The sequence below is a fragment of the Phragmites australis genome, chromosome 5, assembly GCF_958298935.1.
Source record: "Phragmites australis chromosome 5, lpPhrAust1.1, whole genome shotgun sequence".
Classification (NCBI taxonomy): domain Eukaryota; kingdom Viridiplantae; phylum Streptophyta; class Magnoliopsida; order Poales; family Poaceae; genus Phragmites; species Phragmites australis.
In genome coordinates this window covers 28,070,382-28,210,344 of record NC_084925.1, presented here as the reverse complement: position 1 = coordinate 28,210,344, position 139,963 = coordinate 28,070,382, and the positions used below count along the sequence as shown (strand labels likewise).

General features: G+C 44.2%; 12 protein-coding genes, 1 non-coding gene and 2 pseudogenes across 19 annotated transcripts in view; 10 read left to right on the top strand and 5 right to left on the bottom strand.

The window, feature by feature from the left end:
* The first annotated feature begins 12,976 nt into the window (after positions 1-12,976).
* Positions 12,977-18,025, top strand: LOC133919102 (uncharacterized). Of its 4 annotated transcripts, none has more exons than XM_062363362.1 (10): positions 12,977-13,046; positions 13,829-13,966; positions 14,256-15,002; positions 15,522-16,019; positions 16,268-16,323; positions 16,411-16,494; positions 16,584-16,653; positions 16,866-16,964; positions 17,213-17,301; positions 17,605-18,025. In XM_062363362.1, the coding sequence occupies exons 2-10, from the start codon at positions 13,892-13,894 to the stop codon at positions 17,627-17,629; spliced, it is 1,743 nt and encodes a 580-aa protein (XP_062219346.1). In that variant the 5' UTR covers positions 12,977-13,046; positions 13,829-13,891; the 3' UTR covers positions 17,630-18,025. The 4 variants fall into 4 exon arrangements, with proteins under 4 accessions (XP_062219346.1, XP_062219343.1, XP_062219342.1 ...); XM_062363359.1 differs by having other exon boundaries at positions 12,977-13,050; XM_062363358.1 differs by lacking the exon at positions 12,977-13,046 and adding an exon at positions 13,057-13,368.
* A 506-nt stretch (positions 18,026-18,531) lies between these two features.
* On the top strand, positions 18,532-21,944 carry LOC133919099 (uncharacterized). Its single transcript, XM_062363356.1, has 2 exons — positions 18,532-19,782; positions 21,510-21,944. Exons 1-2 carry the CDS (start codon positions 18,547-18,549, stop codon positions 21,633-21,635), a joined length of 1,362 nt encoding a protein of 453 aa, XP_062219340.1. The 5' UTR covers positions 18,532-18,546; the 3' UTR covers positions 21,636-21,944.
* A 595-nt stretch (positions 21,945-22,539) lies between these two features.
* LOC133919101 (molybdopterin synthase sulfur carrier subunit-like) lies at positions 22,540-23,220 on the bottom strand. The gene is made up of 2 exons (XM_062363357.1): positions 23,065-23,220; positions 22,540-22,955 (listed from the first exon to the last, which is right to left on the bottom strand). Exons 1-2 carry the CDS (start codon positions 23,081-23,083, stop codon positions 22,660-22,662), a joined length of 315 nt encoding a protein of 104 aa, XP_062219341.1. The 5' UTR covers positions 23,084-23,220; the 3' UTR covers positions 22,540-22,659.
* TRNAS-AGA (transfer RNA serine (anticodon AGA)) lies at positions 23,221-23,302 on the top strand. Its single transcript has one exon. It is a non-coding gene; the product is annotated as a tRNA-Ser (tRNA).
* A 7,201-nt stretch (positions 23,303-30,503) lies between these two features.
* On the top strand, positions 30,504-31,520 carry LOC133917912 (APO protein 3, mitochondrial-like; annotated as a pseudogene).
* A 3,901-nt stretch (positions 31,521-35,421) lies between these two features.
* On the top strand, positions 35,422-41,451 carry LOC133919098 (ferrochelatase-2, chloroplastic-like). 2 transcript variants are annotated; one of them, XM_062363355.1, is made up of 11 exons: positions 35,422-35,580; positions 35,694-35,808; positions 36,282-36,597; positions 36,977-37,120; positions 37,778-37,879; positions 38,323-38,426; positions 38,835-38,961; positions 39,566-39,718; positions 39,805-39,905; positions 40,074-40,275; positions 40,977-41,451. In XM_062363355.1, exons 2-11 carry the CDS (start codon positions 35,702-35,704, stop codon positions 41,190-41,192), a joined length of 1,572 nt encoding a protein of 523 aa, XP_062219339.1. In that variant the 5' UTR covers positions 35,422-35,580; positions 35,694-35,701; the 3' UTR covers positions 41,193-41,451. The 2 variants fall into 2 exon arrangements, with proteins under 2 accessions (XP_062219339.1, XP_062219338.1); XM_062363354.1 differs by having other exon boundaries at positions 35,430-35,580; positions 35,665-35,808.
* Positions 41,452-42,262: 811 nt separating this feature from the next.
* LOC133917911 (chloride channel protein CLC-c-like) lies at positions 42,263-74,110 on the top strand (annotated as a pseudogene).
* An 8,222-nt stretch (positions 74,111-82,332) lies between these two features.
* Positions 82,333-84,902, top strand: LOC133919097 (two-component response regulator ORR2-like). Its single transcript, XM_062363353.1, has 6 exons — positions 82,333-82,770; positions 83,136-83,224; positions 83,671-83,748; positions 83,839-83,909; positions 84,123-84,330; positions 84,443-84,902. The coding sequence occupies exons 1-6, from the start codon at positions 82,653-82,655 to the stop codon at positions 84,584-84,586; spliced, it is 708 nt and encodes a 235-aa protein (XP_062219337.1). The 5' UTR covers positions 82,333-82,652; the 3' UTR covers positions 84,587-84,902.
* A 4,171-nt stretch (positions 84,903-89,073) lies between these two features.
* LOC133919096 (NADPH-dependent pterin aldehyde reductase-like) lies at positions 89,074-91,613 on the bottom strand. The gene is made up of 5 exons (XM_062363352.1): positions 91,308-91,613; positions 90,803-90,872; positions 90,443-90,636; positions 90,191-90,363; positions 89,074-89,272 (listed from the first exon to the last, which is right to left on the bottom strand). The coding sequence occupies exons 1-5, from the start codon at positions 91,533-91,535 to the stop codon at positions 89,203-89,205; spliced, it is 735 nt and encodes a 244-aa protein (XP_062219336.1). The 5' UTR covers positions 91,536-91,613; the 3' UTR covers positions 89,074-89,202.
* A 59-nt stretch (positions 91,614-91,672) lies between these two features.
* On the top strand, positions 91,673-96,982 carry LOC133919095 (uncharacterized). Of its 2 annotated transcripts, none has more exons than XM_062363350.1 (10): positions 91,673-91,820; positions 92,461-92,625; positions 93,110-93,221; positions 93,865-94,055; positions 94,165-94,259; positions 94,371-94,772; positions 95,217-95,325; positions 95,740-96,008; positions 96,154-96,524; positions 96,627-96,982. In XM_062363350.1, exons 2-10 carry the CDS (start codon positions 92,491-92,493, stop codon positions 96,749-96,751), a joined length of 1,809 nt encoding a protein of 602 aa, XP_062219334.1. In that variant the 5' UTR covers positions 91,673-91,820; positions 92,461-92,490; the 3' UTR covers positions 96,752-96,982. The 2 variants fall into 2 exon arrangements, with proteins under 2 accessions (XP_062219334.1, XP_062219335.1); XM_062363351.1 differs by lacking the exon at positions 91,673-91,820 and adding an exon at positions 91,827-92,149.
* A 153-nt stretch (positions 96,983-97,135) lies between these two features.
* On the bottom strand, positions 97,136-102,727 carry LOC133919094 (zinc finger CCCH domain-containing protein 16-like). The gene is made up of 9 exons (XM_062363349.1): positions 102,264-102,727; positions 101,695-101,853; positions 101,469-101,603; positions 101,160-101,318; positions 100,208-100,300; positions 99,015-99,131; positions 98,769-98,843; positions 98,379-98,596; positions 97,136-98,282 (listed from the first exon to the last, which is right to left on the bottom strand). Exons 1-9 carry the CDS (start codon positions 102,618-102,620, stop codon positions 97,346-97,348), a joined length of 2,250 nt encoding a protein of 749 aa, XP_062219333.1. The 5' UTR covers positions 102,621-102,727; the 3' UTR covers positions 97,136-97,345.
* Positions 102,728-123,573: 20,846 nt separating this feature from the next.
* On the top strand, positions 123,574-126,155 carry LOC133919093 (RING-H2 finger protein ATL58-like). Its single transcript, XM_062363347.1, has 3 exons — positions 123,574-124,585; positions 124,697-124,779; positions 125,520-126,155. The coding sequence occupies exons 1-3, from the start codon at positions 124,376-124,378 to the stop codon at positions 125,914-125,916; spliced, it is 690 nt and encodes a 229-aa protein (XP_062219331.1). The 5' UTR covers positions 123,574-124,375; the 3' UTR covers positions 125,917-126,155.
* A 1,801-nt stretch (positions 126,156-127,956) lies between these two features.
* LOC133919092 (auxin response factor 7-like) lies at positions 127,957-133,221 on the bottom strand. Of its 2 annotated transcripts, none has more exons than XM_062363346.1 (15): positions 132,995-133,221; positions 132,775-132,908; positions 131,963-132,078; positions 131,692-131,787; positions 131,517-131,573; positions 131,184-131,336; positions 130,982-131,066; positions 130,727-130,817; positions 130,440-130,604; positions 129,938-130,057; positions 129,767-129,851; positions 129,470-129,638; positions 128,872-129,341; positions 128,586-128,776; positions 127,957-128,471 (listed from the first exon to the last, which is right to left on the bottom strand). In XM_062363346.1, the coding sequence occupies exons 2-15, from the start codon at positions 132,803-132,805 to the stop codon at positions 128,285-128,287; spliced, it is 2,016 nt and encodes a 671-aa protein (XP_062219330.1). In that variant the 5' UTR covers positions 132,806-132,908; positions 132,995-133,221; the 3' UTR covers positions 127,957-128,284. The 2 variants fall into 2 exon arrangements, with proteins under 2 accessions (XP_062219330.1, XP_062219329.1); XM_062363345.1 differs by having other exon boundaries at positions 133,004-133,221.
* A 1,586-nt stretch (positions 133,222-134,807) lies between these two features.
* On the bottom strand, positions 134,808-138,485 carry LOC133917910 (uncharacterized). The gene is made up of 5 exons (XM_062361731.1): positions 138,473-138,485; positions 137,990-138,054; positions 137,476-137,898; positions 135,891-135,947; positions 134,808-135,095 (listed from the first exon to the last, which is right to left on the bottom strand). The coding sequence occupies exons 1-5, from the start codon at positions 138,483-138,485 to the stop codon at positions 134,808-134,810; spliced, it is 846 nt and encodes a 281-aa protein (XP_062217715.1).
* A 336-nt stretch (positions 138,486-138,821) lies between these two features.
* LOC133917909 (uncharacterized) overlaps positions 138,822-139,963 on the top strand; it is a 2,332-nt gene continuing 1,190 nt past the window's right edge. The window contains exons 1-2 of the mRNA XM_062361730.1: positions 138,822-139,358; positions 139,462-139,963. The exon at positions 139,462-139,963 is cut by the window's right edge and continues 78 nt beyond it. Coding sequence (XP_062217714.1) covers positions 138,822-139,358; positions 139,462-139,963 — 1,039 coding nt within the window. The remainder of the gene's footprint in view (positions 139,359-139,461) is intronic.

Genomic DNA, 139,963 nt, shown 5'->3' with positions numbered 1-139,963 from the left:
AAAAGGGCAAAAGAGACAAGGATGCAAGTGTAATTGTATGGTTCATTGGTTGTTTGTTTGCATAATCAAAGAAAAATTGAAAGTGCATAAAGATTGATCAAGATTGCAACACTAAGAAGAAATGTGATCAATGGCTTAGTATTTCAAGAACTTTGCAAATCAAAGAAGATTTAGTTAAGAGCTTGGTTAGTCATAAAATTGGTATATTGATCAAGAAAGAAGACAAGTGATCAAAGACCTAGTTGATCAAGCAGAGTTTATATGGAAGCTTGCTTGGTCACAACATCAATATGAAGAGAGATATTGAAATGAAGATTAAGTTAAAGAAATAGAATACATGAGTGCATATTGAAGATGAAGAGATATTTGATCAAGAGCAATGGTAAATCAAAGAAAATTGAAATGATAGGTTGTTTGGTCACATGGATGGTATTCTTAATTAAGAAACAAGAAAGTTGATTAAGGGCTTAGCAATTCAGGAAAAGTCAATATAAAAGCTTGTTTGATCGCAAGATTGATATAAAAGCAAATATTCAAGCAAGGATCATGTTATTGAAGAAATGGAATTCAATGAATGCATATTGTTGATGTGAGACTATGTGTGACTCAAGATGGCAAGATTATGAATGGGTGGCAAATGGCTTGGCTATGTGTCACACCCGGTGTCTTAACGGACAAAACTAGATGCGGCTTATGTGTGGTCAAGATGTTCAACACACATAAGGACGTCACAGGTGAAGTAACAAAAATAATATTTTTATAGAATAAACGTTAAACTCTTACAATAATTAACATATATTGTCTTCTATGTAGATATCTGTAGAGAAACAAAAGCACTGGTGCCCAACAACACCACAGGCAACCAACCGGGAGACACACGTCTAGAACGTCACAACCTCATCTTGATAATCTTCAACATCTTCACTTACTAAGTAGCACCACACATGTTGCATGGCATAGGAAAAATAATAAGTGTGAGCATATAGAGTACTCAACAAGTGTGAGAAAGATAATGATATGTAGTCTTACAATAATAATAGGCAAACATACGGTACATTTGCGTAAATACGAGTAAAGAAAATGGTAATGTAATTCAAAAGTATTAAGCAGTTATTAAGTGAATATAACTCAACAACCCAACAACTTGATATTACCCAAGGCTAACCACCTTACAAACCATAACCATCCAACCATCACCCATATCATCAACATATAGTCAAACCACTACCATGACCAACTAATCATGTGAGGATAGAAGTCTCCCATAACTGTGGACACGGCTGTTATAACAGTTTACACTCTACAGAGGTTGTCCAACTTTTAGCCACGAGTCGTGATTTTCTTGTTCTCGTGTTTGCAAGACACTTAACACACGCCAATGGTGTGCCGCCAGTGGAATCACTACGAAGCATGGTCCATCAATTAGGTTCTGATACTCCAACGAATGCTACCTATGTGTCTAATCTATATGCTAAGTATTATCCATATCGGCCTTGTGTTTGAATGGTATTTCTTGGGTTGTCGCTCCATGAACCGGTCATTATATGTGATACTTGAGCAAAAACTATCCAAAATCCAACTAGGAAATAACCAACAAAACCTAACACCTTTTCTTGAAACATATCCACAAGCCCACCACATGAACCACCATTATCAAACTAACTCCTTGCCCAAGTCCTAGGGTTCCATGTTACTAAAATATGTTCATAATCACCATTGCATATGTCCACTAAACATGTATACGACACTTCCCCAATATCCCATAAGCATGGCTAAGCAATTCTACCCAAGAGACTCATCTTAACTACCATTTAGGCTTCAAGGAATGTAAAGGAAGAACTAGGTAAACCTTAACATAGGTAACTACCCATCAAGTTGACAGATATTGCATGCAATTTTTTAAAACAAAATATTTAAAACATAGGTTCAATATGATTAAGGACACTTTCCTTCTCCTTGCAGCTGCTCAATGTACTCTAACTCTTGGCCTTGACGTTCCTCAAATTGATCTGGGACGTTGTCGACTAATCACACAATTTCTAGCAAAGCACACAAATAAAATATACTAAGAGTAGAGCACAAAATAAAAGAACAATAAGACAAAACCTATCTAGAAAGATAGAGCTCGGAGAAACGAATCTAACGACGCAAGAATCGCATAAAACGAAGTTATGACAGAAAAGATACGCTAAAAACAGATTTAGGGTTTAATTTGAAAAAGGAAAGGACTCATTTGTCATTAAAAAAACTTTTAGGGGCCTTTTTGTAAAAATAGAGGGACCTATATGTAATTTTGGAAAGTTTAGGGACCTAAGTGTAAAAAGATAGTGCTCTTTTTGTGATTACAGAAAAATTCAAGGGTCAAATTGTAAAATTGCCAAATTCTAGGAATTGTTGGAATTATTTTTATATTAGAAAACATGTTTTATTATATGTATGGCATGCTAACTGGGCTCAAAGGGCTGACACGTCAACAAAACGATGAGGTGGTGCACACGTGGCATGACATGTGGATGCTGACTGGACCTAGGGTTTGACAGGGCGATGACTGGATCTGGATCATCGGATCTAGGCTTGGATCTTGTGCACCGGGTGCATGGTGATGGCAGTTGGATGGTGGACTCGGTGCACAGGTTTTCCGGTGGACAGGTGCGGCGGAACACACAGAGACGGCAGCGCTTGGCCGGAACCACACCGGATCGGCGCTCCAGCTCGCCGACTATGTCGGTGAGTGGAGGAAAACAGGGAGGAAGCAACGGCGAACTCACATAGGGATTCAAAAGAGGCGGCAGACCACTCGAGGATCTTGGCGACGAGCGGCGGCAGCTACAGACGGCAGAGCTCCGGTGCAAAGGCTCTCCGGTGACTAAAACGACTCGGCGGGTTGGGGAAATAGATTGGCGAGCTTCGCGGAGGGCATAGGGGATCCTATTTATAGGCGGGGAGGCTTGGGATGGTCGGGTCGAGTTCAATTTGGATTCGGCGGCGGTGACTCAAATCCGAGCTTGATTTCCTTCCTTTAAATGTAGACTTGCTGGGGATAAGGTGGCAAGAGATAGAGCAGATCACGGGGACCAAGTTTGGTGAGCTTCTAGATGATATCCGGCTTGGTTAAGGCATGAATTTGATGCGGCGGTGCAACTTGAGCTCGGCGGCACGACAGTCTCCGGGTCGGAGACGAATCCGACAGGCGGGTCCCACCCGTCAACAGCACGGGCGAAGGCGCACGCGGTAGCAGGCGCGGATGCTTCCACGGGCGTGAGTTGCGGCTGGGCTAGAGCGAGAGAGGAGGATGCAGGCCGACTGGTGGGCTTCGGCGAGGATGCAGGCCGACTGGGTCGGAACCAAGGTGCAGCCCACACGGAAGAGAAGGGAAGGAGGAGAGAGAAGGTCGGGCTGCTGGAGAGTTGGGCCGAGGGATTGGGCAGAGAGGGAGAAGGCAGCCCGGGTGGTTTTTGGGGTTTATCTTTTTCTTTTCTTTTTTCTAAATCCTTTTCAACTTCTCATTTCTAATCTTTTTGCTAATTCTATTCTAAAGCAAACAATTCAAACAAAGCCAAACAAAAACCCTAAGTGCCTAACTCCAGCATGAATGCGTCCAACCAATAATAATCCTAATTCAAATTTGAATTTAAATTTAGAAAATAGGCTTTTTTTTCTACTCTAATTATTCAATCTAGCTTCTAATCTTGGAAAATTTTAGAAAATTGAGAAAAGTGAACATCAAGGTGTGACAAATCTAACCCCCTTAAAGGAATCTCGCCCTCGAGATTTGGGTAGATTGGAAAAAGAGACAAGGGGAATCTGGTCTTCAAATTATCTTTTCGCTTTCCAAATCATTTTTTTTCCTTCTGGATTTATCTCATTGCACTGACATACCCTGATCACTTCGCTTTTGGCAGCTTCCCCGTCTGTTGATTGACCTTAGCGGACCTTCTTTTCCTGGAGACTTGCCGAGGCATATCCAAATTTCGAGAAAATGGTACTCGTTCTTTATAGTCACTTCTGGGATCATAGTATAACTTCTGAATACTGTTCTTCCTTTAGTCCACCTTAGTTACTCCATCGAACTTGGCTAACCAGTCCATTCCAAGGATGACATCTATACCCTTAGATTCTAAAACTATAAGATTTGCTGGAAAGTCTACCCGCTTATTTTAAGACTTACTCTACGACACATATACTTTGTGGCTATGAAAGAATGCGAAGCTCCAGAATAAAATCAAACTGATGCAAGCTAGGAGTTGTCAAGGGACATACCGTACTCTATATCCTGAGCATCTTGAGCTTCTCCTGCGGTAACATGGTTGACCTTCCCACGGACGAAGTTTTGCTGTCCACGGTTGTTCTGAGCGGGGGCCTGACTTCCATTACGTACTTTGGATTGAAACTGAGTAGACTTCGGAGTATTAATGTTGGCCAGTCTTGTATACTTCTTAGGACACACATTCACATAATGTCCTTCTTCTCTACAATGGAAACATCTCTTGCCTGAGGCGGGAGTAGCTGGGTTGTTCTTGACTTGAGGAGTGGCTAGTGGATTGGAGCGTTAAATAGGGGCTTGAGACTGAGTCCTGTTCTGGTTGTTGGAATGAAATATAGGACCTTGTAGAGGAGCTTGAGTTGCCACATGGGAACGTTTGTCGCTTCCTTGTCCTTGAAATGACATCTTCCTCTTCTTCTCATCTAGCTGACGGTGCTTTTATTCAACCACTAGAACTTTATTACAGCTAGTTTTAGACCTGTGCCCAAGAATATAGGTATGAATAAAGTGAAATAGTTATGTTGCCCTGTCGATTATTACTATAATTGTTAGCTTTTGCTCTTAAATTTGACAAACTATTTCAACCAGCATGACAAGGAAAAATGGTTTGAAGTCGTTGTGGAATGACTTATGTTTGTAGCATGGAATTAATTTGAGAATAGGAAGGATGTGGTAGGTATTGAGAGCACTAGTCGTTGCTGTAGAGTCTATTGTGCATACTGCATAGCCGTCCGTTCCATTTTCCACACTCGCTGAGAACGCCAGTTCTTGACTTACATTCAGTCAATCAAGTCGTCTCCACCAGTCGGACTAGGGCCGGCAACAGGGGAGGCTACCCAACGCTTGTCCCTGTCAAAATATTGGAACTGTCCATCCAGTCCACAAAGGCATCAGAGCCGTCCATCAAGTCCACAAAGGAATCTGGCATTCTCATCTAGCTGACGGCGCTTCATCATCAGTACGGGGCAAAGGTTAGGCCGATAGCAGAGGTTAGGCAGGTGGCGTGGTCGCGGCTCTATGGCAGGCTCCAACGGTGGGCGAGCTTGGGCGCTAGCGCGTGGCGGGAGTGAGAGGAAGAAGGGCAGAGGGGCGATGGGCTGGGCTGGCTAGCGTGAGGAGCTGGGCCGCGAGAAAAGAGAGAGAGAAAGGAAGAGAGTGGGTCGGGCCATGAGGGAAGAAAAAGGGCGATAAAGAGATGGATCGAGGGAGGTTGAAAGTGCATCTAGTCCTTAAGTGTGGTTTTGGTAATTAATGACAATATTTATGGACTAATAATGTTATTAAGAATTGTTAGTAGTTATTTTATAGGTGATTCATGGAGAAGATATATACATCAAGATGAATGAGCTCTAGGTGATGCTCGGGTAAGTTAATGACAATACTTATAGACTAAGAATATTATTATGAATTGTTAGTAGGTTATTTCATAAAAGATGCATAAGTGATAAGATATGAATTCATTGAGGAATATCATGAAGATTAAATATATGCATTAAGATAAATGAGATCTAGGTGATTCTCATGAGAAGAAGAAGAAGAAGAAGAAGAAGAAGCTCAAGAAGTTTGACAATAAACATAAAGGCCAAGTCACTTATGGAGATTAAATGACTTAAGGTATAAAGTTGTTAATGAAGTTTTATGGACTAACCAATATGTTTTGTGCTTGAGAGTGAGTTGGGGTTAGGATCAATAAGAAGGTATGAGTTGAATTGACATATCCAATATGCCAAGAGTGAAGAACAAAGATTGGACTCATATATGATAAAGTGAATTCATTGAAGACGCTAGATATAAAGTGGTTTTCTATGGCAAGACGGTGAAGGGCAAGCGATACTCGGCTGCGATGGACCATCCAATAGTAAAGGGCAAACAAAGTGCTTAGCGCCGAAGGACCAAGACGGTGGTGAAAGGCGAGTGAAGCTTTTGTGTCAATGGACCATGTGAGACCATGAGAAGCTATGAGTGATTCGCATCAATCACATGAAAAATCAAGAAGAGATGGAATGAAGATTATATGAACATTGGCAACCCTCAAGGTTTGAAAAAAAAAACAGTACTAGAAAGTATTCAAAGGCTCAAAGTGGTTCAAACGAGTTTTTCATTTGAATTTGAGTATAGATGTGCTACACTATTAAGAGAGATGCAACGTAGGATATTTTGACGTATCTCAGTGCTCAAGAGTGAGAGACACATAGTGAGAGACACAAAACACCCACAAACAACGGATAGTGCTAACTTATGTTTATGTTGAGAGTTCACTTTAGGAGTCCGGTGCCGAAAATGTGAAAGTGTCCAAATTGAGTTTTGGAGTGTTTCTAGTTTTGATTCAATATGTTTGAGATCATTATTTCTAGTGGGATAGGTAGCCCTCTGAATAAGCTTTTCGTAGAGTCTAAAATCGTGGAAATCAGACATCAGGATCAAAAGTTGTCATTGTTTTTCTAAAGGTCAGTTGTGCTGATTTTAGAAGTTTTGGGTTGAACTCAAAAGTTTCGGATTGGCCGAAAGTTTCGGATGACATCTGGTTTGGGGTTCTCTTTCATGGTTTGAAGTTTCAACCTAAAAGTTTCGGATTCTATGGTTAGTTCGGGGGCTCCAAACTTGATCTAGATATGGGTCCTCGGATGGATTTAACCTGTGTAATCCGGAAGTTCCGGATTGTACTGTCTGTTAGCTTTAACGATTAGTTTTTAGGGGTTGAGTATAAATACCCCCTCACCCCCTCTTTGTTGTGTTGCTGGTGCTTCCACGAAAATAGTCAAACTCAATCATTAAAGCTCTTCCCACTCTATTTTAGTGTGAGATTTGAGAAGAGAAGTGAGTTGGGTTAAGAAATTGAAAGTTTGAGAGCAAGTGAGCATAACTCTCAACTTGAGCACTCGAGTTTATCGGCCAGAAGTTCGTCATCCCATTTGTTACTCTTGGAACTTGGAGCTTATAGGCGGCTAGACATTACCGGCGAGCACCCAAGATTGTGGTATGCCACAAAAAGTTTGTAAAGGCTTAGATTTCACCTCCGCAAAGGAAGAGATCAAGAGTGAAAGCCCAAACTCAAGTATAACTGAGCTTAGTGAGGAAAAGGGTTGAAAGAGATCCGACTCAAGTGTGATCGAGCTCATCAACGAAGACGTAGAAACCTTAAGTGGTGGTGTCCGAACTTAATGAATCAAATCGCGCATCTCCTCTCTTTGTTTGCTTGCTCTCCATTTGTACAAATTTGCTCGATCTACTTGTTCGTGTAAAATTGACAATAGATACTCTGTGAACCTACTTGGAATTATCATTTGGAACACACGACTTTATTTGATTTGAGCTAGAACTTATTAGACGTTATTTAATTTCAATTTCATATTCTGAATCTGGAAGTTCTGGATTGAAACTGGAAATATCCTTTCAGAGATATTGGATCAAAATAAGCCCAAGGAGGGGAGGACAAAAAAGGTTTTGAAATTTTATTTGGATTTGATTTCTTTTGAAATTTTGTTGGAATTTTGAGATGTTACAAAAAAAAGGTGCAAAGCTTGTTTGGTCTTGTGCACAAATGAACCTTGTCAACAAAAAAAAATCGCTAGCCTCAGGGATTTTGCACTCTTTTGATTGTTGTAAAAAAATTTGGCAAGCACGTCACCTTGCCTCCTTGGTCATATACCGTACTTTTTCTTGGCGACCAATATTTTTGGTTAGCCAAATTTCAGTAGAGCTAGTTTTGGCTGTTGAGAACTCATTATTGGCATTTCTAAAGTATCAAGTGGCAACGCTACTCATGTTAATTAAGCAATTAAACATGTCATTTGACAAAATAAGGGTAGGAAAATACTGGATATCAAGCCGCCGAATTAATGGCCTCCTCACCGTTAAATGGTACGTTCACCAACTAAGCATGACAATCGCAGTGCCGTATTCAGGGTTATAAGCTCTACAACATTACCAGATACTTACTAGATAAATTATCGAGTATGATAGTTCTAACTGCACAATAAAAAGCCTTAAAGCAAGATAATTTTCTGTCAACAATAAATAATAATTATCAAGGTAAATTTAGAATTCCCACGTACGTCTCTCCTATCAGCAGTGCAATAGCACAACTATGCAGGAGCCTGACAGAACACAGCAACCATTCATACACAGGTATACTGCCGTTTTTGCATCAATGGTAACTGCACACGCAATGAGCCAGAAAGACTTTGAAGGCACTGGCATTTGAGCTCCGAATCTCTGATGCATATCAACAATAGTACCGATCAACAGAACTTGTATGACTGCATTATCCTGCTACTGGTATAAGTGAAAAAATGAATTCCTTTTAATTTGTGTGATGAGCAAGAGATCAACATTTGTGAATTGAATAGCTACACGGAGACCAAGTTAATTAGTTTAGCGACTTGAAGTAATACTTTACCTTGTGAGGCACACCATCAACACAACAAACTTCCTGTGTATGTTCCCACTCCGGCATACTGAAAGTGACTCATCTCTCATACATTTTTAGCACTGTTGATTCTTGGATTATTCATGATGTCGTCATCACCAAAAGGATTATCCCTCCCTCATCCGACACCAACAAAGGTTCTACATTTTCTACAAGATACCACATCTCTGACACGAACAAAGGTTGTGCACCTTCTTCTACAAGATCCCTGGCACCAAATTCAACTTGTACCCTGTGCTTCTTGGGCCATACGCAATTCTCAGGGTAAAACCACAAGTCTATGGTGAAGATCCGATCATTGAAATGAACCGTAACCAGGAAACCTTCAAGTTCACCTAACGCTAGCCGATGATCAGCAAGGTCCGTGTCATTGAGCAGGCCACTGGCTTCCTCAAGAATGCTGCCGAGTGGCCCTTGGAGAGCCGCACTCCATTGCTCCGTCTCGAGGTCGAAGGAAGGTATACAGTCTGGTCTGACTCAATGTCTCTAATTCTGTCATCGTAAGGGTTCTCCAACAGATAGGTTAAACAAGAAGTAGGCCGCCCCATTAACCACCGCTTCACTGGTGCAACCTGCATCGAGATAAGCCGGTGAACTCTCCTTCCTCCTCCAGTGTTCAATCCCGTCACGACGAGCTGGTGTACTTTCCTTCTTCCTCTGTTGTCCAAACCCTTCGCCAAATCTGAAGACCTCACACATGGAAACCGTGTGGTATCCGTGCACAAGGTCCTCAGCAATGCGAAGCAACTTGTACTCTCATGTGGAAGGTACCTGCCCAAATGCAGTCCAGGTTGGATAGATAAGCGAGTCAGTGTGCGCAATATTCTCTACCGTGCCGAGGGGTAAGGCGGAGACAGACCAATGGCCGGTCAAGCGCACTGCTCCCCCCTTGGCTGAGCACAGCGAGGAGCGGGGACGGGTGGTAGGAGGCGACGAAGCGGGAGTCACATGTGAGGGACCGCCAGGAGGGGCAGACGGCGCGGAGGCGGCACACCTCCCTGGCCGAGAGGCGCAGCAGCTTCGAACAGCAGGTCCGCGGGCAGGACGCCGTCGACGGCGATGATGCCGCCGGGGGGCTTTGGCGATGGCACCATCGTGCGCGGACGCCTACAAGAAATCGTGAAGAACGGATCAAGATGAGTTTGCAGGGTCTACCTGCGAGCGGAGAGCGGTCTGCCGCGCCGCCGTGATACCAGCGGTGTGGAGGAAGAAGCGGCGATCGGTGGCGTGGCGGATCTGATCATCTCCAATCGAGTGGAGCCAGAGGCTGCGCGAAAAGTGTGAATATAAAGTATGAAGTAAATTTTATATGATATTATATTACAAAAGAGTGATTGTATGTACCTATTTTTTTATTCAGTTATTAGTTCACGAAATAGACGACGTGAATAGAATGTGGGAGGATCCTTCTGAAGTTGAAATCGCTCAGCAGAACGTGGGGGTCAAGATGGCAGAGGCTATACTGCTGGACCCACCTAAGTGGGCCCCGAACGGCAGCGATGCGGCAGGAGCTCTCAGCATTAGCCTGCGTGAGGGATTCCAATTCCGCTCTGCAAAAAGTTCGTTCAACAGTGGAATTATCGAAATTTACGACTTTTAATTCAGAATTCCGGTAAAAAATTATCAAATTTAAAATTTCTGAATACCTAAGTAATGTACTTAAAATTTAAAATTTGTAACTCAGAAAAATCGTAGCCTAATGGATTATCTATAACCGCACGAGAGAAGAGGTTGCCGGTTCGATCCTCCGACATCTCAATTTCTATTTTCTCCTTTGCTGGTATGGGTCCAGCTTGTCAGTGAAAGAATTTTTTGGGAAAAACTAGCGTAGCACTTGTAATCAACCCTAAAAACAAACAACTTTTGGTTCTCAGGGTACCAAGCATTCAACATATACAATAACAATATTTTAAAAAAAAATCAAACTTAACTGGAATTTTTTGACCGAAGTAACACTTTTCGTTTGCCGAAAGAAGAAAATCGAAATTTGTAAAATTTTACCGAAATTAAATCCCAGTCCAGTGGTACCCTCGCGATGCATGCTATACTGCAACTAATAGCGATTAATCTCCAGTACAGATCGGTTGTGCACGCATAAGGGATAGAGTATTACGTGCAAATGTGCAATGCATAATCCATACCTGACTGTAGGCGTTTTGCAAGACGATAACCCCGTTTGTAGGAAAAAGCTTTTGAACAAAGTATGGAATTTCTGTCCTCGGCAATTTGAAGCATTTCTTTATTTTCAATTTAGAAACAAAAACTTTTCATATAAAAATGCATATAATCAAAAGGGCCAATTTTGGCTCATTTGTCGTGTTTCAAATTTCTACGCTCAAACTAGACTTCAAGGACTACTACATAATCCATTTTATAAAGGGTATCACAAATAGCTTCAAACTAGAATCGTCTAAGAAAATGGTAACGAGCAGTTGCAACAAAGCGGAACATTACAGTATTTAGAACCGTCTATATTATTAGTATAGGCTATTGTAGTTTATAACCGTCTGTATTATTTCTTTTTGTCCAAACGATCTTAATTTAGAACCGTCTGTAAAAAACAGTACGGACGGTTATAAACCAGAACCGTCTTTACTATTGACATTAATTATACAAATAATTTCAAATTAGAACCGTCTATTAAAAAAAAGAATAGTAAACGGTTCTAAGTTTAGAATCATCTGTATTAATAGTGTCCCACTCGTTTTGAGCGTATATCTTATATAGATTACTTTTATATAATGGTTAGCAATGAACGATAGGTGAGATGGTAAGGAATGTTCGTGTGAGGTTAAAGGTTGCGGGTTTGACTCTAGAAAACGCACTTATGGTATTTAGCATGAAAAATAGTGTGACTAGTGACCGCGTCTATATAATAATATAGGGAGCTGGTGTTGGTAGGAAAAATATATTTTTAGATTTTTTTAATCTAAAAATTTTAATATAGACGGTTCTAATAACGAGTCGTCTGTATAAATAATTCGTACATAAGATTCGAAAACGTTGTGCGGGAGCATTTTTCTCCTAGTGAGACTCTTATGGCATGGCTTAGTTTGTTGCTAATGCGGTCATTCGCATTTTCTTGACCCCAACCTACCCTATTATAACACTTGGTTATTCACTAATACTTATTTTCTTGTTGGCATTTTCTTCACAAAAGTTTAAACAAGCACATGATAATAGAAAGCGCAAAATGATAAAAAAAAAGGTGTGTTACTCGGTTTCCTCGAGTACTTTTGGAGATATGCTCACATGATTTTTCTTTTCCTTTTTTTTAAGAAAAACGTGACTGTTCCCCCTCTTCCTAAATTTCAATATCATAACTTTTTATGCGTGTGCTGTGTAACTATGTTCATGCAAATGAACATGGTTATGTAGCGTCAATCAGCAAATTATCAATTCTATCATATATGCTAGAAACAAATATGATGGCTGCGTGCATCATGTGAGGTGCAGAGGCGGGGACACTATTTTATCTTGAAATGAAGCTTCATTCATGTAAAAAACAAATACGTGGTATCGCCAATTTTACTACTCCATCCTTTTCAAGTATTTGGCGTGATTTGACTAGGCACAATCTTCTATAATAAACCTTCATCATTAATTTCTTTTACATTTTTTTGCTAGTAGCAACAAGCTCATAATCACAGTGAAGGCATTCAAGTATGAATCCAACTGTATTACCTTTTTATCAGAAAATTAAATTTCCATATCATATTGTTAGGTTAGTTGTTGGTCAAAGATTAAAAACTTTGAATTTTAAATGCAGATTTGTTTTCCAAATAGTGTTTAGAAAAGTTTTAAAAAATAAAAAAAACTCGTCTTTCAGACACTCAATTCCCAAGCGACATTGGCCCAAGAACTATCCCGCACACTGAGCTCCCCAAGGTCCAGCCCAGAAAAACCCTTAGCGCCCAGTATCGCATGTATCCGTTGCAAACTCGAAATCCATCCAACCTGAAAGGTCAAAACAAAGCACGCGCAACACGACAAGCTCCAACTCCAACGGACAAGACGATCGTGGCACATTTTATTTTGGGATAATTGCAAAGAAACTATTACTCCTGATATTATTATAAACTTGTTATTAAAAAATTATAAAAATTCTATTACAACTGTTATTCGAGTGATATTTTTTAAAAAATAAAAAATAAAGAGGTATTTGCAAATGCTTTTTTTTAAGTACTGGACCGAGGCCCACGAGGGCAGGCGTCGAACGCAACGCCGGCGAGCCGCGCCGCCTTTAATTCGAACGTTGGACTCCATGTCCATCCGTCCCTGCAGCCTGCGCATTTACTACCATTACGATCCCTTCCGTTGCCCGCGTCGCGTTCCTTCCTCCCTCGGCGAGCGGTAGGTGAGCCCTCGACGTCTGGTCTTTCGGCTCTTGCCTCTTGTCCCTTTCGACCGGCCTGTGCTGGTGGATTGGCTCCTCGATTTGTCTTGCCCCTTCCGGTACGCTCCAGGTTCTTGATGGGTTTCCGCTAGTGCTGCGGTTGGACTGGGACACTCGGGGCCTTTCTGTTTGGTGAGCGCGCTGCCGTGGCGGTGGTCTTGTCTGCATGCTTGCTTCCTGCGTCTGGGTTTTCTTGGATTGCTGCGCAGCCGGGGTTTCCTCTACCTAGCGCATGTGTTCATGCGCGGCGATTTGGTGGTTTGGATGGTCTTCGTCGAGGTAGCGTCCCTGTTTGCGCCCAGGAGGTCACCATGTCTTTGTTTGGTTTGGGGTTTCTGTTGCTAGATGCGTTTGTTGCAGCGCATTTTGCACTTGGGTTGGCACCTCTGCGCGAGCGCTTTTTTCTTTGTGCGCAGGTGCGGTTCCCATCCGAGAAATAACCTGATTTGTCTTGGAATTCCTTGTTGTCTGATTTCGTAATCACTTCCTTCGTTTCAATGTACTTTGGAAATATTGTGGGCTCGAAGGAATTTCGATTGAGAAGAAAAAATTTCGAATTTCTGCACTAAATCCTACATACTTCTGCTTAATGAATTTATCGTTTCTTGTTCTTCTCCTAATAACATCTGGCGATGCTGTTTTGCTCATCCTAAAATTGGGGTTCGGGAATCCCAGAGTTTTTCCCCCGAGTCACAATTCGTAACGCTGTGCTTATATTACGGTAAATTTGATGCTGCAGATATCTGTACATTCTTGTTCTGCTGAGGCTGTCTAGGTAGGTGATAGTAGCAGCAGAACCACAATGGCCGCTGAGGTTGGGCAGCCATTCAGCGGCTGGTCGTACTCGGATTTGCCTCACAATGACCACTACACACAGGTATTCCGATTTGCTTGCGCAGTAATTGCTTTGAATTATCAACTAAAACCATGATGTTGGATAGTCCCCTAGTATCCCGATTTGCTTCCGATTTGGTTGGTAGATTTTTTTTAGTTGTTAGCATGATGTGACGCGGATGTTGATGCTTAGATATAGTTTTTTGTTGTTTTCTTTTGCTATTAGAAGGCCAGGCTACATAATAATTTCCGTTTTACTTTTTTATTGTCGTATGTTGTTCTTATAAATCAGATTACCTGAATTCCACTTTTGCTTTATGTCTGGTGTTCAGGATGCTTCAGTGCAGCAAATGGTACTCGATCATGGTTCGGTGTCATTTGGTAGATTTGCTGCAGAATCCTTGTCATGGGAAAAAAGGTCAGTGTTTGCTCAAAACAGACGTCAAGAGGAGCTAAGCAAGCTTACAGCCCCTGGTTTGGTTGCACAAAAGAAGGCATTCTTTGAAGAATATTACAGTAGGGCAAGGCATCTGAAGGCTCAGGGGGCAATGCACCAGCCGGAATCCACATTGGAAGAGAGGGGCAATGAGAACACTCTTGGCCATAGCAGCGAAGCAAATCAATTGCCTGCAGTTATTTCTGATGATCCAGTGGCTAGTGCTCCAAGTTTTAACTTTGAACCGTCCACTGAAGTTAGCTCATCAGATGAGAGGAAATGTCAAGACGCTCACGAGCTTGGCTACTTGACATTTAATCCTTTGTTTTCTCAGACAACAGGCTTGCAAAGCATTCAACAGGAGGAGAGATCTAGCTCTGGTCAAAAGCAGTACCTTGATCAGGAATTCCCGTGCATTACACACACAAGTAGCAATCATGGACTCAGCTGTGAAGCTCTTGAGAGAAAAGTTCTTGCACCAAGACGTGTGGCATCAAATAATAATGGTGAAAGTAATGGTGCTGGGTCAAGGATTGTCTTGCCAAGAGCAAGTCTACAATCAAAAGTTGTGAAAGCTGATTTTGAGAAGCGGGGGACAAGAAAAAATGTAGTTATTATTAGTAGGTCAATGAAGAGATCGAAGGTAATGGATTGATATCTTGCTAAAACTTTTCTAACAAGATACCACATAACAAAACATTCTGTTTGTTTTGATTTCCATTATATTGGCATGTCGAATCTGGATCATGGGTATTCTATTTTAGAAACTTCATCAAAAGAGCACAAAAATAAAGGTGTTGCTGCATGACTAGATAGTGCAATATTTGGATATTGAATTACTTTGTAGATACACTGATAAAATAACAACCATTAAAAACATCCATGGACACATTGGGGTTTATTTATTTACCTCAAATACATGACCAGAGCAAATTGTTGCTTTGTGTGAAGGTCCATCCGTAATGTAGTTGGAGGGTGTAATTTCCTGAATACATTTTTGTTCTATATATAGATGTGAACAAGCTTGGTCACTTTCTGACTTATATTTAAGAACATTTTCATGCCATAGGCTTACCCCCTCTTCTTGGTTAATTGAAGATGTCATCACAACTTAAGGTTTAGACTTTGTTTATCTGATATCTTCATATCTCCATTATCTCAGGAACTGTCAGCTTCTGTTATCCACATCCCAAGGGTAGATTTAAGAAGGAATTCAGAAAGCAGGTCCGCTCAAGACTTGAAGGATACATTCCACACGAGAGTTGAGATAAAATTGCGTGCTTTATCTGATAGAATGAATGCCGATAGAGCTGCAGCCTCTTTTAGGTCAGCTTCTTATCAGCCTCCTGATAGAGCTACGACCTCATGTAGATATTCATATCAAAATGCTGATAGACTTGCAACCTCTTCTAGATCCAGTTTGTGTCAGAACACCGATAGAGTTTTGGCGCCCTCTAAATTAGGTGCTCAAGTTTCTCATAAATCTCCTAAAGGTGTGCAACATTCAGATGCCATTCCTCGTGGGGTTTTGTATAGAAAAGGATCATGTGCTTCTCATGTTGCTTATAGCAACAGTACTGCTACTGGGAAGTCCGCTGCAAACATCTTGGTGATGTCCAGTTCATCTCAAATTAGTGCAAAAACCTCCAGTACTGCTCAGGTAATTTTGCCCCCTCAACAAAATGTCCATTCAACTTCGAATGGCTGAACCTTTTGTCCAGCCTGTTACCTGCCAGTGCATGTTTCCCATTCAGAAATAGAGCTCAGTTGTTTGCTGCCATAAATAAACCATATTATCCCCCTTTTGTAGTTTTTTCTAAGTGCCAGAAGGCCGATATCCTGATAGGATGCTGACCCTAAAACATTCTCAATTCAAACATTTGTAACAAGCTCAATATCGTTTTGCAGGTTACATTAAAAAGAGCAGGACTTACCAGCCTAAACAATGGATTGCAGAATAAAAGGTCTTTATTTCTCTTTGTTTGACACATTGAATGTATGTCTTGGTGGAATGTTACTGATATTTTTGTCCTGTTTGAGCTGATGGTCAGGAAGCAGTTGAGCACACCGGCAGCATTGGATGAAAATAACACGAAGCGAGTATACGTGCGCAAATCTGCACCTCCAAGTGCAAGGTATCTCTAGCTGTTTTTCATTTGCTGAATGATTTGGTAAGAAAAATCTTGTCCTTCTAAACTACTGTTGGCCCTTTTTTTGTGTGCAGAAGCAGCTCTGATAATATTCCCCCTACTGCGAAGGCACCTAAGATTTCAAATAGGACGAATGTGGCCAAGGTAAAAACTATGAGAACCCACACTTTTGTTTTTTGCGGGCAAGGAAGGATTCAAACTGATTAGTCGATTGCATCTAAAATCCTTTTTGAGATGGGAGTGCATAAAATTTTAGTTTTGACTGTTGAGTGATGGTGCCAGTTTCTAGTGGTTCCTTTTGGTACTACTTTCTTTTGCCTCACTACTAACATGGATCAAGTGGTACTTCACTGTAGACTGAGCTTGTGCAGAAGTCAAGATCTGCAAGTCATCCTGTTGGAGAAAGAAATATCACAACAAATCGCTCTGCGAACTGCAACGAACAAAACAGAAAGGTTAGAGACCATATTATTGTATATTTCTCTTCTGCTAAGTTCACATTCACTATCTTGTAGTAGCCAAGGATCTCCAAAAGCCTCTATAACGGTGCATTAGCCTTCTTTCTTTCTTTTTCTTTATATGCCAACTTTAGCTGATGTTCAATTGCTCATCGTTTGATCCATCTTCGGAGCTGCTAAAGTTTTTTTCCTCTCTTTCGAAAATCAAAATAAACTAAAGTTGGTTGCATACATCGTGTATACAGGAAACCTTGTCGCGCCTTGGAAGTCTGGTTGGGTCCAGCATGAGGAGTAGTCTGACAGGTGGTCCATCACTGACTAAGAACAAGCCAAGGTGAGACCACTTGGCCAGGTTTATGCGAATGCCTTTTGTGTGGTTGATCACTTCGTTGCGATCAAGCTGCGGTATCATGCCTGCTCCTCGTATCCCTTTCAAGCATTCATGCATTCCGTGATACGCCAAACCGTGATCAGATGTCTCTAACCATGAAAGCAATCACGAAATCCTATGCTATCTTCACTGACATGTCGTAGCATTCATCACAGAATCTCCACGAACGCCTTTGCTAACTTGTGCTTGTAAGTACAAGGAGTTCCCAACAATGGTCCTGACTGGCATTTTTCTCCTTGTTGGCAGGCAAGAGAAGCCACGATGGCGGTGATGCAATCGGTGCATCGGCTTCTCCTAGTTTGAAACCACTCTCTAGCAATGCAAGTAGAAAGGTCGCCTTGTAGCAACACGAAGACCTTGCGGCGGTCACTGGGAATCAAAGGGGCGTTTTCAGAGATCGGTATATATATATAGAGAGAGCAAGAAGACATGCCTTGTCTTGTAGGATATGCCATAGGCGCTTCCAGCGAGTCTCGCTGTACACTCCTTGTCTTGTACATTGGTTACTGTAATGTGAATCTCGAGTCACGGCTGCGGCTGCGATCTGTTAAACTGTGGTGCAATGGCAGGATATTTTTGGGTCTTTGTCACCGAAAATGCTTGTGGCATATTGAATTATGTGCAAATTTTGATTATAAAATCACGGCAGATGTGGAGATTGGAGATAGATGCCTGTTAAACTTTGCAAATGACCTTTTCTTGCCAAAAAAAAAAATGATGAAAATATTTCATGTTTCAGATGCTATTTTCACCTTATCAGCTTAGTTTCTAACGGTATTAACAATCAGTAAAGCACGATTTCACTGAGTCAGTTCAGATTCAAAGCTCAACATCTTTTTAATAAAATTACAAGAAAATAATTACTTAACTGTCACTTAAAAAAAGTGATAATTACTATTAAAAATAACACACAGACTATCTAGTCTATTCACGTGGAACAAAGTGGCAAAAACGAATGCCCAATTACAAGAGACGTTCATCCTCGGTGCGCTCTTTTTTTCACCCTATCGTCGTGGCTCGTCGGAGCCGCATCAGGAGAGCTCCACGTGTCGGCGAGACTACCACGTTGGCGGATTTCTCCACCGCTGGAGGCTGCCGTTTAGATATTTTTTTCCCTTGGCGACAACTGCCCAGTCGCGAGGGCTTTTCCAGGGAGTCTCGCTGTACACTCAAGGACAGTTGGGTCCCATGGCTAAGTTCAGCAATCGGGTCCACTTTGCAGTGAACTCATGGGACACACTACTGTGTGAGCATAGTCATGCATTTTCTCGCTATCCAACGCTCCAGGGCCCTTCCCCACTCCGCCTCTTCCTCGCCCACACCCTTCTCGTCGCTGCCAAGTGGGCCCGTCATCACTCGGTCCCACCTGCCTGCCTCCTCCTCCTCTCCTTCCCCTCTCAAGTCTCGACGCTCCCCCTCCCTCCCCTTCCTTCCCGCACGGCAGAGCCAGCCACGGCCATGGAGGAAAACGCGGCCTCGGAGATCAGCGACTGGGAGGTGCTCTCCGCCGCCTCCGCCTGCGGGGGCGACAACGACGAGGTCGCAATCGTCTCCGGCGGGGGCGGCGACGTCCTCCACGACCACTTCGCCCTCGTCCCCGCCGCTGCCGCGCCCTCCGATGGCGGCTTCTCTGGCGAGGGCCCGTGGTCGGAGTCCAGCGTCGTCTCTGATGGCGAGGAGCAGACGGCGGACTTAAGATTATTGGATGGATTCGATTCGATTTTGCAGGAAAGATTCGATCTTCGTGCTGGGGTTTCTAGCGACCAGTTGCAGGTGGTCGGGGTTGATGAGGCCCGAGAAAGCTCGGTTCTTGAAGCTGACACGGCGTGTGACGCGACATGGAGTCCTGAGGGCAGGCAAGCTGAGGCGGTAAACGTGGAGATAGAGCAAGAAAATAACGCCGCGCGCGGTTGCGGCGAATTGGAGTCGATTCTGCATCGAGCTCGTCATGAGTTGGGAGAAACTCTGGATTCTGATGCGACTACGGTCATCGATGCGTCGCAGATTGAATTATCAGAGAATTCTAATGTGCAATCAGAAGACGTAGGAGTTGATGCTCGTATAGAAAGCTCATGTCTCGAGGGTGTTGTGACAACTGATGGAGTACAGGATGAACAAGAAGAGGATGAGCAAAGGAACAATGCTAATTCTGCTTCCAGTTGCGAGGAATCAGATGGCGAGGTGAAGGATGGTTCTTTGCCTCTGGTTCATAACACGGGTACTGACGGTATGGGAAAGAGGCAAGTGGTCTGGTGGAGGCTGCCGTTCAGGCTGCTGCATTACTGTGCTTGGAAGGTGAAGCCGGTGTGGTCCTTTTCCATCGCTGCGGCACTGCTGGGCCTGGCTGTGCTCGGGAGGAGGATGTACATGATGAGGCGCAAGGCAAGGGGTCTTCCCCAGATCAAGATCGCGATTGATGATAAGGTGAGCTCTTTTCCAGTTTTTGACAGATCATTACCTGCATTAGATTAATGAACTTGATTCTACTTCTAGTTCAATCTGGAAGAATGGGCATAAGTTGCATGTTTAACTGATGGGAATGTTTTTCATATATTGAACAGTATCAGTAGATTGAGATAATTTGTTATGTGAATTGCTGCCTCAAATGTAATCGGTCTCATGTCATGAACTTGAAATTGCTTGGCTAATGAATATAGAGTTCAGATACAAGTATCAACAAAAACCATGGTAACTGAAAATTAGAGTTCAATTCTATGCTGTAAAGTGAGACCAACTGTATTATCTGCTATTTCTCGTCGAAGGTAACTTGCTTTATGATCATTTGGAAGAACTTGCTTCCAAAGTGGGTTTAATGTGATCGGATTTTGAGCATGAAAAGTATAGAATTATTGTTGGACTGCACAATGAACATTTTAACTCACTCGTATTAATGATAAGAGTTATTTTCTCCCTCTTTTCTTTTGAGAGGGAATTTTTTTCTTCTGCATGGGTATATATGCCCAGGTTGTTACATTTTTCACCTTTTTATTGGCAGTGGGTTTAGATAATTTTGAAGAATATAGCAGACTCTTTTGGGCACCATTATATTATGGGTTTATAACTCTCTGCTATGGTCTTGTGTCTGGGACTTTGCAATATCATAGTGAATTGTTGGTAAATTGGAAACATCTGGACAAAGCCCTTACCTATCAATTCTAGTTTTGATTACTCTCTTGGTATCGTTAGCAGGTTTTACTTGATTAAGGTGGATTTGTTAGTGAATGTTTCAGTTTCTCACGCTGGTACCAAATTCAACAGATTTTTTTTTCCCAGACTTTGTCATGATCAGCACCACTTTGGTGTATGTATATTATGATCATGATTACTACTATAATCACACTAGGATAGTGTTTCTCGTGTACAAGATGTACCAAAGGCAGATAATGTTGTGAAGTATGCCATTTGACCATGGCAAGCTAAAATGGATACTCTATTATCCATTAAACGAGATTGAATTAGTATTCTGTTTAGTCATCGGGATGTCGTGGAGAGTCAGTACTGAAATGATAAGAGCATGTTTCTCATGTACGAGATGTACTAAGGCAGATAATGCGGTGTGCTACATCCATTTGACCATAGCTAGCTAAAATGGATAATCTATTTTCAATTAAATGTGATTGACTTAGGAGTGTGTTTAGTCATTGGGATGTCCTGGCAAGCCAGGACTGAAATTATTAGAGTAGACTTCTTTGCCATACTTCAATTTGGATCCTGTAGTTTGTTGTTCCTGTTTTTCAGAATAGAAATCATGATTTCTATAAATCAATCTGGGCATGTAGAGGGCTTCATATGGGAGTTAAGAGGAGATTAAAAGGACCTACCCTATATGCCAATAATGTATCCACCCACAACAGTCCCAATTATTGTGGAGATATGCTCTCTGTCCCCTGTCAAATAGATGCAATGCCATTTTCAGATGTGAAGAAAACAGATAGTTATTGTATTGCATTGAAAACAAGAAGATAGTAAAATGACACGTGGCCAAGAATTTCTGAACAATAAGTCAGTGGTCGCAATTAAGCAATTCATGGCTGCCTTTTGTGTTAACATCATTAATTTTTAATTATAAGCTATAGCTCCTGACCATACTTTTCTTTCTTGGAAGTGTCTAACCATGTTCTTTTTTCCTGCTTAATGGTGATAAAATACAGAGAGCCTCCCAGTTTGCAGATCGGGCAGCACGTCTGAATGAAGCCTTCTTGATAGCGAGACGCGTACCCATGCTGAGAACTTCATCTGGTGTTGTGCTTCCATGGTCAATGGTTCAAGATAGATGAGCCAGCTTGTTCGAACCTCCGACAGAAGGTCCTGTCTTGCATTAGTAAGCAACTGGTCTGCGTGATAAGCATCAGTAAGAGCATCTTGAATGTGTCATTACCCCAGGCATGTGTTTTTTACAAAAATTTAAATGTGAACGCTGGACTGCCCAGGCTTCATGTGCCATCACTAATGTTGCCATGTGTTACTCCTGTGACTCTTACACACCGATGATGATGGTGTTGTTGCCTAGCCCATGTCGGCTGCCAGTGTGTGCCATCCTTCACTTTCAACGCAGAAGAGTTCTATCTGCAACTCTGCATTCTCTATGATACAACTTGCACGCTTGCCTACCTCGTTGTTTGATTTCAGCTGGATGATACGGCTAAAGCTACCGCCAGTTTAAGTATGAGAGCACTATGGTAACCTTTGCAGTCATCAACTCATGAGTTGATGGGGTATATGTGTCCGGGAAACAAATTATCGATCTGTGCAGAAGACCCTGCAAAAACTCAGATCACACCAGAACAACAAAAACCGTGCAGCGAGATCAAGATTTGCAGCTCCATTCATTGGTTCATGATTTGGAGCTCAGTTCTTGTGTGCCTTCCTGTCATCCGACACAACATGACAGTGTTCATGTCACCATCTGAAGGTGTAAAGACGCTGCAGCAGCACAATTATCTTTTGCGTCGCTTCCCTTTTTCTTAAGGACCGTCTGGATTGTCATTCAATCATTAGCCCAGTGATCATGATACCAGTTTATTGGTCAGCAAGTCCACGAGCACCTCACATATGTTTAGCGGTTAGCACTGACGAGCGATGAGATAGTAGCACAACATGTATCAACATACAAAGCATTCCTTTCGATCGTTCTTCAGATCGAAATGTTATCCATCAACGCGATTTGAGAACAAAAGTGTATAGCCAAGACTTACGAATACGAGATTATTTATTCAGCGGGCACAATCGTCAGGAAACAAGGATGAGAAGCAAGCAAGCCTTATCTTTTTCTTTCGTTTTCTTTTCTTCGTTTCTTTCTGATCAGCCGCCGCTGATGGGCGGTATGACGGCGAGCTCGTCGCCGTCGGCGACGGCTGAGGAGTCGGGCGCGTACTCCTCGTTGAGCGCGAGCACCATGGAGCTGCGGATCTCCTCCAGCTTGGGGAACTCGGCCAGAACCCTGGCGAGGCACTCCCCCGCGGTGCTCCCCTGCGGCATCTCCAGCGACGACTCCGTGGCGCCCGTCAGGTCCCGCGCGCGGGCGAAGAAGAGCACCTTCACCCTCACCGCTGGCGCCGCTGGTTCGGCCGCGGGGCTCTCCTCCGCGGGAGCAGCACCTGAGGACGGCAACAGAGGATGAGATCGAACGATTGGTTGCACCGGTGGGGTGGGTGATTAGCAGACGGGATCAGTGGGGGCCAGAGTAGATGCGATTGATCAGTTTACCTTTGGGATCCTGCGCCATCGCCGGAGGAAAGGAAGCTGCTAGCCGCCTCGTGCTGCGGTCAACCTAGCCGCCGGAGAGTTGGAGACCAAACCTATCGGAAGGTACGGAACTGCAAGTGTCGTGAATTCGATTTATTGCTTCAATTACGATACAAAGTGGTCGTGCCGGAGTGGTTATCGGGCATGACTAGAAATCATGTGGGCTTTGCCCGCGCAGGTTCGAATCCTGCCGACCACGCCTTTTTTTCCCCTCTTTTTGGCCATATACTCGGGCACCCCAAATCAGAGCAGGCGGAACCCGGCGCTCCCGCTGACCGCTAGGTGAAGAAAGGTCGCTGCGTGCGCGGGCGTTCTTCCACCACGGGGCTCGCGCCCGTAACGTGCTCGACGGAATGCCGTTGCAGCCGTAGCGCGGCCGTGCTCGTCTGCCGTCCGGTTGAGAGCATCACGCGTGCCACTGCGGGCGCTTTTCGCGCTGCAATTCGTCGCACGGGCCGAGCCGCCGCTTAATTCGGGTTGCCATGGCTTGCATTATTTGTTAGTATAAGAATATTATTGGTGTGTGAGAAAACTAAATCATCTTCTTAAGTGAAATTCGTGCTTGGATGTCATAGTAGCCGTTTGTTCAAATATAATGGTCCAAAATAAAAAATACCTATTGAAAGGTACTAAGTGTGAAGAATCTAGCAAGATTCTTCAGTTATCGTTTTAAATGATGATGAAATAGTTGTCTGGGAGAAGTTGGGTTGAGTTCCTTTCCTCCGTTTCGATACAATAAAATGGTGCTTATGTACTAAGTGTGAAGAATATATTAGTAACTTTTTTCTCTTCATCAAATTAGAGAGGAGGACAACCTGTTACTTTCAAATCTATGGTCACAGCTCATCCTTTCTTTTTCTTTTGATGGGAACATTCATCCTTTCTCTTGTTAGTAATATCCGCAAAAATCTAATTCCAGATTCTAAACAGATGCATATTTCACAATCTATAATAGATGAACATACTTCTAACCCTAGCAGCAAACAACAGTACCAAAAATCCATCAGTTTCATCAAGAACTTACAGTCGGGTTGATGAAGGGATGAAGTTGACGATGTGTCGATTCGCTGCCGTGCAGATCGTAAATGAAGCAGTGCAGAGCAGTCGCGCAGGTGCGCTGCCCAGAAACCTTATTGCCGTCCCTCGTGCGGGCTTCACGACGGTAGAGTCTCGGAGATACCGCTCACCCTCCAACCTTGTGCACGGCAAGGAGAAGGGCCGGCGAGATCCGGCAGCACAGCACACAAGACAGTGATCTGGATGGGTGGTGAAGAAAATGTGGAACAGAGAGATGTGTCCCCAAAAGCCTGGACGTCTTCAGGATTTATAAGGAAATGGCTACCCTCTTGGAGCCGTTTTCTCTCATTAAATTTCCACAATTGCAGCCTCCAAAACAGACCAATAACCCTCAGAATTAAGGCATTGATCACGATTAAAACGGCTGATTATGGCATTGATCACAATTAAAAAGGGAGAGCAGCAAAAGGGCTTGCAATTTTGTGCTGCCACGCCACGCCACGGCCGCGCGTCGCAAGTCACAAGTCACGCGGATATTCACGCGAAAAATACGCGAATACGCGCACGCGCGTGCGTGTGAATATAGCAAAGTATACTCTCTCTTTCTCATTTTCTCTATTTCAAAGAGGTTAGAGAACTCAAGTATTTAAGTTGATCTATATCCTCTTGCCTAGTAATATGAGACTAAACCTTCTTACTTTGTATTCTCATGAATAGGCTTTAAATGGGCACATTCCAACATCTCTACCATGCATACCAGTGGTTAAGTTGATGTTCATCCATCAAATTGAACCCGACGTTCATCCATCAAATTGAATCGATCCTTCTCTACACTACGTCATTGCCTCTCATGAAGTTGTAACCCAAATGTGAATCCAATCCCTAACCCTAGCCTAGCATAGGAGGTTGCCGCCGAAGCGCCATGGCTGCCAGCAGTGGCTGATGATTCCATTTTTCCCACAAATACTCCATACCCTTACCCCTCTCTGGCTTCGATGCATTCATATCATGAGCTAATTTCTCCTACTTGCATCCATGCATATATTATTACAGCCGTGAAGATCAGATGTGTGTTTCCTTTGTAGTTTTAAATTAATATCACTTATGGATGCTTCACTTTTGCAAGATTATCATGAATATTTCTTGTCGAAATACTCTAGGCAACACTATCAATAATCAAGCAACACAAAAAAGGACATGAAGATAACCATCCTCACGAACAATGTGTGCTTCAAGCAAATTCCAAATAACACCCTATGACTAACCAACAGGTAAGAACATCAAAATAGCAGTCCATGACTAACCAACGAGTAGTCCTATTCCGAACGTGTCTTTTGCTTTATTTCTTTAAACTCTAAAACACTGACTACAACATATTTACAACAAATCATTTTTGTGGGTACATAACAAGTCACTAATTCTATCTAAGGTGGAGATGATACTCCAAGCTATCACCAAGAATCGCCTAGAGATAGAAAGAACAGTTTTGCAAGTGGAGCAGAAACTGTATTCGAAAATTCTCACTATAGATGAGGAGTTGGCGGACTATAGAAACAGAACACAAGGTGCTCTTTGTACCACGGTGTGTACTGTAGAAGATGGAATTAACGATATTAGAAGGCAACTGGAGATACGCGTCCTTACAAACTACATTTTAGCTATACATTGCTACACATTTGTTTACAAAAAGTTTTTTCTACAGGAAATCAAAAGTGCAGCACACACCATCAGGGCATCGACATTCAAGGGTAAATGTTTCCATGTGAGAATTATATCCTAACAAATTGACCTTATGATTAAATATTTATTACAAATTTATATACAAAATGACGATCATGTGCTCCAATTGGCTATTTGATCTCCTTGTGCAAACTATGTCTCTCGTAGGAAGAAGCCTATCTATCTGAAGAACATACTACAACAACTTATGAAAGAGATGAAATTTTACCAAGCAGTGCAATCTAGATCCAAGGCATTACAGTACAAATAATAGTTTGAAAAACAAGACCCTGGTGAAGCATGTACCAGAACAAGAAGGGGTATCCACCAAGCCTATTTTCTCTTCTAAAGATTCGAAGGTCGATAAGGGGTGCCTGGGGTGGTAAAATCTCATATATATTCGGAAAATTGCAGCAAAGCAATGAAGGGCTATGCTCCATGGGAGCAAAATCAAAGCTAGCTACTAAATCACTCCTACACAAGACCGGTGGACTGACATATATGATCAGCGCTTGACACAATATTTATACATTGATGGCAAGCACAAAAGTAACTCAACAGAATACCTTCATAAGCGACTACATAAGTTTCTATTCTTAATAAAGTTCAAAAAATTTATATAATATTAACAATATAATTGAGTTGGTTCTATTCACAGTTTTTAAAAATGACTACACCTTGACAAAGGAGGACATAGAGGCGATACACTTCATCACACACAGTTACACATCGGTTGTTGTGGTTGACACTGCTCTTACAGTTGATAACTTAAAGCCAAATGTCAATGATGGATGGCTATATGGTCATGTGAGTTTCTGTGATTCCCTGTCCCTAACTACTATTTGAAATGGTAGCTAATATGTGCGGATTGCAACTTTCGCAGGTGATTGATGCATATGCATACATTAATGACATAGAGAGTGATTATAGATCATTCCTTACAACTTTTCAGAGCTGGCTGTTATTAGGGAATAACGGGGTTTTCGAGCCAGAAAACAAAAGGTCATGAGCAGGTGTTATTGGCAAGCATTGTGCAACACGACAAATGGTTTGTATCATTCCATCGCTAGTTTTACATAATCTAATTACTGTACAAACCACAACAAACTCTAAGTATTAAACTACTATTTGAATGATAGGTATTAGTCTTAAATTTTAGAAGACAAGAGATTCAAATTCTCAACTCTTTAGCCTCTATACCCATATTTCGTGACGAGAATAAGGAAACTATTCTGGTAACTTTGCTATGCTACTACACTAACTATTAGTAGCACATGCCACCAATGCTTTTACAGTACTCATACAGCTTTTATAATTACTGGGTATGGAATAGGTGAAGGCCCTACAAGCATGTATGGAGTATGCGATTGAGGTTGGCTTGGTATCCCTTACTGAGCCCATCAACATTACTCAATGGAACAAACACATGTATATTAACATACCCTAACAAATGGATAGGTATATATATGCTGACATACATGTTACCTCTCCTATACATGATGAGTGATACATCCCCTATGCATTGCAACAATTCTTGTGGTGTATATATAATCAAATACATGTTGGCATGGAACGGGTATGAAATGCGTGAGACTTTCACACATGTGCATGCAATACTAAGTTTTATATCCATTGTTACTTATTTCACACATTCAAAACTTTACTATCATATATCTTGCAGTCTACTTTAGGAAGAAATGAACATTTTTCGAAGGAAAATATGTTCTAGGCTGTTGCGTTCAGAATGCAACTGGAATCGAAGAGCATCATACAAGGAGCCTCTCACGGTTTTTGTTATTGCATACCAATCTTTACACTGATTTATTTATCTTTCTCACCTAGCACAGTTTAAGCCACTTGCTTCTATTCTTCAGAAGGAAATGTACTCGGGCAACAATCCAGAAGATTGCATAGTGGACCAAGGGAATGTTTCAGCTGACGATATCAGGATATTAAGCTCAAGCTCAAGAAATGATACAAACAAATGCAACAAGGTCAACATGTCAGCAAGGAAACGTGGATAGCCAAGAAAAAATAGATAGAATAGTAAGGCTACCACACAACAAGTTAGCCCAGAAACTGCAAAGACAATTACGAACATGTGCATGGTACAAATCCCAGGGTGTCCAATCCAAACCCATACCAGTTGAGCCCTTATCAGCACATCAAACAATCATGAAAAATTGCGACTTCATTCTTGCAATGGTTAAGGAGTTAATCTTTTAAAATGTCTTATACACTTTAATTTCATTCAGTTGGTACATGGATGTTTATGTCTTTCGATCTATGTCTTGCTCTGAAGGTTACATCTAATTTTACATTTAGTTGTTAACTTGTTATTGGTCTTGTAATCAGTGTTACCTGGACACCCGTGTCTAATTTTTTTTGCCAAATCAGACACCCCGAATCCGAGTCGTATTCCGATACCCATGTCGGATTCTGAGTTGTATCTCGCGTGTCCAAATTTTCTTTGCCGAATCAGACACCTGAATTCGAGTCGGATTCCGACACTCATGTCCGTGTCTAGGTAACAATGCTTGTAATCCTAGTATGCCTTATTGATATATAATTGTTAATTAACTTTTCTTATCTCCACGGGTGCTCTTATTTTGAGCCTAAACTTTAGACAACATAGATGGTGATTTACTTCTCAGATTTCACATTCATACCTAACCTGGTTCATGACCCTGGAGTAGAGCTACGACAGCAAGCCACCGTAGTACTTGGAAACGCAGCGGGAGTAGTTGCAGATGGGGGTGAAGACGTGGTAGGTGCCCTCGGAGATGAGGCCGTGCGACTAGAAATACTCGGTGTGGGAGTTGAAGTCTGTCATGAACTCCTACACCAGATTGCCCATCTAATCAAATTGTTAGTGTAATTTGCAATTTGGAAAAAAAAAGAATCTAATGCAGCATTGAAGTTTCAGTTTGTTTACAGTGATGCTTTTGAGGTTGAAGATCTTGTCCTTCGTGTTGAAGTTGACTATGACCTCGGCAAGCTGTGGTTATATTGGTTTTGCATGAGGATTGAATAAGGCCTTATATTTAATCTTTTGGAATGTATGTGAACATTATTTTGTTACATGAGGATTGCTAAGTGAAAATACATGTCATTTTGTTACTAATATCTCAATACAAGTATATGCAAAAGTGATAACTGGTAAGCACCTATACCGAGCATTGCGACAAACACGTCTTTTTCACATATAACAATGGCTACGGTAGAAGCCAAAAATCAAGTGAACAACTGCAGAACGGCGCCTGGCCAATACCACAAACACCTTGTGTGCATAACAGATGGAGGCAAGTTTTATCACAACATGCATACCAATAACCAGTAGCTAAGACCTAAATTGTCCCTTACGTGTATCTCCTCATGAAAATAAACCCACTAATTGCATCATGGTAGACTCGCCCCAAATCCCATTACATATCAGACAAAGGGTGTGAGATCGAGAACTCAAGCCGTACTATTGTGCAGTGGCAGAGCGTGGATCCAATTCGAGGGGGGAGGGGTGGTTGGGGTCATCTCACCTCCTATCCCAAAGCACACCTCCAAAGCTGCCCAAGGCGATACGTCTTCCTCCTCTCTTCCTTGTTTGAAAGCTACCAACTTGCTGAAGTCACGATGGGGACGAGAAGACCTGGTCTGTTCACGTCTATTGCTCTGTTCTAGTATGTTGGACTGGGCTTCTCATCTCTAATGCCTTAATCACTTCTAATCAAGCAGGTATCGTGTTCGACCGAGCTCCCTACTGCTCCCATCAAGCTCCCCACCACCGAGCTCGAGCTCCCTGCCGCTGAGCTTTAGATTCCCGCCGCCTAGATTGAGCTCTCGCTACCCAACGAACTGCTCGTCGCTAGAGTGAGCTCATCACTCGCCTGGTTGCCTGGCCCACGGCGTCGCTCCGCCCGCAACCGCTACTCGTTACGTTCGCTCATGCCTGCTTTTTTTTGTTTTTGAGAGAGGGAGTTGCTATTTGCTGGTTAGTCTCCGATCTCACGACAAGCTGGGCACCTGGGCTTATATGATGGGTTCGCTCGGACACATGTTACCACTACAGCCTTTGCAAAATGAATTGGCCCATGGCCCAAATAACGCCTCAGGGCTCCTTCTTCCTCCCTTGGCTCAGACGCTCAATGGACAATTCCATGGCGGCGGCATTGCAAAACACAATCGATCGAAGCCAAAGAGGGGTAAGGGTATAGAGTACTTGCATACAAAATGGAATCATCAGCCACTGCCCGCAGCCATGGCACTTCGACGGCGGCCTCTCCTACTAGGCTAGGGTTAGGGATTGGATTCACATTTGGGCTACAACTTCATGAGAGGCATCGACGAAATGTAGAAAAGGATTGATAGATCAATTCTAGTTCGCTAGGAGTAGAAACACCGGATGCATTCAATTTGATGGATGAAAACATCGGGTTCAATTTGATGGACGAACATCGAACTTAATCACTGGCAAACATGGCAGAGAAGGATGAACATTCCCATCAAAAGAAAAATAAAAAGAAAGGACAAACCATTGACCACAGATCTGAAAGTACTAGATTACCCTCCTCTCTAATTTGATGGAGGGAAGAAAATTATTAACCTATCCTTTCACATTAGTACCTAGTCACCATTTTAAGGTACCGGTCCACAACTTAAAGTACCTTAAAATGGTGGCCAGGTACTAATATGAAAAGATAGATTAGTAATTTTCAAGCACCTTAGTATTTCTCATAACTATCTGCAATGATCATGTGTTGCGTGTAACTTTGCAATATCATTGTGCTCCTTGAATTATTGGTGAATTCCAATTTTAGTTCTTCTCCTGCTACTATTGTTGGCATCCTTAATTGTGTCGGTCACAAGATCAGGATATGCGAGGGGCGTGACAATGGCGCAAGGAACTCCCTGCACGTGTGGTGACTGAGAACTGTGCAGGACGTCATCGGCTTTCCCTACTGCTACCACCTGTTTGACCGCATCAGGAAGTCCAGAGTGGTGCACAAGGACAAGTACAACGTGATGCAGCTCCTGGCGATCCTGGAGCTCTGCATCCAGGCTGGCGTTGACGTCGAACGCTACCCGACCAAGCGGAGAACCAGCCAGTTTACTCCATCGAAGGTAGGATTGTGGACTTCGAGCTGAACGAAGGAGACAACTCTGAAGAAGGAAAATCACTTGAACCAGCGTGCACACCATTGTCGTCTCCAACGGCGCGGATTGCAATCAGCTCTACTTCTATCGATGGCAGCAATGGACAAGAGGAGGAGGAGGTCAAGATGCACGAATTAGCCTTCAAGACGCTGCAGTCTTGCCTCGACATGCGATCTGGAGCGGCGAGGCTGATGAAGAAGTACAACGTGCTCACCTGCGGGTACTGCCAAGAGGTGTAGGTCGGGCCCAAGGGGCACAAGGTGCGGATGTGCAAGGCCACCAAGCGGGACGAGCAACACGTGTGGCAGGAGGCCACGGTAGATGACCTAGTCTGGCCCAACTACGTGTGGCACGTCACAAACCCCAACGACGAAGCAGCGCTAGCCAACAAGCTGAAGCGGTACTACGGGAAGGCCCCCACGGTGGTGGAGCTTTGCGTGCAGGTCGGCGTGCCTGTGCCCACGCTGTACAGGAGCATGATGTAGCTCGATGTCGTACCGCCCATACGCGATGAGTACGACCTCGTCGCCTGAGGCAGTGGCACCTCGTGGCATTGTGAGGGTGGTAGTATAGGTTTTGTCTTGATGGTGTTTGACACCAGACAGACAAAGGTGTGGATAGGGATGCCAATAGATTCAGGCTCGCCGGATAATACCACCCCATACCTGTCTCAAACAAATACATTCGCTATAATATCTATACCCGCCCACAGGTACAATTTTTACTCATACCCGTACCCGAGCGGGTAACGGGTACTCGATGGATTACCCACACCCACTTCAGCAGGCAAAAACACAATAATAGTGTCACATGCTTCAATGCACAAATCAAGAAAAGCTTTGGTGAGTGGTAGCATGTAATTCCTGATCAGATTGGATAGTACAATCCGATCAAAAAAAAAAGATTGGATAGTTCAATAAAAATCACACTAGAGGGTAGAAGCCACATTTGTGTCTTATATGACCAGTAAGAAAGCTTTGAAGCTGTAATCCTGCCGGTTTACATTTTACTAGTCATAAAAGGAGGATTTAGATGTACCTATGATAATCAACAGTTGATAGAACTTCGGAGCTCCAGCAACCGAAATCCTTTGGAAAAGTTGTCTTCAAACACTCAGGTCATATTTCACATTAGGTACAGACCACAGGCTGGTGCCATATGAGGTGCAGCTTTCAGTCTTTGAATTCAGAATTCTGAAAATGAAGAACAAACATCCAAGAGTAACTCACAAATAGATGACACTCAAAGTTTATTGTTCCCTAAAAAAAAGGACAAGTAAGACCAGCAATTAACCAAGCATTATGTATAAAAGATCAGGTATTTTAGAATCTAAGCTCTGAAATTACCCTTCAAAGAAAAACAATTAACCTGGTCGTAAAGAAAAAATTGTGCCCTTGTAGTAACAACAAAGCAGCCGTGCCTTAATCTCTTCTCGAATTCTTTCCCTTCGTCAGATTCTGATTTCCCACTGCTATTACATAAACCATCCTATCCTTTCCCATAAGATTACGTGGCTGGTGTCCTCAAATAAACAAGAGACCCATCTGATAATTCCATCTCTGATCGCTCTAAGCTTGAAAGAAAAAACATAAAAGGAAATACGGAGCACGGGTGGTCGGCTGAGGCTAGCGCTGGCTAGCGGCGGGCCGAGGCATGGGCGGATGGGCCACGGCCGCATGGTGTGTCGCGGTGTCGACTGCGGTGGCTCATGCTCTTGTTGCGCTAACCTAGCATGGTGTTAACTTGGGACTTGGCCGTCGAGCGGGAGTGCCGGGTGTGAAGTACAGGAGCTCGGGAGCGACGTTGCAGTGGTCAGGTGTCGGTGATACAGGAATCAGAGGTCCCCGAGTCCCGAGGCCAGATCAGCAGGTTGCCACGTGGCACCCTCCCGTGAGGGATATCCCCCGAGGTACGAGAAGACCAAGTCCCGGGAGAGGGTGCTCAGGGCTATGAACAGTGGTCCCCGAGTACCCGAGTTCCCCGATGACCCGAGAAGACCAAGTAACGGGAAGAGAGTGATCGGGGTCGTGAACAGTGGCCCCCGAGCACTCAAGTCCCCCGACGACAAGAAAAGTCAAGTACCGGGAAGAGGGTGCTCGGGGCTGTGAACAGTGGCCCCTGAGCACCCAAGTCCTCCGAGGACCCAAGGAAAGTTAGTTCACGGCCCCGAGCACTCGGTTCCCCGATGACCAAGAAAGGGCATATCCGGGAGAGAGTACTTGGGGCGGTGAACAGTGGTCCCCGAGTACTCGGTTCCCCGAGGGCCTAAGAAGTCCTTCGCTGGTGGCCCCCACAGAGGTCCAGCGGTGAGGTGTCAGCCTGTGAGAGGCCCGATGCTGCATTTAAGAGGGCGCGTGGCCTGTCACTTCTAACTGCTCCCTCACGCTCTCTGTCAGTCCCTACCACGGCCTGGCAGGGAGGCGTGAGGGCATTTAATGCACGGGTCCCATCGCGGGACATCCGGTGCGTCTCGGGATAACATCGCGAAGCCCAAGGCGCCCCGCCTGCCGCCCTACTGTGTCAGGCTTGCTCTGACCGGGCGGGCACGCGCGGGCTGCTCGGTGGGCCCTCCCTGCGGCGCCCGTTGAAAAATGGCATGATGACGAACAAGACCGGACGGGGCGCGTTTTCAACCCTCCCCGTCACCTCGCGCAGTAGCCCATGATGGTTGCTTTCCATTTATGGTGCCTTGGAACTCGTGCCATCCCTTTATGGGCACGCTACCGTCCCGGCGGGTATTTAAGGCGGGACGGGCTCCCCGGAGAAGAAAAAAGTTCAAGATAATAGCCAAGTGAAGCACAGACAAGCCGGACGAGCACCGAAGAACAAGGAGCACGAAGCTCTAGACTAGACAAATATTTTTGTAACCCAGCAAACACTCAGAGAAACATTCTCAGAGCATTTATAGCATACACACAGGAGTAGGGTGTTACGCTCAGTATGGCTCGAACCTGTCTAAAAATCCCCCGAACATTTACTCCTTTCTGCATCCGATCATTCCATTTCACCTGTATCGTATTTACCCCCATTTATTTCACCCGCAAAACGGATTCAGAATCATCCTTCGGTCGAATCTCAAAGGGGGTCCCTCAAGATCTCCGCTTGAGGAGTTCACCCTCCGACACCAGGCAAGGGCGAGTGGAAGATGGGGTCACTGAGAAGTAAATTTTATAGGATCCTATCTAGAAAGACTCTCGTAAGACTCTATCTATACCGTCATCCTATGATTCAATGACTGGGTTAAAAAGAGAGATAAAATGGACACATGTCATCATATAGGAGAGGATCTTTCGTAGGATCAGGTCCTATAGAATTTGCTTCCAGGTGGGGTCACGGTGGGCCATGTGCTGGTGGGAGACCCATAGTTAAACGGGTTTGGTTAATGTAAGAATGTACTTGAACCGGTTTTACCTGATAGGTGAGGTTTTTACTTGTTAACAGACCAAGAACAATACTTTATATTCGGTTTCTAATAGAGTAATTACCCATTGAGTAGTAAGTAACGGGTATTCATTGCCATCTCTAGATGTGGATCTCCGGTGTGTGGTTACGAAATGTGAGATTTCAGGGTGGGGTTTTGGTGTTATGTGTCGAAAAAAATAGTCTCCAGCTGCATAGATTGTTTAACCTTCTATCTCCTTAAAAATATACTAGTTAAGTGTATGTGCGTTGCAACGAAAACATAAATATTGGATACGGTAATATTAAGTAGAAACTTAAGGTATGAAAATATAGATATGCCATGAAAGCGTCACCAAACGAATATATCATGAGTAATATCGTAGTTTGATTTTAGATGGGATTCTAAAAGGGAGGAGGAGATTATCCGTTAATTTTTTTTCCTAATTTCATCATTTACTTTTATTAGTAAAACATATCTCATATCCGCAGCCGATAATAAGGCAGGAAGCCTAGAGAATAAGGATAAATGATAAAAGTGAATAAATTATTTAAATTTTAGAAATTTTTATTAAATAAAAAGATAGTAAAGAAAGATATACCATAAGAACCGACTTGTATTTTATACCCGAGAGATATTGAAGCCTTTAGTCATTTAGAAAGGAAAAATTGTAGCCTTGCAATGGAACAAATTGATCATTTGTTTTTTTTAGTGCTCAGTCCTAGTCCATTAGTGGTAAAGGATTCTTCGATCTTAAATAGTGCTCATGTGTTCCCTTAGATTGGATCTTTAGGGATAATATCTTCGCAGGCAAGCTAAGCAAAATAAGCGATCTTAAGAAGAAGGTGAAAAATGGGCACCGCAGGGACCGACCGGAAAGGAAAAGTTTTCTCCGTGCCCTCGCTCGCAGCCGCAGGCCGGAAGCGCTTCAGTCCCACCGACAGGTGGCCCCAAAGAACAGGCAACGCCGCTCCTTGGAGAAGTGCGCCGCACAGGGACCAACCGTTGCGGATTATTCGCCCCCCCCCCCCCACCCAAAAAAAACCGTTGCGGATTATTTTCACGTGCGTCGCGGAGTAGCGACACGCCTTCCCCGTACCCGCCCGCCCACACTCTCTCTCTTCCCCACCATCTCCGGCGACGGCGAGCGCCTTCTCCGCCGCTTGCGCCGCCCCGTCCTTCCTCCTCCTGAGGTAAGGTCCTTATTTCCGCCCCTTTATATATTCGTGTAACGGGCCCTGGTCCGCGAGCTCTGGGAAATTTCGCCCCTTCTGCAGGGGTTTAATGCGGGGGGAGCTTAACGCAGGCGAGAGGATGTGGTCGTCGAGCCAGGCGAGCACGAGGGGAGTGATGGAGATGGGGAGGGTGGAGGCAGGGCCTTCCCATTTCCCCAAGAAGCCCGCGCCCCGTAATCTCGCCAGGTATATCCTTTTCTCTTTCCGATTATTGCAACTGTCAGTTTCAAACTTCCAACACTTTCGTGCACCTGAAGTCAAGAAAGATAAACAGCAATGTTAAAGTTCAACACTTGATCTCACTCTGGCTAAGAACTAGCTAGAGGCCAGTATTGGTTGCTCTTAAGTAACATGTTCCTAAACAGGTTTTGAAACTTACGGTGCTGTTAAGAGGGATGGACTGGTGCTGGTTATTTAGTTTTTTTGTATAATTGGGTGGAGTTTGGTACATTACAAGGGCTACATATACCTGTATCTGTTGCATGACATTTTATTAGTTCCCACAGCTTGAACTGACGTTTTGATACGCAGTGTCACACCTCTCTCTTGCATGCATAAGTGCGGTACTCGATGATATGCATAGACCATAGACAGTATCTTTTATGACTATGTGATGCCATTTTTAATATTATGACTTACATATCTACTGTGTTGAACAGGGCCAATCTATCGAGGATATATGCAGTTAAATCTTGCTCAATTGGTAACCGCACAGGACTTTCTCTTGGACAGTGTTACCATAAGATATCTTCAACCTGTAAATGCAACTTGGGGTGGTCTTCTCAACCATCGCGTGGCCTGAGTGATCATTTTAGAGGATATTCATCAGCATCAGAGGCAGTTCTTACTTCCCAGTCTGATTTCAGAAAACTTCTTGTTGGTAATGAAAAAATTGGTGTTCTTTTGTTGAATCTCGGAGGCCCAGAGACTCTTGATGATGTGCAGCCTTTCTTGTTTAATCTTTTTGCGGATCCGGTAATTACCATACTGAAAAGCAATATGGACTATCTAGTTTTTCCACTCACTATATTTTTTTCATACTTTTACCTTGCAGATTTAACAAATTATGTCGCCAAAACATTTAGTGGTCGAAGATTTAAATTTTTATGGAAATACACAAGTTTAATTATATTGGAGATATGCAAAAAGTCCAATTATATATGCTAATTTTCTGTGAATGCCAAGCTCTTAGTTGTGCACGTTAATCAACCTTGGAGCCTAAGTTTCTAACATTATGTTATGGATGTTTGAGCTAGAAAGAGAGAGTGGATTCATGTTACAACTGTATTTGAGTATATCATTGTGCAAGTTGTTTTCTCTTAGTCATTGGATATCCCATGATGCATGATGACAGGACATTATCCGTCTTCCTAGGCTGTTTCGCTTTCTACAGAAGCCACTAGCAAAATTCATATCAATAGTGAGAGCACCAAAGAGCAAGGAGGGTTATGCATCCATAGGTGGCGGTTCTCCTCTTCGACAAATTACAGACGCACAGGTACACTGTGACCTATAATTGTCTAGTTTGCTGATTCCCATGGCTGCCGTGCACTGATTCTCTTAGCAATGTCGATTTCTGTTCACCAAGAGTTGGAGAAAGGATACAAGAGGGTCAGAGGAAAAGGAATTTTCTCTTGAATAGTTCTAATAATCAGTATTCTTGTCAGATGACGAATTAACCCATCCATTAGTGTTACAGTGGATCTTCGGAACTTCAAATAACTAGAATTAATACTGCAATATCAATTCTCAACATGCATGAATACAGTAGGCTGCTTCTCACTTATTTATTCAATGAATTTCCCAAATAATAGGGTTAATATTGTTATTACTCACAGGTTAGTCCTAGGAAACTTCCCGGTGATCTTGTTCTATGAGAAGATGCAGAATTTTATTTGCTGTTTCAATTATGTTTCTTGGCCATTATGGAATTCCAGCAACTGGCTATGAAACAGAATTTTGGATTTTACTGTGTTGGTCAGTTATTTTTTTGTTGGGCAATGATAGGATTAAAGTGTGAATGTATGGCGCTATATTACTATATTTATATTAAAATTTAGAATTAATAATGGTTTCTCCACTTTTGCTACAATGTCTAAATTATGTCTGAAACTGCACTATGAGCTTTCGTTTCATGGTTTTATGGATTGTACAGGCTGAAGCATTGAGGGAGGCATTATGTGAAAAAGATGTTCCTGCCAAGGTGTACGTTGGAATGCGGTATTGGCACCCCTTCACTGAGGAAGCTATAGAACAAGTAGGGGCTTGGCATATATCCAAAACACTTGTGTATTCTGTTGATTTCCAGTTTTTTATTATCTCAGCAACAAAATTATACCCGTAAATTTCCATTATTTTTAATAATGTAAGACAAACTCATGTGCCATGAGTTGAGGGTTGTCTCTAACTAAATCTTCTTGTATGGATAACATTTTTCCCTTTTAGGATTTGCAGAAGAACATGAATCTAGAGTGCAATTTTAATTCTAAAAACATACTAAGAAACACTCTTTTGTTTACTTTGAGAAACTGGTAAACACCGTACTCATGTCATCATATTCATGAAACCATTCACGATATGAAAGCTATTCTAGATATACTAAATAGCAACTTCCTCGTGCTTCAATGTTCATATGTATCTATTAGAAAATACTTATTATCTTTGTAAAAACTCATTAATATTGTTCTCTTTGTATTCTAGATAAAACGGGATGGAATCACAAAACTTGTTGTGCTGCCTCTGTACCCTCAGTTCTCCATATCAACTAGTGGTTCAAGTCTCCGTTTACTGGAGAGCATATTCAGGTATATTTATGTTATGGCTAGAGAATTGCAAGGTTAGATAGCTAACTCGCCCCCTCAATGGAGGCTCTGAGTAGAATTTAGATCTAAACCTTGCTTGCTTTATTCATTAATCTTGGCTCATTATATAGAGCCGGCATCCTAACAATCCAAACTAGCAATGCCTTCGAATATCTATCTAACTTATCTCCAAACAACTGACTTATCTCTAACAAAGCAATCCAAACAAAGTCATCTATTCTAAGCCGTCTCCTCTGAAGTTGTGGCCGCAAGGCCAGTCTTGCCAAGCCTCTTGCGCCGGTAAGTCCGGCCCACAAAGGCGTCCACAACAATTTAATATTTTGAATTCTAAATATCTATATCGCTGATGCTTACAGAATCGATATTTATGTCATTTTCAATTTCTTTTAGAGAGGATGAGTATCTGGTGAATATGCAACATACAGTTATACCTTCCTGGTATCAACGTGAAGGATATATCAAGGCCATGGCAACTTTGATTGAGAAGGAACTAACAAAATTTTCAGAACCCCAAAAGGTAAGAAGTATGAACCATGGTTTCAAGCACTTATGATGCTCTCTTGAGTCAAAAGTATAGGGTTGTTGAACTTGGAGGACATTTAATGTGCTATGAATCATCATACAAGGCTATATCTTGTGTAGAAGAGTAGGCAATATGGGTTTTCACTTTTTCTTCAAACAAGCATGTTTCCATGTGCTCCAAGCTGCCAATGCTTACAAAACAGGACATACATTTAGGCTGGAAATGTTCTCATTCTTGTTGTTCCTATTTTTTTTATTGATCTAATAACCTTTAACAAGGCATCTTGAAAAGGCTCTATTGGAACTCTATTGGAACTGCTAAAAAGGGTAGAATATATTATCTCTAAAAAAGGTAGTAGATTTGACTTCTTTAGACACAAAAAAAGTTGTTTTTCTTTCAAAAGTTTCTTGCCTCTGGAGAATGCTTCCTCAAATTTTGGGATAATGTTTGAGTGAAGATGACTTCTATTGAAAAAATATTGGCTAAGACTGTTTCATTTTTGCATCCATTTGTCATCGAAACCAAGGTGCACTTTACCTTTTGAATTGCTGAGTTCTTATGAATAAAAAAATATTTCTAATGGGAAATCAACTTGCAGGTTATGATATTTTTCAGTGCTCATGGAGTTCCTCTGGCATATGTAGAAGAAGCTGGTGATCCATATAAAGCAGAGATGGAAGAGTGTATCGATCTCATCATGGAAGAACTCGAAAAAAGAGGAATAACAAATCCATGTACACTTGCTTATCAGGTCACTGCAACCCTCTCAATGTAATGGTATCAGCCAAATATGGTGGTTACTAATGGTCACTCTTCTAATGAAATCTGAATCTACAGAGCCGAGTAGGACCAGTGGAATGGCTGAAACCATACACTGATGAGACAATTATTGAGCTTGGGCAGAAAAGGGTAAAGAGCCTTCTAGCTGTTCCCATTAGGTATTATTTCTCTTTAACTTGGCTTCTGTTGTCTTGATTAAAGTGATGATCTGTCTGTGTTATGCTTGTTATGACCCTCACATCTGTTGTCTTGCTGCTGACTGTTGTTTTCTCCTGTCAATTTTAGTTGGACAATCCTCATCTTTTCTCATAGTCTTTCCTGTTCAGTTTTGTCAGTGAACACATTGAAACTTTGGAAGAAATTGATGTGGAATACAAGGAGTTGGCTTTAGAATCTGGCATCAAGCAATGGGGACGAGTTCCTGCATTAGGTTGTGAACCCACATTCATTTCAGATCTTGCTGATGCTGTTATTGAAAGCCTGCCTTATGTTGGCGCAATGGCAGTTTCCAATCTTGAGGCCCGGCAGGTAACAACTATTCATAGGACAAATAAAATTTCCTTGTATCTGTTGCATAACGAGTAGTATTACCGTTTATGATGCTTTGTGTATGGATGTTTTTTGCCTTATTCGAAAATGGAAACTTCAAATATGCATGCATTTTTCTCAAGAAAATGTTAGGAGAATACCTCAGAGCTTGGTTGTCTGACCTTGTTTTTAACCGACTTATTGAGGTTTCATGTAACTAACCATACACTTGCACATATTGGGCTAGCTACATTTAATAATAGCACTGAGAACAAAGGTCAAATTTTAAAATCAGGTGGAATTAAAAAAAAAGAAGAGTCAGAAATTGAATGGTTTTCATAATTAAACGAAAGCTACTGAAATGCATGTGTTTGTACAGAATCATGCTCCACCACCTTACAAGATTATCTTGCAACTTGCCCAACTTGAAAGAAAGAATCTTGCTATTCTTGCTTGAACGATACATGAGATGTGAATAAAATCTTAGGCCAGAACAGTTGCATATGGGCATCTCTTGTTTTAGGAATATTTTTGTATCAAAACAATGAAAAATGTGATGGAATGTGAATGTCATTTCCAAATTCAAGTGCGGGATGCTGCGATTTCTGAAGCCATAGCATCATTTACCTACATCATATCCCTGCTATGATTATCTGATCTGCTTAAGAGTTGTAATTATGTATGGTGGAATGCATTTGCAGTCACTCGTACCACTCGGGAGCGTGGAGGAGCTGCTAGCAGCATACGACTCGAAGCGCGACGAGCTCCCACCCCCGGTGATTGTGTGGGAGTGGGGCTGGACGAAGAGCGCAGAGACCTGGAACGGCCGGGCTGCTATGCTGGCCGTCCTGGCTCTCCTGGTGCTGGAGGTGACGACAGGAGAAGGTTTCCTGCACCAGTGGGGAATACTGCACTAGCGGCCGACCCACGTTTCGATTCATCTGTCCACGATTTTTGCTGCATTTGGAGAACGTTTTGATGCTGTATATGAATCGATTTGCATCAGGGGAGAGCAAAATATGGACTGAATCCGGCGGTATATCATGCTCATGGCTCGTGGATATGAAACAGGGTGCGGACTAGCAGTATGAAGATACTAAAATCTTACAATCACAAACACTTGTGACATAAGCTTCATGTTTATCAGTAAACCAAAGTCTTGGATCATTGGTGACACCAAGGAACTGTTACCCACTTTTGTTCCCCTCGGGTGCGTTGTGTTGCGTGTTGACATAAGCTACCTTACTGTTACACAATTGTGTCTGGCTCAATATTTTCTAGGGGGAAAACACATGAGTGAGTGGGTTCAAGCAGGTCAATCACGTGATATATGGATTTGAAGAATCATGAGTAGAAATATTATTTCCCTCCATCACACGCAAAGCCTGTACCACATTGACCTGAAGTCTGGTGATTTTAAAATTGACGTGAGCCGTTGGATTTGAGATGGACGCATCAAATTTGATACTACAATATTGCTACAGTACTAATGCTATACTGTTACAGCATCACTGTACTGTTTATCTCCTCATGTTTCACTGTTCATCCGTTGATCGTGATGAAGTCAGGATTTCGATTCGTGTGGGACCAGGGGCAGCAGCCCCCTCCCCCCTAGCTAATGGAGCCTCTCCTCAACAGGAAGAAGAAAAGAACGGGTGGAAGAGGGAGAGAGAGAGGTGGATGAGCCTGCTCTACCTGGCTGGTCGATGCGCAATGGCCAGCAGATGGGATCGCCGGCCGGGTGGGTCCATGCATCTGCATGAACGACTTGAGCAGCATAGCATGCATGTTCCACGCTGTTTCTTTCCGAACTAGCAGTAGCATTATAGCATAGCTTTGGCAGCAGTCCAGCACGTGCCAACGGCCCCTCTCGCTCGTGCCCGGGATGGGTTGGGAGCTGCACGTGCCAACGAACGAAACTCGATCGACGCCGATGGTGGTCCTGTTCGAGCGCCGTACGTGCGTGCTACACGCCGGCCGGCCACCCATGGCGATGGCGTTATTTGGTTTGGTTGGGAGGGAGGGATTCTTCGAAGGTAGGCCAGCCCCCCACCGGTGCTTGCTGATGACCTCCGATTCCTTCCTTCCTTCTTCCCCCCTGGGGCCTGGCCAATGGAATAAGATCCCATTATTGGTAGGAGATCTGAGTTAATTCGTTCATGTATATGTAACAGATGATTCAGCGAAGGCCAAAAGAAATTCTTGATCAAAGGATTGGTCATGTCACATTTGAGACAACCATTTGAGACACGTCAATATAATCCAAGCAAGCACCAAACGGACGATGACTACACGGAGTAAGTAGACAAATACGTGAACCAAATATATACCCATGGACGATGAGTAGAATTAGAGGAATGCAATAGAGTGAGGCCATTGCAAATGACTACAAAAGATGTCTAGAAATAGATTCTTTTTACGACGCCACGCGCGGCCTTGGCGCCGTTAGACCATTGCACGACATCACGTAAGATGTGCACTGGAAGCACTTGCTCAAGTATCATAGCACGACGTCAAATATCACGGCACTGTAGTTAAATAGCATGGTGACATGACGTTTGGCGCCACAGGGCGCCAGGGTTTTTTCTCAGACTTGCGGTGATGGCAACGGCTGGAGCTGGGAGTTGTCAGTTGTTTGTTGCTATGCAGCTTGCTTTGTATGACTCAGGGCTGGCCTCTCGCACCACTACAGCTTCAGCGACAGGTTGCTGCTTCTGGTTTCACGTGCCTGGCTGAAGCATGAACATTAGCCACTGGACGGAAGAACTCCTTGCCGACAATGAGATCGAAGAGTGTCCAATCATGTCGCATTCTTGCAGATCATGTGTCATGACACATGATACGGCGATCGTAGATTCCGACTCTTTTATTATATTTCTCCAGCACATGAAAGTACTGGGAAACATACACAAATGTCAAAATACCGTAGCAAATGAAGGTCCACTGTGGCTTTCCTGATCAGTTAAGAGTTCAGAGAAATCAAAACTCAAACTCAGAACAATATCTGTATTACTTCATTCCATCACTTTAAGAACTAAAACAGCATCAGGAATGCATGACGTCCTTCAGGCAGACATAAATGGTGTAACAATCTCTACTACTGTAATTGAAAAAGCAATGTGTTTTGAGTCTTTCGACAGATCATCAATCGAAAATAGGTTTACAAATGAATTGATAAGTCAAATGGAGACCTAGGTGACTATCTTATGGGACATCAACACATTGTACATTAACAACAAAGATCAGTAATGATACAAACCAGAAATTATCAACAACATTCATACTGAAACATGAAAACACATTTGGGTGCATTGAAACATGAAAACACATTCTACCACTATGAAAATGGGTTTTGAGTTGTTGTAGAAATATCGTATTCTGAAGTATTCTACTACTTTGCAGATTTTGGTTCAATACTTGGAGTTTCAGCTGGATTTGTACTAGGAAAGGAAGGTCCTATGGTACATACAGGGGCATGCATCGCCAACTTGCTTGGCCAGGGAGGTTCACGCAAGTACCATCTTACATGTAATTGGCTAAGATACTTTAAGAACGACAGCTACAGGAGAGATTTGATTACATGTGGGTCTGCAGCTGGAGTGGCAGCTGCCTTCCGTGCACCTGTTGGCGGTGTCCTCTTTGCTCTTGAGGAAGCGGCATCATGGTAGCACCTCTTTCGTCTGAAGTTACCATTTGTTCTTTTGGGCCAAGTATTTGCTCAGTTTGATGTTTTGCGTACTTGGATTTGTGCAGTGTTGCAGATGTGTCATCTATGAGCTTTCAATATGTATCTTTTTCCTAATGTTGATTTAAGGCATGTTTGTTATTATTTGATGATAATAATTACTTGGACGTGTGGTTACAATGGATGGACTGTTTGATAAAAACGCCCCCACCCCCCCAAAAAAAAATGAGAATAGCATAGTTATCTATTGTTATCTTTCCTGTTAATGATTTGGTTTTACCCATGGTGGTGTTTCTATACTTCATTTTACAGGTGACGAAGTGCTCTATTGTGGAGAACTTTCTTTACAACTGCTGTTGTTGCTGTGGTATTGAGGGGACTGATTGAGTTCTGTCGTAGTGGAAAATGTGGTTCTTTGGGCAAGGTGGATTGATCATGTTTGATCTCAGTTCAACTGTTGCAACCTACAGTACTCCAGATCTACTTGCAGTCCTTGGTATAATCGGTGGCATCTTTGGAGGCCTCTTCAACTTTCTCTTGGACAAGATCCTCCGTATTTACAGTATCATCAATGAGTAAGTACCCAACTGTGATCAGCGTGTTTACTTAAATTTCTTCTTGCTCTATTTATTTTAAGATGTGATCATCTGCATTGTTTTATCTGCCTGCAGGAGAGGTGCTCCATACAAGATCCTTCTCACTATAACAATATCAATAATCACATCAATGTGCTCCTATGGCCTCCCTTGGCTTGCTGCATGCACCCCATGCCCCGCTGATGCTGTGGAGCAGTGTCCAACCGTGGGTCGCTCTGCATTTTTAAGAACTTCCAATGCCCACCAGGACATTACAATGATCTTGCATCGCTCTTCTTCAACACAAATGATGATGCCATCCGCAATCTCTTCAGCAATGGAACCGCGACCGAGTTCCACATGTCCACTCTTTTCATCTTCTTCACTGCTATTTACTGCCTCGGACTTGTAACTTATGGCGTTGCTGTCCCGTCTGGTCTCTTTATCCCTGTTATTCTTGCTGGAGCCACATATGGACGCATAGTGGGAACACTTCTTGGATCCGTATCTGACCTTGACCCCGGCCTTTTCACCCTTCTTAGTGCAGCATCTTTTCTCGGTGGAACAATGAGAATGACTGTGTCGGTCTGTGTGATCCTTCTGGAGCTCACCAATGATCTCTCAATGCTTCCTTTGGTCATGCTTGTTCACTGCATAAGAAACAGACATGGTTGATGGATGATGATATTTATGGGTGATGGGTATTATCCCGAATGTGTCATTGATAACTAGTTATTGATGACGAATAGGGACCCGTCACCAATGATAAACAAAGGTGACAGGTAATAACTGTTAACCGTCACCTATGAATGTCTCTCATGTGCTGGAGAGAAATTTATAGGTGACGGGTGACCTCTTCACCCGTCACTCATATTGTATAATAAGTGACGGGTAACCATCACTTATAAATAACATAAATGACGGGTAGACAGTTTACCCGTCACTTATGTTTCTCTTACCCTGTAGGAATGAGCTGTTTTCTGGTTGCATCCTGGAACGTAGATAGGATTTGGCAGCCGTCTTCTCCTTGCAAACAATAGCAACGCATCCAAATACATATCGACAAACACACTTATATAAGAACTCGCTTCATCACAGAATTGCAAATATTATAAAGTTCAAATGAATTCATTACAGAATCACAAAAGTTATAAAGTTCCAATCAACTCATAATTACATAAGACTTCACAACTTAGAACTTCTATAGTGGAACTCACCCTGTGGGATGATGACTTCAGACACCATGAACTCAGCAATCCGTCGTCGAATATCCAGGAGCGCACCGACGTGGAGAAACATACACTTGTATTTCTGCATAATTTAATGTGTAACCAATGTCATGTTATAATAGAATTAAACTAATTACCAAAATTAGTTACAAATAATCTTGTATTGAACTTACATCGAGGGATTTGATATTCTTTGCTCGGAGTGTGAGGAGCATATTTCATGCAACATAGAATCCGCAGGTGTTGCCCAGTGGTTGTTGGTGGCACTGCTGAAAAGAAACTTTACTGTTAGATGAAAAGAAAAAAAAACAGCAACAGAGAATATTTGGTAATCCGTTTGGTAGCACTTACCTCGTACCCGGTCTTGTGTGTCAGCCTGTGGCCGGCTTTTGCACCGTAATCAGGTTGAGCTCGAAAGTACTTGTCAAAAGCCCTGCATAAAGAGGGATCGATTATGGAGCCTTTGAATGTTAGAAAAGTTTAATATGTGAACTAAGACAGGCATAACTTATGTGTCAAGGAGTTGTTTTACAGCGCTGTAATCACGCGGTCTAAGTTTGCCTTTTGTAGATATTGGTCTTGACGAGTCGACATAGAACACCAAGTCCCACTCGAGGCAAATGTTAAGTAAGATTCAATGGCCACCGGTATTGTGGGTGCCCATCAGTTACTTCACTTTTGAGTATTGTTGCATTGCCCTGGCCACATGATTCACATCGTAGTCGGAGTGAAGTTGGATGACTGATATTGTAATGGCCTCAGGGTCAAGAAATGCGACGGGATCCTTGTTCTTCATTGTTTCTTTCATCAAGTGTCTACAGATAAGAACACAGTTAGATTCAAGACTTAATAGTATTAATTAATGAATACCCAGTATCAAAGGACTTACAATGTGAAGACCCGTAATAACAATACGTCCAGACCATCAAGGTTGAAGAGGTCATATAAGTCATTAAAACCCACAATGAAGTAGCCGTCTTGATCACTTAAGAAGTGTCGTTGTTTGTACTGTACAACTATGGATTGAGTATTGCTGTCTCTACAAGCCTGTACGTAGTAATTATGCAGGTCAACATATGCTTTTCCCACCCTTGCTAGCTCATCTAACGTCATCAAGGGCCTCCCATATTTGAATTTCGTGTTGGCCTGAGTCCACACTGGTGCATTGTCTGTGGACTACTTCACCAGTACAATGGCCTTCGACTTCGCTGGTACAATGGCCTTCGACATCTCCGGCAGGGGCTTCTTAGATCCTTTCTTCTTGACCTCCTTTTCCTTCTTTTTTTTTTGAGCTCTTTGGGGGGAGACGGTATTGGGTCTGGAAGCGGGGCTACCGGATGCGGAGGAGAATGCGGTGAAGCCAGCTTCTCTAGAGGAGGAGAAGGTAGTGAAGCTGCCTTCTCTGGAAGTGAGCAGCGCGACAGCGGTGCACTTGGAGCTCGTCTAGACTGGGATGCACTAGAGACCAAGATGTCGCCCCTCTTCCACTGGATCCTTTGATAAAGAGCTTCACCGAGAGTTATGACTTCCTCATTAGGGGGGGGGGACCTCCAACACGCGATCGGTGGTATTGCTATGTACCATGGCCACCGTAACCACGGCATAGCCTACACGTATCAGGATTGTATGTAAGATATGGACGCCTAGAAGCATGTGGCCCCTTGCAACCTCGATGCGATACCTGTCAGGCCTGATTACAAGGCTATAGAGCGTGAGCCCTTCTAGCATGTCAATTATATTCGGCCCAGTCTCGGCAGCAGCTACTTGTTGCTCGACCTCCCTGGAGGCGCATCTACTCTTCCCTGTAGCTCCGAGGCTAAAATCCTGTGGCATAAAAATCATTATTCCCTTTGCTGCAAACTGCCTTATGATACTTGAGTAAACTTTCTGGGTGATGTCTCGTGTCAATGCATCTACGTCCACTGCACTTGACCTCTTCCTCTTCTTGTACATCCCGATATCTTCGGGAAAGTTGTATTTCCAGCCCTGGGAACTTGATACACCTCGCACTCGACCTGGGTGCTCCGGGTTTCCCAGTGCCGCTGTGAGAACATCACGTTCCCTGACCCCAGTGAAAGAACCTTAGTTGGCATCGGCTGCCTTTTCTTTGACTTTTTCTGCGACTGTCTGGGTTTCGCTGTTTCTGAATGTGATTTCCCCACTTTCGGATAGCTCACCCATTGCACGCAAATATGACCGCGATCGTCTAGGGAATTGATTCCAAGAATTCTCGAGGCCTTCTCTGGCTAATTTCTCGTCCTCTGCCTGCTATTTCGCTCTTTTCCCAGCGTACCCGTCTATGTCGGTCCTGTGGTCATGCTTGTTCTTAGCTCGAAACTGCTTCTTCTCCTCACTCTCCTTCTTGAACTGCTCTGAGTTCTTCATCTGCACAAAAGCATTCCAATCTTCCGATTTCAAGTGCTTGTAGCTCTCAAAGGGTGTCACCCCTTTTGCTAAGTACCAATTTACAAGCTTGCTCTTAAAACTTCGGTGAAGTTTCGCGATCGATTTCATTGCTACATTGACTGCAACGTTCTTTTGACGCTTGCTCATGTTTCTAGGGTACTCCAGATATTTCATGACGATATTATTGAACAAGTCCATCTTCGCTTCGTCACTGAGGTCATCCAACTTAGTCATTATCGGCACCCTCTCCTGAGTAATGAGCCATGTGACCCTCCAGAATCTATTCAGGGCCTCTTTATCTGTAGGCAGCCTGTCAACATCGATTCCCATGACAGTAACCTTGTCCGTCGACCACTGTGTTTGTGTCCTTAGCTTTCGGGCTCGTGCAATATTACCAGCTGTCTGGCTTGGAGACTACACTGTCGCCATCTAAAGAGAAAAAATGGGAGTTGACATAAACAAAGAATATTCCTCCATTCAACAAGTATAAAATGTATTGACTCGCTCGCATCAATACGTCTTCGGCGGGATTGTATTCTTCGTCACTTGCCCAACGTCGGCTCTCCCAATTTGGTGACGGGTTAGGGCTTGAGCTGTGATACTGGCTTTCGCTACTGCCGGAGGAGGACACTGGGTGCGAGCTTGGCTCCTATCTGCCCCATCTTGTGCCGGGAGGTCCTCTAGTGCTAGCGTCCTCTGTGCTTTTGGTTTCTCAGGGATGACAATCTTCTTATGCCCTATTGAAATCAAGTGTAGTATAATCTGTTCTCAATAGAGGAAAGAAAAGGAATCAAGGCTAATTTCGATAATCATACATCATGTCTAAAACAATGATTAAGCAATAGGTTGATATTGCAAATGAATTGCTCTCATAACACTATAGCTGGCCCCAGGACTCAAAGCTCCTTCTCCCTAGCTGTTACATAGACATATCATCGACTAAGCAAGCATCTAAGTTCTCAACTAGTTTGCAAAACCTGAACATAGCTCTCTAGAGATAAAACATCATGGAAGTTGCTGCTGCCTCAACAAAGAATTCACAGATTTTGAACTGAGAAGCCAATAGCAGTGTGTCGACATATACACAGTAACCAACTATCGGTGTATCAAGAACCGGGGGTCCCTGAGTCCCGAGGCCAGGCCAGCCATCCACCACATGGCGCCATCCCGCGAGGTCCCTCCTGCGGGGTGAGGAAAGTTCAAGTCCCGGGAGAAGGTGCCCGGAGCCACAGTCACTGGTCCCCGAGCACCCCGGTTCCCCGACGATCCGCGGAGTCTAAGTACCGGGAAGAAAGTGCTCGGTGAGGTGCCCTGTCACCCCCGAGCGCCCTAGCCCCCCGACGATCAGAAGAGCCAAGTTCCAGGAGAGAGTGCTCGGGACTGCGTGTGGCAGCTCCCGAGCGCTCGGTTCCCCGAGGATCCGCGTAAGAGTGCTCGTGAGAGAGTGCTCGGGGCTGCACGTGGCAGCCCCCGAGCACGCAGTTCCCCGAAGGGCCGAGAAAGAGTGCTCGGGAGAGAGTGCTCAGGGTTGCACGTGGCAGCCCCCGAGCACTCGGTTCCCCGAAGGTTCGTGCAAGAGTGCTCGGGGAGGTGAACAGTACCCCCGAGCACTCGGTGCCCCGATGACCCAGAAAGACCCCCGAGGCACCCGCCGATGAGGTGTCAATTAGTCAGAGGTCCGAAGCCGCATTTAATGAGCGTGCGTGGCCTGACATCCCCAACTGCCCCCGCCGCAGTGTCAGTTCCTATCATGTTTTGGCAGAGAGGCGTGGGGCTATTAATTGCACGGGTCCCGTCCCGTATCATCCGGCGTGTCTCGGGATAACATCGCCAGGATCAAGGCGTTCCGTCTGCCGCCCTGCTGTGGCAGAGGAACAAGACAGGACGGGCACACCGGGTTGCTCTACGGCTGCCCGATGGGTCCTCTCTACGGCGCTCGTTGCCAGGGCGTTTATGGTGACAGGTGATCGGGCGTGCGCCTCGTTTTCCACCCCCCGGTCACTTCACCCAGAAGGAATGATGACGCCTTTCCCAGTCATGATGTCTTGGAACTTGTGCCCCCCTTTTTCCCGTTCGGGGCATGTCGCAGCTGGCGAGTGCTTAAAAGAGCCGGCAACACAGAAGAAAAAACCCAACCCGATCCAAGAAGTGAACAAGAGACCGCAAGCACCCAAGCAGCGAGAACGGAACCATAGACGAACACAGCGCACAAGGGACAGTCCCTGCCCAAGAACTAAGAAACTCAAGCTTTTAGTTAGACAAATATTCTTGTAACCAGCACATCCTTGAGGGACTTCCTCAGGATAGTTATTACATCCATACAGGAGTAGGGTATTACGCCCCCGTGCGGCCCGAACCTGTCTAAATTCCGGTGTATTTACTTCTCTTTGCACTAGATCATCACCCCCACCACCGGCCGTTGCATTTACTCTCATTCATTTCTCCGACGAACTTATTCAGGATCATCCCCCCGGCCGAATCTTTAAAAAGGGGTCTCTCGGGATCCCTGCGACAGGAGTTAATCCTCCGACAGCTGGCGCGCCAGGTAGGGGGGAACATCCCTGAATCTCTTTGTTTGTTTTCTTCCACAAAAAAAATGGCCGGTGGACACCGCCTCTAGCGTTCCGGCTCCAGTTCCAGTGAGGAAATGCAGCCCCTCGCACAGGAGGTCCTAGCCGCTGCTGCGTCCCAGCAGCAGCCGCAATCTGCACGTGCGGCTTTACCCTCCCAAGGGGACTAAGGCGCTGGGCCTAGCAGGGCCGCCGCCGCTGCCGGCTCCGACCCCCAGCAGGTGGTTGAAACTCTGGCCGTCAGGTCCGCCTCTGGACAGCGTCGGGTGCCTCTTCGGTGTAGGCTCACTTTCAGCGAGGCCGGCCCCGGGAGCGCGCTGCTTGCGGCGCATGCTCTCCTCAGGCATCCGCCTGTTCAGGCGACTCCAGAAACCCCGGAAGGCCGCTGGATCCAAGAAGTTGCTGCCCTTGTCGGCACTGCTCGCCGCCAGGTGCTGGCCGAGAATTCTCGCGCCACCATCCAGCGTGGCGCCACCCGAACCGGCCCATCAACGGGCAACGTTCGCGCAGGCCGGGGGGCCTCCAGGCGGAGCGCCACCCCCCTGGCCGCGTTCGAAGCCCAGGACCTCCGCTTGCGTATCAACGAGCGGAGGGGCCACGAAGATGCGCGCGTCACTCTCGAGCGCCAGCGGGAAACCCGGCAGGAGGCCGAGGCTGAGGACCAAGCTTCCTCTTTTCCGGCCCACGATCGCCAGGATTCCCTGGCTCGCCGGCGTTCTCCGCCAAGGAGCGCCGCCCGCGCCACAGGGTACGGCACCGGCTGCCGTGCCTTCTCTAGTGAGCTTCGATGGGTCAAATGGCCCTCCATGTTTCGCCCTGAGCTACCGGAGAAGTACGACGGGTCCATCGACCTCGTCGAGTTCCTCCAAATATACACTACAGCCGTCCAGGCGGTCGGAGGCAGTGAAAAGGTGATGGCAAATTATTTCCATGTTGCCTTGAGGGGCTCCGCCCGTTCTTGGCTCATGAACTTACCCCCAGGATCTATTAGCTCCTGGGATGACCTCTGCCACCAATTTGTGGCTAATTTTCAGGGCACATTCACGCGCTCCGGCTTGGAGTGCGACCTCCATGCCGTCAAGCAGCAAGAGGGGGAGATGCTGCGGTGCTTCATTCAGCGTTTCAGCCAGGTCCGCAACACCATTCCACGGATAGCCCCCCACGCTGTCATCGTCGCCTTCCGGCAGGTCGTCCGCGACGAGCGGATGCTCGAAAAGCTAGGTATGCACGAAATCGAGACCATTGCGGAACTCTTCGCACTGGCCGACAAGTGCGCCAAGGCGGCGGAGGCCCGGGCGTGGCATGCTCCGCGCCCCGCCGCCGACCAGCCAAGTTCTTCCCGCTCTGAGCCGGACCGACCGCCGGCAAGAACGCCGGGCGGCCGCTGACAGACGGCCCGCGCCCGCGAGGGCCCCGGCCAGGGCCCCTCCTCGGGCTTCGGCTCCCGCGAGGGCCCCGGCAACTGCAAGGGCACCAGCTCCCGCAAGAGCCCCGGCACCCGCCCGGGCTCCTGCTCCAGCAAGGGCCCCCGCTCCCGCGGGGCCCGAGCCAGGCAAATGGTGCCCCATCCATCAGACCAGATGGCACGATCTCACGGAGTGTCGTACGGTCAAAGGCCTCGTCGAGCAGTGCCAGCGGGGGAGGCGACGCTGAGGCCTTCCCCGGCAACGCCGAGCTCGGTTTCCAGGAACCCGAGCATACCGTTGCCTTCATCGACAGAGGTGCCTACACGCCTTCCTCGCGGCGTGGCATCAAGACCATGCGGCGCGAGGTGTGTTCGGCAACCCCGAGCGAAGAGGCCACGAGGCTCCTGAGATGGTCGGACGCTCCGATCACGTTCAGTATAGCCGACCACCCCTCCAGTACTGCAGGCGTGGGGCGACTACCTTTGGTAGTGTCCCCCACCATCTGCACTCGGCTCCTCCCAACCAGGGAGTAGAGCCCGAGCACCCGGTCAGCCCCGACCACGCCGCCGAGCCTGGGGGCTGTGACAGCCCCTCGGGTGACGGCGCCGTCCGGGCTCGCCGGGTACAACGACCGGTGTACTTCATCAGTGAAGTCCTCCGAGAGGCCAAAACAAGGTACCCCCAGGCTCAAAAGCTGCTCTACGCCGTGCTCATCGCTTCCCGGAAGCTGCGTCACTACTTTCAAGTGCACAAGGTCTCGGTGGTTACCACGTATCCACTAGGACCCATCCTCCGGAACCGAGAAGGCACCGGGTGTGTCGTCAAATGGGCGGTGGAGCTGGCGGGATTCGACCTACACTTTGTCAGTCGCCAGGCGATCAAAAGCCAGGCGCTCTTTGACTTCGTGGCAGAATGGACACCCGTCCCCGAGGTCGTCCCAGAAGAAACTTCTGCATATCCCGGGCACAATGCGCCCGGGTACTGGATCATGCACTTCGACGGTTCCCTCTCGCTGAAAGGCGCGGGGGCCGGAGTGGTTCTCACCTTCCCGACGGGTGAAGAACTCTGGTACGTCGTGCAGCTGTAGTTCCGCGCATCCAACAACATGGCGGAATATGAAGGTCTCGTCGCTGGCCTCCGAGCTGCGGTGGGCCTCGGGATTCGTCGCCTCCTAGTCAAGGGAGACTCCCAGCTGGTGATCATCCAGGTATCCAAAGAGTACCAGTGCACGGATCCTCAAATGGCGGTGTACGTGGCAGCAGTTAGGAAGCTGGAGAGGCGCTTCGATGGCCTGGAGTTGCGGTACATCCCTTGCCGCGACAACACTCTGGCCGACGAGCTCTCCCGCCTGGCCTCCTCCCGTGCGTGTGTCCCTGCCGGAGTCTTTGAAGAAAGACTCACACGGCCTTCCGTCCTGCCTGCCGAACAGGACGAAGGGGAAACCTCGAACTCAATTCAGGGGACCCCGGCGGTGCCCTCAATGGGAAGCCCCATCAGGGTGCCACCGTCCGGCGAGTGCGCTGCACTTGCTGAATGTTCTCAAGATGCCTCGTGGATGGACGACATCCGAGGGTACTTGAAGAAAAAGTTCCTTCCCGGGGATGAGGCGTCTGCCGAAAGAGTTGCTCGGCAGTCCAAACGCTATGCCATAGTAGATGGGGATCTCTACCGGCGTAGCGCAGGCGGTATACTCCTGAAATGCATCTCCCGGGCAGAAGGCGGTGAGCTCCTCGCTGAGATCCACGAGGGCGAGTGCGGTGGCCATTCATCGTTCTGCACGCTGGTCGGAAAGGCCTTCCGGCAAGGTTTCTACTGGCCTACAGCCCTCCAGGATGCTTCCGAGCTGGTTCGACGCTGCAGGGCGTGCCAATTCCATGCAAAGCAGATTCACCAGCCAGCTCAGGCTCTTCACACCATCCCCCTGTCATGGCCTTTCGCGGTCTGGGGGCTGGACATTCTGGGTCTATTCCCCCGAGCAATCGGGGGCTATGAGTACCTCTACGTCGCCATCGACAAGTTCACCAAGTGGCCGGAGGCGGTCCCAGTCATCAAGGTGACCAAGAACATGGCGCTCCAGTTTATCCGCGGCATCACCAGTCGCTTTGGTGTCCCAAACCGGATCATCACCGACAATGGCACCCAGTTCTTCGCCTCCGTCGCTCATCCTTGGAGTAACGGGCAAGTTGAGCGCGCCAACGTGGAGATACTGAAGGGCCTCAAAACCCGGACCTATGACGTGCTCGCAAAGCACGGGAAGGGATGGGTGGACGAGCTGTCCGCCGTGCTATGGGCTAACCGGACCACGCCAAGCCGCGCCACCGGGGAGACTCCATTCTTCCTCGTGTACGGCGCTGAGGCGGTTCTCCCCTCCGAGCTCACCCTAGGCTCCCCTCGGGTGCATGCCTATTCTGAAGGCGAACAGGAGCAGCAGAGGCGCAACGACGTCGACTACTTGGAGGAGCGCCAGTGGCGTGCCGCCGTCCGGGCGGCTCGTTACCAGCAAAATCTGCGGTGCTACCATCAGCGCCGTGTCTGGGCCCGGTCTCTCGAGGTGGGGGACCTAGTTCTCCGACGCGTCCAGTCACGCGAAGGAAAGAATAAGCTGTCCCCTATGTGGGAGGGTCCCTTCACCGTGATCGGGGTCCCGCGAGAAGGTTCTTTCAGGCTGGCTGCAAAAGACGGGCAACCGCTCCCCAACCCGTGGAACATCGAGCACCTGCGCAAGTTCTACCCGTAGATGGCCATGCTCGCGGCTCAGGTCAACCAGGCCGGGGGCTCCCCCCCCCCCACCCAAGTTGACCGGGGGCTACCACTAGCTGGGTAAGTCACCCAACCTTGTAAAAAGTTATCAATTCAGTATGAATGTTAATGTACAATCGTGTGTCATTTTTGTTTTTCTGGATTCCATATGTTTAATCTGTCTGGTGAGATGCTCGATTGTGCGTGTCGGAGGATGAACTCCTGTCGCAGGGATCCCGAGAGATCCCTTTTTAAAGATTCGGCCGGGGGGATGATCCTGAACGAGCTTGTCTGGGAAATAGATGGGAGCGGAAATAAATGCAGTGGCTGGTGGTGGGAGATGATCGTCCTAGTGCAAGAAAGATGGGTGCACTGGGGTTTAGACAGGTTCGGGCCGCACGGAGGCGTAACACCCTACTCCTGTGTGAGTGCTATACCTTTCCTTGAAGGGAATTCTTCAAGGATGTATCTGGTTACAGGGGTGAGCTGTCTACAGAGAGCTTGAGACTCTCGTGTTCTAGCTTGGCTCGAGCTTGTTTGTGATGTTCTTCGTCTTTTGATCTGAGCTTCGGGTGCTTCTTGAGGGTTGTCGGGGGTTTTCTTCGCGGTGTTTTCGTTCTGTCTTCAGAGAGCCTCCGGATTGTCTATCGAGAGCTTCGGGGTCTGTTTTTATGTGTTCTCCATCCTTTCCTTTTATAGGCGCGCCGACCTCGACTTATCCTGAATGGGAAAGAGGGGGCGCGAGTGCCAAGACGCCACGGAGAAAGGCGTCATCATTCCGTCTTGGCGAAGTGACAGAGACGGTGGAAAAATGCGGCGTGCATCCGACCATCCATCACTGTAGATGTCCTCCAGCGCTATTAAGAGGGCCCACCGGGCAGCCACAGAGGTGCCCGGTGCGCCCACCCTGTCTTGTTCTTCTGCCGGGGCAAGGTGGCAGGCAGAGCGCTTCGATTTTGGCAATGTTATCCCGAGGTACCCGGGTGAAACGGGACGGGACCCGTGCATTTAATGGTCCCACGCCCCCCTACCAGAGCATGGCAGGGTCTGACACTAGGGCGTGGGCAGCTGAGAATGTCAGGATGTCAGGATGTCAGGCCGCGCGTGCCTATTAAATGCGGCATTGGGCCTTTGACTGGCTAACACCCCGACGATGGGACCCTTCGGGTCGTCGGACGATCTTGCGCGAACCTTCGGGGAACCGAGTCCTCGGGGGCTGCCACGTGCAGCCCCGAGCACTCTCTCCCGAGCACTTCGGTGAGACCTTCGGGGAACCGAGTCCTCGGGGGCTGCCACGTGCAGCCCCGAGCACTCTCTCCCGAGCACTTGGGCGAAAACCTTCGGGGAACCGAGTCGTCGGGGGCTGCCACGTGCAGCCCCGAGTACTCTCTCCCGAGCACTTGGCTGTTTGTATCATCGGGGGATTACAGTACTCGGGGGTAGGCGAGGACCCTTCCGAGTACTTCCTTCCCGGTACTTGGACTCTGCGGGTCATCGGGGAACTGGGGTGCTCGGGAACCAGAGGCGGCGGCCCCGAGCACCTTCTTCCAGGACTTAGCTTCTTCTTATCTTGCAGGGTGGACCTCGCGGGATGGTCTCGCGTGACGGATGGCCGGCCCGATCTCGGGACTCAGGGACCCCTGGTTCCTGATACACCGACAGTAGCCCCCGGGCCCATTGGTAGGTGACGGGACGGAGATGGCGGATGGGTCCTTCGTCGCGGCCGAGGCCGAGGCTGGCGCAGACGCCATGTGGCAGGCTTTCGAGAGGTGGTCTTTACAGACCCAGACCTCAAGTACGCCCCAACGGGAAAATGAATGGACGCGTGTCCACACAACTTCCGAAGGGTATGATGACCGTACGGACGGCACGCGCGGTCGCCGTGCGGATCGAGGAAAATACGCCTGGCAGCCGCTGACATTGCGCGATCGGCGGGAGATTCGCCTGGCGGTTGCGCCGATGAGGCGACGCTTCGCCGAGCGAACCGTTTGGGCGGCAGTTTTTGAACTTCCGAGATATAAAAGGGGGATAGGATCGATCCGTCCCCCTCTTTACGCTTTCTTGCTCTTGCGCTCTTGCCTTCTTTGTGCTCCGAAGCCCTTAGAAAATTCTCATGCGACCGGAGCACTCTTCCTTCTCTCTCTCTTCCCACCGCCAAAACACCTTTCATTCTTGTCGAGATGACGAGGGTTGGAGGAGGACGTCGGGACAAGGCTTCGGACATCATCTTGCCGGAGTCTCGTCTGAGGAACGAGGAAGCGGCGGACAAGATCAGGAAACAGCTGGTGCCGGAGGGGCAAGCAGGTGCTGTAGTGGTGACGCCGGCGAGCCTGAAGCCGGCGACGACCGTCCCAGGGCGGATCGTCCTCTTCACCTCTTTTGTGGTGACGGGGTTGGTGCCGCCGTTCTCCACCTTCTTCCTGCAAGTGCTGGAGACGTACGACATTCAACTGGTGCACCTAAGCCCCAACTCCGTGGTGGTGTTGGCGGTCTTCGCGCATCTCTGCGAAATGTTCATGGGGGTGGCGCCGTCAGCGACGCTGCTTCGCCATTTCTTCGTCCTTCGGCCGGTGGGGAAGAAGAGGGGGCACTCCACGGTGGACGTCGCGGGGTGCTGCAACCTTCAGCTCCGGGACGGCCTGGGGGATCATTACATTCCCCAGGTGCTGCGCAGCAAGTGGGAGGAGTGGCGACGGGACTGGTTCTTCGTCGACGTCGACCCCCACGAGCGCCTCGAACTGCCAGAGGTGGCGGCGGAACCTCGGCGATCGACGTGGGAGGCACCGCCGCCAGAAGACGCGAGGCTGAAGCCGGTGTTGGAGCGCATCCTGGAACTGCGCGAGGCCGGGCTGACCTCCGTCATGGTGGTTGTGGACTTCCTGCGCCGTCGGCTGGTGCCTCTGCGAGAGCGGGCCCGGCCAAGCTGGTTCTACACCAGGCCGGAGGACATCACCAGGACCCAGATCGGCGCGAGCTGGGATCTGGGGTCGGCGGAACTGCGGGGGATGACAAGGGTGATCACCGTAACGGAGGACATGGGCCGGGCGGAACTCCCGTGGCCGGAGATGGCACTCTGCGCCAACCCCGACCGGGTGGCCATCATGGCGAGGCTGCCGGAGTTCGACGCCCAGGGGCCCGTGGACCAGCCGAGGAGCCAGAGTCCCGAAGCCTCCGAACTCCCCGGATTGGAGGAGCTGCTCGGCGAGGAGGCGACAATCAGCTCGGCGCGGGCTGGCGACAAGGCCGCCGCATGCAGCAGCCGCCGTGCCAGAGAGGAGGGCGCCTCCGAAATTGCCGTGGAGCTGGCGCCGGGAGACCGGGGAAAGCGTCCCCGGGCCCTGTATCTAGTGCCAGACTCTCCGCCGTCGCCGACGGCAGCGGCGGTATTCCCGGTGTTGGAGCCGCGGCTGGTGCGGATGAGGCCTGCGCCGGCGCCCGCGACCCGTGCGGCGGAACCTGAGACCCGCGCAGCGGCACCCGAGGACCACGCAGCGGCCTCGCCGAGCCCCCAGCGGAAGAGGCGGCGGGAGGAGTCTGGACCGACGGCGCCGGACCCGGACATCAGGCTCCCAGCGGCCAAGTGGCAGTATCGGCGAGTCTTCTTTCTTGCTTTTTCCTGGGCATTTCTGGCCCGAACTAAGCTTTGACATTTTTCATCTATCTCCCGTAGGCCGGCCGCAGGCGCTACTGCGACGGAGAAAGCGCGGGCGCCAAGACCAGGTCCGAGCCCACCGGCTGCGCCGACGGAGGCGGTCACAGGAACGGCGGAGGCGCCAATTGTCGTGGCGGCCACTGGGAGAGAGGCGGATCTCCGGGCACTACCGAGTCCCTGGGTGCTCTGGGTAATCCTATCGCTCGAGCCGCTCGAGTAATCCGGAGCCCAGGCCCCAGGGGCGGGCTGTCGATGCTCGGTCTGGTCTGTCATACCCGGGCGCCACCGAACCATAGGACCTCTGGGTCATGCCTCTGCCTGCTCTTGTCCGCCGGTCCGGGTATTCGAGAGGTCTCGGGTCGAAAATGAGAGCAGTCTATAACAAGTACCGCACTAACAGAGCACACCAAACAAGGATTTTTTCCATTCTCTCTTAAGTCACAGATCGACAATTAAAGTAAAGGCAGCTCGACCGCGAGGGCCTCGATGCCTAGGTCGCTGCTCGGCCCCAAGGGTCCTCGGGTGGTCCTACCGCTTAAGCATGAGTGGTCAAGATCACCCAACCCCGGGCTCCTCGCGCGCCCCTTGATACTCGGGCGCCCCGGCTGAGGGAACTAAGTCCCCGGGCACCCCGAGCTCGGAGCGCACGCCCCTCCTGGATCGGTTGGCCGAAAGGCCGACAGCTGTCCGGTGAGTGGTTAAATTCAGACGAATTTACATTCAATAATATTTTGTTCCCGAGTCATCCTCGGGGGCCCTTGTATTCTAATTTGCCCGGTGAGATGGTCTCCTTGCGCACAAAACCCTACCGTGTGCCCACTTTTCCCTAGAACGACAAAACGATCCGTAGAAAGGTGTACCGTACGTGCGGTAATTTCCGATCGAAGTCTTTCATGGTGGTCGTGGTGTTCGGTCCGCTTTTAGGGCCCTAAGCACTACCGAGTCCCTGGGTGCCTTGGGTAATCCTATCGCTCGAGCCGCTCGAGTAGTCCGGAGCCTAGGCCTCAGGGGCGGGCTGTCGGTGCTCGGTCCGGTCCATTTTAAGCCCGGGCACCACCGAACCATGGGGACTCTTGGTCGCATTCCCGCCCGCACGTGTCTCTGGTCTGCTGACTGAGTGGTCGCAAGATGGAAAAGTGTTCACCGGTCACGGCGTGTTCCGTGCTGGATCGATCTATCTCCCGAGCAAGGAAGTTCGTGTCTTTGTCTCTTGACTTAGTCGATGTGGACTCGCGAGGGCTCGGGGGCTAAACGCGCCGAGAAGGACGGTCGAGACGACTTCGTTCTCGGGGACGGAAAGGTCGGGGTCGGACCGACTAAGTACTCCCCGGGGCATCAAGGCAAAACATAAGAAGAAGCACTAAGTACTCGAGAATATCGGAGTTGCGAGCCCAAAGAAAAGCTTCCATTATATTTACAAGGGGAATACAAGCGTTTCTAAGGGATCACTCCCGTATTTACATCAAGTCAAAGACAAATGAAAGAAGAAGAAGCTACAAAAAGCCTAATCGGAGTCGGCATCGGAGTCGGCGTCGGAGTCGTCACGGCCACCCCTGGGGGCTGGCGGCGGCGGCGCTTCCCGCGTGAAGCCGGCCGCCACCTCAGCGGCAGTGCTCCGAACCGCTTCCCAGGCGGCCTCTCCCTCAGCTTTGACTACTCCTTCCCGAGCTGGCTCCAGCGGGAAGTTTGAGTCTCTGCTCCGGTAGCAGGCCAGGACGTGCTCGGCCACCGCTTGGGCCAAGCCGCGTCCTTCCCGGGCGGCAAGCTCCTGGACGGCCCAGGGCAGCGTCTCGAGGCACTCGCAGACTTGCTGGAGTCCCAGGACGAATCGTCCGGGGGCGTCGCCTTTCTTGTCCACGACGAGTCGCCCAAGGCCGGCCCTCGCCACGGACCACCGCATCCGCCGGAGTGTGTCCTCCAACATCTGCTGCGGGTTAGCCCACGCGGCAAAGGCGGTCTCGAGTTTCTCCTTCGCGGTCCGCAGCTGCTCCTCGAGACCCTGGCCCCGAGCTGCGCCAGAAGAGTCGGCGTCGGGTGCAGGGCCTGCGGCTTGCTTTGCCTGCGCCACCAGTTCGGACAAATCCCGCTCGCGGGCGGTCAGCTCCGCCTCGTGCTTAGCGTTCTGCTCCTCCCTGGCAGCGGCCGCCGTCGCCGCCTCGGCAGCCTCACCCTTCCGGTGAGTTAGCAAGTCCTCCCGGGCACCCAGGTCCGTCGTCGAAATCTCGGTGTCGAACTCCCGGATGGCGACGTCCTCCTCCCAGCGTCGAAGATCCCCTTTGGTATTATGGAGCTCCGATGCCCAACGCTGGAAGTCAGCGTGAGCCCGGTCGACCTCGCTCTCCCGAAGGGTCAGGTCAGCTTCGAGGGCCTCCGCCGCCCACTCGCGGTTCGCGACCGCCTCCTCCCGCTCCTGCGCCCGCCTCTCCCTGGCAAGGGCCTCGGTAGCCTGCTGCAGCGACACCTCAGTCAGGCGGGCGGCGTCTTCTCGTTCCCCCGCAACTTCTACACGGGCGCTCTCCAAAATTTCCCGCTCCCGCATGATCTCCTCGCGGGTATCCACCAAGAGCTTTTGCTCCCGCGCGTCCGCCGCGCTGGCCTCATCCATGGTGCTTTGCTCTTCCTCGTTGGCGGCGCGCGCTGCGACGAGCAGAGCTTCGAAGGAGCGCCAGGCCGTTGTAAGCCGCGCCCTCTCCGTGTCCAGCCTGGCGCGCTCCGCCTCGAGCTGCGCCACCTCCACGTCCACCGCCGCTCCCAGCCGCTCAACCACCACCCAGACGATCTCGATTGCGACCGGGAGGGGGTCGGCAGGCTGACCGGGCGCTGGGTTCCCCGCGAGCCTCCTCTGGGGGATTCGGAGACCCCAAAACTTGCAATGCCATCATCCGCCCCGGGCTCGGCACGCCTGGGGTAGGTTCGACCGGCGCCGGGGGCTCGGGCGACGGCTGCGTCCCCGCCTCGGCCGCCGCATCCGCCGGCCCCGTCACGGCCGTCGCGTCCGCCGTCCCCGCCTTTGCCGCCGCGTCTGCTGGCCCTGACACGGCCGCCGCTTCCGCCGTCCCCACCTCCATCGCCGCGTCTGCCTGCCCCGGCTCCACCGGCTGGCCTTGCTCGGGTGCAAGCGCCAGCGCTGGCGCTTCTCGAACCTCGGTGGTGCCCGAAGGCGGCCTGCCGGAGAAGAATGAAAAATCAAAATCAAAGTTTAGTTCGGGCGTAGCACACCCAAGAAGGAATGAAAGGCAAAACTTACGTGGTCCTGGTCCCTCGGTACTGCCACTTGGTCGCCGGGATCCTGAACTCTGGGCCCGATGGCGCCGACCCGAAGTCCTCCCTCACCCTCTTCCGCCGGGGGCTCGGCGGGGCCGCTGCGCAGTCTCTAGGCGCCGGGGCGGGCCCCATGCTTACGAGGCGCGGCTCCAGGACCGGGAATGCCGCCACCGCCAATGGCGACGGTGGGGACTCCGACACGGGAATGTAGAGCCGGGGGTGCTTCCCCCGGTCCTCCGGCGCCGCCGCCGTTCCGCTGTCGGCAGTGCCTACTCCTTCGGTGCGATGGCTGCTGCCCGCAGCGGCCCCACCGCTGGCCTGCGGCTCGCCGCTCGCGGCGCCCGGGCCACCGGTCCACACCAGACTGCTCGCAGCCCCCTCGCTGGCAGCCTCATCCAACCCAGGGAGCTCGGGGGCCTTGGGGCTCCGGCTCCTCGGCCGATCGACGAGCCCCTGGGCGTCGAACTCCGGGAGCTTCGCCTGGATCGTCGTGCGTTCGGGGTTGGCGCAGAGCGCCATCAACCTCAACGGGAGCTCTGCCCGGCTCGTGTCCTCCACGCCGGTCACCACTCGGATCATGCCCCTCAGCTCCGCCGAGCGTAGGTCCCAGCTTGCGCCGATTTGGGTCCGGGTGATGTCTTCGGGCCCGGTGTAGAGACAGCATGGCCGAGCCTGCTCCCGTAGGGGCGCCAGGCGGCGGTGCAGGAAGTCCGCCACCACCATCACCGAGGTCAGCCCGGCGTCGTGCAGGAATCTGATGCGCTCGAACACCGGCTCCAACCTCGCGTCCTCCGGCGGCGGCGCCTCCCACATCGACTGCTGGGGCTCCGCCGCCACCTCCGGCAGGGCGAGACGGTCGTGGGGGTCGACGTCGACGAAGAACCAGTCCCGCCGCCACTCCTCCCATTTGCTTCGCAGCACCTGGGGGATGTACCGCTCCCCCATGCCGTCTCGTAGCTGAAGATTGCAGCATCCCGCGACGTACGCCGTGGAGTACCCTCTCTTCTTCCCGGCCGATCGCAGGACGAAGAAATGTCAAAGAAGTGTCACCGACGGCGCCACTCCCACGAACATCTCGCATAGGTGCGCGAACACCGCCAGCACGACAACGGAGTTGGGGCTCAGATGCACCAGCTGCACGCCATAGGTGTCGAGGACTTGGAGGAAGAATGTCGAGAACGGCGGCACCAGTCCCGCCGCCACGAAGGATGTGAACAAGACGATCCGCCCGGGGATGGTCGTCGTCGGTGGGAAGTTCGCTGGCGTCACCACCGAGGCCCCCAGCTGGCCCTCGGGGACCAACAGCTTCCGGACCTTCTCCGCCGCCTCCTCATTCTTCAAGCGAGACTCTGGCAGCACGCTATCCGGAGTCCTGTCGTGGTGGCTTCCCCCGGCTCTCGGCATCTCGTCGGAGGGGGAGGTTGTCTGGGTGGTGGAGAGAAAGAAAGATAAGCGCTCTGATCGCCTAAGGGATTCTAAGGGCTCAGGAGCGCGAAGGAAACAAGAGCAAGATCGCAAGATGGCGTAAAGAGGGGGGCGGATCGATCCCCTCCCCCTCTTATATCTCAGAGAATTCAAACGTCTCCTGCCAACAGCGCACTCGGCTGGACGGTTTCCTCGGTCGACGCAACCGCCAGGCGAATCTCCCACCGGTCGTGCGGCGTCAGCGGTTGCCAGGCGTATTTTCCTCGATCTGCGCAGCAGCCGCGCGTGCCGCGCGTCCTGTTGTCATGCCCTTCGGGAGTTGTGTGGACGCGCGTCCATTCGTCTCCCCGTTGGGCCGTACCAAGGGCCCGAATCTAAAGGGTCACCTGTTGAAAGCTTGCCACGTGGCGTCCACGACAGCCCCGGCCTCGTTCGCGACGAAGGGCCCATCTGCAGTCTCCGTGCCGTCGCCTGCCAATAGGCCCGGGGGCTACTGTCGGTGTATCAAGAACCGGGGGTCCCTGAGTCCCGAGGCCAGGCCAGCCATCCGCCACATGGCGCCATCCCGCGAGGTCCCTCCTGCGGGGTGAGGAAAGTTCAAGTCCCGGGAGAAGGTGCTCAGGGCCACAGTCACTGGTCCCCAAGCACCCCGGTTCCCCGACGATCCGTGGAGTCTAAGTACCGGGAAGAAAGTGCTCGGGGAGGTGCCCGGTCACCCTTGAGTGCCCTAGCCCCCCGACGATCAGAAGAGCTAAGTTCCGGGAGAGAGTGCTCGGGACTGCGTGTGGCAGCTCCCGAGCGCTCGGTTCCCCGAGGATCCGCGTAAGAGTGCTCGGGAGAGAGTACTCGGGGCTGCACGTGGCAGCCCCCGAGCACGCAGTTCCCCGAAGGGCCGGGCAAGAGTGCTCAGGAGAGAGTGCTCAGGGTTGCACGTGGCAGCCCCCGAGCACTCGGTTCCCCAAAGGTTCGTGCAAGAGTGCTCGGGAGAGAGTGCTCGGGGAGGTGAACAGCACCCCCGAGCACCCGGTACCCCGAGGACAAGGATATGCATTCTCGAGAGAGAGTGCTCGGGGAGGTGAACAGTACCCCCAAGCACTCGGTGCCCCGATGACCCAGAAAGACCCCTGAGGCACCCGCCGATGAGGTATCAATTAGTCAGAGATCCGAAGCCGCATTTAATGAGCATGCGTGGCCTGACATCCCCAACTGCCCTCGCCACAGTGTCAGTTCCTGCCATGTTTTGGCAGAGAGGCGTGGGGCTATTAATTGCACGGGTCCCGTCCCGTATCATCCGGCGTGTCTCGGGATAACATCGCCAGGATCAAGGTGTTCCGTCTGCGGCCCTGCTGTGGCAGAGGAACAAGACAGGGCGGGCACGCCAGGTTGCTCTGCGGTTGCCCGGTGAGTCCTCTCTACGGCGCCCGTTGCCAGGGCGTTTATGGTGACAGGTGACCGGGCGTGCGCCACGTTTTCCACCCCCCGATCACTTCACCCAGAAGGAATGATGACGCCTTTCCCAGTCATGGTGTCTTGGAACTTGTGCCCCCCTCCTTCCCGTTCGGGGCATGTCGCAGCTGGCGAGTGCTTAAAAGAGCCGGCAACACAGAAGAAAAAACCCAACCCGATCCAAGAAGAGAACAAGAGACCGCAAGCACCCAAGCAGCGAGAATGGAATCATAGACGAACACAGCGCACAAGGGACAATCCCTGCCCAAGAACTAAGAGCCTCAAGCTCTTAGTTAGACAAATATTCTTGTAACCAGCACATCCTTGAGGGACTTCCTCAGGACAGTTATTACATCCATACAGGAGTAGGGTATTACGCCCACGTGCGGCCCGAACCTGTCTACATTCTGGTGCATTTACTTCTCTTTGCACTAGATCATCACCCCCACCACCGGCTGTTGCATTTACTCTCATTCATTTCTCCGACGAACTTATTCAGGATCATCCCCCCGGTCGAATCTCTAAAAAGGGGTCTCTCGGGATCCCTGCGACAGGAGTTAATCCTCCGACACCAACAGAGAGCAAATAAGTAAAGACAGTAACTTATAAGCTATAGCAACTGCAATATCAGGAATCAAAATTAGTGACCACACTCAGGACTAGCAGCAGCAACAGACCATGGACCAAAAAGAATGGAAGCCACGGGAGAATGAACTCAACAGGATTTCCAGGTGTATAGACACACAACAAGTGAACATCAGTTCATCTCCAGGAGCTGCCAAAGCCAACTAAAACATAGAGAGTAATCAAGCCGAAACTATTGTACTTAGCATGACATGCCCAATCTCATATTAGCAATTCATCATCGAGTAATATAGTGCTCGCAACCATACTGCTCATATCGGAAATCAAGTTTAGTATATTCTGTTCTCAATTCATCATCGAGTAATATAGTGGATTGTTGTAAAAACTACGATAATAAGTGCATATATATCCATATTCCATAAAAAACAATAATGACAGGAGCATACATTTACACATGACATGGAAACAACATATGAAACATATATGAAATTGCTCAAAGATCTGACAGTAGGCATGAAACATATACAAAATTTCTCTCAGACTATGTATAACAATTGGCCCCAAGACATTAAATGTCCTGCCCCCTAATTGTTCGGTTGAACTCATCATCAATTGGGCTATTACATAAGTTCTTAACTAGCAAACAGAGCCTGGAGAAAAATCAAAAGAGTCTCTTAACAGTGCTGTTGTGATCAAACAGAGGACCCGGAACTGAACATACTTAGCCAAGACAAAACTGACAATAGCATATATCAAAAACAAAACTGACAGTAGCATCATCACAAGCCTCCTCTGAGCCTAATTTCAGTTCAACTACATCATCACATAGCAATACTCCAAAAACAACTCAGAATGTATCACCAACACACATGTCCAGAGCAACCACTCAGGCCTAAATGCTATTGTCCTTAGATAGTGAGCTCAATTTCAATTCAACTACATCATCACAGAGCAATACTACAAAAACAACTCACTATCCAGAGCATCATCACAGAGCTATACTCCAAAAACAACTCACTGTCCAGAGGAAGGAAGAGGAAAACTCACTGAGCGGGGAGGAGGAGGCCGGGGAGGAGGAGGCCGGCGCGGAGGAGAGCTCGGAGACCGGGGAGGAGGTGGTCGGGGAGGAGGAGGTGGCCGGGGAGGAGGAGGCTGGCGCGTCAGGGAGTCGGAGACTGGGGAGGAGGTGGCCGGGGAGGAGGATGTTGGGGAGGAGGAGGTCGGTGCATCGGGGAGTCGGAGACCGGGGAGGAGGTGGCTGGGGAGGAGGAGGCTGGCATGGAGGAGAGCTCGGAAATAGGGAGGCACAGGGAGGAGAAGACCAGGGACAGCAGAGAGTGCGTCGAGGGCATCGGAGGTGGGGGTGGCGGCGGCGATGGTCACGGCGGCGGCGAACCCTAGCACGTGCAACCAAAACACTTAGCCAAAATGAGAGTGCGCACACGCGGGGAAGAGGTAGGTTATATATACATATAAGTCATAGGTGACGGTTGATAAATGTCACCCGTCACCTATGAGTATCACCCGTCACTTATTTTAAGTAAAAGGCACCTTTTACTTCGACTCGGCAACATGCGCATAAGTCATAGGTGACGGGTGATAAACGTCACCTGTCACCTATGAGTATGACCCATCATATTTTGCTTCTAATATTACAAATTCAAATTTTACATTAATATTACAAATTCAAATAACTTGAAACTTAAAATTCAAATTTGACATTAACATTAACAATTCAAATAACTTAAAAGTCAAATTTGACATTAATATTACAAATTTGACACTAAAATTCAAATTCGTATTTTTCGTGCTTTCTTGACATGGATCCCTTCATTATGGTCAGGGCGGATGTATGGAGTTTCTGCGATCGGTGAAAGACGTGGCATGACTGCAGTAGCAAAAGGGGGGATTTCATCGAATTGATTGAACTCCTCCTCATCAATGACGTTTGAAACTCCGATGATGCGTCTTTTTCCCAGTGAGAACCATATGGCGTTTCTTCTTTGTTGTGTTAGTCACATAAAAGACTTAGCGAACATCTTTAGCGAGTACGAAGGGTTCAGACTTGTATCTGACATGTTTGAATCAATGCTAGTGAACCCATACTTGTCATTAGTGACGTCCTTTGCCCCATGTACCCAATGACACCGAAACAGGGCTACCTTGAATGCCAAGTAGTTCAGCTCCCAGATCTCCTCTATTTGACCGTAGTATACGCCTCTCTGCATGTCGTTGTCATAAGCATCTATACAGACACCACTATTCTGGTATGTGCTCTTCTTCTTGGGCAAACGTGTAAAATATGTATCCGTTTATATTGTACCCTTGATATGTCATAATTGTGTATATAGGGCCCGATGTCAATTTTTTTTATCAGAGTACTTGTAGGAGTACTCGATTGTCTGATTTGATCTCGGAACTAAGTCGTGAACCTTCGCATATGTTGCCTCGCAACCCAAGCTTCGGTCTGCCCTGGATTCTCTTCAAGAAGCATCTGTTTGTGCTCATCAACATAAGGGTACACTTCGCTCATTTGTTGCAGCACGAGGAAATGAGCTTGGTCGTAATCCTTCGGATCAGGAGTTATTGCCATCTTCCCCAGAACTCCCACAGTTGTGAGCCTCCCCTCATGGCGAGACTTAGGCACGTCAATTGGGTTATTTGGATCAATGTAATTAATAGACCACTCCAATACCTCCTCCGTCCCATAACCCTGCACGATGCATCCCTCAGGAAAGGCTTGATTCCTTACGTATGACTTGAGAACGCCCATATATCTCTCGTATGGAAACATGTGATGTAGGAACATGAGACCAAGGTAGTGTATCTCCTTCACAAGGTGAGCAGTGAGATGTACCATGATATCAAAAAAGGATGATGGGAAATACACCTCAAGAATACATAGAGTCTCAAAGTGTCTTCTTTCTAGCTCCTCCAGCGAGTCTGGATCGAGCACCTTTTGTTCAATTGCATTGAAGAAAAAGCATAGGCTCAGGATAGCCTCACAAACCTTTATTAGGAGGATGTTCCTAATAGCTACCGCAAGCAGTGATGTCATCAGCACATGGCAATCATGGGACTTCATCATGGCAAAATTTATTTTCAGCTCTTTCACCGAGACAAGTCTTGCAATATTGGACAAGTAATCAGAGGGAACTTTCACACTGTGCAAGAACTCGCATAATTCTTTTTTCTCCTTCCTGGAGAGAGTGATAGCTGCTGGGGGTAGGTGTTTTCCTTTGTCTGTATCTTGTGCATAGAGCTCCGGCCTTAAGCCTATTTCTTCAAGGTCAGCTCGTGCGTTCTCATGATCCTTTCCTTTTTCCTTCATTTGGAGCAATGTACCGATCAGACTCTCACAGATATTCTTCTTTACATGCATGTTGTCGATAGAGTGACGAACATCTAATTTTTTCCAATACTCTAGCTCGAATAGTATTGATTTCTTGTTCCACATTCCTAACTGTTCATCATCCTTAGAGGATTGATTTCACTTGCCAAGGATAACATTGATATTCTTAATCTGATTGTAGACATCTTCTCCGCTGAAATGCCTCGAAGGTAATGCTTTCTCCCTTGTGCCATCGAACTGCTTGTCCATGTTTTGGTACGGGTGTTTTCTGAGAAGGAAACGTCGATGCCGCTTGTACATTGTTTTCTTTGAGTTGTTCAACCTCAAACTACATGTGTCATCTAAGCAATGGGGGCAAGCTTCACCTTTTCTTTTGCTCTGACCTGACAAATTACGAAGTGCTGGCAGATCATTGATGATGATGAACAACATGTCGTGCAAGGTAAAGTACTCTTGCTTGTACTGATCCCAAACCTCGACGTCTTCCGACCAGAGTTTCTTAAGATCATCGACTAAAGGCTTGAGGTACACATCTATATCGTTGCCAAGTTGTTTCGGTTCTGATATCAAGATCGACAACATAATGTATTTCCGTTTATTACAAAGTCAGTGTGGAAGATTGTAGATCGACAATACAACAAGCCAGGTGCTATGTGAGGTACTCATGTTACTGAATGGATTCATGCCATTTGTGCTCATAACAAATCTAATATTTCTCAATTCTTCGGCGAACCAACCAAATGTGGAATCAACGATTCGCCACTGAGTGGAATCTGTCGGGTATCGTATCATTGTGTCGTTCTTACGACCCTCCTTATGCCAACACACCAATTGAGCCTCCTTTCTGTTGGCAAATAGACGCTTCAGATGGGGAATTACAGGAAAATACCACACCACCTTCCTAGGACCACCTTTACTTTTCTTGCCTTCGTCCCCATCACCACCGTCATTTCTACGCTTATATCGATGGGTTCCACATACAGGGCACTGATCCAGCTCTGCATACTCTCCATAAAACAAGATACAATCCTGCTTACATGCATATATTTTTTCTATTTCCAGTCCTAAAGGACAAATTATCTTCTTCGCGTCATAGACACCCTCAGGCACCAAGTTCCCCTATGGTAGCATACCCCTTAGTAGATCCAGCAATGCTTTGAAACACTTGTTAGTCCAACCATGGGTTGCCTTCAGCTGTAGAAACTTTAGGTTCCTAAATATCCACGTGTACTTCTCCTTACAGTTGGGATAAAGGGGCGTCTTGGAATCCCGCACAAATTCCTAAAATAGCAAACTCACAATTGTTATACTCGTCGTGCCACTCGACATCCCACACCATATGGTCCACATTCTCCACAAAATCCTCAAGATCATTATCATTCAAACCTAATATGTCATCATCCCTGAGATCATGATCCATTTCACCGGGTGTAAGTCCTTGATCCACATTGTCAGTATGGAGGGCCCAATCCATCTCTCTCTCGTTAAGGCCTTCTTCGTCATGTTTATTCCAACATGTATAATTCTCTTTAAATCCACACATGACCAAGTGTGCATGGATATTGTCTAGTTTCGGGAACTTCTTTTCATTCCTGTAGTTGCGACATGGACAATACATTACCGTTTTACCACGATCTTTCATATCTGCCAAGGCAGCACTCATGGAATGCTTCACCTCACTCAGGTACTCCGGACAAGTCTGGATCTCGAGGTACATCCAGCTTTTATCCGTCATCTACAATTAATGTAAAAACATTCATTCTTCATTAACAATTACCTTAATTTCATGGTTAAGTACGCGATTAAAAATTCCCTACAAATACACTAGATCTATGGCATCTCGCGGTAGATCAGGCAAATCTAATATCAAATCTAACATAAATACAACTCACTTGTACTAAGATTTTGGATAAACATGCAAAACGGTCGATTACAACTCAAAGCACAACAAATCTACCAATTAGGGTTTAGAGGAGGAGAGGAAAGGAGGAGGAAAAGGGGAGATGCGATCCTTCAAAGACCTAGCACCAATTCAAACTTCAAATCAACAAGATATTGGAGAATCCCTAGAGGAGCTAGTGAAAATCACCAGCCACTATGTGGGCGGCACTGTACAGTAACTGTTCGCCCGCACAGTGGCTAGCTAGCTCTTAAAATAGAGTTGAGTAATATGTGCCGGGTGATAAGGTTACCCGTCACCTATTAAGAGTCATAAGTGACAAGTTGCATTATAACCCGTCACTTGGCTCAGGTAAGCCCGTCACCTTTGCCAAGTTATAAGTGACGGGTCATAAGATGACCCGTCACTTATTACTGTTGCAGGGGGACCCGTCACCTATGACCAAATCATAAGTGACGGGTTTAGTTATTACCCGTCACTTATGTTATTGGTGACGAGTAATATTATGACCCATCACCTATTGTCTGGTATCAGTGACGGGTCTATAAATAGGCGCGACCCGAGGTGACATAAGTGATGGGTCGCGTAATAACCCGTCACTAAACTATGTCTCCTATATCCGTTTTTCAGGTAGTGGTTCTTCTCATATCCAAGACAATAGCAGATAACTTTAACAAGGGGGTTTATGATCAGATAGTGGTGATGAAAGGCTTGCTGTTCATGGAGGCTCATGCTGAACCATACATAAGGCGCTTGGTTGCTGGTGATGTTGTGTCTGGCCCACTTATCACCTTTTCAGGTGTTGAGAAGTTGGGGAACATTGTTCATGCATTACGGGTAACAGGCCATAATGGATTTCCGGTGGTTGATGAACCACCCATTGACCATCCCCAACAGTTTCCCTTCAGGGGCCAGAATCCCTTCACGACGGGATTTTCGTTCCCTTCAATGCTCCAACAGTTTCCCTTCACGGTTCCCGTCACGAAGGGATTCCCATGATCATTCCCTTCAGGACAGGATTCTCTCTTCTTTCCCTTCATGATTCCCCTCGAAGGGAAGCTATTAGAGATGAGAGAAAATAAGGGGAATGAGAACGGGGAAGAGAATCAGGAAGGGAACGAAATGAAGGGAATATTGTTGGAGATGGTCTAACGGAAGCCCCAGAACTGGTTGGGCTTGTGACTAAATCTCATCTATTGGTTTTGCTAAAAAGCAAGAATTTCATGAAGGGGCAGATGAAAACTAGTGGTAGCTTTGTTCTGAGAAGATTGGTGCATTTGACTTTGCCAAGCCAGGGTCAGGGAAAGGTTTGAAAATTGAGGACCTGGATTTCACTGATGAGGAGATGGACATGTATGTGGATCTCCACCCAGTTACAAACACCTCACCTTATACGGTGCTTGAGACAATGTCACTGGCAAAAGCTGCGATCCTTTTCCGGGAACTAGGGTTGAGGCACCTTTTGGTTGTGCCCTAGATTACACTGATACCGACATGCGTATCGGACATGACACGTATCGGACACCGCGGTACGACATTATCCTAAAATGACCGATACCACGGTGCGACTATGTACTTTAATAATTATTATATATATATATATATATATGTAAAATATAAGTTGCAAAGCTGAAAAATGTACCTGTAGCTATAACTGTAAGACCATCCTTGCCTCTTCAATTCTACATATTAGCAAGTAGCATGATCACTTCAGTGAATAACTTCAGGCTTCAGCAAGTAGCGTGATCACTTCAATCCATTCAATGAATAACTTAATAATTGGCGTTGACAATGGCATTCACCTGGCCAAAAAAGTAGCATCATCACTTGATCAGATCAACACGTTTGCTTATGTAACAAAATACACTTGAATACTTGATTCATGAATGACAATTGATAAAAGAAATTAGCTAAATTGCAGGCTGCAGCTGGTCAGTTGTATAAAATTGAATTGAAGAGGATGAATTACCGTGCACTCTCCCTCTCCAGTTGCTCTTCTCAACTGCCTGCAAGCAAGCAGTAGCACGCCCTCGCTGCTACCTGGGCGACCAGATCCACCTCTAGGAATCGCTGCTACCTGGGCGACAAGATCCACCTCTAGGACCCACTGGGCTCCTCTGTCCAGTATCGCTGCTTCCCTACCGGTTGAGCTCCTGCACGTGCTCGTCTTTCTCCGCTGCCGGCAGCTGGGTCGAACCCCATCCGCCGACCAAATCTGTGAAGCCCAGTGAGCACCCTATCGATTCCTTTCAACTACAGCTGCTCCACTTCTTGGCACACCTCAGCGCAGCCTCGTCACCCTTCTTCTTCATCCACAGCTCACTAGAGATGCCGCCCCGTCCGCACCAAGATCTGTCGACGAGGAAGCTCACCATCGACCGGCCATTCTGGACCGCCTCTACCCAAGATGCAGTAGGGACGAGCTCCGTTCGGAGAAGAATAACAGCAACTAAGGTAGGGAGAAGGAAGAACAACGACACATTAAGTAGCTGAGGAGGAGGAAGAACTCAACAGGCGACATCGATCTCAGGCGGCTGGCGTGGGGTAGCGTCGAGCTGTGTCCATCCCAGGCGGCCGGCATGGGGGGCAGCATCGATCTGCTACGGGCTAGCATCCATTTCAGGCAGCCGATGCAAGGCGGTGTCGATCTGCTGCAGGCCAACGTCCATCTCAAGCGGCCGGCGTGAGGTGGCATCGCTTTGGTGGAGGCGGCATCGACCTAGTGCGCGTCGCTCTGGTGGAGGCGCAAGCGACGTCGATGACCTAGCGTGGGGGTCATGTAGTGCCTACCGTGGGTCGGGCCGTGTCACATGACGTGTCCCAACCGAATCCAAGTCGTATCTAAAATACATTTATTTTTATTCTGTAATTATGCGATACTCCTCCGATACGTATCGACGCCGTATCGGCACCATGTACGTATCAGACACGGTACGTAGTGCGAGTGCGGCAGTAAAGAGGCGTGTCGGTGTTTCAGAGGTTGTACCAAAGACCCCAGACGTAAGATCTCTCTCACTTGGTCAGACATGGAATGCATATACATGAAAACTTATAGTGACAAATTAGACACTCTAATTAATGATTCAAATGCTTAATCATTCTTAGTTCATTTACGTGCTTAGTTTCACTAATTTAGTAATTTGTGCACTTGATATGGATTCTGGTTTTGGATGCGGTTAAAAGTTGTATACTCGTATTATAGGTGCTTATTACCTCATCACATGTTAGGCTCAAACAACTACACCATATATCCTATTCTTTTGACATGAGATATTCTATCTTTTGAATATATATATAGGAAGTACAGACTAGTTTTCCTATGTGTGTAATGTGTTTTTGAGTACTGTAATATAATTTCAGACTAACCGCAACCAACTGGGTTATGCCTTGAAAGTTACAGCCTTAAATCATTTCTGTATTCCCCTTATTTAGTTTGTGAAATGTTCCAAGGCTGATGATGGATCTTTCTCTTTCTTGTTGAGTGCAGAGGCCTCCCATAGTCGGAATTCTCACAAGGCACGATTTCATGCCTGAACACATTCACAGTCTGTTCCCAGGTCTCAACCCTCACAAATTTCATTCAGCATCAATGGCAGGCTAGCTGATCATGAAACTTTTTTCTGCTTCTCATCTCTGTAAATTATTCGGGTGCTTCCGGTGTGTAAAATGCAAAGGTGTACCTGTCGTTCAATTGGCGAGGGCTCTCATCTTCTGTACATGGCTTGAATGGATGATGATCTTATGAAATTATGCACAACACCTATAATTCACCAGAACCATGGAAACTTTTTCGTTAGCCACCAAATAAACATGAGACATCCAAAAAGATGATTGTATAACTCTCAATTTACTCTACATATAAATCAAATTCGTTGAGATAAATAAAAGTTAGTAATTGCAAATGATAGTTAGTAGGTAAAGAAAAAACAAAAAAGGTCCAACTTTGTAGCAAGCTTCTCCTTTTTCTTTATTTTAACACATGAGTTTTATGTTCAAAGTTTTAAAGGTTCAACAACAATATATATACTACACATTTATTGTTTGAATTTTCATTTTTATTTACTGCCAAAACCGAAAAGGGTTTTCACCATTCCATTATATTGTCAGTTTCCACTTTCTAAGGGTCAATTGGAAATCTTCTGCTTAGGTCAAATGGTTAGATCTTAAAGCAAGGTTGCATAGTGCTTTTTGTTTCTTTTCAACTGATCATGTATCTTTAGTTCATTATTCTCCTTTGGCACGGGTTTGATATATGCAAATGTGCCCTTAAGCAGTGTGCCCTTTTGAGAACAAAATTAAAAGTTTAAATAGGTTTTCCGTCTCATACAATATGGTAGCGTACTAGAGAAAATATACATGAGCTGAAATGATAGAATAATTAATGCGTCTGATTCACCTACTGGTATACTCTCTTTAGTCAAAAATACTTGAAGTTTGGACATGACTTAGTCTCTGATATCAACTTTTGACTACTATTTTCTATTAGAATATATCTATAAAATCCAATAAATGTGATATATGAAAGTATTTTAAAAAATAAATCTACACATATCATTTTTCATATTTCTAAACTAAATATTTTAAAAATTATTAATAGTCAAATGTTTAAAAGCTTGGCACTTATCCAAAACGGAAAGTATTTGTGACCAAAGAGAGTATTTTTCATAATCTAAAATGACACGCCTGTTGAGAGAGACCACAGCTGCAACTATCAACATATAGCGAGAGAAATTCTGGAATATATATTGGTTACTTTCTCCTTTACTTTCACACACAAAATAGTTTCATGAATATATCATGATACAGCTATACCCGACAATTGAGTTATGAGTGAGAAAGTGTACAGCCCTCTCTGATCTGCCTCGTGATATACTACAGGAGATAGTACTGTTCTTGGAGACCATTATATTCCCTCTGTTTCCAGACAGTTTGTTGGAAGGAGGTCTCCATTGGGACCTACTGTCCTCTAATTATTCTCGTTTTGATTGGGGCCGATTAACTCGTACGTGGAGTTGTTCATCTGTGATGGTCTGATGGAGATGCAGCTGCCAGCCCCCCTGCTGACAAACATGCATGCACATATTCCAAACTCCCTTCAAATTCCTTTCCCGCCTTGATCCAATGACTAGTCATGCGCATGGTAGAAACCATCAGATCATGCTAAAGAGTCGCCACAGTAGTATCATCCGGATGATTAGCATAAAATTAACTCTGCCTGGAACACAGAAATTTCATTAAATGTATAGCTTTTATATACATAGTTCAAAGACAATGTAGTTTTTTGAAATTAGGATACGTTTAGCAGGTTCCGAATTCTCTGAGAAGCATTTCTGATTCAGTTTTTCCCTGAGGATATTTTTTTTCTAAATTAGAATCACTTTATGCAATTATTTAGCTAGTTTCACTACGTGAAAAAAGTTATGAGTGACGAGTGGTAACTATCATTAGTAGCAGGTCATGCACTTGTCACCCCAAACACGTCACCGATGAGTCGACATTGATGACAGGTTAAGACCCGTCACCAATTCAGTCATAGGTAATTGATTCGTCACTTATGAAAGTCATAAGTGACGGACCGTAACAGTGATCCGTCTCTTAAAATTGAACATAAGTGATATGTCGTAATAGTGATCCGTCACTTATAACTTTTTCATATTTTTACATGAAAAATGTTTAAAAATATATATTTTTCTCCCGAGCCACACAACACACGGGCCCATCACATATGCCCCATAAGCCACGTTATTTTTCAAACTACTTTCAGTCTTTGTATTCTGTGGGAATCGAACCCACGACCTCCCTTCGTGCTTGTACCCCTTACCACCTCAGCTATCATGTCTTTATGATAGAAAGCGGATATTTTATCTTTTTAACCTAACCCGTCACCTATGACTGATTTGATGATGGATCACAGTTATGACCCGTCATCTATGACTATGTTACTAAATATGTGATCCAGAGCGTTTTCGATAAAATGGGTATAACTTTTGCATACAATCTCTGATTTTGATGTTTTTTTTACTCTACGGACATCTACAGAAAAAGTTATATTTGTTCGCCCACTTCATCGAGTTCAGTAAATTTTTCGAGACCAAAAACGGTCTGAAAGATTGAGTTCTCGTGCCCTAAAGTTTATGCACCATTTTCGGAACTCACGTTTGCGTCCATAGCCGCTACCCCTTACATCAAACTTAAATAGAAATATACAATAATTCTTATTCTAGTGCTGCTGAGGTGAGAAAAATAAAATAAAAAATTATAGTATCATGCTATGTACATATTTACTATATAAGCAAAAAAATTAAGTATGTTGTGATAGAAAACTGATTGACTAATACATCTAATGATTGATTAATTAAAATTCCTTCACTTACTTTGTTTCGTAAAACTGATCATTAGTAACGGGTCACAACTTGACCTGTCATTAATAACTTGATCATTAGTGACGGGTTACAAATTTTCTTGTCACTTATGACTGGTCAAGAATGATTCGTCACTTATGACTGGTAATGAGTGACGGGTCACAATTTGACCTGTCACTTATGATTAGCTTACGATGATCTATCACTTATGACGGGTAATAAGTGACGAGTAATAATTATAACCCGTCACTATTATTATAAGGAACGGGTCATATGACCCGTCACTAATTTTGTGTCTTCTTTGTCTATTTTTTACGTAGTGTTTGGTTGTGTGAGTGAGTGAGAGGGAGGTGATTTAGGTGAGAGACCACGTTTTAGGTTAGTCTGCTACTAGTAAAAAAAATAGAAAAAGTTCTCCTGATATCTTGTGGGACTCAGAAACTAAAATGTTCGTTCAGTAAGGTTTCTCCGGTTTCTAGTGAGAATCTGGATCCAGAATTGTTGCCAAACGATGCCTTACTCTAACTAATACACATGCATCACGGTGACACTGTACCAACACTGGAATTACCGAAAAAGTATGCTCTTGACGAAAATATGCATACTCTTATTCAATAGCTAAGAAAAGCATATGATAGTGTGAGAATTCGTCTATATTGTATTCGAATTAATCATTAGGTGATCATTTAATAAGAAAGCTAGCACATATCCGTCTCTTGACGTATCACATGTTAACCCACATCTCATCACAACGATCGTAGCCACTAATGATTAACACGAATCCAATCCCAGCAGTCTCGATATATGTGCGCTTTGATAACTCCCAGGAGAGCTATTATCCACACATATCTCTACCAACATGTATATCACAATATCACAATTATACAAAAGCACAAAAGATTACACGTTGATAAATTAATCAAAAGATAAGTATTATCTAATGCACATATACATCAATCGTAGCGGAAAAACATCTAAAGAAAAACAAAGGCCGGTGGAGCTATTTGCCCATAAGGCAACCGAGCAGAGTTAGTAGTAGTATAGTAACTACTCGTCACCACACCGCTCTTGTGAGGTACAAGTAGCCGGCACCTAACTTTACCTACAAAACAATCAACAAAGCACGTTGAGTACGAAAGTACTCGCAAGATTTACACATATGAGTATATATATCCCTGACTCAAAGGATAATGTATTTGGATGAATTAGAAAGGAATATACCATAATGTAAACTGAATTATGTGAAAGACAATTCACCCTACAACTTAACATGTGAGCACCTACCTAAATTAACACTTAAGCTATCCTATCATGAACATAAGAACATAACCATAATTGATATATAAACATACTCTCCCTGACATAAACCTTCAATAGCCACCTCCCAACACACCACATACGACTACCATCAGAACTCCATGACTGATGCGGATGGACATAAGCGTGCTCATGACTAAGAACGTGGCAATTCGAATTGATTTTACACCCTGCAGGGGGTATATCTTTACCCACACGACGCGAGATCACCCTCCATACAACCCGTCAGTTGTAAGCGATGATTCACGTGGTAACCATTCACTTACCCACCCCGAACATTTGTTCTCATGCCCGAGTATGCAGAGACTACCTAGATCTACTCCCGGAGGAATCTCAGGTGACTCTACAAGCCCTCTCGCTCACATGCGGGCACATGAGTCAAATGAATGCAGCGACTTATGATACATGGCTCATTTGTCCCATATACAGATCTGTGATAGTACGAAAAGCTCATCATGTAAGAATTAAGTCTATAGTTCACGAACGATGGAAAGTTCCACTGCTCGACTTCTACCAGTGATCTATGCATTGCTAAATATTTCAGATAAATTTTAAGTTAGATAATATCATGGTTATCCCCAGGTTACAAGGATTATGATCAACAATAAACAAGATAGGGATAAATGCAACAAGATAAGTTCTACTCGATTCCCGACATCGACTAGCTATGATGCATATACGACACATAGCAATATATAATATATTGACCAATAATTCACCAAACTATGGGAGAAATATGATAGATGTTTGCCTTAGTACTCTACATTCAAATCAAGATCAATCACAAAACCTTCTTAAGAAAATCCATCACTCTCCGGTTCGTCGATCACTACAAAAGGAAAATGCATCGCCATGAGCATGATGAAATGCCATAAAATATGCTTTATGATGCATGAAAATGTTTTTCCTAGTTAGCACATTTTATAAGAAGTCTAGCAAAATTGGTTTGGGCTTGTAAAGAATTAAAGGTGAAATAATGAAGCTTTAATATAATTAATTTATCTTAAAAAATTAAATAATTATTTCATAGTTGTGGATATTTTTAATAGGTAGAGGACATTATTATGAAAAAAAATTGGTTTCAAAATTTTTAGAGCTATAAAGAATTAATTATGTATTTTACAAGTTTCAGCAAAAAGTAAGCTGCACTAAAATGGGTCTGTCTGAGTTGACCACGGTCAGACCACAAATATGGGTGGTTAGACCGCTGGGAGTGGCAGTCGGACTATGGGGAAGGGCGGTCAGACTCCTTTGAAGTACATCGGTTTGATACCCGACGGTTAGACCGACCCGAGGGGCGGTTCGACTCTTGGAACGGCAGTCAGATCATTATGAGGCGTGATCGGACCGATGTGCTTGGTCGGTGGCACTTGACGAACTTGCTGGCGATGATTCCGACGATGCCTTTGGCCAAGGCTGGCACCTAAATGCTCTATGTCATGAGGAGAACCTATTTTAGGTGGTTTGAGTGATATTTATGGGGCCAAAAGCTTGGGCCCCATGGATCGATGTTCATGGCTAGGTGGAGCTCGGTCCTATGGCTATGGGGAGTGGGGGAACTTTGAGAAAATGAGGGGAAATGGGTCGGCGGGCTTCACCTTGGTGTGGGAAAGTTTTCTAGATGGTTGGTCAGCTCCGAGGAAGCTCTGATGTGGAGATCGATTTTGGGGTGCCCCGATGGGCCTAGAGTTGGAAGAAAGGATTGGGGCTTGCTTTGGCGAATGGATGCTTGGGGATGAGCTCGGGAACGACATGGGGAACTCGTGGGTGATCTTCTCCTCCGATCTTCGGCGTCCGTGAAGCTCGAGGTGGAGAAATGGTGAGGGATCTCCTCTCCCTCTCTCTTTCTCTCCGGTGAGGATAGAATGAATGAGTGAGGGAGTGAGAGAGAGTCGGTGGGAGTCAGTCAATGAGCTTTAAGTGTCATTTTGAGTTCTGGCGATCTGATTGCGGGGAGGCACGATCAGACCGCGGAACCCACATGTTGAAAGTCTCTTTTTGGTTTATACCTCATCCTTCCTAAATGACTCTGGTGCTTCCTAACCATTTCTAAACAATTATCATTCATAAACATACAGTGGGAACTCGCGTTGATTAACAACGTAATATTTTTAAAAAATATTTTTTAACACTTAAAAAACAAAAAACATGAATTATAATGTCACGATGCATATACATATTTGATGACTAAGGGTTTTTTAGGTGTGACAGATAGCCCCTTTTTACACTTAGCTAAACGTAAGTGAACCACTCCACTCCGTCTAATTGAGGATACAACTAGAGCCACTCTATCTGACAAAAAAAAAAAGAGTCAAAGAAACGAAAACAAAAGGCTTGATAACTGAAGTCATGGGTCTGACTAGAGCCAACCACTTTCTTTTCCCAGAAGGAAAAAAGGACGAGGAGAAACTTCTCTGGCCACAATAATTTACAACTTTGCTTCTCTGAAGCAGATCCAAGTTGGAGATTTTTATGCGAACTGTTGGGATTTGGGGAGATCGCCAACGAGTCATGCCATTTGTTTATTCTGTTGATGATACACGAGGATCTCCCCAAAGAAAAAGAATTGTTACAAGATATGGGGATCGTTGCTACCACAATTATATATTTTTAGGGAATCAAGAGATTTTAGACGTTTGGGTACTGCAAACTTGACCATAGCAAGCTTTGTTTGGAAAACAAAATTCCAATGGAGCATGGTAAAAAAGAACAAGGCTAAAATCCTTCAGCTCCAGACGCTGCTGCTACTATTTTACATCTCTTGTGGGAGTAATTGAGTAAGTGATACAGGTGCACGGAGCAGTTTCATAGAGGCCCTTACGCGGCGGCTGGTATCGCACTCCTCTATCTGCAGCGGCGTGGAGCCGACAGGTGGGACCCAAGAGATCTCGGCCACACAAAAATGGAGGAATCTCGGCCGTTGACCTGTAAATGGACGGTTGTTGCTCGCGCACGCTTGTGCTCGTGTCCTGTGTTTGCAGTGCTAGGCAAGTCCCGGCGATGGAAATGTTTATCGTACGTGCACCCACCTGTTGTACTCCATCGTGCGTGATTATGTTAATTATGAGTTCTAATGGAGTAGTACTACATCTAATCATAAATACATTTTATTTTAAATAAGATACGATCATGATGGATCCAAAACCAAGAAGAGGCTCTCCCTCTTTTTTTTCCTCTTTTTCTTTTCTTCTTTCTCTTCTTTTCTTCTTCCTCTTCCGATCCCCTTAAATCCATTGCTAGGTATGCTACAATACGTAGCTTTGACCAATATTTTTTATTAAAGTATATTTATAAATTTCATTTTATTTGTGATACTATGAAATAATTTTTCAAGATAAATCTACACCTATGATTTGAAGTTTTTCAAACTAAATATTTTAAAAACTATTGTTAATTAAAGTTTTTAAAGCTTTATCGAATATTTTTCAAAACGATATGTATTTATGACTACTAGGAGATATCCAGCGTGGTAAATGTATTGCCTTATTATGGATTTGATGATGAAACTCGTTTTCTGTGTTTTTGTTTTGGAGACTAAAACAGTTTTGTTGGCACCGTTGGAGACCCAGGGCAATGAAGTTTCACAAATATATCTAGCGCCAAATAGGAAATTTACGTCCACTGCCATGCATGGGTATGCTAACCTTGGTCCTTCTCTAGCACTATAATTTGTCCAATGATGCTAACTTTTTTCTTCTAAAATATGATACTATAAACTTAAATATATGCTCCGACATCTAAATATTTCAGTCCCCCTCGCACAAAACTGTATCTTGTGTCCTGTTTTTCTTTTCGTCGTGTGCTCGAACCTAGCTCAACAATTTCTTAAACCTCACAACAGTTTCTGAAACTTATTTTAACAATTTTTAAAATGTAGCAATGACTTTCACTAGTTAGAAAAAAAACCTAAAACTAAATCACCATCAGCTCAAACAGTATAATAGATTCAGCGGCATTATGTATAGCATTTGATTTTGGGCGCATGGAAAAAGAAAGAGGGAGAAAGAAAGAAAGAAAAAAAGTAGGAGGGTGGAGAGAGATTTTCCCGACAAGCAAATCCAGAGGAAAGCATTTCCCCGGCCCCACCACCCTCCCACCGCACGCGCGCGGGACCCACGCCTCCTTCTCCCTCTTCCCTCTCTCGCTTTGCTGAAATGCTGAGTGCCGACTCCCCCTCCCCTCTCTCTCTCTGTGTGCGCTCTTCAGCTTCAGAGGAGAGCTCAGTGCTGTGTCGCCCTTCCTCTCTCTCTCTCTAGTCTCTTCCTCTCCCTGTCTACACCGTGGGTAGACTGAGACACAGATTACGAAGCGCTCCTTCTCTCTCATCGCCATCCTTCTTACTTACTGGCTCAAGCCCCGCGTTTCTTTCCCTGGACCGTCGTCTTGGTTGTCACTTGTCACCACGATACCAGTGCAAGAAAAGAAAGAGAGAAGCGGCCATTACTTGCGGGTTCGGAAGGAAGGATGGGAGGAGAGAAGCCGGCGGCGGTGAGGGTTCTGGTGGTGGACGACTCCCCCGTCGACCGGAAGGTCGTCGAGCTGCTGCTCCGGAACCACAAGGGCGGCCCGGCGCCATTCCAGGGTCAGCTCCGTCCACCTTAATTACCCTTCCATTTCTTGATTAAATTCTTTCTGCCCTCCTGCTGTGCGTACGTGTTCTTGTTGTGCGTGCAATCCTGTACTGTCATTCGTGCTCCGCGCCCCTGTAGTTTCAACGTCATGTATATATCATACTATCCCCCTCGTGTTTCATCCATTCATCTCTGTCAATTTCTTTTACCGTCCATTGGGTAGTTACCTGTTAAGTACTTCACATCTTTGTGCCTACTCCCAATACAGTACTTCTTCATTGTGGCTGATGTTAGAAGGAAAAAAAGAATCTTTCGATTGCTTGTTTCATTCCTGCAAATTGCAGTCCAAATTAAGAGCTCGATTTCATTCCTTCAGTTACCGCCGTTGACAGCGGCAAGAAGGCGATGGAGCATCTCGGACTCAAGGGACAAGGGAAGCTGGATTCATCTGCTGCTGATGCTAACGTGAGTACTGAAACGACCAACCTCATGTATTCGTATCAAGCAGCTCTGTACATATCGGCAGAGGCAAAGCTGCACTAAGCTACTTAATTTTTTTCACTTGGGAACCTGAATGAATAGATGAACGTTAGGACTAGTGAAATACTAGATTTTTACCAGAATGGTAAGATTTTTTTTCTTTTTTGCTAGTACAAGTTACCTGATTTGTAAGATACATATGGAGATAGATAAAACTTGTGCCAGTAAGACACCTCACCGTGCAGCAATGAGCAATCCGGTCCCTCTTTTGTTCAAGAAAAATTCCTTATTTGTGAGAAGCGTGTTACGGTAAAATGACTGCGATGAAGTTCGTCATACTATGATAAAGGGAGTAGCATATGACTAGAAATCTTGACTGCAAGTACAAAGGTGAAAAACTCTGAAATAGGCCTTCCTGAATTATTTTGCAGGAGCTAACCGTTGACATGGTGCTCACTGACTACTGCATGCCGGAGATGACTGGCTATGACCTTCTCAAGGCCATCAAGGTAAAACACCATCTCCTTTGCAACCTTCATTTGACATCAATTCTGAGTTAATGTTACTTGAATTATAAAGATTAGACTTCGAATTGTCAGGCATTGAGCTCCCCAAATCCGATCCCGGTTGTCGTGATGTCGTCGGAGAATGAACCCCAGCGGATCAACAGGTGAAATTCTCCCCCTTTCCCCACCCCATCATTTTGTGCAAAGCAGATGCCGTTATATACGCCAAACGAAAGCCGCTTTTGGTCTCTGACTATGTTCTGTGCATGGTTTAAACCCTTTCTGAAAGCTAGATTTGCGCGACTTTTCAGAAGGAAAAGCTAGATTTGCATTGCACATCAACACTAACAGGCCCACCACCTCTTTGAATAAAGCAGATGCTTAACAGCAGGTGCTGAAGATTTCATCCTCAAGCCACTCAAGACCAAGGACGTGCAGCGCCTGCGCAACTGCTCCAACGCAAGATCACCGAAGGATGCCGACGCTCGGTGCGAGAGCTTGAGCAGCAGGCGGAAGCCACCCTCGGACCAGATTGCCAAGAAGACAACATCCGAGCAGAGATCACAATTTGCAGGATTTGCCATGGTATGACCACTCTTCTGTTCTTTCCCACCATCTCCTTCTGTTCCTTAATGAATAACATATTGACATATCACGATGAAGCCCATCGATTTCGTCTGATATTTTAAAATTTCAGGTGCTGAATGCTTCCAGCATCGAGCTGCCGCACTACTTCCATTTCCTCTTCAAGTTCATCCTGCTCGCGTACGCGGTGCTGTGCCTAAGCGAGCTCCTCCACAGATGGTCCAATGGTTCCTTTCTCTCCCTGTGGTCTGCATGAGATGAGATCAATCAATATGAGGGTAACAAGCCTTTTCTTTTCTTTTTCCAGCAACTCAAGCATGAGGAGCTAGCTTTTGCTCTTCGCTATAAATTTCAACAGTCCAGCAGCAGCTCTCATTCGGTAGAATATTGTTTGCTTGGAGATCCTAACCGTGTTCCATCGGGTAAATTAGCGCTCGTTCTTGAGCATTATATTGTTTGCTTTGCTGGGGGAAGAAAAGAACTGTGATAATGTGATGATATCTTTCCTTCATTTGATATTGTATAAATGCATGATTTGAGAGGTGTAGGAACGAGATTAGCGACTAGAGAGGTGTAGGAACGAGATTAGCGACTAGAGAGGGTGAATAGGCGTCTCAATAAATTTCTTGCGAAATCGATGGTATTTTACTATTTAGGTTACCCAACGTACTTTAAAACTCAAACAGAAGTAAAAATAGAGAGAAATTTTAACAAGAGAAAATCGAGGCAACACGACTCTACGGATGATATTTAAACCATAAATTTAATTTAAGATCAATCCATATGTCTTAGCATTCAAAAGATCACAATTTGTAAAAAACAAGAAAAGATAAATATCGAGCAACGAAACTCTACAAGTTGATTATCTAGAGACAAGGGAATTTAAGATCCTATCATATAACCGTGTGTATGCGAATTTTATACCTCTAGTAACCAGAAAAATGATCTCATAATGTGCTAAAATTTCAGCCAAAAAATCAAAATCGGAAAAAAAATTACAAAAGAAACAATAAAAGAAAACTAGAAAGAGAGAAATTCAAGCATATATAAAAATATAAACTTCATTATTCAAAGAGACCAGTCCTATTTTAAGTAGATTACAAAGATTTATCTGTCAAAACTCTCAACTATTATATAAGCTCTCATCGTTATCTCCTCTAAAATTCTAACTCTAAGCTCTCAAATAGGTGGTACAATATGGCTCAAATGGTTGGTTTAAACTCTCTCGTAACCCTACCTATTTATTTATAGGTCTAATAAACTTGACATCTAAGTTTTTTAGTTTCTTTCTTAAAGATGTCTCTTGTAATACACTTCTACCTACCACCGAGAGTATTTCGGTTTATTTTCTTCTCTATTCATCGAACGACCGTGGCGTCTTTACGATTTAGCTTTGTCTCGACGCAAGCTTCACGATGGTGTCACGTACTCCTTCAGTCCTCACACGGTTTTGAGGCCAAAACGCGAAACCGTCTACACGTTTCTCAAAGTGTGACTCGCCGCCTTTCTTACACCTTAAGCTAGCGTTTCGATGTTGACGTATGTACTCTGTCATGCGATCCTGACCGCCGGTAAGTCTCTTCCGCTCCTGATCCCTCAGGTAGCCTTATCACTTGGATCGGCATCCCCTTCGTTTGACTTTATCAACATGCTATCTTTATCCGCCTTCCATGCTCTGGTTGACTTCCACGTGTTCAGCTAGAATCACCCTTGACTCTGTCCGGCTTCTTGATCATCCGGCAACAAACACTCTACTTGGTCCCGATCATCCCACCATCGACCGTCAAATTGCATCCATCACCTGCACACCATAAGACAAGCAAACACATATCTTCAATTCCAATTTCAGTTGGTCCATAATGAATATGCTCAAATGAATTCCTAAATCAATTCAAATCATATCAAAGCTCATGTAAAACCGAAGACCATTAAACTAAATAAATACTAATATCAATTACTCATCACAAATAAATTAAGATACATTTTAACTTGGTTTGTTAGAAGGGTATCTAATGTCATTTTTAATCGAGATCTCGATTTGATGCGCTGATGCAATTGTCGAGAGAAGTTTCTTTGGGTGGGTGGATGCAGGCGTTGACCTGCTCCTGCTCTGCAGCTCACACTGCATGAGTAAACAGCATGAGTTGACCAGGATATAACACCATAATCATCTTAGGGAAAAGAAAGATTATGTTGCTATTACGCCATATCCGTCATGCCAGCCCAATATTTTGTATAAACATGTTGATCATGCGATTAAACATGATTCACCAGAAGTCCATTATATCATCATAACCTTCCCACCGGAGGAAAAGAAATGAAAATTTTCTGAATCTAATTGGTGAATGAATGACTACAGAAGTTCAAACCGGGGAAACACCTTTGGTTTGGATTTCTTTTTGAGGGCACCATTAAGATAAAAATTCGATTATTTCGGACCATATTTCGTTCAATAAATTTTAAATTTGCATTTTTTTTCTTGGTGGAATTTTATAATCTTTTAGGGGGAAATGAAAAATGGTAGACGTGAACCGTATATTGAATATACATGAAGTAGAGACGAAAATAAAATATAGATGAAAGGATAAGGATAAGTTCCCCTTCCATTAAAGAAAACTGAAGATGAACTAAATGTTTCAGCCTTAACAACGATGGTGAGGTGTATCAAAGCTAGAGCATTTTCAACCGGCTACTTATATTTGACTCTTATTCCTTCTATTTGAGGACTCCTGATTCATACCTTATTTCTTAACACGCTCCAACCAACTTATCATATTTGATCCCTGATATTCCACTTATAGCTATTTTATTAATATCCTGTAACTTTCTCCCTAAGCTCCCATCTCTCTCCCAGACCTCCCTCTACCTGAGCGCTCTCTCTCTCTCCCCACTCCTTCTCTCTCCCCAACCTCCCTCTCTCCACGCCTCCACGGCGCGAGCGAGCGGGTGCGGGGCGACGCGGGAGGGGGCCGTGCGGCAAGGCTGTGCGCGGGCACGACGGCGCTAATAGGGGCTCAGTTGAGGACCTCCTAGATGTGGAGGGTGAGGAAGGAGAAATAAGGGATCCTTAAAGATAGGGGCCGAATGATGAGTCGATTGAAGACTATTTTTGATGGTTTTTCCCTTATAAATAGGGTAGGGTCGGATAAGATGCCGATTGGAAATTCTCTCAAGACTGAAGTTGGTGAAATTTGGACTGAAATTCGCTGAAATTGAAAACAGTGGTTCATTTCATACAAGTGGCCATAAGATATCAAAGTAATCACTGCCAAGAATTATGCAACAGACAACCAGAGGCCTGTGCGAACCGATGCTACCAGTGTTGTCGTCAAAGATTCCGACAACACTGCGGAAGATCGGAGCATTAAGGAGAGGTGGAGCTGCAAGGCCATTGGCCGGAGAATTATGCAAATCCTCTGTTGCTGCATGCCGTTCACAGTGCAAGAGCTTGGTCTGGGCGCATGCATCGTCCCAGCAGGGACTCAGGGAGGTGTTAGGAATAGCCAGGATATTACACCAGCAGTTTGGTCTGCGAATCCATTGAATGGGATGGGACACGATCCAGCAGCAGCAAGAGCCGCTGGATTGGATCTGCGTGACAATTACATGTCAGTACCTGTCGGTAGACTGTTCAGAGAGACCAGATTCTAGGTCATCTGGTCACATCAGAGATATCCTCGACTGCATAATTTGAAGACCTGAGCTCTCCGGCGCGAGAATCTGCTCTGCAGAAACGGGGCAGATTTTAACTTCTTTTTTTTGTAATGTTAGGAAATACTCATTCGGGGTAGTACAACCGCAACTGATCATGAGGATGTTCTCTTTCTGGAAATACAATTACTCTTCTTTTTTTTGTTGGGTGGGGACACAACAGTTGGTTCTAATTCAGCACTTGCAGATCTTGGTGTTGATACAGGTAATCAATCACATGATGAGCTTCTGTGGAACTTGCTTCAAAGTTTGATGCAGAAAAAAGCGTAGCGACCTGAAGAGGTAATGACCCCAGCGATCAAGTTTGCACACAAGCGACCTGAAAAGTTTGCACACAAGCGATCAAGTGAATCAGAGGAAAATATGGAGTCAGGTCAGGTCACGATTTGATTTGAGTAAAGCTGGACGCCTGCCCTTGCTGCTTCAGTTGGCACCTCCAAGTGAGCTCGCGGGAGCTCCTTCGCCCGCCGTCGCAGCCTCCGGCTTCATGCCTAACGCCGCAGCTGCTGCTGGTTCTGGCCTTCCGCCGGCCGACCCCAGCGTGGCTCAAGCTCCACTCGTCGCCGTTGCTGCCGCCGCCGGTTCTCCCCATCCCTCGCCGAGCCGGCCTCCTCGGAGCAGAATGCCAGGGCAACACTTCGTTGTTACTGGGCTAGCTTGTTTAGCTGCCCAAAGACTTGTTTCCAGTGCTGCCATGCACTTCCTTACAGAGGCAAGCCATTATAGGACTTCGGCCTCGCACAAATTAATGAATGCAATTTTTTTCACAACTTAACATAAACTACTCTAGCAAACGACTGCCCCCTTAGACATTTCAATTCCGCACTTGAAACAAACCATGAACTTCTGGCATGCAGCGAAGAACGGATATCGATCCTCTCGTTACACCGACCATCTCCCAGCTCAAACCTATTCACAACAATAATACGTACGCAGACACTGGCCTAAAAAGTCATACACGGAAAGACGAGACATGCATTGGCAATAATGGAGTCTTAGTGCAATAATACGCACCTAATGTTCACACGACAGTGAGGGAAATCAGAGGGCAGGCAAACATCATCACTTCTATGTTACGACACCACAATCTTGCGAAATCTAGAAGTCAAGCTACAAGAGAATCCATCTCAGCGGTTAGTGCACTACAAATTTGTTACAGCATCATACAGTTAGTGAGGCACCGTTGTCGTCTAGTGAAAGGGTCAGTATCATTGTGGCCGCCTTGGGTGCCCTGGAAAACAACAGAGATCCACTGGTTAATCTGATAAGTACTAGTGATAACGAACTGCAATTGAAATACAATTGTTCAAGATGAAACGCTGACAAAGCTGTAGCATATCCCAGCGTTATTGTACTTGGCATCTGAACAACCTAAATTTAGTGTTCAGCACACAAAGCTACTGCTCCACAATTGTTCGCAATCCATGCATATATGCCAATTTAATTACTTGACAACAGCTCAAAGAAGCTCGATGTGGCTACACTTATGAATATAAAATTCATAGAGTTTCACAATGAAATTGCACTCAAGGGAAGACTGTGCATAGGTTAGCTCTAATCTTGCAAATAATCGGTGGCTACTGAATTCAAGCTTCCCTGTCAATGGAAGCCCTCGTGGAATAGTTTCACACTTTGGACAGAATACAGGTGGAGGTGGGGCCAGCTATCCCATTCGCATCAGAGCTTGGAAAAATGGTTGTTGAGTTGTAGAAACACGGCACCAGAAAAATGCCAGAAGGCTGAAGGTGTTTGACAGTATACACATTTGGACTAAGTGGCATATTTGGAGGAGAGGAATAGACACATCTTGGAAATCACCGGTATGACTGCAGGATATGTGCACCGATGATAAAGGTGAATTAGAAAGGAATAGGCGCTTTTGAAATCATCTGCTGGAGAGAATAATCTTGGGAGGTCAATCCAGTAAAATGCTTTATGCGGCAGTGGACCATGCTAATGTGTTACTATGCATATGTAATTTTCCCTGAGTCCTAGCATCTGCAGTCTAAACTACCCTAGCAACCATCTCCCATGTAATCCTTTGTCTAGTGCAACCCTCGTTTGTTTGTTCAGATTTTATAGTTAACAGGGAACACTATCCATCCCTCCCTCACAGAGGTAGAACAAACATATAGGAAAACAGGTTTACCATGTATCAGTTGTTTGGTATAATGCAGCTGAGCTCCCAAAGCATGAATGAAGCATGTCGGTGTTGACAACACCAGGACTAAGGGCAATGGCTGCCAATCCAGGAGGCAGTTCCTTTGCTAAGGAGCGTGTCAAACCCTCAATCGCCCACTTCGAAGCACAATACGGAGCAACCTGAAACAGAAGTATGCAATGAATATTTCATATTACCAGAAATAAACCACAATTAAGCAGCCAATGACGGACTATCTACCTCTGCAGCAGCAGACCTTCCCCAACCAGAAGACAAATTGACTATAATCCCATGTTTCTTCTCTATCATAAGTGGTACAAAATGGCGAAGTACATTTGCTGTTCCCTTAATATTTGTATCGACAACTGTATCAAATTCCTCTGCTGGAACATTCCATGTCTTGTTATTCTTGTTTATTGTACCAGCATTGTTTACTGCCACAACCACTCAACAATTAGATTCCAGGAAATTTCCTTTCAAATATATTTGGAAAGAGCGTACAAATAAGTGAAGTCACTTCAAGCCTGAGAACTTTTCTGTTGATCTACTTCCAGATGGATAAAGGTTCATGTTTGCACTTGAGCAGAAAATATAACAAACCTATGATATCGGGAACTTGCTTCTTTTCCACAACAGCCTTTGCCAACTCGGCCATACTGCTGTCAGACCTCTACAGCCGAAGCACCAAAACAGCAATAAGAATAACAAGTACATTAATACAGCACCACGGCTCTAACCTAGGAGCCGAAGCTTGGATGAAATAATACTCCAGTAGTGGAGCTTAAAAGCTGAAACTTGGAACAACAAACGCAGCAGCTAGACCCCAAACCATAGCACTAGTTGTGTAATGACAATCTTGTGTCTGCAATCTAATCTAAGGTCTTCTGGTTTGTGGCGATCAAGCCCACATTTGCGGCGGTTCTACTAGAATTTTCTTACCTGAATATGAAAATACGCAACTCCTCTTCGTGTTCTCGGAAAAAAAAAACAGCACTAGACAAGCCCTTTCCAGCGCAGTGGAGAACTAGGTCACGGCCCAGAAAGCAGCACAGCATTTTAACCCTCCAAAATCTTCTTCCTAGGAGCACAAGCGTCGGAGGCTTACGACGTCAGTGACGGTGAGGAAGTGGCGTGACGGCGACGCGATCTCGGCCTCGAGCGAGCGGACGTGCTCGGCGGAGCGGCCGCATCCGACGACGGCGTGCCCTCGCCGCGCGAGCTCGAGCGCCAGCGCGCGGCCCAGCCCCCGGCCGACCCCCGTGATGAGCACCGTCCTGGGCCCCGCCGCCGCCCGCGCCGCGCCCCCGCCGCCCTTGGGCGCCCCCGCCGTCATCCTCCGCTCGCTCAGCGCCTCAGCCGCACGATTCTCCGATTTTTTTTTTTTTTTGAGAGAGAGAGAGGACTCGATGCTTCGAGTAGTGGTGCCCGTGCAGAGGCAGGACAAGTCGTTGACATCTCCTTCCGCTTGGCCCATGGGCCGCTTCCTAGAGGGTTAGGCTCATGGGCTGCCTGTGAGGGCGGCTGCCCCGCGCCGTCGTTTGTTTGTGGTGGCTCGGCTCCCGTGGAAACTTCCCGATCCCTCTCGCCGCCTCTGCACTCCTGGCGCTCGCCGCCGCCGGTATGGAATCCTCTCTCTGTACCTAATCCCGACTCCCTGCTTGGCTGCTCCATCACTTGTGATCTCTCGAATCGTTAGCCCTTGCGGATACAGCGGAAAGCTTTGCCCTTTCTCACGCGTTCGTTGTGTTGCGGGGCATGTTTCTTGTATTCCGAGTCCTCGGATTGGCCTGTGACATGTTTTAGTCTGCTGTGGTTTCTTGGGTTATTGCCGTGCCGGAAGAACACAATTTTTAGATTAGGGACTAGGGATAGGGGTGGATTGCTGCTGCCTCTGTGAAAATCTTGGCAATTTTGCTACTTATGTGTTTGCGGGCTCAAAAAGAAAAGGTACTCTCTTTTTTCTCACGAGAAGGGAATTGTCTTAGGAGGAGATGGAACAATGGAGTTCGTGATTTGACGTTATTGAACTATGATAGGATGAATTGTGTGATGTAACATTAGGCTATGAGTACCTCTATAGGATTCTACATTCTCGGCATTTTTCTTCGATGTTTCACTAACTGCACCTCCCAAACAATAAATCGCAGAGGCTGATTGTTTCCTCATTTCTTTGTGGTTGCTCAGTTTCAAACTTTACGTGTTGGTGTTTCGTGGTCTCAATCGTGATAGGGTGGCATGTTCAATGCATTTGTTTGCAGCTAAGCTTGGTGTCTGGGGACTGATCAACCATGTTCAAGAAACCTGTTGATGTGAAAGCTCTGCAGCGTTTGTCTGGGGCTGACAAAAAGAAGCTAAGAAGAACTGCCAAGGAAAGGTTTCCACAAGCTTCTGATGCTGATCTTGATGCCATCCTTCCTCCCAAGGTGACAAAAAAAATTTACACCATGTGTTGTATGACACAGTAATATGCACTGTTAGTCTGTTACATATTAACTGGGGTTTATCTCTAGCCTACCCCAACTTGTTTGGGACTAAGGGCTTTGTTGTTGTTGTGTAGTATGACACAATAATACGTAAGGTTACCCCAGTGGCATTACATATCGTCATTGTGTTACATGTTAACTGTTATTTGTTTGACCTTCCACATCAACTTGACGTTTATTGCATGGTTATAACTCCAGACTTAGTTAAGGAATACTAATCTACTTGTTCACATGATGCTTGTGAACTTTGAGCATTTCACACATTTTTCATAACAGAATCCTTCTCACTCATATATCTACAAGTGCTATCACATAAGGGACTATAATAATTTTACGCAAACTTTTGTATTCTTTTTAGCTCTTATATCTTTGTTTTAACCTTTATTGTAATACTTGTTGGCTTGTTGCGGTGCACTATGTATAGGTCGAGATAACAGTTGCAAAGTACCCAAATCGGGCTCTTGTATATGGCATAGAGGGGGAGTTCCCAATGATTTTCGACATTGATGGAAGAGGCCACGAACTGTTTCCAACAGGTTTCTATTTTCATCTCCAGATTGACGCTTTTTTTCGTCTTGTTTATCTCAACTTTTATTACTTGCGCTACAGTACTTGTTTGTTATTGTAGTACTATTTTGAGATTTTGTTCTTGGTTGAGTATGCACAGAAAAAACAATCATTAAGAACAGCCATAGATAATCTAACAGAAGCCTCTGCTTTCTGCAATTGAGTGCAATCATTGATATTTTGGTTTCTACTTGCTATAACAGGTGGTTGATTTACTGTGATTTTTGTTATGATCTAGGCAATGTAATTATTTCATTCGTATAACTTGTTGGTTTTGTTCCATCTTGAAAATGTGCTGACTTCTTATCTAGCTTGAGCAGAAAGTGACTACAATGGTCACAGGAATTGTTGACAGTTCTGTTTCATATTCCCAATGTACTAATGTAGTTACTGTCCGTAATTACTATAAGGCATTGCTTCTAGACATAGCTTGAGTCACAATGTCCCGATCACTGGGATAACATCTTCCAATGTGCCTTGTTCGTAGTTAGTAGAGTTATAAATTGATATATAAACTGCTTGCCTTTTGGATGTCTTATGCTTTTACTTAATAAACGACAGTTATGCATTTGAAATGGTTTGAGTATGGTTTAACCGCTGCAAATATTGCAGTTTACGCACTCTGGAAGGTCCCTCATCTGTTGCCAGCGTTTACACTTAAGGGCGGTGAGGTTTCACGTTACGTGCTTGGTGGTGCTGATCTGATGTTTCCTGGTGTCAGCATACACCCAGAAGGGTTTCCTTCTTTTGAAGCTGGCCAACCATGGTCAGTAAAAGTTCCTGGCAACCCTGCTCCAATTGCTGTAAGTTTCTCAGATTTCCTTGGAACTGGTTTTACCCATTGTTTTTAACTGGTAGAATTCTATCAGTTATGTTCAAGTCCAATGTTTGTTGCCATTATGATTTACACAGGTTGGGACCACAACTATGAGTAGTACTGAAGCCTTAAAGGCAGGGCTACGTGGCAAGGCTTTAAGGATTGCACATTACTACAGGGATATGTTATGGCAAGTGCACTGACCAGGACTGGATACACATATGAGTATTTTGTTAAAACCAAGATACACATATGAGTTGGCCCTTTCTTTTGGAAACTAATTTGTTAATTATTATTGTAGGGATTCAGCTGATGGTCGTTATGTTCCCAATGAAGGATTTTTTGAAGACATTGTTGTTGAAGATCCTAATTTTGTTTCGACGTCTCAATCCGCTGATTCTTCTGAAGAACCTGCAGAAGGCACACATGATGTTAGCGTTTCCACTGAAGATGTAGCAGTTGATATTTCAGACAGTCATGCTGCTGATCATGGCGTCCATAGTGAAGCTGTGGAAGAGATAACTGATGGTGTAAACCTACTAAAACTGCCTGAAGGGAAAGCCTCTGAACAACCACCTGAGGAAAAGGAACATCAGAATTTGGCAACTGAAGAAATTGATTCTCTTTTGGATAAATGCCTTCTGCAAGCATTGTACACGAGCATAAAAGAAAAAGATCTTCCCATGCTAGGAAGTACATTATGGTATATATTTTTGTTCCAATTTCACATCTGAACTTAAACTCCATCTGCTTTAACTCATTTTTTTTCATGTTCCTGTTTACTTTATGTATTTTTAGATGTTCTTGTATCCTAGGAGCTGTCATATGATACATTCATACAACTAGTCAACTAAAACTCATTGGGTTCATCACAACAAGACATTTAAGGCCTTTGAATACTAAATGCAAACACGTTTTACCATGCAGTAAATGACTTCTATTGGGGGTTTTTTTGTCCTTTTGTCCTATTAGACTCTGATACTACTTCGTTTTTTTCCAAGTAAATTAAGCACTGTAATCAAAACAAGTTGGACAATTGGTCAGGGTGACTTTAGCAAGATTTCGAGTGTCCGAACTTATAGCTTCCATGTTCTACGTTTTTTATTACTAGGATTTAATTTTATTTTCTGTTTGTTGTTTTGTGCAGGTCAAATCACATACTCCCTTGCAGGCCACCAGGTGTTACTCTAGATATTAAAAAGTCATCACACAAAAAATTATCCAAGTGGTTACAATCAAAATCTTCATCTGGCCTTGTAAGACTGCTAAGTGCCTAAATTTCTGATATGCACCATTTATGATATATTCGAGTTGGTGTCTTGTTTTGGACAATATGTAACAATTTTAGCTCTTACTTTTTTATGCAAAAATACATAATAGGGTCCCTAAAGATTCTGAAGGAGTTGGTCTGAAAGTATCCATAAGGCTACAATAGTGAAAGTCCAACACACATGCCACTTTAGTTGCCCAAAGCTTCATTACGATGGATGTCACATTTTCGTTATGCTTAAGAGAATAATGTAAACTGATGAGATGGTTCAGGGACCTAGTTTTGAACTTTTGATGTGGGAATTATATGGAATCGTTCTTAAAAGGGCCAAAAAAATTTGCCTATCAAGTTTTTCCCTTTCGTTGCTCTACATTATCTAACATCCATATATGTATCACAGATTTTAGCAAAAGAGGACAAGTATAAGAAGGAAGTTATGTTGACTGGTATCAATCGTGGGCATCCAGACTACATGGTCTTCAAACCAGAAAAGAGGGTACAGGAGCCTGTTGAATGCGATAAAGCTGTTGCCGAAAGTAGTGTCACAAAACAATTGGAAGTGGCTGAGGTTTATAAGCCAAGTTCTCATGTCAAACCTATATTTGTGGCTATTGAAGCTGACATGGAGAAGTTTTACAGTGCATCAGAGGCATCTGACATAGTCTTCAGGTTTGAATCCACTCTCCACAACTATTTTTTTGGGGAAAAAGTAATTGATTCTTATCGAGTCAATAACTAGTCCTATGTTTGTGGAGTGCGTAGATGTCTAGCTTTCTCATATTTCGTCTAATTTCGTTTTCTTCTATGAGCCTAGGTATGTCGAGAAGGAAAATTTGGTTAAGCTGACAGACAAGGCCAAAGTGATTCTGGATTCCACATTATGTGATGCATTGTACAAAGGGGCTATTAAAAAGGGTTCAGCATACCCAACTGAGATCCACAAGAAGGACATGGGGTCAACATTCTTAAACCGAATGCAAGTTCACCATAGAGTATCAAGAGGAAATGAGGTGGTCGTTCGCAAGGGTGCCATACGAACTCTTCAAATCATGACAGAAAGAAGGCAAGGAAACAAGAAGATGACTCGACTTTCTGGAGTTGAAAGCTTTTTAATGGATGCCCATTCGTTAGCTTCTGAACTGCAGAAGAAATTTGCTTGCAGCACCACAACAGCTGAGCTTCCAGGTATTATTACTAACTTGCCGCCATATCCCCAACTCACTTCCTGGTAGCGAGCACTTAGCAGTGCAAAGGATATAACGCGCTATGTGTGTATTACCCTTTCAGGTAAAAAGGGGCAGTACGAGGTCTTGGTTCAAGGTGGGGTGATCGATGACCTTGCGAAGCACCTCGTCGAACATTACGGTGTTCCAAAGAGATACATTGAAGTTCTTGACAAAACAAAGAGGTAGGGAGGGCAGAACTGTTCAGCTGAAGCATGCACCCAGGATTGTTTCCAGAGACTCCGTATCGCCAGATGTCTAGGAATTATTATACGACTTAGTGTGGAACTATTGAGTTATATATTTATTTTCAACCTTTCTCATCCTTCGTATTATGTCAGAAGGATAAATTCTACTTTTATGCTTAAACGAATGTAAACATGACGATCGCTTGCGTGCGGAAGTTTGGATGTGCTCCAATTTTGCGTTTCCAGTGCCTTTCATCCAGAAGACACTTTCTACAACTTGACCCTTGAAATACTTGCGTTTAGCAAATTACCGTGGGGTATACGGTAGCAACAAACCAGCATGTGTCTCGTGGATAGTAGCTTTCGCGTGAAGCATTTTTAGGTATAAAAATAAAACTAATTATCCTTTTACCAGTGACATTATTTACATGACATCCGAAATTCTGAAGGGTGTACCTTTCAGCTCGACAGAAATGAAGGAATAAACATCTGAAAACACTGGATCCAAAACGAGGGAGAAAGGATTTCGAGCAATGTCGTGTCGTGATGAATATGTATGACGACAAAACTTACGAACGGAATGGTATTTTACTAGCTACTCTGCCGTATCTCTACCCTGGAATTTTCTCTTCCTCCTTGATCTGTGCTTTGAGACATTCTCGTCGCTACTTCTTGATCGACGAATCAACGCATCAGAGCTCGAATCTCTAGTGTCTGATTCTGAAGTATCCTCTTCAGTATCGCTGTGCTGCCTGTTTTCACTGTGACGCTTTCTTCTACTCTTGCCGTCCTTCGTTGTTCTACAACCTGATCTCTGATACTGAGTTTCCGCATCAGAATGAGCCTCATCCTTCCCTCCCAACTTGGTGCGTTTACTGCTTGACCCCTGATGTCCCTCAACATCCGAATCGACATCACTATTTGTCGCTACCCACCTATCTTCAGGGTGATCTTTATCCTTTCTAGATTTGCCTCTTCCACCATCTTTCTCGGCATAATAATCATCTTCTATGTAATGACTCGAGCGTCTTTCAGTGCTGTGCTCTTTTCCCATTGATTTGTGCAACTTAGAATAGTGTCTTTCAAGTTTGGGGTCCTCCGAGGATTGCCTCCTGCTCCTTTTGTGATTATTGTACCTGCTAGTGGAAGGGTTCTTGCTGATGTCTGTATCAGTGTGGTCTGAATGCCAATCAGAAGATCCAGGCTCCAAACTTCCTCGCTGATCAGATTTGTGCCTCCTAGACCTAATTTTGTCACCATCTCCTTTTCCTCCACTGTCATGATCACTTCTATGTCTTTCTTCATGCATGTGTTTATGGGACTCTCTTTCATTTTCCATGGTCGAAGAGTATTTTCCAGTATGTTCTTCAATCTCTCGGCTTCGGTGCTTATGCGCTGCATATGGATCTCTTCTATGCCGACTTTGCTCATACTTTGTGCTGTGGCTACTGTGTTCTTCCTTAGAATGGGAATAATCACGAGAAGAGTGTCGTTTGTGGACATCTTCGTCCCTAGATCTTCTTGAAACATACCTATTGAACCAAAATTAAAGTTTAAGCATATGTATCCCATACTTAGCTATAACAAACTGCACAGGTTATATGATTAACAGATAATTGAGCATGTACCTATCACCAGAACTTTTCAGCCTCTTCCTATCTGAACCTTGTGACCATTCAAAATCTGGGGTATCACTCGCCTTGGTATCAGCTGAGGGACCAAAAAGAGCAGCCATCTTCCTAATCCAATATTTTGGGGGAGGGTTGTCCCAATCAGACCACTCATAATCTCCTCCAGGGTTGCGAAAGCAGTGAATAAAATTACAAGCAGCTCCGTGTGAACATGTCTGAAACAGGAGAGACGAAACAAGTGTCCATACTACATTAGCAATTTTGAGCTAATTTCTCAAAATTCAGGGAGTATGCACCTCTAGCAAATATCAATGCTGCAAATAAGCTTCATATGTCAAATAACAAGGGAAAATTATTGGAGGCGGCAAAGCTGTAAACTTCAGGCACCTTGTATCTTGACCTCATGTATTCACCGCATATGGCAGCCTTCCATCTTGTCAAAGCAACGAATTCACATGTTATCTAACAAACAGAAAAACTCCATGTTTAGCTTATGGAACAATAAAAAGTATAACAATTTAACAGCATGACAGTAAAGGTGAAGGATTTTGAGGCATAGCAAGGACACAACAATGCTCTTCCCTATACCAATTGTGCTCATAGAATACCTGAGGAATGAAATGAAGTAATTACCTGCTTTCCAGCAAAATAACGTCCATTGATGCTGTTGTAGGCAAGAAGAGCTGATTCCAAGGATTTATAGTGCACATAAACATTTCCTCGGAGATGGAAAGATCCATTCCTACATACCTAAAATAATATTTTGAATCATTCTATAATTCTATGGGAGAAAAAAAATTATATATAAGCCTAAATCTGAGAAATCTTTAGCAGTGTTTCAGCTCCCACTGAGGACCATGATTTAGAAAAACGCCCAATAATTTGATTTAAAATTCAAATTCAGTTTTTATTTCTGATTCCCAGAGGTAACCACAAGAGAACCACCATTAACCACCAATGACAAATGCCCGGGAATCATTTTGGTTCAATTTTGTGTCTAAAGTTAGCAAACCACCCAGTTGTTTTCCAGTTTCCAGTGGGAACCAGTACAGGATCCTGGTGCGAATCTGCTAACTAGAAAGTAGAAAGACGACTTTGAGTCAATGATATATGTGAACTGCGAGGTGAAGTTAAAATGCTAAGGCAAGACAAGATTGCAAAAGTTGGGAAAAATTCTGGTGTATACTCCCTCCAATCGCAAAAGAGTGTCGTTTTGGACATCAGCACGGTCACCAACATACTACTTTGACCACAAATTACTCATATAAAATATATGCAAAATATAGCAAAGATGTAGTGTTATGAAACTATTTTTAAAGACAAATCTAGCTATACCATTTTCAAAAATTCAATCGAAATATTCAAAGAGATATTGATGGTCAAAGTTTAAATGTGTTGACCGCACGCAACCCAAAACGACACTCTTTTGTGACTAGAGGGAGTATAACACAAATAACAAAGGGGAGTAGCAGTGAACTACTACAGTGAACCAGTCTTGGTAGACACTTTGTTTTTTCTTTTTGCATAATGCTTAGTGTTGGATGATGGAGAGGCAAAGTCGCTCTCCTAATGATATTATATCTTCTCGCTTAGAAGCTTAAAAAATACCAATCAACCATAATCGATTTAGTTGTAAACTAATTCTTCCCATTAACAAAATAATATTTTTATCTCGCTAAGGAAGCCACAACCCTAAAAAGAGATAATGGTCCTTAGAGAGTAACAATCATGCAAAAAGAAAAACAAAGTGAAAGTAATGCAACAGTGAGTGAAGCATTGGCAGAGTGGAAATAATGTAGTAAGAGGAGAAAAGGAAGCAAAAGAACCTTGAAGTTGACGAGTTCACCAAATTTCAGAAATTCTGTATGTACATCTTCATAAAATTCTTCGTAACTTTGTTCTATCTCTTCATCTGTGAACTGAAGAATGTTAAAGAAACTGATTAGTCCAAAGTCCAAAAAATGGAAGAAATCAGCTATCATACTAAAATTTGCCTTATCACTAATTCAACAAGCAAATGCTTTAGGACATGTAAAAAGAAAAAATGGAGAACTGATGCAAAAGGAGAGATGGAACTACTTAAGCACTAATTTACCATCACAACTCTTATCTATTAAAAAAGGATTAAAATAGATTCACCTGTCACCCTAATGGTCATCAAAGAAGTCCAATAAAAGAACAACTCCTCAATAGTTCAACGTTAAAAATTCCCAGTTACTATAGAAATTGTCAAGGAGGTGCTTAATAAATGATACCCAAGACATTCCAACTTTCAAATATTGAAGGTATTTCTAAAACTTAAGAAAGAAACATCAAAAAGTTCAGCAACATCAGAAAGACCATGATAATTTAGGATACATGAGCAGATCAATGTTCAGGGTGCCCTCAATCAAGTGAAACCAACTGGCCTGATCACTGTATGCCTCAAGTCGGAGTTCTGAAGAAATTTACATGAAAGAACATGCAATCTGTCGCAGGTCTGAGAGTAGACAGCATGTCAAGAAAAAAAAAATCATGGAGCAAGAGTCATTTAGCACTAGATTAATAAAAATGCAAAAGATTGCAAGAAGATAGTTATTAATACTCATGGCTGCTTGTACAAGATTACCGTCTTAAACTGGAACATTGGTTATACAGTCATCAGCTTGATTTAAGCATTGAATTATTATAACTTAAAATGATATTGCCCATGAAACTAAGGTTGATAATTTTTAAAACGCAAACAAATAATAGTTCCATGATACCAATTTATTCACAGGAGATTGTCCTCTAACAAACCTCAAGCCCTTCATCTTGCTCCAAAGCAAGGCCTGGACCATTATACATGTTTTTCATTAGCAATGTGCATGATTTATCAGGATAAAAATGAACCCTGCTGCAGCGCACTCCAAAGCGACAAGCCCCTGTCTTGAGGTGAAATGGGCAATGGGCCTTATCCTACAAACAAATTAAAAGGAAACTTACATATTTGCATAGGAAAGCCAATATGTCAAGTAGAAAGCAAGTTGTATTTTATTTCCACTGTTGCAAAAGAACTGTAAAGGTACATCTTTCATGTCCTAACAAAAAGAGAATGGTGGAGCATGCCTGTTCTGTTCCAAAATTTGGAGTCTCTTGAGCAACTTTATCGAGTACTTCTTGAGCAGACAACGGGGGTTCTCTTCTCTGAGCAGCAAAAGCTACAGATTGTGGTGGGAGTGGGTTTGATGTAGGTCTATCTTCCTGAAAGACATTCAGCGAAACCTTTTCAGGCACTATGTGAAAAAATTTGATCCAAGAGCCAACAAAACTTTATCACAAATAGAATTGCGACCTCCTGAATCGGCGGTTTTTCCTTGACCCCCTTTGGTATTTTAACCTTTTTCTTCTTCACAATGATCTCATTTCCTTGCCATATGATCTCCGCCGGTCCATCTTCAACATATTCCCATTCACCGTCTTCTTCTGACTCGTTTCCGTGACCATATTTAGACTGCAATAGCCAAGATAAAAAAAAAATTAATCATACCTCTCTATATTAGCTGTCTATCCAAGTTGATTTCCCAAACATACAGCAGCCAATTCATAAACATCTGCACTATACCAGCTAGTTCAACAATGCTGATGAAAAGCATTCGCTAGATGGATTGGAGCAACCAAAACCACACATATATAGAGGACATAACCAACAGACCCAAATTCAAGATAAAGATCTGCCTGCTTACACAATACATAGGTGATAGGTACTTGGCATTCGCGATGAATGGGCTCATCACAGCAACAGAACGGCGCACATGCATCGACTATTAAGTCTATAACTAATCAAACTAGCTAAAACTCGAAACAAGGCAATAGTTGAGTGAAGAAGCTAAGAAATTAGGGGGAAAGGGCATAGAGAGAAACCTTCTCCCGAGACGAACTCTCCGCAGCCCTGGCCTCCTCTTCCGCAGCTGCGGCCGCGGCCTTCTCCGCGGCGCGCGCGGCGGCAGCCTCGAGCCATCGTCGCTCGGCCTCCTCGAAGGCGCGCCGCGCGCTCTCGGACTCGGCGGCGGCCTCTGACTCCTTAAGCTCTCGGAAGCGTTGCTCCTCCTCGGGGTCGGCCCCCTCCGCCTCTGCCGCCGCCCGCGCGCGCGCCGCGGCGTCCCTCCGTGCTCTCCGGCGGCGCTGCTTCTTCCGCTCCCGCTGCTTCTCCCTCCTCGTTGCCACCGCCGGTGTACCGGCGGCGCTGATGGCACCGGGGGCTGCCGCCGCCGCCGACATGGCCGCCGGGAAGGGAAGCTCCTCGGTTCGCTCGCTCTCGCGGAGGTCGGGAAGACGGCGGCGGAATGGGCGTGGGCGTGGGCGCAAGCTTCGGAGTTGGCTGACTGGTGGGCCGTTTCTTTTGCCAGAACTGAACACGGGCCTCATGCGTATCGCAATATGGGCCGGGCCCATACTGGCCCGTCCATTAGTGCATCGAGATTTGAATTTTAGAACCTTTCATGATTATTTCTATAGTGTTTTGAATTTTTAGAGCAATGAAACACATCATTTGTTATTTTTAAAAATGTCGTCTATTGGAAGGGCGATAAGGTTGAAAGGTCTGTTGTATTTCTAGCGGGCGACATTAGCCTAGTTTTGTAACTTTTTAAACGGACGTCTACTTTTACAATTTTACCGCTGGATGAGCCAGTGCTAGAGTAGGGGAGGCAAGTCAACGGCCCCAATAGAACCGGGTTAGCGCGATGGGGGTGATGGGCGTGGATCCGACGATGGGGACACCACCGGAGACGGGCAGAGGTGGGTGGGGTGGGGGCGAACGCAGCTACAGCGAGGAACAGAGAGAAGGTGGGGTGCTGATGTTCAAAGACGATATCTGGTCCATTGTACCAACATATTACGGCTAGTATCTGTTGACCGAAAAATTGGATGATTTCCTATGCTGAAATATAGTTTTTTTCTGCTATCATGGAGTGTTTACTGGTCGGTCTTCTATCAACTCGCCACATGGAGTGTTTACTGGTCACTAGTCAGCACTTTGCATGCCGACTTCCTACGTGGCAGTGGTCTCGGGGTCCTCATACTGACAACCGACAAGCCCCAGGTGGACACCGATATGGCTGTCGAGCTAGGCTAGAGTCGACTAGACTATCGGCAACTGGCGTGCTGACAGGTGGTATGTCAATAGGGATGGCAACGGGTCGGGTCGGGTGCGGGCAAAGTAGATCCATACCAAACCCGATGCCCGAATCGAGTTACCTGACTCGTGCCGGTGAAGGGTAACGGGTAGAATTTTGTGCCCGTGCCTGTGCCCACCAGGTATTTGAAACCCGCGGGTCGCCCACAGAACGGCGGACGGCTTGGAGCGCAGTGGCGGTCGGCTTGAGGTGGGGTGCGATCGTGCGGCGTCGGCAACCCTCTGTGGACGGGGTGTGGTCGTGCGGTGTTTGCGGCCGGCTGGGGGCGCATCGGTGGCTGGGTGGAGGCGGGGCACAAATGTGCGACATCGGCGATTAGCTGGAGGAGGGTGTAGTCGTGCGGTGGTGGCAGCTGGCTAGAGGTGGGGTGCGATCGTGTGGCATCGACGGTCGGCTGTGGATAGGGCGTAGTTGTGCGGTGGTGACAGTCTGATGGGGGTGCGTCGATGGTCTGATGGAGGCGGGGCACGATCGTGCAGTGTCGGCGACCAGCTGGAGGAGGGTGTAGTCATGCGGTGGTGGCGGTCGGCTGGGGTTGCGGCCGGCTGGAGGCTTGAGGCGCGGAGGTGGGTGACGACGGTCGCCTAGGGGCGGGACCAGCTAGAGACGCGGGGCGCGAATGTGTGGCGACGACAGTCGGATGAGGGCAGGATCGCATGGGGACAGGGCCGACTAGGGTCCAATTAGGTTGGGCCAACATTGCATATTGGGTATACCCGTGGATACCCATAGGCAAATTAAAAACCCCGTATCCGACCCAATGCATCACGAGTACCGATCTGTGGTGCTTGTGAGCAAAATATCAAACCCATGCCCACGCCCGTCGGGCGCGGTACCCATGGGTTCCTACATGTCAGTAATTTTTTGTTTTTTAAATAAGTTTTTATTTGGAAAGAATCATTTATTTAATGATGCACAACCAAAGCAAAATTCAGTGTACATCCATTTCGGATCCGTTAGACATATGTCGGCACTAAACAATACCTCTTGTAATATTGAAATGTTAAAGTGTGCAAAGCACCATACGCCATACACCAAATGTAACAGCGATAATGGCATGTTCAGTACACTTTTTATTCCATCCTAGGCATGGACCGATGAGAAACCTTACATGCATTAAGTAATTTAAAGAAGCCACATACATAAAGTAATGACAACATTGGTATCTATGGTATAATTCTTGTAACACCCTAATTTTCAATTTTTGAAAATAGTAAATAATTTTTTTGTTAGAATTAGAGGTGTTAAGTTTAGTGTTGGAAAACCCTAGGAGAAAAGTTTAATTTCTAAATAAAATAATCAATCTAGGTTATATTGTTTTGTTGCATTCATGCTGGAGTATATGCATTAGAGTTTTATGTGTGGAAATGAATTTTTGAAAATCTCGAGGCACGTCGTTTAATATTTGAAAGATTTGAAAAGGGATTGCAAAAGAAAAATCTCCTTTTTCTCTCTTGGCTGGAATCTTCCTCCTCTTTTCTTTTTCCACTTTATTCTTTTGGGCCATCCATCTCTGTCCTGGGCTGAGCCCGCTCTGCACCCCCCTTCCTTCTCTCGACTCCCGACCTGTCTCCGCACCAGCCCAGCCGCTCAGCCGCTCCTCCCCTTCCGTTGATGTGTCAGGCCCACGCGTCAGCGTTTTCCTCGCGCCACCGCTGTCGTCACCATCTCGGACTCCACCGACTGCTGCCACCTCCGAATCCTATCCTAACGACCCCCCAATCGACGGGATTCTTCACGCGTGCATGCCCCTATATATATCTGCCCCTCCTCTCTGTTTTCCCCCAACAAACCGAGCGCTAAAACCCTAGAACTCGCGCCGCCGCTGCCGCCCACCATTGCCGCCGAAGCACCGAGTTCGCCGATCGCTGCGTCCGCCACCTCTCCGCCGCATACAAGCCCATCTCCGGCACCACAAGCTCGCATGGAGTCTTTCCCACCACTCGTCGTCACCTCTTCGTCGCTGGAACTCCATCTCCGACGTGAACCGAGGAACTCCGCCACCTCTTCCGTCGCCGACCTCTTTCCCGAGCCGTGCCACCCGAGGTGAGCCGTCAATCGAGTTCCTCGTACGCCACTCATCGTTTTCCACCACTCGTCGTCGCTTCCCGTTGAAAGTGCATCTAGCCCCTATGTGTGGTTTTGGTAATTAATGACAATACCTATGGACTAACAATGGTGTTGAGTTTGTTAGTAGGTTGTTCCATAGGTGATGCATGGATGAGAAATATGTATGAGCTCTAGGTAAATGGGGACATTGAAAATGCATCAAGATGCATGAGCTCTAGGTGATGCTCGGGTAAGTGATGACAATGCCTATGGACTAACAATCATATTGAGAATTGCTATTAGGTTATTCCATAGGAGATGCATAAATGATGAAGCGTTGATTCTTTGAGAAATGCCATGAGTTCAAAGAATTGCATCAAAAGTCATTGAGACTTTAGTGATACTCATAAGAAGAAGAAGAAGCTCAATAAGATTAGCAATAAGCTTGAAGGCTAAGTTGCTTGTGAAGATCAAGTAACTAAAGGTATGATTTGTTAATAGAGTTTTATGGACTAACCCGTGTGCTATGTGTTTAAGAATGAGTGAGGTTAGGTTCTATATGAAGATTGACAATATGCATGAAGGCTAATAAGTTACTTGTGGAGATCGAGTAACTTAAGGTATAAATATTGTCATTTAGGTTTTATGGACTAACCCATGTGTTTTGTACTTGAGAGTGAGTTGGGGTTAGGATCCATAAGAAGGCATGAGTTGAATTGAAATCATATATGCCAAGAGTGAAGAACAAGAGTGGACTCCATATATGAAAAAGTGAATTCCTTGAAGATGTCGAATACAAAGTGGTTTTCTATGGTAAGACGGTGAAGGGCAAGCAAGACTCAGCTGCGATGGACCATCCGTGGTGAAGGGCAAGCAAATGGCTTAGCGCCGAAGGACCAAGGCAGTGGTGAAGAGCGAGTGAAGACTTCGCGCCGATGGACCGTGCGAGGCCATGGGAAGCTATGGATGATTCACATCAATCATATGAAGAATCAAGTGAAGAATATATGGAAGTTGGCAACCCTCAAGGTTTGAAAGTAAAAAGCGGTACTTGAAAGAATTCAAAAGGCTCAAATTGGTTCAAATGTGTTTTATATTTGAAATTGAGTCTAGGTATGCCGCACTATTAAGAGGGATGCAACGTGAGCTAATTGTCGCATCTCAGTGCTCAAGAGTTCTCAACCAAACCCAAAGTGAGAGTTTGTTGTTAAGAGTCCGGAGCGGAAAGTGCGGAAGTGTCCAAAATGGGTTTTAGAGTGTTCCTAATTTGATACTATGTGTTTTAGGTCATGAATTCAGTTGGAATGTGTAGCCCTCTGAATAAGCTTTCCATAGAGTCCAAAATCGTCGAAATCGGACTCCGGGATCAAAAGTTATCGCCGTTTTTCGGAGGTCAGCTGTGCTGTGGCCGGAGACTCCGGTGTAGGCCGGACTCTCCGGTACCTGGAAAGGCCGGAGACTCCGGTGAAGTCCAGATACTCCGGTACCTGGAGTGGCCGGAGACTCCGGGAAGTCTCCGGGGCTGTTTTCTGGGTTAAGTGCCGACCGGAGACTCCGGTGTAGGCCGGATACTCCGGTAAAAGTCCAGAAAAGAGCGTAACAGCTAGTTCTGACACATTCTATGACCGTTCTGACGCCGTATTTGGATTTAGGGCCGGATACTCCGGTGTTCACCGGATACTCCGGTCAGTTCTGACAAAAACAGTAACGGCTAGTTGTTTGGAGTGGGCTATTTATACCCCACTCACCCCATCCTTTGGGGCTGCTGCAAGGGGCACAAAAGAACACATTTTTAGAGCCAAAAGAACCTCTCCCACTCCATTCTAGTGTGTGATTTGAGAAGAAAAGTGAGTTGGGTTGAGAGATTGGAAGATTGAGTGCAAGTGAGCTAAAATCCAATCTTGAGCATTTGAGTTCTCGGCAAGAAGTTCGATTGCGTTTGTTACTCTTGGAGGTGAAGCCTCCTAGCCGGCTAGGTGTTGCCCGGTGAGCTCCCGCGTGTGTGGTGAGCCGCGGGAAAGTTTGTGAAGGTCGATCTCGCCTCCGAAAGGGAAGAGATAAAGCTAGTGGATCGAGGAAAGCGGTTGAAAGAGACCCGGCTCGTTGGAGCTTCCTCAACGGAGACGTAGGATTCACGGTGGTGAATCCGAACTTCGGGAAACAAATCTTTGTGTCTCCTCTCTTGTTTTCTTACTTTTATGTTCTTGCTCAAATCTTTGTGCATATTACTCGATCTACTTGTTTGTGTGTATTTGAGTGTAGGTTCTTCGTGAATCTACTTGAAATCATCTCCGGGAACACACGACATCACTTGGTTTGAGCTAGAACTCTCTACTCATTAATTTTATTCAGTTTCGGGCTCAGTTCTGTACAGAACCCGGAGAATCCGGCCTTTACCGGAGTTTCCAGACCTATACACACCGGAGTATCCGGACTACATCGGAGTCTCCGGCGAACAGTAATTTCAGGCATATGAACAATGTTTTCAGCCTTTTTCAATTTAAGTTTTATTGCATATCTCTTGCTAGAATTGAGTAATTTTTGTCACCTTAGGATTGTAATTTCCACACTTATTTAGGGTGATTGTGCATTAGTTGAGCCTAGCATATTTAGGTTTTTCACTTGTGAAAAACCCGTTAGTTTATATTCCGCTGCAAGTTTAGGCCAACGGTAAAAGGGGACGATTTTTTGTAAAAACGCCTATTCACCCCCCTTCTAAGCGACATCATTGTCCTTTCACCCGTGCTCGGCGATGAGCTTTCCATCGAGCTCCGGCAAGATCGCTGCCGCCCCATGCTCCCTCCGTCATCCAAACTACTGCCGCCGGCTGAAACCCATCAGGAGCAAACCCCAGTCGTCCGATCCAATTTCGAGCACTGAGATTAGAACCCGTATACCCCCTTCGCTGATCCAATCCCGTGGTGCCATGTGTCAGCACCTTAATCCTAGTCAGGCCAGTGCCACCTCAGCCGCCAAGTCAGCCAGCCACCTTAGCAGATTTGCCTTCGTGGAATGCCACGTCAGCTAACCTAGCCCAATCAGCAGCCCAGTCAGCAATTCAATCTTTTCTAATACAAAAATAATTCCAAGAATTCCAAAAATTGGTAATTTTGCAAATAAGCTCCTAAGTTCTTCTGAAATTAATTATAAGCCCCTATCTTTTTACAGTTTAAACCCTAAACTTTTCCAAATTACATTTAGGTCCCTCTATTTGACAAAAGGCCCCTAACCTTTTTGTTTTATTCAAAATAGGTCCTTTTCTTTTTCAGATTAACCCTAAAACTTATTTTTAGCATAACTTTCTCGTTTTAGCTCCGATTTAGGCGATTTTTGCGCTCCCGCATTCATAGTAGCGTGTACTATTGTTTAGTACCTTTTTCTTAGATGTTAGCTATTGTTTAGTGTACTATTCTTAGTTAGTTTTATTGTGTGTTTTTCTGGTGTGTTTCTAGAGCAAACGAGAGCAGTTCGAGAATCTCCAGGACCAAGTATTTGAAGAGTCTGAGCAGCAGGTTGGAAGACGCAAGTGTCCTTGAACATTTTGATCCTAGTTTTCAAATGTGTTCTTTATTTCAAACATGCATACTATTAATTTTGAATCCTATTTACTTATAGTAACATGTTCCATATATTTCCTTGTCACCTAATTGTTAGTAATGGATATGATGGGTAGTTATGCTTAGCTTTGCACAAGGGGATGAAAGGGTTAATGGTTAAACATGACTAATGAACTATGCAACTATGAGTTGGGAATACTAGTGATGGTATAGCAACATGGAACCTTAGGCTATGAGCAAAGTAGTGTTGTTGATAATGATGGTTATGATGTTGGCTTAGTGTTTGCTCAAGCGATTTAAGTAAGGACCGGTTTGTGGAGCGACAGCCTAAGAAATATCATACCAACCACGAGACCTGGTATGGGACATGCTTGGCCTATTAATTAGTGGATTCCAGTTTTTATGCGTGCCAAACAGAAGAGTGGATGTGTGGAGACGGCTAAAGCCAGAACCATTTGGTTAGTTTTATGAGATGTGTAGTGGAAGGAAAGGATGAAAACTTTCTGGAGACTACAAGCCGCAAAAGGGGGCTTCTGGGTGGCGTGAATACCACTTTGACGGCGGTGAAACCTAGCGGGCATACACATACTGGATGAAACTTTGTAACAGCTTTGTAGTGACTTTCCGGGCGATACACCACTGGCGTGTGTTAAGTGTTTCGTGGACACGGCAACAAGGAAAATCATGACTCGTGAGGAAAGCTAGACAACCTCTGCAGAGTATAAAATCTGATATATCAGCTGTGCTCACGGATATAAGAGACTTGGATCCTCACATGATTAGTTGGATGTGTTTGGTTTGGTTCAGTTGGTTTGGGAACCTAATGTGGGATTCTTGTGGTTGGAAAACATGTGGAGATGTTTCTATGAGTTGGAAGTCTAGAGATAATTCACCTAGTTAAATAGGATGCTTTTATAACTCTTTGTTAGCATAGTTGGTATTTATGCAAATTTAAATTGTTATAGCTTGTTCCTTTATTTAAGCTTGCATGACATTTATTTCCCATACTCATACTTGCTATTTCCATCCAAATATCCACCAAGCGCTGCTCAGACATTGAAGGAGAACTAGACTCTACGTCGATGAAGATGAAGATTGCTAGGCTGGTGGTTCCCCCGGTCAATTGCCTGTGGAAGTTGGAGCTTCGCTGTGTTTAGTTTGTATGCTTTAGTTTAAGACTTTGAGATCTATCTATTCTGTTTAAGCTAAACGTTGTAATAATGGTACTGTGTATGATACACTGATGCATGTAGTCGCTCCATATATGAAACTTGATCCTAGCATGCATGTAGTTTACATCTGGTTTTGTTCCTTTATAAAACTGGGTGTGACAATTCTGAAAGTAACCTAGATATGTACCGATTGTAAACCTAACATGTCTTAGAGAATTAAACTAGTTTATTACTAATGACACTATATTGAGTGTAGCGTGGGTATTTTTCCTTAGTCTCCACTTCAGGTCCAGCGTCACGAGCCCGACGTGCCCTCTCGCGCTTCCGCTCCGTATCTGCCTCGCGCGCCTCCGCTTTGAGGCAGTTCTGCTCCTCTCTCCTCTTCTGCTCTTCCTCTTATATGTGTTTGTGGGTCGCCTCTCTCCTCTCATCGGCTTCCATTTCACCATTTCATGTAATCATCTCCATGCCGATTAGTGTTGGGTGTGCATGAGGAACACATCGGCTTCATTATAGTCATTATTAATCCACTATATGAAGTCAAATAGTGGTGGTGGAGACTACCCAAAAAAAATGAAAAAATCGTAACGGGTAAATGACAGATAGTTGTGTTTTAGTTCTGCAATATGTGAGTACCTGGCTGTGGTAGCCACCACAGATGCTGCCCTCTGGTGTGTTGTACTCGTCGTTGGAGCACATGAAGAACTTTCTGCCATATGTGTTCAAGAAGTCGTTGGACAGCCTAGCCCTATACAGGTCTCCACACTAGCACATTGTAACTTCAACCCCAGCAGGCAAAAGTTCTGGCATTGATTTCTTCGGGTGAGGATAAGAGTACATTTTGGTAATAGAAGAAGGCTTTGGTTTGTTGGGACAAGTTGCCTTGTAGCTAGCTATTTAAACAGAAAACCAGTGCTAGTTCATGGACTCAGTCCATGGAGATTGCGCTTGAAATCATAAATCTGAAAAGACTATTTTTTAAAAAGGCTACCTTTGAAAAGTCTACTTCTAAAAAGGCTATATCTGAAAAGTCTATGTTTGAAAAGTCTAATTCTGGAAAGGCTATGTCTAAAATTTTACATCTAAAAAGTCTACTTCTGAAAGGCTACAACTAAAAAACCTACGTCTAATAAGTCTACTTTTGAAAAGGCTACGTCTGAAAAGCTTACTTCTTAAAAGACTAGTTCTGAAAATCCATCAAGTTCTAAAAATTATATATCTTAAATCAGTGGATTAGGGTTAAATGTTACGATAGACATCATCTACAAGGCTTAACGGTAATTTAATTCACATTATTGCATCTACAAAAGGGTTCATATAGTTGGAACCATAGGTACAACAAAACATGAGTAGCAATACAGGTTCCCCGGTTCCACCCCTGAATAACCTCTAGCAATGAAGGTAAGTTGTTGTACGAGTTCTTATGTGTGTCAAACATCTTCTATAACACCTTCTATTTCGCTCTCCAAGCCATGTCATACAAAATATCGTACCCAAATCTGATATCGATAGCATGCATAATTCCAAGCGGGGACATCTAGTCTTCTTCACAATCTTTGGGTACATCTCCTTTACAACAAAATCTGCAGTCATGTTCTTGTATGTGCGTAGAGATCGGCTCAAGTTGTAAGTATGTGTCTCTACAATGGACGCTACCAATGAAATGACACACCTCGGCGAGAATCCACTGACTCTTCACGTGCAGCATTCAGCTAAACGTTTCATGTCGTATGTCCGAGGATTGAAAATAACCACCGTGAACTCCCATTTTTCCAAAAAGCAACATCTCTTCACTGCATGCTGCAGATGGATCTTGTTGTGAAACATTTAGCATTTGCTCATCATGACAGAATCATACTGCCATGACGACTTGTGTCCATCGTTCACCGTCAAATTCTCCAATACAAAATTCGACCATTCCTCCAGAATTCCAGCACATGAGTCCACAAATGTGCGGAACTTGTCGTCATATGCCTTCATCTGGTCTCAAGTTCCTCGTCTCGCTCCTCTTGTGAGATAATGTGATGAAAAATTGGTTGAATAATGAAATTGGCAGAGCAAAGTGATTTAGCATAATGATATTAGGATAATGTTCATGAATTACTAAGATGTTGCTTATATATGCTTATACGCTAGTGTTAGCGTAGAGATAATGCAATATACTCATGTCAATAGTGTTGCATGAACTAAACTTGAGTCAAGTCGGGAAGAACTTGTGCCCGTACTCATTTGTTGTTTGATTCAAGTGCAGGTGTTGCTCAAAGGCGAACGTGATCGATGACGAATCAACGAACTAAGTTCAGGAGGAATTGAGGTTTGATGACTATGTTCAGGAGGACCTGAGGTCGTGGTGATCGAGGATGTCATGCGGGACGTTCGAGCTGAGAGAACAATGTATATGAAGACAAGGTTTCACAATGGACGTAGGAGGCAATCTGATCGTGAGAGGATGTGAAGACTAATTCATGTTCGAGTTGGAGTAGGCAAGAGTGGTGTGGTGGCTAGGCTCGAGACAAGAGTTTGTGTCAGAGATGGACTCCGAGTGGGTTACGTACATGCATGTATGCATGCGAGATGTTGCATGGATGATTACGTGAGAGTTATTAGCTAATTAGCTTAATTAGTGGAAGTTATTTGTCCTCTTATGATTAGAGCAGGATAGAGACCATGTTGAATATGACTTGGAGTTGTAGTTCGATTCTGTCACGTTTGTGCATGTGGCTGACCAATAAATAGAGATGTCTGTTGTATAAGGTAGACAACGCAGCAGAGAGAAAGATAAAGAAACCCTAGAGAGGGTTGTTTTTGGATTTTGTGAAAATCCTTGTTGGATGTTTTGGAGAGGCATCTTGTAAACTCATCTATGCAATGAAAATTAAGTTTCGTAAGTTGATGAGTTGCTGATTTGGAATTTTTTTTCTATTCTATATTATGTGTGCTTGGTTTTGATTTTCGATTAATTTTGTATTTTCATTGAGTTTCATCTTGGTTTAATCCATCCAAAATCTTGCTAGAATATCTAGTATTTGCTCTAAGAAATTTCGAATGCTTTGGTTTGATCTCGAGTAGATTTTTGGTTAACTCGACTAGGTTTTGACCTACTCGATTATGGTTTATACAGTTTGCTTTGACTAGGCATAATTCCTAATCCACATATCTGATTGACCTGATTCTTATTTGGATTAGTTTCATATTTGAATATAGTTTCCACTGACCAAATTTGAAGGAAATCAGACTTACGGATCTTACTCTACATCATTTTTACTAGAGCATGTACAATTTGTTTTGAGTAGAATACTAAGTTTAAATTATTTTTTATTTAGGTGAGTTAATCTTTGAATTTAGTGTTCACAATCATTCACCCCTCTGATTTCCTTATTAGAGTGTAATCGATCCTACAATTGGTATCAGAGCATTAATTCTTTCTTATTGATCTTAATATGTAATTAGAAACATAACTTCAGATAATTATTTCACAAAACCTTGTATTTTCGATAGAGTTGATTTTAAGTTTTGGAAGGTGAAGATGGAGGCCTACATTCAAGTACAGTGCTTTGCAATTTTGGAAAATATCTACAAGTCATATGTGGCTCCAGAGAAAATGAAGTGAAGGCACATAACGTGTCAACCGCCGAGGCAAATAGTAAGACAAGGAACTTGATCATCCAAGGTTTGGAAAGGAGCGACTTTGACCGAGTGATACATCTCAAATCAGCGTACGAGGTATGGAAAGCACTTTGTGATTACCATGAAGTTTCATCTACCCTTAAATAGGTACGTCAAGATTTATATAAGGAAGAATATATGAAATTTGAGATGAAATCCGGTGAGTCTCTTGATGATTTCTTTGCTCGCTTTAATAAGATTCTTAGCAATCTGTGTGTTATTAATGTTGTATATACTGATGCTAAAAATGCATGATAACTGTTATGAGCTTTAAATATGTTAGTATGGGAGATGAATGTGGTATATATTAGAGAATCTACTGTCATAAGTACACTTATATTAGATGTTCTCTATTCTAAATTAAAAACTCATGAACTAAATGTCTTTGCTAGGAAGAATGCTAATAAATCAATTGCTTTGGTCTCTTAACCCAGCATGTCTCATATTGAATCTTCTTCATCAAGCTTTTCATTATTTTCTATATCTTCACTAACCGATGATCAACTTGAGTTGATTCCTAAAGAAGATTTATCAATACTCTCTACTCGTTTCTCTAAAGCATTACAGAATGTGCGTATAAGAAAGAGGATAAGTGGAGGTCCTCCAAGATGCTATGAATGTGATGATCTCAACCATTCATTCCAATTGTCCTAAGCTTACAGAGAAGCCATCAAAAGAGGAGAATGAGAAAAAGAAACGCTTATTCGATGACAAGAAGAAGAAGAGTTTTCTCAACCGAAAGATTGTGCATCGAGTTCTTTTGGCGCTCGAATAAGTTAACTTGAGTTACGTTGATTTGGAGAGCAGTGAGCATGACACAACATCTAAGAGCATGACATTACATGATTTGATTGGGTTGTATCTCATGGCAAGCAATAAAGAAAGCTGCACCAAGGATGAACTTAACAGCGGTGGTAACGAGGCATTACCTACTTATGATGATTTATCTAATGTTGTTGTTCGTCTTGGTACACTCTTAAAAAAATATAATAAGAAAATTAAAAAATATGATGTTTTAATTGAATCGCTTAATTCTGAAATCTTAAAGCTTAAGATTCTAACTCCTAATGATGATGCATGTAAGTCATGTGACTTAATTTTTTCTGAGCTCGTTTCTCTTAGAGATGTTCATGCTTCTAGTCTTGAGAAATTTAGAGAAGAAACTGAGAAAAATAAGAAACTTGCAGTGTTGAATTGCAAATATGTTAAAAATGCTAGTTATTCAACATCTGATTTATTTGATTCAACCTCCTATTCTAATTGCTCAATTTTTTAATTGAAGTTGCATGATTCTAATGCTACAGTTTCTCAGATAGCTAATGACATAATTACTCATGAGATTCTTTTCATACTCTAATTGTCGTAAATAAAAAACTCATGAATACTGCTTGTGATAAGTGTCCAGCTCTTTTTAAATAGGTTGGTTACTTAAAGGAACTTTAGAACGTTTTTCTAAGGGAAAGAAAAATATGAACCTGATTTTAGATTCATCTAAGTCAAGTACACGTAAACAAGGTCTAGGTTTTGATCTCTATGCTCGTTCTAAAGCAAATGCACACATTGTTGTTAGAGCTATTGGTAGTGATAAATTTGAAACTTTTGCTAAACCTAAGAAGGTTATTTTAAGTAAACTAGATTTCTATCTTCTTCAATGAATGCAAATGTTGCTTTTTCTTCTAAACCTACATAGCATGTTTTGTTTCTCATGAGGTTGTGGAACCTTACTTTGTGCTTCGAGTGAAACAGTCATCACCTTTTGCTACTTGTGTAACTCGTCATGAGCCTACTCGGGCTTCTCAAGTTGAGACTACTCATGCTGCTAGTGCTTCTCGAGTTGAACTTACTCGAGCTTCTCTAGTTGAGTCTACTCAGGTTACTCGTGTTCTTCCTACTCGTGTTTCTAGTCGAGTAACTCAGTTCTGGATCCCTAAATGCTGTATTACTAACCCCAGTATTGAGACCTCAACATCTTTTATTGTTTTGTAGGCTTCTTGAGTGTGGAAGGAGAGCATATGGTTAGTCGATTCCGGATGCTCACACCACATATCCAGTGATAAGAATTAGTTCTCCTCCCTTGTACGTGCATCTCGTGCTGAAAATGTTATTTCTGGAGATGCTTCTTCTATATCAGTTGCTGCAAAAGGTACAGTACAGGTAAATGGTAAGTTTATATTCAAAGATGTTGCTCCAGTCAAGAACTTGAAATTTAACTTGTTTTCTATCTCATAAATGATTGATGAAGATCTTGAGGTGTGATTTAAAAAAAGTGAATGTAAAGTTTTAGATGCTATAAGTGATCTGGTTTTTAGAATTTTGCGCTTTGGAAGAGTTTTTAAGATTTTGATGCATCACCTTCTTCTAAGCTTAGATGTCTTGTTGCTAATATTTCCAAAGATCTATTCTGTTGGAATCGTATACTTGGTCATGGTGGTCGAGATCATCTCACTCGAGTTAGTTGTTTAGATCTTATTTATGGCCTGCATAAGCTTAAGGGTGATAGCGAGTTATTTTGCTCTTCTTGTAGACATGGGAAAATGCATTCTGGTTCACATCCATAAATTACCATGGTTATGACAGATGTGACTGGTCAACTTTTACACCTTGATAATGTTGGTTCTTCTAGAGTTCAATCTTTTGGAGGTAAATTGTATGTGCATGTTCTTGGTGATGACTACTCTAAATACTCTTGGGTCTTCTTTATGGAATCTAAGGATAAAGCTTTTAGTTATTTTAGAAATTTAGTTCTTAGACTTTATGTTGATCTCTTAGGATCCTTGCGAGCGATTAAAAGTGATAATGAAAACTGAATTTAAGAATTCTTCTTTTGATCATTTTTGCGCTAAAAAAGGGATTGAACATCAATTTTCATCACTCAGAGTACCTCAACAAAATGGTTAGTTGAAAGGAAAAATAGAACTCTGGTTGAGATGGCTAGAACCATGTTTGATAAATTTTCTACTCCTAGAAAATTTTGGGTCGAAGTTATATCTACTGCTTGTTATATTTCGAACCATGTTTTCTTGAGATCTAAATTGGGTAAAACTCCATATGAGCTGCGGTTTGGACATAGACCTAGTGTATCTCATTTTAGAGTTTTTGGCTATAAGTGCTTTTGTGCTGAAATCTAGAAATTTGGATAAGTTTGAGTTCATATCAACTGATGGTATTTTCCTTAGATATCCTGCTCACACTCATGGTTATCATGTGAGACTAATAAGATTGTTGAAATATGTGAGGTTACTTTCGATGAGGCTTATCCTAAAACTATATCAAGTAATGCAGGTACATGTACACATGTTCAGGTGGAGTTTGAGATGGATGATGATGAGGAGAAGGATGAGATGTTAATTCCTATGATGCAATTGGCTATATATCCGTTGGCACATTTGACTACTTCGGCTACAGTTGGACATCCCAAGCTACTACATCATCTGTGTATGTTGAAGGAGAAGAAGTGAAGTCAATGTTACTTTGCACATTCAACAGAGTCATCCACCTGATTAGATGATTGGAGATTTGCATGAACGATTCACACGGTCCAGGTTTATTGATTCTAATTCTCATGCTCATTCAGCTTTTGTTATTTCTTTTGAACCCAAAGATGTTTCACATCCATTAATTAATGAATCTTGGATCAATGTCATGCATGAGGACTTGAAAATTTTGAACGCAACAAAATATGGAAGCTAGTCGCACCTCCTCCGAGTCATACCCTTATCGGTACTAGATGGGTTTTCAAAAATAAACAAACTGAGGATGGTGTTGTTGTTAGAAACAAAGCTAGACTTGTAGCTTAGCATTTTACACAGATAGAAGGGCTAGATTTTGAGAAAACTTTTGCTCCAGTTGCTATACTAGAAGCCATTAGAATTCTTTTGGTTTTTGTTGCATCTAAAGGCTTTAGATTATATCAAATGGATATCAAAACATTTTTTGAAAGGATACATCAATGAAGAGATTTATGTTAAGCAAACATCAAGTTTAAAAATCCTAAATATCCAGATTATGTATACAAACTGTCTAAAGCTTTACAAAATGGATAAAACGTTGTTTGTGCTCAAGCATGATAATGATTAACTATTTGTTCAGATTTTTGCAGATGATATCATCTTTGATTGTTCTTCTCATGCTTTGTTATCCCAGTTTTCTGATACGATGAGTAGGGAATTTGAGATGAGGATAATGAATGAACTTACATATTTTTTGGGTCTTTAAGTAAAACAAACGAATGAAGGTACTTTTGTTCATCAAAGTAAGTATTCACGAGACTTGCTACTATGTTTTGAGATGGAAAACAGCAAACCGATCATGACAGCCATTAGACCACAACGACACTTGAGTCTGATGAAGATGATGAGCCAGTTGATCAAAAAGAGTATAGAAATATGATTGGATCACTTTTGTATCTCACCACTTCAATGCCAAATATACAATTTGTTGTATGTTTGTGTTCATGATTTCAAGCTTCTTCACGTGCTTCACATCGATAAGCTGTCAAACGGATTCTCATGTATCTTCATGGCACTCAAAATTTTGGTATTTGGCTTTCTGCTTCTTCATCTATTAGCTTAAGAGCTTTTTTCTAATGCTGATTTTGGATGTTGTAGAATTGATAAAAAGGTACATCCGGTACATGTTATTTCTTAGGTAATTCTCTTGTTGCATGGTCATCTAGGAAATAGTCCTGTATTGCACAATCTACTGCTGAATCTAAATATGTAGTTGCTGCTAGTTATTGTTTATAAACTCTTTAGATAGTTGCTACACTTAAAGATTATATGGTTAATTTAGAGAGTGTTTCACTTTTTTGTGATAACACTATTGCTATAAGTATTGCTAAAAACTTTGTGCAACATTCTCGTACTAAACACATTGACATCAGATTTTATTTTCTTAGAGACAATATGGAAAAGGTGGACATTGAACTTCTCCATGTGGATACTGAATACCATTTGACAGATATTTTCACAAAACATTTGAATTCTTCTCGTTTTGCTTTTCTTTAGGTAGAACTTGGTGTCATTCATCCTACATGATTGTTTCGAGGGGGGTTCTTATATCTTGGAGCTTGTTGAAATTTAAAAATAAAAAAAATAATGAAATATGATGAGCATCATATCTGATACATATGTGACTTTTAAAGCCAATACTTATGTTACATGGGAGTTTTTGCACCTTCATATCTATATATGTAGGATGTAGTTTTTGTCATGACTTTCTAAATTGAATGACAATTTTAATTAAATATTGTCATGGTTAAACTCTCTTGATTGTTTTGATCTTTGATAAAAAAAAATGCTATATGTGAAAGACTCAAAGAAATAAAAAAGTATTGAATAATAGTTGATAGGTAAAAGATCAAGGAAGTATGCACTGTCACACTTCTTCTTTTCGAGACTGCTTATCATTGTATTTTGATATAAACTTGGAAGAAGATGTGTATGACTGTAATCATTGTTTCAAGCTTCTGATTGTTTTTTGACATAAGCTTGGCATGGTTGGATAGAATAAGACTGATGGTGCATATAATTTCTTGCAAAATAATATGAGACATTCTTGACAACACAATTGATATCTTGATATATGTCTTTTTAATCAAAACAATGATATACTTTTGGTATCCATGTTTTTGATAGCATATAAATTGAGGATTTGAGTAGTTGAGATTGCAAAACCATGCCTTGCAAATAAATCTTTAATTATACTTGATAAGTTATGGTCACACTATATTTTTATATGTGACGGGTTGGTGCACATATTCTTAATAGTATGGTTTGGTCGAGTATCTGTTATATATATGGCTGATCTATGATGCTCATTATGATAAAAACAACAAAAATATTTGATTCTCTCTTTTGAATTTTTGATGAAATCATTGCCAAAAGGAGAGAGATGCTCATTTCAGGAAAATTGTTTCTCTTTTTCTCAAAGGGGGAGAGATTTTTCGTGTTAGAAATTTTTGGTTTTTTTATATTTTTATTTCACTTTGTGTTTGATTCTAAAATCAAATCATGTCTGTTAAAAGGTTGACAATATTCACATGAGGGTTACCAATAGTTTCATCAAGGGGGAGATTGTGAGATAGTGTGATGAAATTTTGGTTTGAATAATAAATTAGTAGAACAAAATGATTTAGCATAATGACATTAGGATAATATTCATAAGTTGCTAAGATGCCGTTTAGATATGTTTATAGCCTAGCGTAGAGATGATGCAATATACTCATATGAGTAGTGTTGCATGAACTAACCTTGAGTCAAGTCAAGAATGACATGTACCCGTACTCGTTTGTTGTTTGATTCATGTGTAGGTGTTGCTCGAAGGCAAACGTGATCGATGACGAATCAGTGAACTAAGTTCAGGGAAGAATTGAGGTTTGACGACTAGGTTCAGGAGAAACTGAGATCATGGTGATCGAGGATGTCATGCGGGACGTTCGAGCTAAGAGAACGATGCATATGAAGATAATGTTTCACGATGGACACAGGAGGTGATCTGGTCGTGAGAGGACGTGAAGACTAATTCGTATTTGAGACAGAGCAGACACGAGGGAGTCGTGTGGTGGCTAGGCTTGAGATAAGAGTTAGTGACAGAGACGGACTCCGAGTGGGTTACGCACATACATGTATGCATGTGAGATGTTGCATGCATGATTAAGTGAGAGTTGTTGGTTAATTAGCTTAATTAGTGAAAGTTGTTTATCCTCTTGTAATTAGAGGAGGATAGAGATCAGGTTGAATACGACTTGAAGTTATAGTTCGATTAGGTCACGTTTGTGTGCGTGGCTGTCCAGTAAATAGAGAGGTATGTTGTATTTGGTAGACAACGCAACAGAGAGAAAGATAGAGAAACCCTAGAGAGAATTGTTTTGGAATTTTATGAAAATTCTTGTTGGATGCTTTGGAGAAGCATCTTATAAACTCATATATACAATGAAAATCAAGTTTCGTAAGTTGATGAGTTGCTGATTCAGAATTTTCTCTTTGTTCTATGTTTTGCATGCATAGTTTTGGTTTTAATTAATTTTGTGTTTTTATCAAGTTTCATCTTGGTTTAATCCACCCATAATCTTGCTAGAATATCTAGTGTTTGATCTGAGAAAATTTTGAGTGGTTTTGGTTTGATCTCGATTAAATTTTTGGTCAACTCGACTAGGTTTTGACCTACTCGATTCTGGTTGATACAGTCTGCTTCGACTAGATATAATTCTTAATCCACATATCCGATTGACATGATTCTTGGATGAGTTTCATATTTGAATCTAGTTTCTACTGACCAAATTTGAGGAAAATCAGACTTACGAATCTTATCCTACATCATTTTTACTAGCGTATGTACAATCTGTTTCGAGTGGAATATCGGGTTTAAATAATTTTTTGATTTTGGTGAGCTAATCTTTGAATTTGGTTTCTGCAATCATTCACCTCCTTTGATTACCTTATTATAGTGTAATCGATCCTACACCCCTAATCAACATGCATCATGGCCTGATTATCTTCCCCATCGTTATGTTCTTCTCTTGCCATCTCTACCTCAACTAGTGTACTAGTCCATAAGAGAACCTCCAGAGCCACACTCTCTTATCGCTCCTCATCGACAACATTTTCGATAACAACTTCTATGGTTCTAGGGCTGGCTGTGAAACCAAGATCGCTCCCTTCTAACAGGATGCATTGGGGGAAAAACCATCTCATCCCTAGTGACACAAATTGATGTCATTGCTTCAAACATGTAAATTCCCAGAGCTCTCACTGCCACCCCGTTTCGCGACGTCTAGGAATCAGAACATTCACCGTCAGTCGGTGATATACCAGACTAACTTGCGCAGATTATACAACCAACCTAACACCTGGGTCCACCTCATATCTTCTATACTATTTAATTATGTATCCACATACTAGAAGTTACTCAAATCCACCCGTTGTTACAATGCATGACATATCCAGGGCCGTAAAAAACCATAAACCCCAATACGATCAACATCCCTGATTCAACAATTATACTATACTCCGTCAGGTTAAATAATTGTAATCACCATAAAACATTTACGACAACAAAATCTATTCAACATTAACACTTATATTCTACATAACCATCAAATATCACTGCTACTATACCCTTTCTGTTGACACTATACTTTTCTAAATGTGATGCTACCAAAAAAAACTATTCTATCTCTATTCCAAATATTCTACACCTATGGAATATTTTTACTACGTATTCATAACAATTTGACTTCAAACTATTCTAGATTGTCTAACTATTGTAAATATATTTTAACTACATACATTATACAAATATTCTAGATTCACAATCTACTTCAAAAATAGTTAGACTTTTCTAACTATTGAAAAATTCCAAATTATGTATGCTCTATGCTAAATTATCTATTCTACTCTGACCTAAATTTTCCTGCTCTAATTCCAAATGAATCTAATTTTTCCCTAACATTCTAAATAAAATAAAGCGAAAATCCACAACAATTCAATTATACAATTCCTACATCAACGTAAAATATATACATCTAATAATATCAAAGTTTTTAAGAATATTAAATAACAAATTTTAACTCTAAATTACTGAAATATTTGAACTTCTCCAACTATTCTATATTGCCTAACTAACTATACTATAGCTAATTTTCAAACCATACATACTCTATTCTAAATTTCATATCCATATTTTTCTAAATTATATACTCTACTCTACATTTCTATAATATTGTCTAACTATTCTCCTACAGTTTTTTCTAAATTTTTCCAATTTTTCTAACTATTTCTAATATCTAACTATTTTCTACTGTTTTTCTAAATCCACTGCTATTTTCTAACTATTTTCTAATTTCATATTCTATTTTTTTTCTAATTTCTATTTTTCTAACTATTCCTATTTTCTAACATATCTATTTCTTAAAAAAGAAAGAAATCATTGATGTTTGTCTGCCTGCCGCTGCTCACTGACCTGCCAGGCTGCCGCGTGTCACTGCCCGCTGCGCCTCTATGTTGCAATGGTCGCGTGTGGGAGGTGAATCGACAAACGGGGAATAAATAAAGGCCTATTGGCACACGGAGACAAGTCTAACATGGTACCTATCGATACTCCACATATCGGTAGGCCATGACGCATCACCTATCGTCACGCGAAATGTCGACAGGTTCCTTCGCCCCACGAACGGGCTACGTGGCACTCCCCTGTTCATCGAGCCCATCACATATTAGCACTCTACGTGATGATATGACCCTGGGCCCACTGTCATATAGAAAGTCGACATACGAAGTACCGACATGTATCTATTCTTAGCATTTTACAAATTTAGCTATTGTTTTTACAATTATAAATTTAGCTATTGTTTTTATAATTTTTAATAAAATGAACTAAATAATCATTTTCTTTTCCCTCCCATTTCTCTATTCCCATTTCGATGCCTGCAAAATAGATTATTTAACTATTTGTCATTCTTATCATATGTTAATTCGATCTCTTATTGATATGTGAGATTACCTATATTATTAATAATAGATCATGATAACAAATCTATTATTAATCACATGATAAAAGTGACGAATAGATAAATACCGCAGCAAAACTTACTACTAGTAATGAGCTTGTCTTCTGTTCCCTTCACGTCTCCTCCCCGCAGCTGACCCGGGATCTGCGCCGCCCCCACCGACCGCCGCTTCTCGCCGCCCCTCACGGTTCCTTCTCATACTTGCTCTTATCCCCCTCCTCCCAAGCTGCCTAGCCCTGATCCCGGTTGCTCCGTCCGCGCTGAATCACGATCCGTTCATACTCCTTTCTTGCCGAGTAGGCATCCGATTCGGGGCCGAATGCCGCTAGCTAGCTCCTGGGAGCTCCCTTCGCCTTGGCTCTTGCAGTCTTAGGTACAGATGTCCGGTTCTTGTTGCTGTCCAGTGTGCCCCCTCCTGTTCTTTCTCTCTGGCCCCTATAGATTTCGCGAGCAATTAGCTACCTTTGATTCGCCGAGGTATTGTTTATTTGACTATAGAAAGGCTCCTAGACACTAGTCAGAATCCACTGCCAGTGGTGGCATCACTTCTTGTGGTATTTGGTGGCTACGACCCTGTCATTAGCGCTTATTCTTGTTTAGTTGACCTTACCCCCTTTTGCTTTCGCCTGCTGGTATTCACTGATTTACTTGTATAGTTGTTCTAGTTTGGGGAAATAGGACCTGTTCTTGGCTTCTTGTCCGTGTTCTGCCCACAGTAAGTTGTTGCCGTTGGATTCATTGGTATCCATTTATCTGTCTTGGTTCATCTCTCCCAAGTGGTCACCAATCACCTTTGTGTTGTTTTACCTCACTAGGATAAATAAGGTTTGGCCAAAAAAGGTCAATCGCGTTGGTTCCTTCACCATTAGTACATTTTGGTTTGGTGATGTCTTGCACCTCTCCAGATCCACCGGACTACTGCTTGGCCGAATCGCCTGAGCTTAAGCTGTACCAAGCCTTCATCTTCTCGGTGCCTGTCTTCTTTACATTAGTCTCGCTTCTCTTCTTCTACTTGTTCTACTTGAGGCGGCGCAGGGCGAATTGGGAGTCCTTGCAGATGAGGGCAAATAATCTGATACGGGGAGATAACCCTAGAGTAAGTCAGCCTTTATGATCTTCTGATGAATTAGTTGATTTGTCCAAGTTATTGCTGTATTCAGTATCTTAATCGTTTGATTTGTTTTGTGTTGAACATCTGCATTTGTAGTCGCAGTGTGGTCTAAAGAAGGAGATGCGGGAAATGTTGCCGGTGGTCATCTTCAAGGAGAGCTTCTTGATCAGGGAGACACAGTCAGTGATCCACTTCTAAACCCTTTGATGCAGTATATATTGATATAATAGCTTTGTTGGATAGTTTCTGCTTATTTTTCCTATCAATAACTTAAGAATCAACTTTGTAATGGATGGCAGCCTCCTAATTCTGGCTGCTAGAGCCAAATTTGCGACTACTAGTGCTTTCAAGCCTTCAATGTAGCCCAGACTCTCTGCATAAGAAGATCAATAACCTTTTAGTGATATGTATTAGCAAGTTTAGGTTCAAATGATGCTTTTGGATAGATGTTTTGGACTTCTCGATACCTATGAGCATATGATAAGAAAAATGCATGACATCATTTGCTAGAAAAATTTTCAAGGATTTTGTTTGAGCAATCTGTTTTCTTCTCATTCTGACATCAAGGAAACAACACATGTATGCGCGTGTGCGCAAAGGCGTATGTTTGGAGCGATGGGAGCAAATTTATTACAATCAATTGAAAGTACATTAGAATTGGCCGTGGATCCCTAGGTTGTTTCTTCTTATATGCAGACAATTCAACTTAGTTGAAGAAAGAAACATAACAGCAAGTTTTCCATGTAATAGTTGCTGATCTTTCTTTTCTTTGAGACCATATAATTGCTAGGGCTAGCTCTTGACACAATCTTCTGTTGGTTAACCCTTGACATGAGCCATCTCATTCTACTGCCATTTCCCCTACATTGTTAAGTTGTGTTGGTTATCGTGCTTTTGAACACCTGATCATTGTTGCCAGGTGCTCTGTCTGCCTAGCAGACTATCAACCCGATGAGCAGCTCCAGAGAATACCTCCTTGTGGCCATACATTTCATATCGATTGCATCGACCACTGGCTCTCTACAAACACCACCTGCCCCCTTTGTCGAGTATCGCTTCTTCCAGCCCCCAAATCAACCAGCATTGATCCAGATCTGGAAGCACAAGTTGCCGAAGAGGAGTCTCTGAATGTACAGCATCAGGAGGGCCTTGTTAACGACAACACACTACAGCAAGATCAGGCACCCGAACAAGGTGGAACCGAACTGCAGAGTGATGCGGGCGAATCTTTGACGGTCAGGGAGGTCGCTGTGCCTCAAGCTGACGTTGAGGGGTCACCAAGCACAACCTTCCGGCCCGGTAAAGCGAAGAAATAAGGACGACCATTGATTTCCACTTTGGTAACCCTGTATGTTCAGCTGCTCAGAAGGATAAACAGGAGGCACATAAAGATCTTCACTAATGTTGTAACCAATTTTCATGATAAAGAGAAGGCCCAACCTTGGTAGAAATTGTTATTAGCTCATAGAACTGTGTTTCAAAAAAGAAAAGAAAATAGAACTGTGTTTCAAAAAAGAAAAGAAAATAGAAATAAAGGAGCGAGCTTTGTTTCTCATTTGGTAGAGTGTATTGTGAGATAAGAGATGTAGTGATACATGTTATAAGAGGGCTGGCAGGTTTGCCTATTCAAATTTGTATAACCTTAAGCTCATCTAAGCACCTAAACTAGGACTGAACTAGAGTCATGACCTCTAAAAGGACTTAAGCCATTTGTAGTACACAGCCTTACTCCAGTTGTTGGGTCAGGGAGCATCACAAATGCAATGTCGCAGTTGCCGGCCCATGCCATGAACTCTCAACCCAGAAGCAGCAATCAACCACCGTGACATTGATACCACCACACGCCAATACGCCATCACCATCCAACTGATTATGCAGTTCGCCAGTAGTAGAACAGACACATGATTACATGCTAGCACTAGCAATAGCAGCAGCGACACTGGTATGTATCACTCCGGGCATCCCTCCCTAACGTGAGAGGTGCTTAAGTAAAATATTGTTAAGCACCTATATAAAAATTATAATTTTTAATATAAATAAAAAAATTATAGATGTTTAAATATAGCTAACTATCTTATTAGTAACTAATATAAGTAGTGGTGTTTAAATAAGTACATTTGCTCTGTTTGGTATAGCTGAAACTTATAGAATTTTGCTAAAAAACTGTTTTTGCTGAAAGCTGCTTATGACTTTTGGCTTTTGGTTTTTATAAGAAATTTATAGGTTATCTACACACTAAAAGGCGGAAAAGTCACTCTTAGACCCTGTTTTTTTTTCTGCTTTTAGTTCTGCTTCTGCTGCTATCAAAAGTCAAAACAAACAAGATCCTGGAGAAATGACTTCTGAAGAAACTAAAAGACTGCTCCTGAGAAAAATGAACTAAAGCTGAGAAGCTCGCTGAAAGATCTTTTTCTGAGAAATTATATGCTGAGAAACTAAAAATTTATTATATAAACCAATAGCCTATTTCTAAAAGCTGATTTTCAAACAAACCAAAAACACAGTTTTTCAGAAAAACTTAAAAGCAGAAACCCAAACAAATAAGTCCTCAGCCAGCTTATCAATTTTTATTTCCTTTTATCAGAAGATAACTTTTCAACTTTTCAAAAAACAACTCTTTAAAACCCTATTTATTTCAGCTTATAGCTTCTGAAAAATAGAAGACAGCAATAAGCTATATCAAACAAGACTATTATCCTCCCTCTAAACACCTGTGTTGATACAATTAAGAAAAACCTAATTTTTTTCTATAAACAACTCTAAAACACCTCAATATACATGCTCTAAGATGCTGACCCTTGAAGCGAGCAACGGTGGAGTGAAAGCAATCATTCCAACAAGCCTTCTTGGAGCATCTTAAGGGATTCACTTCACGGATGAAATCTCTCCTAATTTTTAAAATCATTTCCTATAGAACAAGATTCTCTCTCTTTTTCACGAATCTCTTTTAAGAAAAACTATTGAAGATAAAAGATAATAAAAAACGAAAAGGAGAGAAATTAGAAAAAGAAGAAAATAAAGGAAATATAGCTGATGATGGTCTCAGAAATAGAGACCGGTAGATAGACGGATAGACCACAACTCACACGGCGCATGCCTCTTCCACGCAGGCAAAGCGAAAAAAGAAAAAAGAAAGGGGGCAGGCACCAGCAGTCCAGCATCACGTCAGACCAGATCCTGTACTCCACTGGCACAAAAGGCAGGCATTCCAATGATGAGGAGACATGCGTTGTTGCTTCAGACCATTCGTATGTACAGAATACAGATGCCTTTTGCACGAGCGCATCCAGCAGCAAGAAAGCACACACACACGGCCGGCACCCAGCACCGAAAAGAGGATGTCGCTGGAACAACAATTGACGGTTTGCACAAAAGAATCCAACACCAACTGCGAATAAAATGCAGGGAAACCAGCTACAGATGCTACAACAGGGGGCATGATACTGCTATATATACTATTTATGGGCTACCAAAATAGTTGTACGTAAGTCCTATTTACTGGTGGCGAGAGACGCGGCCCGCCGGCGAGAAGGACGGCGGTCTTGCAGGTCTGCCATTCCTCTCCCCCAAAACCAAGCACTGGACAAGAAAGCCATGACTCCTAGCAGTCTCAAGGAGCATGGGCATTGCCTCCCATGCTCAAAATCCAAAAATGAGGAAAAGATATAGCCAAGTTAGCATTCATCAGTCCTTATCGGCAACTGGGGCGTTGTTGTTAAAATAACTCTGCTGCATGTCCGATTCGGGAGGCGGTTTGCTCGGGTTTGGCTTGATGGTGTCACCAATGACTGGCAGCCTGGCCTTGGGAGTCAGACACTTGGCCTCTTCGTAAGAGTAAATGTATATCCTTTTCACCATGCTACAAAATTCACTGTGATAACAGACAAAAGATCCAATTTTTGTTAATTATGAAGTTAAGGACCTCAAAAGTAGTTTAAGTTTTCCTTTACTGAAGAATCTAGTGCAAAGGGGCAAGGTTACATACTGCCATGGATCGTCCCCAACCAGCATCATATCATCCTCATCATCTGTGTAAACAACCTTCCATTTCTTGAGGCTGGCACAGAGCTCTCCCTGGATGTCAAACATCTCTTCCAACTTGTGGTGAAGATCATCGTACCCATCTAACCTCGTCAAGTCCACTGCCCTTCCAACTGCCATTCCTTGCATAATTACCTACAGGTGACAGCAATTTTTAATTACACTCCAATTATTGATTGGTTTTGAGCATCACCATAAAAATAAAAATGAAGTTAATAACCCATTATCACCTTGGTGCAGCTCCTGACTTGCCGGCTTTCAGTCTCATGAGGAGAGCGCTCACTGCTTGCTGCTGGGGCATCCGCTTTGTTGGCATGGGATGGTTGTGAGAGCTGATCGGACTCAACATCTACCGAGGCAGCAGGTGGTTGGTCTTGACCAACACTAGCAACAGTAACCACTGGTGATGTTGCAGAACTTATCTCAATACCAAATAATCTGCAGCCAGCAGTAGAAGGTTCTTGCTTCCTTTCAGGCGGAACTTTGTTAATGCTAGCAGAGTAGGGATCGGCTCTTGTGTCTTGCATTGGCCAGTAAAAATGATTGCTGGTTAGAGTAGAACACTCATTCCTTGAATTGAATCCAACATTCATTGGTGATGAGAAGATCGAATTGGGATTTGAAGGGTATCGTTCCTGAGTTCGCTGCAGTCCCGAAAACGAGAAAGCTTGGGTAGGCTCAGCTGGGGATTTCCATAAGCCTAAGATAAACATAGGACAGGTTAGGTATGCAAGGTAGCCAATATGTGAAGACAGACAGTAGAACAGATAAGGTATCTATCCCTCAACCGAGTACATAATTTGGCATAACAGCTTAGCAACTACATACCGAAAACTGGAGGATGTTCTAGAGCAATAGAAGGTGAAACAGGAGGTCGTGCTCGCTTATTTCTTGAAGGAGGCTGAGGCGGCTGCAGATTAGTTCCGTCAAGTGGTTCTAGTTCCCATGGTGAAACTCTATCTGGACATGGAACAGCAGAACGCTCATCCCACTGGACCTGTCAGTAGTGAAAGCATGGATTGAGATCTGGAGGATGCACAAGAAAATATGAATACAAGAAATATTTCATCTGCAAACACAAAGGAAAAATTGAATTCTGTCCACAAATTCATAAATATTGATTACCTTCAAAGATCGCCAGTCAGAATCTGCCCATGGAGATGTTGAGTTAGTTGGCATGCCTCCCACACCAATAATTGTTCCACTAAATCTGTAAACCATGAAGAAAATGGCTATGAGGCACCAATGCAATTTATGACGAAATATCAGTTTACGGAAAATAAAATCCTAAAATACCTTCTTTCAGGAGATTCATCACCCTCAAATCTCATCTTAAACCTCATTCCAACAGACATCTTGCGATTCTTAGCTTCAAGGTACTTGTTAACACTAACGACAAACTCAGATTGACTTGTCCTGAGGGCCAAATTAGATGGATAATGTAAGTTTTTTAGCATAAGTTCACAAAGAACGCACAATTTCCACGTGTCAATACCTAATAGGACAACATAAGTTTGGCGCAAGAAATAAGGCCTAAGGCAATATCACATGGCATACACTGATAACATGGAAACAAGGATTGCATATAAATATAATGCTATAAATACTCAGCTGAACAAAGAAAAACTATCCAGTGTGTAAAGTTGAATAGGTGGCATCAAAGTAGTCACCTCAGGAAAATTAATAGCAGCACATTTAATTTAATTTTCACAAAGTGCAGTACACCACAACAAAAGATAATGCCCTTGAGTACAGAAAGCGTTGAACAACAGAAGGTATACAATGAATAGAATCAAACCTGGGCTTGTAGAAAACAGAAAAGAGAGTTCCAGTGGAGATAGCATGAGATGCAGTTGCCAAGACTCCAAGATGCATGCTGTGGCTTGATATAACTGATGACGGCATGTTATTTAGTTGCCTCATGAGCCTCCTTACCCCGACTCGTAGCTCTCCATTCTCACCTCTATTAGACGAAAAATAGTTAGCTGGAGTAATCATAGTAAAGAGTTCATAAAAAAAGTCAGCGGAACTAGGAGACAAATGCAAATGTGTTAAATGGCTTCAACATGCAATGCTATCACATACCTCAAAAAGATAAATGCGTCACCAGCAACCAATCTTTTCGAGCTAACAAAAACACTCCAGCCTGTTGTAAGTAGATGCCTCCTTGGTTGTCCTGAAAGAATCAGTAGACAATACTTCATACCTCGAAACATTTCAACTCTGCTTTTGAAGCAGAGGAACTAAGTTCAATTGAAATGCATGCCACGTCAAAACAATAAGAAAACTGTAATACTATGAAACTAAAAATGGATTAAGCGTAGGTGATTAGGAACTAACCTCGAAAGATATGACGGAAATGCCATTCATTTCCATGGAGATCTTTAGCGACCAGTTCTTGCCATGGTGGATTCTGAGTCATATCCTACGGATAAAGCCATACCAGTTCACCACCCGTACAAAGATTCTATGCTTAAAACATATATACAGTATGTTAGGTATAACAAGTGCTACGGAGTTCTGAAATGCTTATGATGCTAACCAGTTGGGGCAAACATTCTTCGGCATGCCTCCTAAGGACAGAGAATCCACCATGGGTGCTCGTATCTGAAGCAGTCAAAGTCTTGCAGAAGGAATGGACACTGCATTTTTCGGGCTCCTGAGGCTCGGAATCTTGGCTGGTGGGTTCACTTTGCTAATTAAGTGAATTCAAGGAAAATAAATCAGCGCATACACATGTAACAATAGCCATGCAATGTAGTTGAAAAAAGTCAGTTGCAGGAACGGAAAGACTGATGTGAGCTAAAAGAAATCTGACAATGCAGAATGAGGGGATTATGATCCACATGGAAATAAAATAAGTGAGCCTACTCACATTTGCTTCTGGTTGCAGCATAATTTGAGCATAAACTTCATCGGAATCAGTTTCAGCCTGCATTCCAAAGGTAAACTAGTGAGAAAACTACAGGATATTAGTTCCATAAGTGCTATTTACCCAGTGAAACTTGCATGAAGGGAGACTACACCAAAAAAAGGGAAGAAGCACTTACCCTAAGCTCTACATTGACCACCTTGCACAAAATCTTGGATGGTAGATTAAACAAAGGTAAGTGCTGATCAAGTTGTTGATCTGTAGATGCTTCAAGCTATAGAAAGATGATTGATCATCAGTTGAATGACAAGATAGACAAGAAAGAGCTGCAGAGTCAACCATCATCATTGTAACAAAGGGAGCAAAGCAATATTCTTATAATATTAATAGCTACAGTTTGCAAATAAGCACCCAACTCCTTAATTATGGTACATCAAGGAGAGATATACCTGTTCCATGTGACCCTGGGGGAAGTAGTAAACCAGCTCGCCTTGGCGAGGCACCGTAATCAACGGGCCAGCGCAAGCATGCCAGAGTTCCCGGTACAGCGCATCACTAGAACTCCCTATACAGAGGCATTTGATTTTATTAAAAAATCCTTGTGAGAATAAGACACTAGGCATACATTCAAGGGTTTTTTATCCTTTCATTTCCTAATTTTACAGTGAAGCTGGTGATAGATTCATTAAATAATACTGTACTAATTACACAATTCTAAAGTAGGAGTAGCACCATACACACGGATCCTCATTTTATCCCATTTCATGAATGTAGCAGAACCAATTGTTAAGGTAACAGTAAAATTTTACACTGTAATTACTAATTAGAAAAAAATGGGTTTCCAGATCCACAATTATACATATTCCCCCAATTTCGCAGATCCAATTTCGCATGCATAAAAAAGGGAGATGACCATCCCAGATAAGTTACCAGGGAGACTAGCGAAATTGCAAAATCTTTTACGAACCAACCGAAAGCAACAATTCTCCAACCTAAACATCAAACTTCCTTATCAAAAACACATTTTGCTTTACACAGAAACACCGAGTCGCCTCAAATTCTACGTAATTTCATTACTTTTGTCCTTCCCCACACAAACGAGTCAAACTTCCCAAGTCCACGTTCTTCTACTACAGTACTCTCCAAGCACAGCATCCAATCCACCGACCAGCCACCAGGTCACCACACAAAAGCCCAGTCCACGCAACACAAACCGAGGAAACAGGGAGAAGAAGGAGCGGCCGGAGCGCAGGAACCGAACCTGAGCCGCAGGCAGAGCCGAAGTTCGCCATCCCCGCCGCCACCAAGAGACGGAGACGAGCCCCGACCAGAATTCAGGAAGAGAACAACGAGGAGCGGCCCCGATCTGGTCACCCCATGCCCGGCTCCGCAGATCTGCCCCCGCAGCACCACCGAGGTAGCCGTTAGAGCCCGGAACCCGCGTAATTTAGAGGGCTTCCGGAGGCGGGAAGGCCAGAGACCTCACTCACCGGGGAGGGAGGTCGCGCGTGCGGGCGCGACAACCGCAGCTCGGCGCGGCGGAGGAGGCGAGGAGGCGTGAGGCTTGGAGCTCCGGAGCTGTGCGCCTGTGCGTTGCTGCTCGGGACGGGTTGGTGGTTTGTGCTCTGGGTTCTTTTTTTTTTTTTACTAGTAGTAGCGCGAAGCGTTGGACAGCGCAACGCGGCAGTGGCAGGAGCTATTGTTGCGGACGCAGAGGAGGCAGTGCGGGTTTCCGGGGTGGTTTTCCCCCGCGAGGCAGGTAATGCGTGAACGCAGGTAACGTCGGCCGTTAGCGTTGGTAATGGTAACGACAACTGCTATGCGTACATGGAGAGTGCACCCTGTCGGCTACTCTGAGGGTGTTTAGTTCTCCGCATCTTCACATAGTGCATCTATTATCACAGCGTGGCCCTACGGATGTAAATATATAATTTTATTTTATTTTAAAAGTAAAACTTGATTTAAATATCACTCTACAACTTGGCCTAACATATATATGGCTCTGATCCGCTAATATATATGGGTCAACTTGTCAGTTCATAACATTAATTTTATACGATAAATCGACCACAATCTCAACTCTTACATCTGTTTGTGTGGTTTTAGATTCAATCAGTCAAACAGAAATTCAGTTTAACCTATCCAGACATATACAATTAAATAAATACTCTCTTTTTAATAAATATAACTCCACTCAGTATGCTTTATATTGATATGTTTATACAATGTAACTTTACGAAATCTCGTCAGGCGAAACAAACACGCCATTTTCTAGATGTTGACATGGTCCTCAACCTAAAACACTACTTTAATCGCTAATATATAATATATTTGTGTGTTATAATATTATGATACCCTTTTTTTTCGACAAGTGTATGTGTGCCATTTACAAATGCTCAGTATCAATTTACAAAATATATTGATGGCCAAAGATTAGTAGTTTGACTGCATGCAACTCAAGTTGGCATTTATCGAACAACGATCGGCATTTGTTGTTGTTTTTGCCACTACGCTCCTCATTTTCTCCCCTACACAAAGTTCTTTTGCATTCATATGATATTGATATGTCTAGTTGATCATAATATAATTCTCATGTGGGAAATACTTGTAAGTGTTTACAGTCAACCTTTTCTTAAAATGTAGACCAAAAGGGTTCTAGAACAACTAAGTAAAGAGAATCGAGATAAGTACTGAGGTGTTATTCCGCCTTGTAATATGTAAGGCCATTTAATTTCTTTTCGATCTTTTCGATGCTAACTTAATTTTCAGTATGCTAATTCTATTGCAACCAAATATCTTTTAAAAAAATAGGCAATATCGTTTGTTTGAGGTTGATGGGTTATCCGTATGAATAGATTCTACTCTTACGGGTACCTATAATCATAGGGGAAAATATATTTAGTTGTCAACCTACTCTATTTTAGTCTAGTTTAATGAATATAAATATATGTTTGAAGTTTGATCCGATAAATACAGACTTCTACATCTGTTTATACAAATGATTTCTTTTATCAGTGTCATAAAATTATTTTTATATGAGCAACTAACTACAATCTAAATCTTTGCATTAGCTCACGCGGGCTTAAATTTGGTGAATCAAACATAAACTCTAATCAATCTATCCAGATAGATACAATCAATTAGACACCTTTTTTTAATAAATATGACTCTACTTAATATATTTCATCTCAATTTATATATACCATCCATATAAACTAAGATATATAGATAATCAATCACATCTACAGTCTATACTGGAAATTTACACGCCCTTGGAGTACCACAACTCCGCTGCTACAGCTTGCAGCAAGTGCTAACTTTCCACTCCATTATTGTACGCAACGGGACTCCGTTCTCCGTTATGGCGCCCATAACTACAGCCATTAAAAGCTCACGGGTCCGTTCGGTGGCGGCATATCCACACCCCGGCTCCCTCACGGCCCGATCCAACCCACTGTTCGGTGGTCCCGCGCGTGTTGACGTGGCCAGGACGAGCCGCACGCGGCGCGGATCCGACGGCCGAGGGTCCTCTGGGCCCGCCGGCATGGCACCTCGCATCGCCGTCAATTTCTTCCGCTCTGCCTGCGTACACAGGGTCCGGCAGGCGAATCTTTTCCTTTTCCTGGCGGCGTACGGCCTCGTCTTGTCGAGTACTATTTTTATTCGATAGTTAATGACAAATATTGAATGGTTTTACGAACCTTTTGCGGTGTTTGCCCCTAGTCTTCGATAGTTACCGGCACACGTTTCTTGCTAACTACTCCTTTCATTTTAAAATATAAATTATATTAGAATTTAAAAAATTTAAATTTTATAAATTTTAACTAACAATTTATTAAATTATGCTTATATTTATTGTAAAAAAATAAATCAATATATTTGTATTTTACATATCTTTTAATAAGCGATTGATAATATATTGTAAGAGAAATTAATGGTCAATGTATATTTTAAAAATTTATTAAAATTCTAATATGTCATATAAAAAATGGAGGGAGTAATGACAAGCTGCAAAACTTTTTAAGAACTTTATCGCAAAATTCACTCTATTTACCATTTTATTAATTTATTCCACGGTCATTTCTAGCTCTAGGTATTGAATGGTTTTGCGTTTTTGAAGTACTCTCGCAAAAATTATGGTCGCTGCTGTTTTAGTCCATGACGGGTGGCATATGTTTTTAATTAAGGGTCTGTTTGTTTGAACTTCTGTTTTTGGATTTTTTTAAAAAGTTGTGTTTTTAACTTGTCTGAAAAGTTGTTTTTGAAAATAGTTTATTGGTTTTTATAACAAAGTTTTGGCTTCTCAGCACAAAGCTTCTCAGAAAAGTATCTCTCAGCGAGCTTCTCAGCTTTAGTTTATTTTCCTCAGAAACAGACTTTTGGCTTCTCCAGAAACCACTTCTCCAGAATCCTGTTTGTTCTAGCTTCTAGCTTCTGACAGCAGCAGAATCAGAACCAGAAGCAAAAAACAAACAGAACCTAGGTATGGAATATTTTGTATCTTTCCAGGACTTGTCTCTGTGGGTTGTTTCTGCTTATATTCTAGTTTGTATTTCTCATCTACCTCTCTCTAGGTTATTTTTTTTTTATCCCACATCCTCTTATTATATAGTCAGATCGAAAAAGAGTATCATATTTGGAATTTCGAACTAACATTCTCAAATTGTGTTATTTAGAGGATTTTTGACTAATCTAGAAATAGTTTTTTAAAAACATGATAAAATGTTTTGAATATCCATATATCTCTTATTTATCTTATAACGGTTATTAAACCTACCATGTAAGAAAATTGACATGTGTCCTATGGTATTTCATTATCAAAATATATTATATTTCTGATAATTTTTTAATTATTAATTATAAAATCCTCATCAAGTAGAAAGGTGTATGTTTTTCACAAAAGTAGTAATTGCAGCTTGCCTAAAAGTTGGTTAGTACAAAGTAAGACATGCAACAAAGTCTTCATACGAGAACATCGAGAAAGAAAGACCCCTATATACGCTGAAGTTGAAGGTTAGTCAAAGGTTCTGGTAAGCTCCACGTCTGCAATCCGAAATACAAGAATTTCGATATAGAATTTGTCAATTCCCAAAGAAATGATGCGAAAATCCTACCTCGAGAAAATCCTAAATATATAGTATTCCCTAAACAATATTTCCTCTATTTTTTTCATAGGGTGTATTAAGATTTTAAATAGCCTTCAAAATATATTTTAGCCATTAGTTTATCTTACAACATATTACATATTACTACAAAATCAATATGGTATTAAAAGATTAGTGAAATACAAGTTTACTTATATAACTTTTGTATACTAAATTTTCAGGTAAATTAACTAATTGTTGATAAAAATTATGAAGTTTAATCTTTTCGAATCTTAATATCTCTACTATATAAAACACAAAATAGTTCTCACGTCATATATCCTCTTACTCTCCTCTCATATAATAAAAATCTCTACAATTTAAATAATTTACTCATGTTTATTATCTATCGTCTGAAGCCTCTCACCTCATTAACGCTATGGATATACAGGTCTTACTAATAAAAATAAATGAATAGATTAGAAAAAAATTAACGGATAATCTTCTCATCCTCTTTCAGATCCTATCTGAAATAAACTATAATATTACTCCTAACGTATTTGTTCAATGACACTCCGATAACACATTTACATTTTATAATTATAAAAATTATAACATCTAATATTTATACTTTGGGGAAATTGTGTTCTTACCCTTATTTTGGAGTGAAACTGTGATTTTACCCCTATTTTTACAACTTTGTGATTTTGCCCTCACTTTTTGAATGTGAACCGGCCGTTTGCCCCTGTTTTTTACACCGTCAGGTACAAAATCGAGTTAGCGATTAAAAAAAATCTTTGAAAAATAGAAAAGGATGGAAATAGACCAAAATACCCATGTGCAAGTGTGGAACCGTATCCTTTTGCAGCCACTCGAACCTTATCCGCTAGCTCAGGCGGAGGCGCGGCGCCGCGCGGCCCGGGTGTGCTAGCAGGTTGCGCGGGCGAGCGAGCGAGGAAGCCGGCGGGCGGCTCGGGTGGTAGCGCGTCGTCGGGTGAGCGCGTCGGCAGGCGAGCGAGGAAGCCAGCGGGCGGCTTGGGTGGTAGCGCGTCGGCGGGCGAACGCGTCGGCGGGCGAGCGAGCCGGTCGGGCGGAAGCGCGGCGCGCAGGCGAGCGAGCCGGCCGGGAGGAAGCGCGTAGCTGCGGGCGAGGCGGCCGGGAGGAAGCGCGTAGCTGCGGGCGAGCCAGGCGGAAGCGCGGTGCTGGAGCGTCGCGTTGGTCGGGCGGCTGGGCGGTGGCACGTTGCTGCGGGCGGCTGGGCGGAGGCGTGTTGCTGCGGGCGGCTGGGCAGAGGCGTGTTGCTGCGAGCAGGCAGAGGTGGGTCACGCGGCGGTGAGCGAGCAGAGCAGAGGTGGGTCACGCGGGCGAGCGAGCAGAGCAGAGGTGGGTCACGCGGGCGAGCGAGCAGAGCAGAGCCTTGTCAACTTCATAAGCTTGGTAATTATTTCTTGCTGTCACTGTTTTTGAGTATTAACAGAATAAGATTTCACTTCTGGGAATGAAATGAGGGAAAAATGATAGTATTAGAAGCTGGTATTATGGTGCTCAAATATCACATCATGTATTTGGATGAGGGAAATGCTTATTGGGTTGTACATGCTTATACAGATTTCTTTGTTGAATGTCAACAGCTGTGAAGCAATGAAGTGTGGAGAGGCTAGGTAAATTCTTGTGATTGTTTCTAGATTTGATGAATGTCAATTAAATTGAGTGTGTTGGACGAATTAGCTTCGGTGTTTAGGATTATTTAGCTAATTGTATATCTTTTGCTATGATTTGTAGGCCAATTAACAGCGATTTGAAACTTGTTGTTAAAGTTCGGTCATATTTCAGTTTGCCGGATGGAGGGCCAAAGACATATTGCAGGAGTAAAACCTTGACACCACATGTTGATAGACACCACTTTGGGTTGTTGTAATTAGTTGATCACATAGCTGAGCACTTTATGTGGGGTTCTAAGCAATACATAACTTTCTGGTGTTCTTTGGACGATGCCTCTTTTGAGATTAAAACTGATGAACAATTGCAAGAGTGGTTTCAACTCAACCTAGAGAAAGGAGTCGTGGGCATCGATGCCCAGATCAATGATTTTGAAGGTCCATTGCAGCTTTCACCCACAAAACGTAGATGTCACCCTACAGTGAGAAATAGAGTAATAGAAACTCCGAGTACTCCACTTCTAGAGTTGGATCCTCCTGTTTGTTTAACCCAGTCCACTCAAGACATGAGAGATGCCACAATTAAGAGAGCCACAAATGAGACATCCACAAATGAGAGAGTCACCAATGAGAGAGATACAACCAAGAAGCCTACCAAGAAAACCAAAAAGTCCAAAAGAAAAGTTGCACATGATGAGGAGACGGTAGGAGTTGATGAGGATGACATCTACTCTGACACTGAATCACTTGTGGCACTAAGTGATAGCAGCTATGACACTGATTTGGCTGCATCATCTGACTCTGACTCTGATTGCAATGACCCTGAGTATGATCCTGATTGTGAAATAGTTGATGAGGATGATGAGGACGATGTTCCTGTCTTTTCATATGATGTTGATGATCCATGTATTGATAATGATGTGATATTCCCAGATGTTGATCAGTGCAAGTCAGCAGTTACCCATCATGCTATCTTGAATGATTGTGCTTTCCATATCGTCAAGAAAGATAAGAAAAGATTTAGAGCCATATGCAAGAGAGCAGATAAGGGTTGCAAGTGGCAGTTTTATGCATCTACCAGCAAGAAGTACATTGGATGCAAGGTAAATTCAGATATGTATTTTTTTTTAGAATTTAAGATTTATTCATTAAGTTGAGATGACAATTACTCACAAAATAGTTCTTTTATGCATTCTTTTTTTGCAGGTGAAGACGAGTGGACCAAAGCACACTTGTGGTTCATTCAACAAATGTGGTGACACGATGGCCTCAAATAAATGGGTAGCTGACAGAGTGGTGGACTTGTTGCGGGACAAACCCACAATGAGACCTAAGGAGTTGCAGGATGAGCTGAAGAAGAAGTACAAGATGGATGTTCCATATGACAGGGTATACAGAGGCAAAGAGAGAGCACTTGACATGATAAATGGGAAGTGGGATGACAGTTATGATTTGCTACCTACTTATCGCGCTGAGCTTCTCAAATCAGTACCTGACAGTATCATTGAGTTAGACACAGAAGAGCACAATGGGGATGTGTGTTTCAAGAGGTTCTTTGTTGCTCTTAAACCATGTATTGATGGTTTTTTGCAAGGATGCAGGCCCTACATTGCCATGGACTCCACTCACTTGACAGGAAGGTCAAGAGGTCAGTTGGCATCAGCTGTTGCAGTGGATGGTCATAACTGGTTATTTCCAGTTGCATATG

What these genes read in the sequence shown, in the direction of transcription:
- LOC133919099 (XM_062363356.1), top strand. Translation starts at nt 18,547, where the DNA reads ATGGCTAAGTTCAGCAATCGGGTCCACTTTGCAGTGAACTCATGGGAC. An exon ending in AGATCGCGATTGATGATAAG is followed by an intron (nt 19,783 to 21,509) that starts GTGAGCTCTTTT and finishes GATAAAATACAG; the next exon opens with AGAGCCTCCCAGTTTGCAGA.
- LOC133919093 (XM_062363347.1), top strand. Translation starts at nt 124,376, where the DNA reads ATGTCTTGCACCTCTCCAGATCCACCGGACTACTGCTTGGCCGAATCG. An exon ending in TACGGGGAGATAACCCTAGA is followed by an intron (nt 124,586 to 124,696) that starts GTAAGTCAGCCT and finishes CTGCATTTGTAG; the next exon opens with TCGCAGTGTGGTCTAAAGAA. An exon ending in TTCTTGATCAGGGAGACACA is followed by an intron (nt 124,780 to 125,519) that starts GTCAGTGATCCA and finishes CATTGTTGCCAG; the next exon opens with GTGCTCTGTCTGCCTAGCAG.
- LOC133919098 (XM_062363354.1), top strand. Translation starts at nt 35,672, where the DNA reads ATGCGGGGGGAGCTTAACGCAGGCGAGAGGATGTGGTCGTCGAGCCAG. An exon ending in GCGCCCCGTAATCTCGCCAG is followed by an intron (nt 35,809 to 36,281) that starts GTATATCCTTTT and finishes TGTGTTGAACAG; the next exon opens with GGCCAATCTATCGAGGATAT. An exon ending in CCAATCTTGAGGCCCGGCAG is followed by an intron (nt 40,276 to 40,976) that starts GTAACAACTATT and finishes ATGCATTTGCAG; the next exon opens with TCACTCGTACCACTCGGGAG.
- LOC133919092 (XM_062363346.1), bottom strand. Translation starts at nt 132,805, where the DNA reads ATGGCGAACTTCGGCTCTGCCTGCGGCTCAG. An exon ending in CGGCTCTGCCTGCGGCTCAG is followed by an intron (nt 132,079 to 132,774) that starts GTTCGGTTCCTG and finishes GCCTCTGTATAG; the next exon opens with GGAGTTCTAGTGATGCGCTG. An exon ending in GATGAATCTCCTGAAAGAAG is followed by an intron (nt 129,852 to 129,937) that starts GTATTTTAGGAT and finishes CATGGTTTACAG; the next exon opens with ATTTAGTGGAACAATTATTG.
- LOC133919095 (XM_062363350.1), top strand. Translation starts at nt 92,491, where the DNA reads ATGTTCAAGAAACCTGTTGATGTGAAAGCTCTGCAGCGTTTGTCTGGG. An exon ending in ATGCCATCCTTCCTCCCAAG is followed by an intron (nt 92,626 to 93,109) that starts GTGACAAAAAAA and finishes CACTATGTATAG; the next exon opens with GTCGAGATAACAGTTGCAAA. An exon ending in GCAACCCTGCTCCAATTGCT is followed by an intron (nt 94,056 to 94,164) that starts GTAAGTTTCTCA and finishes TGATTTACACAG; the next exon opens with GTTGGGACCACAACTATGAG.
- LOC133919096 (XM_062363352.1), bottom strand. Translation starts at nt 91,535, where the DNA reads ATGACGGCGGGGGCGCCCAAGGGCGGCGGGGGCGCGGCGCGGGCGGCG. An exon ending in GCAAGTTCCCGATATCATAG is followed by an intron (nt 90,637 to 90,802) that starts GTTTGTTATATT and finishes TGGTTGTGGCAG; the next exon opens with TAAACAATGCTGGTACAATA. An exon ending in TACCAAACAACTGATACATG is followed by an intron (nt 89,273 to 90,190) that starts GTAAACCTGTTT and finishes GTTGTTTTCCAG; the next exon opens with GGCACCCAAGGCGGCCACAA.
- LOC133919094 (XM_062363349.1), bottom strand. Translation starts at nt 102,620, where the DNA reads ATGTCGGCGGCGGCGGCAGCCCCCGGTGCCATCAGCGCCGCCGGTACA. An exon ending in CAAATTTTGGAACAGAACAG is followed by an intron (nt 101,319 to 101,468) that starts GCATGCTCCACC and finishes ATTTGTTTGTAG; the next exon opens with GATAAGGCCCATTGCCCATT. An exon ending in GTGAACTCGTCAACTTCAAG is followed by an intron (nt 99,132 to 100,207) that starts GTTCTTTTGCTT and finishes ATATTATTTTAG; the next exon opens with GTATGTAGGAATGGATCTTT.
- LOC133917910 (XM_062361731.1), bottom strand. An exon ending in TGCTCTGCTCGCTCGCCCGC is followed by an intron (nt 137,899 to 137,989) that starts GTGACCCACCTC and finishes GCCTGCTCGCAG; the next exon opens with CAACACGCCTCTGCCCAGCC. An exon ending in GGTTTCTGGAGAAGCCAAAA is followed by an intron (nt 135,096 to 135,890) that starts GTCTGTTTCTGA and finishes CTGTGTACGCAG; the next exon opens with GCAGAGCGGAAGAAATTGAC.
- LOC133919102 (XM_062363362.1), top strand. Translation starts at nt 13,892, where the DNA reads ATGGCCGCTGAGGTTGGGCAGCCATTCAGCGGCTGGTCGTACTCGGAT. An exon ending in ATAGGACGAATGTGGCCAAG is followed by an intron (nt 16,654 to 16,865) that starts GTAAAAACTATG and finishes ACTTCACTGTAG; the next exon opens with ACTGAGCTTGTGCAGAAGTC. An exon ending in GCAACGAACAAAACAGAAAG is followed by an intron (nt 16,965 to 17,212) that starts GTTAGAGACCAT and finishes TCGTGTATACAG; the next exon opens with GAAACCTTGTCGCGCCTTGG.
- LOC133919097 (XM_062363353.1), top strand. Translation starts at nt 82,653, where the DNA reads ATGGGAGGAGAGAAGCCGGCGGCGGTGAGGGTTCTGGTGGTGGACGAC. An exon ending in CATCTGCTGCTGATGCTAAC is followed by an intron (nt 83,225 to 83,670) that starts GTGAGTACTGAA and finishes ATTATTTTGCAG; the next exon opens with GAGCTAACCGTTGACATGGT. An exon ending in AATTTGCAGGATTTGCCATG is followed by an intron (nt 84,331 to 84,442) that starts GTATGACCACTC and finishes TTAAAATTTCAG; the next exon opens with GTGCTGAATGCTTCCAGCAT.